General features: G+C 40.0%; 2 protein-coding genes across 3 annotated transcripts; one reads left to right on the top strand and one right to left on the bottom strand.

Annotated features, from left to right (window-relative positions):
• Positions 1 to 52,606: 52,606 nt before the first annotated feature.
• mettl15 (methyltransferase like 15) lies at positions 52,607 to 111,823 on the bottom strand. The gene is made up of 6 exons (XM_041936389.1): positions 111,804 to 111,823; positions 106,620 to 106,879; positions 82,749 to 82,885; positions 61,827 to 62,018; positions 60,171 to 60,349; positions 52,607 to 53,807 (listed from the first exon to the last, which is right to left on the bottom strand). The coding sequence occupies exons 2-6, from the start codon at positions 106,860 to 106,862 to the stop codon at positions 53,392 to 53,394; spliced, it is 1,167 nt and encodes a 388-aa protein (XP_041792323.1). The 5' UTR covers positions 106,863 to 106,879; positions 111,804 to 111,823; the 3' UTR covers positions 52,607 to 53,391.
• A 96-nt stretch (positions 111,824 to 111,919) lies between these two features.
• On the top strand, positions 111,920 to 143,426 carry kif18a (kinesin family member 18A). 2 transcript variants are annotated; one of them, XM_041936585.1, is made up of 19 exons: positions 111,920 to 112,054; positions 113,174 to 113,245; positions 113,336 to 113,510; positions 116,495 to 116,652; positions 117,039 to 117,143; positions 117,774 to 117,884; positions 118,422 to 118,619; positions 121,321 to 121,497; positions 121,615 to 121,689; positions 121,840 to 121,940; positions 125,777 to 125,939; positions 126,501 to 126,665; positions 127,613 to 127,734; positions 127,875 to 128,164; positions 131,247 to 131,303; positions 137,284 to 137,662; positions 140,967 to 141,059; positions 141,247 to 141,344; positions 141,597 to 143,426. In XM_041936585.1, the coding sequence occupies exons 2-19, from the start codon at positions 113,204 to 113,206 to the stop codon at positions 141,731 to 141,733; spliced, it is 2,646 nt and encodes an 881-aa protein (XP_041792519.1). In that variant the 5' UTR covers positions 111,920 to 112,054; positions 113,174 to 113,203; the 3' UTR covers positions 141,734 to 143,426. The 2 variants fall into 2 exon arrangements, with proteins under 2 accessions (XP_041792519.1, XP_041792510.1); XM_041936576.1 differs by having other exon boundaries at positions 113,174 to 113,510.
• The last annotated feature ends 753 nt before the right edge of the window (positions 143,427 to 144,179 follow it).

Genomic DNA, 144,179 nt, shown 5'->3' with positions numbered 1-144,179 from the left:
CAAATCCACGGAGAGTTATCACCCAGCTCGGTTCTAAAGGGCGATTTAGCTTCTTTCAGCTCATTGTTTAGCTGTCCGACCCCCGACTTCACAGTTTTGGTTCAGTCTAATAACCCTTCATGTATTTTGACCAAAACCTCAAGAAAGCCACTGAACACTACCTGCTCAGAACCAAACAGGAAGCAGACAACATTAGTAATTAGCTGATGAACGTGGTGGAGGATTTAGCAGCTAAAGAGCGAGATATTTCCCTTAGGAGTTGGTAGAGACCAAAACAGAGCTAAAAAGAGAGAGCGTATTGGACTTATATTCATCAGGTGGCCAGAAACACGACTTCGAATGAATAATAATGTTGCTCCATAACTAACACATTCAATCGAAAACAGTTATTGCAGGCTTGAGGCATGTTCGAGGTTTCATTTGCTTTCGTTAAAATGGAGGCGCACCTGTTCCATGAGAAGCATGAGTGACGGAAGTAAAAAACTCTCTTGATACGCTTCAAAAAACATGAACGCTGATCTCTAAACTCTGACAGTGCAAAGCCAGACAAGCTGAGTCTGGATACAGACAATAGGCTTTCACTCAGGTGATAACACGGCCTCTGCTCTTGCGCCACCTTCAGGCCCAAGTTTACACTTTTTTCCCCTCTTGTGGTAAAAATCTGATAGCAGGCTGTCTCTCCATTTTCCAGCCATTAAGCAAAAATGCTAATGGTCACAGTTACGGACATTTGAATACACATTATGCAGCATACACATCTAATTTCCTGTCATTGCTTTAATATGACTAACACAGAGCCCAGCGCCACAGAGCTCGTCATACGGCTCTGATTTCCTGTTCATGCAGAACCTTGGGCCTATCTTCTTCCACCGAGGTCGAGTTGGACCTCTTTGTCCTCTCATCATACGGGATACGTAGCTCCACCGTGTGCTGTGAAAAATGTCAGCGATTGTCACGTTTTGCTCTCTCTCTCTCTCTGCAGGGCTGTGCTCTGATGCTCAATAAGAAAGGCAAGCCCTGAGGGACAATTTGATGCTAGAACAGTTATTAGCAAGTAAGGGATAGAGTGACCGTAACGCCAGATGACGCTATCTGTCTGTCCTCAGAGGAGTGTCAGTGGTCACAAAGATCACCTTCTTCTAGAACGGCTTTGGATGTCTGATGTTCGTCATTCCCAGACTATAATAAAGCTCCTTTTGTCTGATGACCATGGCTGACACAAATAAGGAGCATCTCAGGCAAAAGGATCATAGAAACAGAGCGGGCTGTGAAGTGAACTAATGAAAATAGTCTTCATTGCCGTTTCAAGGTAATGAAGCACTTGTCATTTGTTCAGACAGTATTATATAAATACACCCTGGGACATTGCTGTGTTTTTGAGTCTGTGAAAAGGGGCTTTGAGGGCATACACAGCTGCAGCCATTCACGTCTCAATGTGCTGTTGTTACTCATGAGTGTCATTTACACAAATTTTATATGGCCTAACCTAGAGCGACTACATTTACTATAAACCTGTGGTTATGGCACTAAATAGAAACTGGATCGGGTTGTACTGACTCAGATAGATGAGGCTTGTGGATATGGTGACCTAGAAATGTTAACTATTAAGGCCTACAGCTAACATTCTCATATTAAAGGTTACTCATGGATATAATTCCTCAGCACCAATGGAGGACAAATTGCTCTAAAGAAGCGCCTAAGTCTTAAGGCCTAAAGCTACCACTCTCATTAAAAGTTACTCATGGATATAATGCCTTACCAGCAAAAGAGGGCAAATTGTTCCAGGTTTTTTTAATTCGAACAATGGTTGTTATAAGTTAATGAAGACACTCTCATATATTAGTGCATATGTTTCAGTTGTCTTTTATTGTTTTTTTGTTTTTTATTTTTTTTTTTTTTGGTGAAAGGCTCTAGGCGAAGGAAAATTGTAGCACAAATGTCCTGTAAGTTAAGACTTTTTATCCCCAAATTACCCTTTAAAATCTGGCAGAATGCATGTCCGGTAATTGCATTCTTGCATGACCAGCCTATGTGGCCCTGTCATTCATCTTCTCTGCCTGTATAAATGGTCATTGTGATACTGTCCCCCCGAGCCATATTCTAGTATACGAGCATGCTAGCATCAGTACAGTGCTCACTGTTGTTTCTCATCAGTTGGTGACATAAGAGTGACATAAAGTATCCTCTCAGATAACAAGATGTGCCTTCATCAGACTGACTTCTGTCAATGTTCAGAACTGACAACACAATCTGTGATGGAGCTTACTGTCCGTATTGTGACCCTAAATGTGTTCTAATTTCCCTAATGTGAGAGAGGTGAAAATTCATTAAAAAGATGAAACATCTTTGCATCCTGGATGAACCCATGCAATGCAATATGATAATGTAATAACATAATAATTTGCCTTTTGTGACAGTTAATTAATAGCAGGGCAGCAAATAATGGTTCATTTCATTCCTGACTGACCAAGTCAACTATTCGGTATATAAACAGTCAGAGAATTGCCCATCACAACAGTCCAAGACACACAAATATTCCATTTACTGTCATAAAGGATGAAGAAAACCAGCAAATGTTCACACACGAGCTGTCTGAAACAGTGAAGTTTTGGAGCTTTTGCTTAAAAAAGAGCTAAACAATAAATTGGTGATCAAACTTAAGATAAGATAAAATAAAACTTTATTTATCCCAAGCCAGGGAAATTTGGGCATTACAGCAGAATGTGATAGCAGTGGGAAGAAAAATAGCAGCAGAGCTATATAGACATTATATATATATATATATATATATATATATATATATATATATATATATATATATATATATATATATATATATATACACACACACACACACACAAGCAAAATTCAATTTGACTATACAAAAGAAAAAAAATATGTAGAAAAAAATATGTAAGAAGTATGTATTGCCCCAATAGCTGTGGGAAAGAAAAGAACAATGTATGCTGCTAAATAATAATAAATAGTGTTACTACTATTGCACAGAGGATTAAAATGTACAAAACAGTAAATGATATGTAATATTGCACAAAATGTAAAGGAAATATGTAATTTTCGTTTTTAATCAGCTAATCCAATAATCAACTTATTGTTTCAGCTGTCAATAATTTATTGCTCATTGCTGTTTCAGTATCTGTGTTTTAAAATAGATGAGGCACGTTCCCTGGCAATAGAGTATGTACTGGCTGTTATCAGAAGAAAATATTCATATTATACAACAAGAAAAACACCCAGTTGATGATTAATTAAATGTGGACCTTTTTAACCACAAAGAGCAACCCAGTGTGAAACTCTGCCCAAACAGTCCCAAAACATAATAATTGAAAACCACAGCGACAAGAGAAACACAGAAACACATATTAGCCCGTGTGTGTCCCGTAGCTCCGGGCTGTCTTTTGAAAGCATGCTGTCAGATTAATTTTCAACCTCTCAATCTGAAAGTCCTGCTGATGGCGAGGTTTGGTTTATCCTGCCTGTTCATTGTGGGACTACATTTGCAATTGATGGAGCACCAGAAAACCATGCTGCTTTCCCTTTGTGTGCCCACAAAGTCTACTGGGTGTAGACAATGAAAAGAAGCAGTGGTGTAATTTGAACAGTGCAGTGCTAGGGGGTGGGGAATGAAAATCAGTTAAAAGGTTGCAAGTTTGTTGCATGTTTGGGCAAAAATTATTGACAAAGCAAATGCCAGCTTAGTCAGTTGTTTACTATTGATGGCTGGAATTAATTGAAGCAAAAGCTGTCTAATAAACTGGTCAAATGTCATTCTTTCTGTAGCTGACGTTTTGGAGGATCTCCTGGATTGTCCTCATGAGTTATTGTCATTAAGATTCATAGTGAATAAATTTAAATGCCATGTATAAGATTTTTGATTGATTTATAATGTTGTTAATGCTGCGGTCATGTGTGAGCTTGCATTGCGTAGATATAGTGTGAACTATAAACTGTAAAACATTCTGTGGGAAGTCCCTGAGAAGGTGTGAAGCAGATAATACAAACCAAAAACCCCATTCTTATCCTCTGATGAGATTCAGTGACTAAAACTTAAAGGCATGTGGAGTTTTCTTGTAAACAAACAGATTTATGTTTACATTCAGTGTTTTTCACCTATCCAGTCCTTGAAGCCTATGTAATAAACAGGAATGTCAAATCAATTTTCTGTCTTATAAAACATTTGCAAAACAATTTCTGAAATATTTGAAATTGTGCCTTGTGTATACTACATCCAACATGTTTTCTGGCTTGCAGTCGTCTTTTTCTCTGCCTTTGTTGGTGCATTGCTATGTTTCTTGGTGTGTTAATGTTGATGAGAGGAACAGCGCCAAACCAGCGACAGAAATGTGGATGGCTTTGTCACGTGCCAAGGAAAATGTGGGAGTGGGTATTAAAAATTAAAAAATATTACTCCACATTACCACTAGTGGGAACAAAAATTCACCTAGTTTATAGTGGTGTAGACACGTGGTTCCCAACTTTTTCTGCTTGTGAATTAATATCTACTCACTATACTGTAAGTATAGTAGTTATTTCAGATTGAGTCACTGTGAGTAAGTTTTAGTGGCCTGAAAAGAGGAAAGATTGGAGAAAAGTCCCAAAAGTTGACAAAATTTCCTTTTCCCATTTCCTATCCTGGTAATTTACTGATGCCCATGCAGGTTGGGAACCACTGGTGTAGACCAGCAACAATGACAGAGCTGGAAATTAAATCTAATTTTCATGGATCAGTAAGCTAAAGGCCGCAGAATTCTGAGTATCTTGATAAATCCGATTAAATGCAATGAAAATGTACATAACAAGAGTCTACAGCCATGCTAGCAGCTCTGTTCTTAGGCACAGCGGGCTTTTTGCTAAATGCTAATTTCAGCATGCTAATATGCTCACAAGGACAATGCTAGCATATATAATGTCTGTCATGTTCACAATATTTCTCATGTTAGCATGCATGAATTTCTGTACCAAATATCAGTTTGTTTTGCTCAAAACCACAAATATGACTCTCATGGTGGCACTGAAGTGAAAGTCAGACGATCACCAAAGTGATTTGGACTCATCCTCTGGGAACCATGTCTGCATACAATTTCTGGTAATCTATCCAGCAGATGTGGAGACATTCAAGTCTGGACCAAAGCGCAGTAACAACCAACTGACGGACCGACAGATCGATGTTGCCATCCATAGAGCCATGCTGCTAGCATGCACGGCTAAAAAATGATTTGCCTCTGACCTGTAAATGGCTATCCTGACTATCCTTTATCCTGGTGGTAAAATCTGTTGCAGTGTTGACAGTGTTGCATTATGACACATTTGAGCAGTAAAATTCCTACCTCCCAGAACCTCACCTGACCTACTGCAAGTGCACTTTAATGTACTTGGTGTTCAAATCCGACTGTCGCTCTGCAATGGCCCTGACATGCATTGCATAAGACAACTCCTTCTTGTTTCTCAAATCACCCTATTTCCTTTTTTGTCCTTGCAGAGTTAACCCACTCCCTAGTGAGAGAAAACAAACGATTTTCTATTAGTTCTCAAGATTCAAACGGTGAGTGTGACTCACCGTTGGCTTATACAACACAAACCTTCATAGTTGTCTAAGCTCCACGCTCCTATCCTCTCCTTCTGTCACTCCTCTCATTCTGTCTTTCTCTCTCCATTTTCTTCACCATCGTGCAAAGTCTCAAGGGTAGACTGAATGTCCTCTTCCATTTGGCTGCTATTTCAGTCTCCATGTCAACAAGATATGAGTCACCACACCCTCCAAAAATGTGGACACAATCACTAAAACACGTTACTATTAATACAGCAATCGGCCAATTTATGTCCCGCTCACACATTACTGTGCGTCAGTCATGTTCAGTTTGAACAGCTGGCCTAATGATGTGAAGAGGAATAAAAGTACATGAGCATTTGAACAAAGCATCGCATGGTAAGCGTTTTCTTGTAAAGGAGCTGTTTAAAGATTCTGACTCCTCTGAGCCTATTTTTACATGCTGCTGTTAAAGCACTTTCAGCAAACAAAATATAGGATCACAGACACAGTGTGTGTGCGTGCGTGCGTGTGTGTGCGTTCGTGTGTGTGTGTGTGTGTGTGTGTGTGTAAGAGAGAGAGAATTCCTGGCAGAATAAATGTATAGATTGCGTATACATTACGTATACTGCATTTGCCTGGAAAAAAATCATGTTTTCTAATCTCCATTCTATCTATCTATCTATCTATCTATCTATCTGTCTGTCTGTCTGTCTGTCTGTCTGTCTGTCTAAAATGCTGTTGACTTTTGACTGTCAAGCAAGAGGTAATACAGTTCAGCCAAATTCAATTTAGTATAATTAAGAGCATTAACATTTGTTTGAAGTGGCTAATTTGATATTATTCATTTGCTAACGAGCGGCCCGTCACTGTATAATAATATGTCTGCAGACTGAAATCGAGCTGGGAATCTCACTTAATTTGCTAATTGTTCTAAGTATACACAGTGTGTCAGCTTGGCTTGGCCACATAATGCAATTCAACCTGTATGATAAATACATTATGTTAACGATGGCTCAGCAGTTATCCCCGTTGCCTTACAGAAAGAAGGTTCTGGGTTCAGTTACGCCAGCAGGCTGGGGCCTTTCTGCGTGGCTTTTTCATGTGTGGGCTTCTTCTGGGTGGTCCATTTTCCTCAAGCAGACCAAAGAGCAGGTGAACTGAAAAATCTGGATCATGGCTTGGTGTCATATGTTTGTCTTGATGCCTTGTGAAATGACACACTGGCGACTCATCCAGGGTGTGGACCATCACTTGTTCAATGTATGCCGGGACAGGCTCCAGAACAGAATAAGCGTTTCGGAAACGGGTGGATGGACATTATTTAAATGCAGCATAAGCCATCTTTTGTAGGTCTTTGATTTCAAATGTTCGATTGTCACCTATGCAGTTCATATGTGTAGTGAAATACAATGAGACTGTCCTAAAGGACCAGTGTGAATTAGGAACAAACTTACAGATGCAGTATACGTACAAATGTCAAATGTATGTATATCACAATCTTAAACATGCAATAACAGATTTTTTTGGCCACTTGGGGTCAGGAGCAAAGAAGGAAGTCGTGTGACGTAGCATTAAGAGTAACAAGTCCACACAGGAGGGTCATGGGTCAAACACAGGGCTTTCGCCAAGGAGACCGTTGTTCCTGTCCTGTGTGAAGCCAAATGTCAACACTGACTTACAGAAAGTAGTTTGTCATTTTGGACATCATTGACAAACAGCCTATTTTGTTGTTTAGATGTGAGGATGTGTTGTAGTTTTCTGTACGCTTACACTGTCATTTGATAGCTTGTAATTATAGCAATACAGATTATAGCTGCTATAAGGAAAACTATACAGTAACACTTTACACATTTGAACTATGCAGTGTGCAGGGCAGTGCTTATAATTCTTAGAAGACAGTGTGGTAGAAAAGGGTATTACAAGGGATAGGAATATTCTTAAATGTGATGCTGCTCTATGCTAAGACCAAACTACACCATATTCTTGTCTTTAATAGCTGAACGTTTCGTAGCTTTAGCTCAAGTACAACCAATTAGAAATCAAAAGGATTCGAATGTCGTTATGTCAAGCCATCAAGCCGACTCGATTGCTGTAACGCACTATTTACTGTCCTCTCGATAAAAACCACTGAGAGACTTCATCTCATTCAAAACTCTGCAGCTTGGCTATTAACCAGAACCAAGAGGAGAGAGCACATTAGTCCAGTTTCAGATGCTCTGCGCTGACTTCCTGGAACATTTAGAATTGATTCCAAGGTCCTCCTCCTTATGTACAAAGCCCTTAATGCAGCCCTTATAGATATCAGGGAAGTCAGCTCGCTGAATATTTTTAAAAGAAAGCTAAAAACATATCTTTTCACTTAAGCTTTTAAACAGGTATGACTTCCTGAAACAGGCCTGATACTGTTGTCCTTTGCATCACACTTCTGCACTGCTGCACTTCTTTTAAATTGTTATAGTTTACTTGATTGTATGCTTTCTGTGTACTCTATTTTTAACTTTACTTTATTACTATTATTCCATGGTTTTATTTTCCATCTTATGTTATGCACTGTCTTTGTTTTCCATGACCATAGAGTCATTATCTCTTGCTGTGGTGCATCTTCCAGGGCTGTTGTATGAATATCCATGCAGACACTTGAAGATAGGGTAAAAAAAAAAAAAAAAAAAAGGAAAAGAGGCCAGAGGAGGAATCTGAGACACTCTTTACGATGCCACCAAAAGGAGAGTGGGAGTGTAAGTCCATCTATACACCACCCGATCAAGAGAGACAGAGAAAGATGTCTGTCTGACACCTACTCACTACCACTTCCAGACATTGGTGGACTATCACAAAGCAAAGGTGCACTTCCAAGCTACAGTGACGCCAGAGCAGCAGACAAGATTTAATGTGAACAAGAACACTGAAAAAAGTAAATCAGAACTAATTTCCGTGAATCACAAGCCCAAAAATGTAGGTGGGAAAAAGAAAAGGAAAGCAATGAAGGCCGAATCTTCTACTCTTAATTCCCAGTAAGTCACACAAATGACCACAAAAGACAACACAGACACACATGAATGAAGTAATGTCACAGCTCTGTCATTTTTCAGGCAGTTCTGAGGTCTGAAGCTTCAGAAGGTTGCACACTGCTGCTTATTCACTGAGAGAAGTCAGTGATGTTTGTAGTTTTGAACTCAGGACGGGCCGTTTATGAGAATCAGATAATGTCGAGGGTCAAAAAGTAAAGCTGTGTGTACTGCTATTTCTGCCATCAATCATCAGTTCAGCTCAGGGAAAGTTTTGGACAATAAGTGAGACTCTTTTTTGTTAGCGCCAATCATGTACTAACTGCTCTCCTCTCTGACTGTCCTCCCTCGACTCCTGTCTATCTCCACAGTTAAAAATGAATAACTGCACCTCGGTGAGGGGGCAGAAGACAAGTCAGAAGCAGGGAGGGTGCTGCTCGCTGGGTGAAACACCAATATTACACATCAGCGGCATGTTCTTCATCCTTTAAATGAAACCAAATGCAAAACTATCAAATGATTTTGTATGTGTGGGAGCAGGACACCCATGCAAGTGCTATGGATGTGTGGAAACACTGGCGTGTATATCTATTTATAAATCTGAAAATAAGTTTTATATAGTCTCATATGTTTGTCTCTAGGTGAGCTTCAGCTTGTACTCTATTTTGTTTGCCACATGCAAATTGGAATCACTTCACTACCATCCTCTGTTAGATATGTCTATTCTACGACATTGACTTCCAGTGCATACAAACAAGTAACATTACTGGAAGCCATTACAGTAATGCAATGGATATAAATACACAGTTCAAATATAAACACTCCAGCCCACTGAGAGAAACCATACCAGTCTATAGGAGCCAAAGTTTATAGCCTTAAGTATAGCTGATAGTATTTCCAGCCCACCACTCTTGTGCAAAACTAATTAATAATTTCACATCCGATGTCCTCCATGAGAGACATCAGAGGGTTGGATCACGTCACTGCATCTCTCTTGCGCACACATTTCTGCCAGCACAGTTAAGCAAGGCTTTCCCAAAGACCTCGAGGCGCTTGTGTGTTTGATGAGACGCTGTTAATAAAGGAATCATGAAGCAAAGAAATGCAGAAGAACTGAAGGAGGATAGCTGTGTGTGAGCCTGGTAAAATAAGGCGTGATGAGGCAAACATTGTGTTGTTTTTGCAACGCTGTGGCATATATTCCACATAGTAATCAAGTGCACATGCACAATAAGAGAGAGCTTTACATGCTTTAGCCAGTCGTATTTTGTAACTAAAGCTGTTAACCACAAGAAGGACTGCTCCTCAGTTTTCTTTCTCCACAAGACTGCTGGAAGTTGCCTCTCACAACTGATGATCTGCGTCACGGAACACAAATGCATACACCCACAAGACATACACACACGTACACGGTGCCTTGTTACAAGGTTATATGGAGCTAATAGTCTCATACTGAGAAAATCTCTCAGAGACAATTATTTACCTGAAATACACACACACGAACAAACAAAGCAACGCACAGCATGCATACATTAACACGCACACTGTACACCTACAAACAAATGAGTTTGACAATAAGATGAGTTAGTGTAACATGACTAATCAACTAATAGCCAAACCTGCAAGAACACATTTTTTTGGTAGCAGACAAACAAACATATTATGATTTTTTTAAGCTGATACGTCAAACTTTTTAGCAAACAGTTGCTTGTTTACACACCCAGCAGTTACAAAGCAACATTATTATTCATTTAAAGGTGTGTTTCAGACCACCTGGAAATGCACGTTGACTATTCACTCCCCTTTTAGCTCTAATTTGATCTCCTCCAACACCTGAGGTGAAATACGTGGCTCTTTAGCTGCTGAATGCTCTACTGTGTTCACCAGCTAGTCGCTAGCTGTGTCCGTTTGCTTGTTTGGTGCTGAGCAGGTAGCACATAATGAGTTTTCAGAGCCTCCTGCAACCTAAACCGATGCTATCAGAACAGTGAGCGAGCTAAAACAGTAAGGTTGTGGGCCAGATGGCTAAATAATTAGCTGAAAGATGCTAAAGCTGAGAAGAACTAGAGTCTATAGCCTCTTCCCTTTTGCGTTAATATAGAAATGTTGATTATTGCCCCGTTAAATTGTTTGTTGACATGTTGCTGCATGGAGCAGCAGTCAGTCAGGCCTCTGAGCAGCTTGTAAGTGGCAATACATGAGCCCTCTTTATGTGGATTAATGACAGAATAAAACATTTTTTCTGAAACAGTGAAGGTTACAGCAGATTGCTACACCAAAGAATGATCCCCACATGAGCCACTGAGGAAGCATTGATAGTGATTATGTCTGCCTCTGTGCCAGGAACAAACCCTAAGACATAATCTGCTACACTATGCTTCTAGTTCCTTGTTTCTGTTATCCTGTACAGCTCAACTATCTAGGTTTTTATTGCTACTAATTTTTTAAAGACTTTATCCAAATTAACATGGCTACATTGACTAGAATGGCTGTATAGAAATATAAAAAGCCTAAGTTCCCACATGGCTGACATTACAAGAACAAATAGTGAGGAGTGGAAAGATAAAAAATCTCAGCACAACAACAGATGTAACAAGTTCCCGTGTCCCTAGAACAGGCATCATCAATAGGCATGCTGGTGAGCTAGATCTGGCCTGCTAATATTTTTTTTTACCCGAGCTTTACAGGGTTTTTTTTAGGTCCTTGAAAGAGTGGAGAGGGGCTGCTCACAGAAGCTTCAGTAAAATATTCATACAAATTAAATCACAACAGTCACTTTCACAGGAGATGGAAAATAAAATAAAAGACTGATGACGTTTATTTCAATAAACCGCACCAATTCTGGAAGTGTTTAAAATTTTCTCCATTTATTTCACACATTCCACAGGACATCGATCATATGGCATGGCCATGTTTAATCAAGATGAGCCAGGAAACAAGGTATTTACAGGAATAGCTTGACATTTTTGGAAAAAAAACACTTATTGACTTTCTGGCCAAAATTCTGATGAAGATCAATACCTTTCATATACGTCTGTTAAATATAAGGCTGGATGCAGGAAACGGTGCTTTAAAGCTTAGCTCAGCAGAAAAACTGAAAATGATTGTACAACGAACCTGGCTAAAAAAAAAAAAACTGCCTCCCAGCACCACTGAAGCTCACTAATGAACACAAATCTTTTGGTTTAAAGGGGTTTATTTGCTGATTTTTTTTTCTTGGCCGGGAGCAAAGACTCCAGGAAGTCGCACCTTGTCATTTCTACAGTTTCTGTACAGATTGAAAATTATAAACTGAGGTAAATTAATTAATTAATCAATCAGACTAACTGCTAAACTCTGGCAATGCAATTAAATCTGCTTTATGAGAGATTTCAGCGGGATTTCAGGGTAGAATATGTTTCAACTGATAATAAGATGTTATTAAAACTCACAGGAAATGCAGAAAGACAAGAATTGGTATAAAATGCCATTGACAGCTTTGAAAGACAAAAGGTCTCTTTAAAAAGGAAAGCTATCATGATGTGAAAAGATTGATCTGATGTGTTGTGGAGGATCCAACAAATGAACTGCAGACTACAGGTAATATAAGTCAAGTAAAGGTGTAAGAACAGACTGTGTTACCATTACTGAATCATAACGAGTGTTTTATTGGGCGAGCTGCTCCAGGAAGCTCCCACAAAGCACAACCTTGTTCACTTCATGTCCGCTCTGGACACACAGCTCTCTCTGCCCTCGAACGGAGAACAGTGCAGAGGACGTTTAAAAGCCGAGCTGACGCCAAGTAAAGATGACAAACTTCTGCAACAGCTTGGCGAGTTAATTGACGCCACTGTGTGAGCAACCCATCAGAACGCAGAAGCTTCCGGTTAAGTGGCAGAATGTGCTGTTTTTTCAGCATATGGCTGATGGCATCAGTGTGTAGCTTATACGTGATTTTCCACTAAAGGCCCTGCGCACGGCGTCTTCACAGGCTTTGCCCAGGCGCTCAGATTTCCTCCCACAGTCAGAAGACATGCAGGCACAACGAGAATGGGAAAAGCTCAAGTGCTCGTAGGTGTGAATGCGAATCCCACAGCAAACCCTAGAAGCTGTGATGTTCATGACCGTCTTGGTGAGGATGGACTTTGACATGTTGAACAACATAACACACTGGTGCTTTTTCTGTCAATGGAGACTTGTTAAAATAAGGCTAAATATGTAAAATTATAGATAAAGGTGATCAAAATGGTGTGAAGAATAACACTGCTTCATTTCTCTCCATTTTTGTTACACTGTTTTTGTGTTTCAACCAGACTGACGGACACCGACAGTGGCCCACACCCAAAGGGATGAGTCCATTTGATTTAGCCTGCAGCGCTTTTGTGTGGCAGCGTTGTGCTGTTGATCAGTAAATTGAACAAGCCCTACAAGGAAGCCAATTACGTGAGGATCTAAATCTTTTTCCACTCATTGTTCAGAATTGAGGGCCAATATTAAAGTATTTTTCTTTGACCCAACAGCAACCCTCACAGTAAACTAAGTACATTCTCTGCACATGCTGTAACAGTTTCTTCATCCACCGTGTCTCAAAAACTATTCAATACGGTGCAGGTTAAGGCGCCGTCGTAGCACAGGCAGGGAGCTTGTTAATCCCTGCAAAATTCAAAGCTCTGCAAAAACTGACAATCCACTACCCAGCTGCCAGCAGACTCTTAGTGTTAACTGTAAACTCGATATTTACTGCATTAAAACTGCTTTTGATACATTGGTAAAGCACAGGGACAGTGTCGTCTCCGTCCACTTTAATGTCCACCTCAACAGTCGGACAGAACAGAATACTGAATACTGACAACAAACACGACAAATCACGCAGCTGTCTTTTGGCGTATCCCTACGCCAATCAAAACATTTACTTAAACTATAGGCAAGGTGCACAGTGTCATATAGTTCCTTACTTGTACAAAAATAAACAGAATTACAATACAAAATACATTAAATAAATCATTCCAATAAAATTTGCCAAATAAGGTAAAGCTAAATATCAGCTTATATAACAGCACCTTCAGAGCATGGCCTACACACTCACCAGTTCATGAGTGGAAACCAGTTCTCCACCTGTGGTTTTCTGTTGAAGAGAGACAGTTATGGGCTCTGGTGTTGCATCAGTGGAAGACTGACTCTGACTCTGGAGGTGGACCTGAAAGATCCTGGATGCCTGCCTGATGCTCCAAGTACCTGGCTTTGCCTCATCAATAACCTGCCTCGTGACCTCTGGGACCTATTGCTCCTTTTCTGTCCCTCGTGGTCAGGTGACATTTGCCAGGCATCTGTAAAGACATAAACATGACAGTGCTGGACTGTTGCTGTGTGAGCCAAACTGCTGGTGTCAGGTCTGCATCCTTCTCTCACTCTCAGCTATCTTGATCCTACTGCAGAATAAGATGCACGCAGGCGTACGTGCCCACACGGCATGAATACTTTTCATACAGTTGTGTGTTGAGTTTAGCTGCTCGCCCTCGAACTGCTGCTCTCAGCATCACTGAATTACTGAGACGAATATGGAGGCTAACATTTCCCCACTTTCTGTGATCACAGAAACATAATTAAACACTAGCTCATTAATAAGAGGAAGCGATGTTTGCCAGAGAGGATGTTGCAAAAAGGTAAGGTAGTGTCACTAATTAGATGTTAGAGAATTATAAAACTCTGTATTTGGTTTCACCTTTGCTGTTCCAAATGCTCATCTTTCCAAAAAACATGTGTTTCAGTTGGGTGCCATGTTGTCGGCCTATTATTCCAATTCCCTGTGTTACTTTTTTCCCCACCCATATTGTACAAAGACCTCTGATTGACTTTAGCTCTGACATTTTTTTCTAATCTGAACCATGTAACCAACCATCAAACCCTGACCCTAATCAAGCTGCGGAACATCTGAACCGGAAACTGAACCATTTAATGTCTTAATTATTCTGCTGTACTTTCAGTTCAGCACAGTATATGTAGCCTTTGTTATAATCCAGAAATGTTCTGCAAAGGCTATTATGGATATTTGGAGGGGCTCTATGTTCATTACGCTTCAGATGTAATACAAAAAATATCAGGTCGTTTAAGGTGGGTTGCACTTTGATGCAGTGTGAGTGTAAAACTATTTCTACAAAAATATGTTTACTTTCAGATATCTCTGTAAAAACTGATTTGCATCGAAAGCTATGAAGCTGTTCACTCTCCTCTGCTCTTCATCAGTATAATCTTGGTGGGATCACTCTTGGGGAGGGGGTGAGGAGCTCAGACGACCCGCTGCTTCTTCACGTTTAAAAGAGCCACTTGAGGTGATTCTGGCATCTGATCAGGAGGCCTCCAGGATGCTTCCCTGCATCCAACTTGGAGGAAATCCTGAAGGGATTATAGATCCATCTGGCCTGGGAAGGCCTCACGATGCCCCAGAAAGAACTGGAAGACCTGACTGTGGACACAGACGTCTGGACTACCCTGTTTGGCCTGCAGCCTCCACAAACTCTATAAACTCCAGAGACTGGATGGATGGAAGGTCACCAGTAAGTATATTCCTTGAAGCAGATCAATGGAAAAAGGCACAGATGATTGATGCTTTTTTAAATAGTTTTTTCATTTGTTTATTGGAGACACATTCGTGATCATCGTCAATGTGCACGATTAGCTGACTCACCCGCATATTCGCACATTGAAACAGCTTCAAGGAGAAGTTCCATTTTTTTCAAGTATGTGTTAAAACGATACTCGTGTGATATGAGACAAAATCCACAGTCCTCGTTCTGAGTAAAAATATGTTCTACTTTTTATCTTACAACCCTCCACTCCAGCTCTGCGAGGAAGCACTGTCCAGGGAAACACAAAAAGGAAATTTGGTACTAAAAAGACTATCACTTTGGAAGATACCCACTTTATTTGTCTAACTCAGACTTCTGCAGCCTCATTTTATCTTCAGTTGGACTTCGGAACATATTTTTACACAGACTGGCGACGTGGATTTTGCACAGTATTGTACAGTATCTCTCATTGACCAGGACGGACAGGAAAAGAGATAAAAAACACATTTGATTTATGTACATTTGGCCACACAAATACTGGTTCTTAACAGACCTGTACACCATAAATGTGAACCTATCCTCTAACCAGAGTAAAGGTATAGAGATTGAATGTAAAAAAAAAAAAAAAAAAGTACAAATGAAAGTGTATTTACCTTTCATATTGCTCATATCCATCACATATAGTTAATAGGTTAATTATCTCAGCTCCTGTTATGGTATATTAAACACCTGACTGAGCTACCTGCTGGTATTGATTGTCTGAGGGCAGCACTGTGGAGGTGAACTTTGACTTCACGAGGTGAGAAGAGCTGCCCAGACACACCTGTTCAGCGTCGCCTTCTGCTCTGAAGGACACATCTTTGTGGGTCACCGCCTTCAACATATCAAGCTTCTGAAAAGGGATGCACCTGTGATAGCACACTACACACACACACACACACACACACACAAATATTTTCAATGACAGAGCATCACAATCTTATTTTTTTTAGCATAACCAAAAAAAAAAAAAAAAAAACATCTGCCAAGGGGAGAGATGTTTTTTCTAGCATCAAGGCTTATTCTGCCCACTTTGCCTTCTCTCAGGATATTGACATTCACTTCTATTATATTCCTGGAACAAGGAAACAGCAGTTCACACGTCCGCTGCCCGCTACACCAGGAAATGAGTGGTGTTGTATAACATGTTTATCTTAATATTTTCTTGTTTTATGAAAGCTGAACCCGAGGTGAAATTACTTATTAAAGATGAATGTTTTTGCGGTGATGCAGTTATGTTTTAAATGACAAGTTGCAGAATAATCAACATCACTCCATCTTATGGTCAGACATCTTCCAGCGCTCTCCCTCATGCACACTGAACCTTTTCTCTCACCCTCATTTCTTGGTACCATCATTCAACACCTAAGCTTATGCGTCATCCTCTTTTTCTTTGAAAGTCAGCTCACAGGCAGCCCATGTCAGGATGACATTTCATACCCGTCTTGAAGACATAATTAATTAGAATTCACATATTTTCACACTGTTTTCACACCTTCGTATGTCAGTGACATTTGATCAATGAAAAATCCTCATGTGTATGCCATCCAGCGTGAAGTTTCTTACAGAAACCAGGCAGATTTCATAGGATTCATAACAATTCACAAACATCTGCTACATTCAGGTGCCTTTGATGGATGGAAATGCAGAATAAGCCATTCTGGCGACTTTAAAATGAGTGAGAGCTAACTTAGAGTTCTTGCTCATAATAAGTGCAAGAAATTTTACAACCACCTATGAGGGTGGCGGTAAGGTGGCCACCAAGAAGTTCTCAGAAAAAGCGTTTTCACCCTGAAATGTGAGTGTGAAACAGGTTATCACCTGTACTGTGAACAACAGACCTAGAGAGCTTTTGCCCTCATAATGATGCTGCACTTACTCTAACCTATTCTAGCCCCATTTTCAGTCACAAAGACTTGATTAAGACAAAAATCGCTGTGTTGTAATCGCATCCATGGAGATCATCATTACAGAAACGTGAACTCTGTTACATTAGTGGAAAAGACTGAAAAACAGTTTGCTTTAATAAACAAGCTTTGAGAAGACACGTCATCCCGAGTCCAAAATAGCTTAGCGTTAAGGCCATAAACAGGGGAAACAGCTAACACGGCTCTGTCCAAATCTAACAAAATCCACCTCTAAAGCTCACTTATTAACTCTTCATATCTTGTTTGTTTAATCTATACACAAACCTGGACCCTTGTCAGCAACCACCACCACAGAAAGTCACTACACCCAGCCAAGAAACACGTAACTTCCAGTAAACGGACACAGATATAATTTGGTTAGTACAATTAGAGGTGCTGCTACGTAGATTCTTAAAGATTTGGACAGATAAGCTAATCATCTCCTGGCTTCACCTCCATATTCCATATGAGATTAACATCAGTCTTCTCATATAACTCTTGGCAGGAAAGCAAAATAGTATTTCCCAAAATGTCTAATTATTCCTTTAACCTGGCTCTGAAATATCAACATGGGAGACGAGCTGGTGGTGTAAATTGTTCCTCCGAATTACGTGTACAGCTTTTCTTGTCATGGACAAATAACCTTCACTAACTGAAACTCAGACCTTCTTCACAGCATACATTTTGACTTGTCATAGCAGGAAAAGCTCAGAGAAATTTTTTTAACAATGGCTCAGTTCCATCAAGTGTCCCAGGAAACCAGGACAGTGTGATGGCCTGAACAAAGCCAGGACCCTGGAACTGAAGCAGCTAAATGGAATTCAGTTGTTTTTAATGTTTGTTCTGCACCAGTGCTTAAGTCAGACTGTAGCATCTGAATGCATCAGCTTACTGTGGTAAAAGAGGATTGTTTACCGAAGATCATAATATGATCGCACCTTCACAAATACAGAGATGTAGTGAACCTCAGTTTTTTCTCATTTCTATTTTCATGGACCACTTAATTTCCATGAATTAAACACAATTTACACTTTCATGAATGAAACACGCACAGGTGTTACTAATAACATTAGCGACGGCTCTTTTCTATTCAAGTGTCCCAGAGCGCCATGACAGCGAGCCGGAATGAACAACATCAGGACCCAAAACTGAAGCAGCTAAATGGAATTCAGCCATTGTTAAAGAATATGTACGCCAGTGTTTTTCCTGCCTTCTGTGAAAGAGGCCTGTTATGTTCTTATTGGCCTACAATCCCTTGACATGGCCAAATGTTTAAATAAGAGGCAAACACAAAGTTCCCAGTAATCAGTGTGGTTATTATGTTCAGACACCACTTTGTTGTCAGTGCACAGATTAACAAATGACTCTTCAAATATAAACTTGTTTTCTCAAATTTAGAATAACCTTCAGATGAGACTGAAATATAGAAATAGTCTTATAAACTTTAACAGCTGAAGGATGTCTTCTGGCATATTTGGTGTCTTTGGCTCAATAGCAGGAACAGCTTCAGTGTTATGAATGAAAATACCACACTGTCTAAACTGTGGTGTGTCATACCCAAACAATGTCACTAGATGCCTCTGGCAGTGAAAATACAGTCGATTATAAAATGGGTCCATAATTAACAGATAGATTTACTGTAATGTTTGAAAATAAAGACTTCAGGCCACGGACTAAACACAGGCATGGAAAGCTCTCCTGTCATGACGGTATTTGTTGGGATATGGAAGGAATGCTACAAGTCTGGCTCATCAGTCAGGTTGATAGGAGGTATATATGTGTGTCTAACATGGCTCTGAAACATTTCCAACAACATTTACGTTCATGTTGCCCTCACCCAGCAGAGCTGCTTTGATAACACTCAGCAAACATGAGGGCAGGTCCAAGCCAGACTCCTGATTAAGGAAAGGCATCCTTGGACTGGAGTGTGATCTATGTATGGAACAAATCTGCTCATTTCAAAGGCTAGCAGTCATTCTGATGTTAAACATTTCAAAGAAGACACCTAATGAGGTGATTCAGAGGTCCTTTTGCATTCCAACAGTTCTTAAACTGTATGACTGCTGGAGAAAAACAAATCCTATTGCCAAATTCAGTGTTATTCACAATGGTATCCCTCCTTCCTTGTCTTCGTTTCTGCTTGTGTTTTCTCTCTGTCCCTGCCTTCCTCCTCCCCTCAGTGTTATTCTCACCTCCAGCTCCCAAAACTGCAGCCTGGCTGACTCATCACTGGCCTTGCCATTAGGCTCCTGCCAACACTTACTGATTAAATCATAAAGGAAGAGAAAAATGAGGGTTATTGAACATACTGGGCCCTATGCATGTGTCAGTGATAAATACAGGGACTACAGTAAACAGGGTGATAAAGCCTGCACAGGCAGCAGTCAACAGTATATTTAAAGCGTATTTGAAAAGTTAAATTCTCACATGTCTGGCTCCTATATAACATGAATAATGGATGTATACAGAGTTGACAGTGGAGTGCAAATTCTGAGCGTGTGGACATGAGTTACGGCAGTGTTATTTTAACAGTGACCATGGTGATGATGACTTTCAAGCTTAAAGCTGCAGTAATCAATTATTGGCCAATAGAGGGCAGGAGAACTCCAGAATGAGCTGAGAGGCACACAGCCCTAAAATATTACTGCCTTATAAAGTTGGCAAACATGAGTGGCATGTGTTGCCTAATTACAAATCGACCAGACCCTGAGCAACATTATAATTCCAGTGGAGTTGATTTCTGGCAGTAAGTCTTCCAAATTTACTGACAAAATACGTTTTCTGATCTGGCGCCACTATCATTTGTCTGTGCCTTCCAGATTGTTAGAAATCACTATTGAAAAATAAAGCAGTTTTATGACGTGACAAAGCTACGGTTAAAGAGGCTATAATCAATATTTTTATAATAACGTATCAAGTGACACTGTGCAATGATCATAATGATGAACCTTTAGAGAATTATCACTCAACCTTGCAGCTCCAGAGCTTTACAGACCGTTTCAGCTCATTGTTCATCTGTCCAGCCCACAACTGTACTGTTCCGGTTCACCCTCACTGCTCTTGTAGCGTCATATTCTGGTCACAACAGGCAGCTATTTTTGGTGAATGAACTCTGAAGACCCACTATACACTAACACAGCAACCAACAGCAGACAGACATTTAGTGGAGCATTTAGTGGAGCATTTAGCAGCTAAAGAGCTGGATATATTTCTCAGGAGTTGGTGGAGACCAAAAACAGAGCTAAATGAGATTTAACATTGGGCTTTTAATTCATCAGGTGGCCAGAAACATAACCAGGAAACAAAATCTCCACATGGTCAAAAATTACACAGTATACCTTTAATATCTCCAGACATTTCAGAATAACATCAAAGCATTTTCACAAGCACAAGTAAAGACAAGTAGTTATATCTGATATAGAGTTATTGAGCATTGTAAAAACACTGTCATGTAAACAGAGGGTGTGTCTCAAATGTGGGGCACAAACAACAGCAGCGCTTTGATGCTGGGAGCACCTCTGGCTTTTCGCATCTTTGCATCATGGTTATGAGCCGAGTAACATAAACAACAGTCCCAAAGTAGCAACTCCCAGACATATTTCCAGGTCTTTTTGGAACATTGATTCGACCAACTGCTTTAGAGGCATTATTTCTTCTTTATCTGTATGATCTACTAAGCATGTAGCTGCAGGGTACATTTACCTTTTTCGGTAACTTTACCTCTTTGTGACATCAGAATCCCTCAGTCATATTCAGAAACAGTTTACAATCAATTTGTCGGCCCCTCTCTACCTTTTGCATCGGCCTATCCATTTCATTATAAGGTGTGTGCAGTAAACTAATCCTGTAGTCCGACGATGGAGAGTGAGTGCTGCTCCCTGTAATAAGGCAGGGGAGATGAGTCATCAGCAGAAGTGAGGCTTGGAAATAAGGAATGTGGAGACTGTGGCCTCTGGCTGAGATGAAAACCTTTGGTTCTGAGAAAAAGGCACACTCCTGCACAACTAAGGTGACCCGCAAAGATCGCTGGATCCCTTGTTGTATCAGTGAGACTCTGCTCAGTTACCATTAATCGATATTGTTATAATTCCTTCTAGCTCTAACAGAGTGATTCACTTTGCCAATAAATAAAGCTGCCAACATTTCAACCCCTATATTTTGAGCAAAGTCTTGGATTTTGTTAAATTAACACAGGAATACTGAAATTCACATTACACCATTGCTTTAAATCAAGCCTAATCACATTTTTCACTGTTTATCCACATGCCCACTATAATGCGTACTCATAGGTTTGCAAAAATATTGCTAACAACACTGCTTCCAGCAGAACTTTGAGCAGGGTGATGCCATATACCTGGAGATATACAAGACATATACATATACAAGATTTTAAAAATACTGATGCATAATAAGTGTAAGCAGCTCCTCCATCTCAAGATCATTTGAAAAAGACCACATTGTAATAGAAATGTAAAATATTGGTAATGTTGCAATTTCATTAAACTGTCTTATTATACCTTATACCAACATTTACATTTATTTAAAATAGTGTTTACCAGAAGTTTCAGTACATGATGTTCTTATAGCTGGTTCATATTATTATTATTATTATTATTATTTACAGATACATAGATTCAGGTAGAAACATTTGCTAAATTCCTGTTTATTTATTCATTTATGTGTTTCTCAAATTTTCTTGGCCTAAACATGGCAATTAAAAAATAATAATAATGATATAGGCCTCAAAACCTACTTCTCATAACTCATTAAATTCTAAAATACACTTCAGGTTCATATTTCTTTGGAAAAATGTGTGTGGTTTCTGTGTCGTCAGTGGAGGCAGAACAGCGCTGTTTGCAACTCACTGAACATATGGCTGGACAGTGAAGAAGTGGATTAAGCAGCAGGCTTTGTTTGGAAAGTTTGTGTGAACATTTAGATTTTGTCTGCTGTAAATATTTATCATCCTTGCAGTTTATTTCTTTTTACAGAACCCAAGCTGACCATAGCCTCTGTTCTCTAGGAGTGATGAAACTACATTTTTACAACCTACTTTCAAGTCTACGAGGAATGTGTGTCATGTTACTCAAAAGAGTATCACTTTATTAAGGTTGGACAACTTAATGGTTTATAATAGCACATAATGTACTTATTTTTGTAGCCATACATCCACACTTTTCTTTTTCAAATAAGCTATCACTGTCATCGTGATAAAATCATTTTATTTTTTCCACTGTATTCATAATGCGTCGTCTCCCCACTACTTTTTAATTGCGTTCCCTCAAACTGGTGAAACAGCGCCCCTCTGGTATGTAACGGATTGGAAATTCCAGTCGGGCTATGTGGTGAAAGGGGGTACTGCACTCCAGTTAAGCCAGTCATGTCGAGTCTGTTTAAAAAAAGAGGCCAGGTGACTTTGATATCCTTTAATGAACAGACAGTATTTAAGAATGAGTTGCGTCCCCGTGCCACGTCACTGTGACCTCATACTGGAGTTATCAGGCACCGTTTGTCCTCTCACCGGACTTATTACAGAAAGTTCACTTAGCAACATATTTCCAATGAAACAACCATGAGTGTTAGCTAGCACATTAACCGGTGACGCTAGCTAGCTGCTTCTGTAAGTGGAACTACTGGAGGAAAACGAAGTGTGGGAGATTAAAACTGTGGATGTTGGGGAAGAGAATGGCCGTCATGCTTGGTGAGTCAAACACACTGTATTTCTTGTCATTGCTTTTTTTAACGTTCCTTATGGTGCGTTCACTGCCTGTGCAGTTGTTAATGTTGTGAAGGTAACAGGTTGGTGTTTGGTCAACTTACCTGGAGTATCTGGCCCTGTATGTTCTGATTGTTATGAATGCAGAAGGTCTGAAAGCAGCTTGTTTGCGTTTTGTAAGATGTATGATATGTAAATAGTGTGTCACAGTACGTGTTTAATGTACTTTTTATGCTGAAAGACACTAAACCGATGAACATGCTATATAAGTGCACCATAAAGCCTGCTGTGATGGTCATGCTCTTGATTACATAAAGCAGTGAGCCTTAAGAGGACTTCCCTTTGCCTTAAAGTGGTATTATTAGATGCATTTTGATTCTAATCTAATTTTAGAGGGTTATTTTACTGCTTTGTTGTCATTTACATGCACAAATTAGCTCAGCAATTCACCAAACAACGTTGAATGTCTTTTGACAGATTTTCTCAGATAGATATCCTGCAGCTGAGCATCCCCGTTGCCATCAAACCTGTACCTGAAAAATGAAACCCCTCCTGTCCATTTCTGGGGTTTTCTTCCATATGTGGAACGGTTCTGCCCATGAAAAGAGATTTGAGATAAGAGTGAAAGCTACTGTTATCCTACAGTATGTGACTCAAGATACTTCTCATGCAGGAGAAAGAAAATAGTTGGAATAGAAGCAGAAAGCACAACTTATTTTTGACGCTCAAATGCACTCAGATTGTCTTGGGAGTGATATATTTGCATGAGAGGCAAAAACCAAGCGTAATTAGCATCTTAATCTCATTATCTGCACACATTTTATAGAATCTTATTTTAAAGGGAGTTACAAACTGTGCGGCTGAGCTAAATTGTATTTTATTGTATAAATACATTTACATCGGATAAACATAAAATCAAAGGAAAGGGAACACGTCTTTTTCTGCAAGAAACTGGGCGTATTTGAGGAATTTATTAGCCTAAAAATTATATTTTGCAGTTTCTCACAGCTGTTTTTTGGAGCCTGGGGATTCACTCGGGTCAAAGCGCTCACTCACAAAAGAAAATTTGCACTTACATCAAGTCAAACAATTGATGATATATTATTGAGCAGAGACATACCAGTTCTCTGACAAAAGTCGCTCCATTGACTCTCTCAATGGAGTGACATCAGTGTCTAAACAGCTCTGGGTTCTGTCACGCAGGGACGTCGGCGAGCACCACAACCAGTCTGGCAAATCTAAATAGAAGCGAGCTGTTTCTTTTTGTACGTCGTGCTGGAAGAATGCATAGCATGTGCAGTATTTCGACAAATGGACGTGGTTCAAGTCATGTGTACGTCATTTATAAGAAGAAGGTGAAATGATAAATGACGAGGAGCCGGGGGTTTGCCCTCCAACCTTCCAACATGATGCTTCACGATTAAGTTAATGTAATAAAGGTTTACTATGAGGATAGAGGGGCTGGTGAGTCATAGGTCAGCAGTGGGTGTAAGGTGAGAACATCGGAAAGCCTGAGGCGTTTAGGGAGATAATGAGGGCTTGTGCATCTCCCAAGTGCCCAACATTAAGAGTTATTACTTCCTCTCCTGCTGTAGCTACAAGCGCCGTGTTTCATTCACAGCCTCCTCGGTACAAGTGCTCTAATCACATACACAAAGACACGCATGTACGCACACATGCATGCGTGCACAGATACACGCAACCTGTGAAAACTGCCTTTAGTGCTTCCTTTTTGTCTAATTTGGGAACAGATTGTAATTTGTGTCATTACTTCACTAAATTGATAACATCTCACCTCAAAGCTTTTTCCATATCCAGCTTGCTCATGTATTCCCCAAATATACCCTTTAAATTTTCACAAGGTAAAAGCTGCCCTTCAGCCTAATCATTCTCGACTACAACCAAACTGCATTTTTCTTGTGATGAAAATAGGACAGTGTCGACAAACCTTTGATAAAAAGATCTGAGTCAAAACAACCTTCAGGTCAGGCAGGATTTGTACAGCTACATACGGCATTACTGTGCTGCCACTGCAATGAGGTGGTCCTTTTACAAAAAACAGCAAACTGCTCATTTCATTCAGAAAACCGTGCACTTGGTTGGTTATTGTTGCAAAATATCCAAAAAGAAATTCGCTTAAGGTTCTTCTTTTCTCCCTGCTAACTTTTTCTCAAACTCTTTTTACTGTGTTTTTGTACAACTGCTCTTTAAAATTTCAGCAATGTGTTCTATGTTTATTTATCATGTGAATAGCAGATCACGGCTGTTATGGGAGGAAATAAAATGTAAACATTATAATTGCAATGTTATCTCAATCATAGCATCATGGAACAAATGTGGATTAGCATCACACATTTCTAAATTGTACATGCTTGTTTGTGCATTGTTGCTGCCAGCTTGATTTGTCCACTGCGGACACACAGTTTGGATTTTCAAAGTACTGCTTGGTGGATGTGATGTAAAGTCTACATCTTGAATGCTGTGTTTAGAATTAATTTAGGTTGGATCAGCTTTATTGCACGTGATAAAAAAAGAGATGCAGAAAATTAAAAATAGCAGACAAGAACAGCATAGGAAGTCAGTGCCGCCTTCACAAAGGACTTGTGGTGGTGCATCTGAGGGGAAGCATCTTTCAGGCCTCACAGGCCAGGAGCTGTTCCTCCAGGATGTTTTGAAGTTGTGGGACGAGCACACAGAAACAGGAGGGATGTGCGTAAACCTGCCATTCATTCAGTCCTGCTCGTGAAAGATGTCATCGGAAAAAGTTAACAAGACTTACTGAAACCAGTGCGCCTTACTGCTTTATTGAAGTCAGTAAAATATTTTACTGAAGATGCTCCGCTGTGATGCATCCCTTGACCCAGCTGATGTGGGATATTTATGTAAGACTCATTCAGAAATGTTTCTCACAACTAAAATATGTAAACTGTCGTTTGCCAGCCAGCTTTGACTCCTGCTCTGACAGCGGTTCCTGACAACTTTCAATATTTACATTTTTCTGTGGCATCAAAATGCAGCAGACTTAACAAAAGAGGGATGAATATAGAGCAGTGCTCTTGCTTTGTTCTTCAAAAGGAAACAGCTTCTCATCGTCAAAGTATCTGAAGTGCTGTCACTTGGAGTCCGTCCATGGAATTTGAAGCATTTACAGGCTCTGTCTCACAACTGTCAAAATGCTAAGTGTTGAGAGCCAGTGTCGTTTTACAGATTTGGAGTACCTGCTCTGCCAGCTCTGTTTCTTATTATTTTGTTTTGTGGAATTACTGTACACATTACTGTAGGCTGCAATTTAGTGTTATTTTCTGTATCAATTAATGAGCTGAATATTTTATTTACTGTTCGTGCAGTCCAAACTCAGTTCCCCAGAAGTTGGGACACTGTGTAAAATGTAGATAAAAACAGAATGCAGTTATTCCCAAATTAACCGACAAAAGTTTTCCAAAGTGTTCCTGAGCCCACGTGGTAAAATCCTTTATACAGTCATGTGTCCACAAAGTGGTGACCCTCGCTCCATCCTTGCTTGTGAACGACTGAGCCTTTCCAGGATGCTCCTTTCATACCCAATCATGATACTATCACCTGTTACCAATCAACCTGTTTACCTGTGGAAGTGTTTTTGGAGCATTACACAACTTTCCCAGTCTTTTGTTGCTCCTGTCCCGACTTGTTTGAAATGTGTTGCTGCATCAAATTCAGAATAAGCAGACACAAAAATCAATGAAATTGATTAGGTAAAACATTAAGTATATTGTCTTTGTACTGTTTTCAATTGAGTATATGTCAGAAAGGATTAGCAAACTATCTATTCTATTTTATTGATGTTTCACACAGCTTTCCGACTTTGTTGGAATCAGGGTGCATAAAATGTCCAAAAAATTATCCACCTCAATTTCCCAGAGCTCAGAGGGATTTCTTCAACTTGTTTATCACAAATACATTCAGTTTACAACCGTATAAAACAGAGAAAAGAAACTCACATTTGCAAAGCTGGTGCCAGCAAATGTGAAGCGTTTAAAAATATTTGCAGTCGACCAATTGTTTCAATGTTTCAGGTCTACATTACCAAAATAAAACATTGGCACTGGAGAAAATATGTTACAGTTGTAAACACCTTGTTTCAATCCATGCACCCAAATAAAGAGGAGGGAGCATCTCTGATGTATCAAACTGAAATCTGAAAGGTTTTTGTGTTTGTCAAGTTTTCTTTTCTTCAGTGTTAGGTCAGTCTTAGTTTTGCTCTTAGCTTAGTCTGACTCATTGACCTATGGCACAAAACGACAAAAAAAGACCATTTGTGTTTTTTATTAATCATGTGGTGGAGCAGTCAGTTTTTACAGGTTAGTTGGAAATATAGAGCAGTGAGGACGTCGTCAGTTGCTTCCGTCTTGCTGAGGAAACCTGAATCTGACTGATGACACGCAGCCCTGAACTCATGCCAATGGAAGTTTTTGTTATTGTTAGCACTCACAGTTGACTGTTGCATTTCTCCAGAATGCTGCTGGAGTAAAGGAGTTTGATGTGGTTGCTCAGTCAGCCATGTTTTTTAGTTTGAAAAAAGTTTAACCGAATGATTCCTGCTATTGATAGTCAAGAGCTGGACAGCTTTGTACCGTGGATGAACGAAGATTGTGATTCATGCCTGTCAGAAATGAATGCAAGTTCTAATAGGAACAGAGACCAAATTTCTGTCTTTAAGATGTGGATGAAACAAAAAATGTCAGCCTTCGAAGAACTGAAAATGCATTTTAGCATATATTATTTAATAATGCACAGTTCCATTTATAAGAGACAAATTCAAAAGACAACAAAGAATTTAGACATTTAGGGATAAATTATATAACCACTGCTAAAAAAGTTTGTAATGATCCCACTGGCGCATTTCAGCCTCCATAATAAAACTAAATTTCATCGGTTTTCATACGTTTTGAATGTGGATTGATTTCTGTCTGCCCTTGTGCGACATGAATCAAAGCCCTCATCAGTCCGTGGCATTGTTTATATCAGTCTTCTTTTGCCTGGTCAGATTTCCAGGACCGCCTACAGTTTAACATTTTATTCTATGTATATGTATATGAGCACCCTAATATTTCTTCAATCGGTTCCTAATTATTGGTCCACAGTCATTCATCCAGTCGTTGACGATATTTGTTTTCGCCTGAGTGGTAATAAAAAGTCAGTCTGTTAATGTGCCCTCCTACCATTCTAGACTATGACTCATATCTAAGCCTCACTGCAGAGAGTTATATGTGATGTGAATACTTATCAAGGCAAAAAACAATCCTAAACTTGTTTCTACGCTTCAGCCTGGTGCTAACATATCCATCTTTTATGAGTAAATCGGTGGGACAGGAGCATGTTGATGTTTGCTTTTGATATGTAAATAACAACTCTTCATGATGCTGCATCGCACCATGACAACAGAAAGACACAGAGCTGCAGTTTGAGGATATGCAAAAGTATTTTGATGTGTTTTCTTAAATTGCTCTCTTTGTTTCCACCTAGAGCTTACTTTGGTTTAGAAAGAACAGTCTTACACAACTCCACATTATAGGATCAATAATATAAGATGCAATGTTGCATATTCATCCTGTGTGTTTACTGAGAACCATTTTCATATTCTTTGTATTTTTCAAGCCTGGAAGTTGCTCTGTTATTGAGTGTGTTTTGTGAAGGGTGGGGTGGGGGGGATGCTAGCTGACCAACTGAAATAACTGTTGTTTGACGTCATGACTTTATTTTTAGAAGGTAATATATGGGTGTGGAAGTGCCTTTTCATGTTAGAATCAAAATACAAACACATAACATACACACACTGATGCACCCATGTGCACACGGCAGACAAACGTGTGTGTGTGTGTGTGTGCGTGCGCCCGCGCCCATGTAGTCAGATGAGAGCTTTTCTTTTAATACCAGGAAAACGCATATTCACACCTGCTGATGAGCTATATTTGTTTGCACATGTACTGGTGCGCAGTGACTCAGAGGGGTTACTATGTTCGTGTGCGTGGACCTTATAGAAACATACAACCAACTGAAATGGAAGCAGCCTCTGTGTGCCTCTAAGTACGTATGAATGTCCATCCTTTGAGTTTCTCAACAGCCGTTCATCTGAACGACTTGACACTTGGGCGGCGCATTATTAGGATCCAAAGAAATGTAGTGTTCAGTGCAAGCTCTTGAGATCTACGGGGCAAATTTATTAGTAGTGCATTACTTTTGGCAGCATTACTACTGCCAAAAATACACACTGTGCACTGTATTGATATGAGACCCCTATTAAATGTTACATCACTAAACATCATGCTGGGTACAGTGGCTTTACATTCAAGAAAATAAAACAAGGGACAGTGGAGATGTTACATTGTATTAAAGAGGGATGTCCCATCACGTTTTTTTGCCAACCATACTGACTAGCAGCGTCTACGGGCCATATTGGCCGATACACGGCTAAATACCCCTTACCTATGCATATGGGTGAGCCTGCGGTGCCCTTGAAGCTCACTCGCTGTCCATGGCGGACTCTATTGAAGAGGACCCGCTCCCTCTGTTCCTAGAAAGAGCTCGTTCTGAGGTACCGAAAACATAACAATACTTATTTTCAAGTGATTATACACTAATAAAAACATGCTCATGGATATTATATTCCATTTCCACCACATTCTGCTGCTGGATCCCCCTAAATCTTACACAACGGACCTTCAAGTTAAATGCTATTTTTGCATCACTAAACTCAAAACTAAACTGAAACATTTTTAAACATCAGCGATGTCCCTTTCAGAATGAGCACTTTTATACATTCACCCTTCACCATGACTGATTGATAGTCATGGCTGGTGTGTTGCTCAGGACCCAAGGAAGCACGGGTTCCAGTTTGAAGTTGTTGGGATTAGTGGTTCTCGAGAAAGCTGTGAGCAGCAATTGGCCCAATCCACACAGGCATGCTTTTAACGGGTGCTGCACAAGTAAGAATTAAGATCTGGACACATTTTGATTTGCATGGAAAAAATTCTATGTTTTTGTCTCTCACCTGTAATGTCCTCACAGTGGGTCAAGGTATTAACTAAGATTATCCCGTTGACTGCTGGTTTGTCACTGACATCTGCATCCCTGACCTCACATGGACATGTGCAATCCAACATGCTGAACAGGGTAATGAACAACATGAAATATGTGTGCAGCAAGACATGCTAAAAATGTACTTGATGAAGGGTGTGGTTGGAGAAAAACCTGTAAGGCAGACGGTCTGTCAGTCCAACTTCATATGTATTGCATTGTTCAAAACAACAGTTACAGAATAAAAGATATATTCTTTTGGTGCCATTTGAATTGTGTCTGAAGTACCAAGTATTGAAATCTGTCAGGTGCTGAAAGCATGGCTTGGGTATTTAGTCTTATCAAATCTGATTGTTTTGTTTGGCTGTTCACATTATTCTTTAAATGTGGCAGATATGAGATTTCAGTATGTCCTGAACTGACACACATGCACAAAAGAGCAATGATACAACGTCACATGCAGCACACTCCAGCGTTGATGGTCCAGGAGAAAAAAAAGGCATTTTTATTTATGGCTTTTTGTGGAGCAATGGCTGCTTTTTCGGTGTAGAGGTGTGTGTTTGTGGATGCAGGGTTGAAGTCAGGAGTGGAGGGATCATCACATAAATGGGTTTCATCCAGAATTTTGGAATGTCACATATGAGCAAAAAAAAAAAATCAGATGTGAGCAACTTGTGCCTGCAGTCTGAACTCAGACATTTACTCATTCTGTGGTCAGATGATTTAAGATTTAAATCATAACACTGTCAGGTTTAGACTGAATACTTATTTATTACAGCTGCTGCTGTTTGCTAAATATTTGATGAGCTTGAGTTCTGTTAAATGAAAACCATAGTTTTGTAGAAAAAGTAATTAAACAATAAAATGATTGACCCGTTGCCACAGACAGAAGGTAGAAAGATTTCAATTAAAAATAGTCACTATTGGCAAGCTAGAGGTTGTATTAACATTAAACTGAAAATCATTCACTACTTGATTCTAAAGTTTATTTATTTGTAATGGACTATATGAAGCTGAGCTGAAAGCTTGGAACAGGCGTCGTGTACAAGTGATTGTTCAGTATCAGCTTTAACATTGAGTTGAATGTGGTACATTTTTCTTTGGTGTTCATGTTTTTCCTGCGCGGTTAAAATGTGAAATTAGGTTTTGATACAACAAAGGGACAAACTCAGTTTTTAACTATTTTAGCTATCACATCTCAGACACTCAAAAACAGTACTTCAATTGAAAAGTGCGATATTTATAATTTACTAATTTATTAATTCAATTTGCTGAATAATTTGATCATCTATGAGAAAATTGTTTAATTTATAACACCAGAACACCAATAACAGGCGAATCATTTCTCTTGTTTGTGACTTCAATACATCGTTCAATACTGAGGACAAAGGTTTTAACATAAACGTATGCTTCAAACATCAAAGCAATGATAATAACTTTTAATCATTGTTCTGGTTTCAAGTTTTCTCCTGTTTGAACTGAGCTGAAACCATCTGTTACATCATGCACTGAAAACAACAGGCAGGGAGTTTGGTGCTTGATGAAAAAGAATTATATCTTCTCTTCTGGTGTTTTTTTTTTTTTTTTCTTCAATAAAACAATACATTTCAAATTTAAAATGTTATGTTTATTGTTGTATTTTACCATCTTTTTGTGTTTATGGAAGTCCAGCACTGCCAGCATTAATCAAATTGAAATGTATTTTATATTTCCATTAGTGTTTTTAATGATTACACAATAACATTTAAACTCAAAATTTCACCTTTTTTAAAAATTATGTCAATTTTAAAATGATTTCTAGTTGAAAGTGATTTTCCACAAATCCTTTTGGTTCCCTTTCTGAATCCAAGATTACATTTTTCTAAGTTAAGGCACAAAATAACTCAAATTTAGAGACTCAGCTGAGGTCTGTCATCACATTTCAGAGCTAAATAGACTCAAAAGGATTAGATACTGAGCATGCATGTCGTGCCCCTGCTTTTGGATATATGGCTGTGATTTGAAAAATGTGTTATCTTAAAATTGTATATCTTGATATCACGCGCATCTTTAGCTACCACTTCAACTACTTCTCCAAATTACTGTGCAACATAGATTAAACCGCTACTAGTTAACTCATTGGTGAAACTGACCAAACCATTAACAAATCTATGGGATAAAAAAGAGAAAAAAAGCTAGATATGTAAAAACTGTCTCTTCTCCATATAGAAGGAGTCAGGGTAGAAGTGCAGTAATGAGCTTCTACAGTAGGTGTCCTGATCTAGAACATTATTAAAATACTCAGCAACAGCACGTTTGTTTCTATTATTGCAAACTTATTTCCTTCAATCATTCATTTTGGTTTGATTTTTCACATCTAGAATATTTTTCTCTCGCATATTTTGTTTCTGTTTAAGTTTTTTTTTATTTATTTATTTTCAAATTGAAAGCAAAAATCTGTCAAGGCTGCACTGCCTGCCAAAGCCTCTACATGTTGTGGTAAAGGCAAAAACACCAAATTCCTCCGCTGACATTTGAGGGATGAAAGACATCTTAAAATAAAAGCTTCCATAAAGGAAAGGAAGTGGTGAATCGGAATGAATAAATGAATGAATGTGGGTCTGTGTATGCATGTGCATCTGTGTGAGATTCCCACTGAAAACACCAGACAACATTTCAGTCAGCAGGGGGAGAAAACACTTCATCCCACTCGCGGTGTCAGAGCTCTCGGTCTTCTCTCTCTCTCTGCCTCCTGAGTTTCCCTCCCCCACTGTAGGCAACACCATGAGTCAGAGAATGGCACATTGACATGAGTGGCATAGCCAGTCTCACACAGAGACAAAGATACAGCCTGGACTTCACTGTCCAGATTTCATGAATATATGTTCTTCTTGAGGAGCTTAAGTCGGCTAAGATTGAGCAAACTTTCAGAACACTGTAACTTAAAAACAGAATTTTTGTTTTCAGGAAACAACATGGAAGCTGCCACAGTCTACGATCAGTGCCTTGGGGGAGTTGGTCAAGGGCACAAAATTGAAAGATTTGAGGGACAGGTGAGTGATCTTCTTCCTGTCAGGTCTGAGAATCAAACCAGCATCCCTCTCAGTCACTGAGCTTACACATGATATATTCTCTCTGCCGTCTGCCATGAATTAAGTTGTCACATTTACATCGATTATTGAGTAACATTGAAGTTGGAATGTAAATATCGTCTGTCATGAGTGGGATCGCGGTGGATTTGTCCGCTAGCTTCAGCGGCACAGAGATCTAAAAGGCGAGGCTCAGTCGCAGCGTATATGTGCCAAACACCAATCAAAACAGAGAGGAATATAAAACAAGTGTCTCCTACCAATCACATTTATACACTGCTAATCTGAGACAGTACCCACATTTTGAGTTGCGTATCAGCAAAACATTCACTGACAACTTCCTTTGTGTGTTTTCCTGCAGTTTCCACTCATACAATAAAATAAGAGACTCCCTAGCCGGGGAAATTCATACAACACTCACTCATAGTACGATTATTTTTTTAGTTATGTTTAGACTCTCGAAGGGCTTGGTTTAGGTTCGAGAAATGTCGTCATAGGTGAGTAAGAGTTTGTATCTAGCTGTTACGCATTGTTGGCTTCCATCTGAAGCTACAGCTTGAGTGGTCATTGCCAGTCTCTTGAGTAGCATCTATAGGCAATCATAGACATACACTGATGCAAGATGAATAGTTTCAGATCAGTCAGTTGGCACCATCTCCTCCAAAGTCTTATGTAGTAGTAGAAGTAACTCTTGTTCCAAATTCACTAGCTTCAGCTCCAACATGTTCTTTTCTTACTTTCACTCGCCATTGCACACAGGAAGTACAGAAAGAACTCAACACAGCAGCATAGAAACCGCACCGCCATCTAGTGGCAGTGTAATCGCAGAGCGACCAAGACACCACACCTTTTATAAAAGACGGCGACGACGCATAGCTCACTAGCATAGATTATGCTGTCAGCTCTGTGTAGATTAAATGCAGAAGGGGACAAATGGACCCAACCCATACCAGCAAAATGCCCCCACAGCATAACAGAGCCACTGGATCCTCACTGTAGGGGTCAAGCATTCAGGTCTGAACCCTCCTCTTGGTGTATGCCACACATGCACTCGCACACTTGTTGAGAATATAGTGAAGGATGACTCATCTGACCATATCACTCTTTTCCACATCTTTGTAGACCAGTGCCTGTGGTTTTTGCACCCCCAGTCTCTCACATGTGCATAACTCTTTGTAATGAGGGGTTTATGCACTGCAACCCTACCGTAATATCCCTCCTTGCGTAACAGTTGTCGGGCTGTTCTGGCTGACAGTCTGATCACGTCCTGCAATGACATTCTCAGTCACCTGAGGAAGAGTTGCTTTTCTGTTTTTCCTCAGATGTCGCTTTAATGCACAAGCGTCACAGTCATCAAATGTGTGCTGTCGACCACAATTTGCGACCCTGTTTACTGATGTCTTACCCACTTTAGTCAGTGTTCCTATTGAAACAGCAGCCAGTTGAGCAGTCTTTGTGACTGGAGCTCCTGCCATCCGTGCCCCAACAATGAACCCTCTTTCAAAGTCACTTAGATCTTTACCTCTTGTCGTTTTAATACAAAATCAGAATCAACTGGGCCTGCTCAGCATTTTAATATATACTACAGATGATGATTGGATGTTCGTTGCTTAATTGTACCATGCAGTGCACCTCTTTGGAAACATTTGCATTCGCTATGTTTCTCCACTCATTTTTTCACTTTCTTCATTTGTTGTCTGTCTGAATTTGTAATGCTGGCATCAAATATATTTTGAGAGTCATGAGCAGGATGCACGCAAAAAGCTAAATGTGCGACAAATTAGCTGCCAAAAGTTCAACAATACTCAGAGGACTCAGATGGTACATATTTCTCACACCAACATCCCAATTCATGACGTGGTGGTTGAGTACATTTAGTACCTTTCACTCAGCTCTTTCAGGCTGAGAGTGCTGAACATTTTGTACTTTGCTTTGTGTTGTCTTTAACGCTGGAGGCATCTGTTTGAGTCTTGTTTTGTCTTTCTTTGATTCAGCTTGGTGGTGACAGTGATGTTGCTCTTTTTTTAAACAGAGCTTACTACCAGATTCTGACCATAATAATTGCATGATCTTAACCCCCAGAAAGAGCATCCAAAAGTGTCTTGGGAGGTACAAAGGGCAAAGGCTCGGATGCAGCAACTGGCAAAGTCAGAGTGTAGGTCAGGTTAGGTCAGGGGCAGGCCAGCATTCAGCCCAACGACGGTCAGAAAGGGAAACAGAGGACATGCTTGGCAAGTTAATGAAGTCAACATTCATGTTCTTGTTCGAAAAGTCTAATACAACATCACTGAAACCTTGATTTCTTTCTCCATTGCTTTACCAGCTTTTTTTTTTTTATTCCTGTGAGACTGGCCTGAATTACAAGTAGCCTAGTAAGAGAGTGGAGACATAGAAGATGTTTGTAGCACTTGAAGTGTCTCAAATTTATTAAAGCTGGGTGAACGGAATAGTTCAACATTTTGGGAATATGTTACAAGTTACAAGAGTAGAACAATAGAACTGTTTATAACGTGAATGTAAAGCTACTACTAGCGGCTGCTAAGCTTAGCATGAAGACTGGAAACACGGGGAAACAGGGGACCTGGCTCTGTCTAAAAATAACAAAATACACCATCAAGCACCTCTGAAGCTCACTCATTAACACATTTTTATGTAATTTGAATTGAATTTGTACAAGAGGCAAAATATTGATTCACAGAGTCACTGTACCAAGCCAAGAAATAGTCTGACACATAACCCTGATTAGACCCCATTGTGTTGTTTTTACTGGGATAAACAGACATGGCATGAGGCTTTAATTAGTGAGCTTTATAGGTGCTGCTGTTTGCACAGAGCCAGGCTAGCTGTTTCCCTCGGTTTCCAGTTTTTATGCTAAGCTAAGCTAACCAGCAGTTAGCAGTAGCTTGTTATTTACACTACAGAGAGTGTCACTGATCTCAAGTAACTCTCAGAAGGAAAACAAACATGTCAGATACTTACTTTGTCGCAGCAAAACAACATTAGAACATAATAATCAGATCTGCAGTCAGGTGATAATTCTCTGCCGGTTCATAATAGAAGCAGCAATACCCATATTCATTTGATCCATTGTTCATAAAATATTGATTAATGCAGCTTTAAGAACATAGGACTACAGTGGCTAAAGATTTATTTACACTTAACAATGAGACAAGAAAGTTGTGATTATGCTTACTATTTATTATTTGCTTTAGTAGTACAGAGATTTGTTAAGTGCGTATAGAGTTTTTCTAATTATTTGGTTATGCTGAGCATGTTTCATAATCATTTCTACTAAGCAAAACGTTTTCAGATTTTTTCTGTCTTTTTCCTTATTAATTACTGGATAATTGTACCTCTTCTGGCCTCTAAAAGTGTTCAAATGAAAATCAGTCTTTTTCTGAGCTGCTCACAACCTGTAGGCATGTCCAAACTGATGAGGGGTTGTGCAAGGACAAAGCTTGGCTTTAAGGGGTCTCAAGCCAAAAAGGTTGGGAACCAGTGATTTAGTTGATAAGAGTGCATGATATATGATGTTACTTTTAGCCCTACGATATGAGTTCTTCAAGAGTGATTTCAGAGAGTTGTTTTTAGTGTTTATGTTTGACCTCATTTAAAAAAAACATAGCTGTGTAAAGTAGAATTCAGCTGAACAGTCATGCGGATGGGCTGCAGTAAACCCAGGTTCATGTCAGTGAGCCAGCTTGACTCAAATCTGAAAATATAACTAAAAGGGGAATATTCTTAGATAGTAGGCACAGCTATATCTAAAATACAAATGAGGAAGTTGCCATGCCAAAGCATGATAGATGGGATAAATACAATGTCTGGATGCATCTTGCAACCAATCAGAAAGCGAGGGCAGACAAGTAGGGAAAAAAAGTGAGTCACGATTTCTATGCCTGCCGTCGCCATATATTGGGGAGTGCATCCTAAATAACATAGAGGCTATAAATAGAAAAATGTGTGAATGGCACCACACACAAACACACGCACAACACCGACACGATGTGCATTTTAATTGTCTCACCGTTTGAAGTAACTCAAAGTGAATATGTGATTTGTCAATTGATTCTTTTTCTCCCAGGCTATGAATAAAATGCTTTAATTATTGATGTACTGACGTCAGATGTCCGCTTGAATGTTGTATGTGGTGCAGACCTCTTTCTCCGGGCAAGCTACTTCCCCCACCCCGCTCTCAACCCAGCAGCACCCCCCGCCACCGCCAGCACCCCTCCCCCAGCAGACACCCTCACGCTCCCCCTAGCTGCGCACGCTCTACCTGGCATGAATGGAACTCGGAACACGTTGCAGGCAGCTTGCAGGCAGCCGTCGACCAATTGGAAGGTGTTTAATACACAAATTAAGTCTGATTCTCTGTGTTTGCCACCCCTCCCCTCCATCTACTGCAATCCTCCCCACCAGAGGCTTGTGTGTGCCACGCCACCGGAGCACTGCTCCGCTGCAGAGCAACTGGTATCTCTCGTAAATTTCATCTCCAAAGAGCTGTGCATGTGTAGAAACGTGGAGTACCGGCTCTTATAGTTACTTCTGAAAACGTGTCGTGAAAGTTACTTTTTCTCGCTCAGTTTTTCACAGAAAATTTGTTGATTTTTTTTCAAGATTATCTAGTTTGTTTGTTTTTTTTTCCTTGCAAAAAGGCAGTTGTAGTATTGATACTCTGTTCTGACTTCATGCCCACCCTGACAGGAAGACTATCAGAACTGATTCTTAAAAAGTGTTTTAATCAGGTGCATTTTGGTTATTGTTAACGTTTACATTTAAGAATACATGATTAATAATACACAAACATACCAATACAGGATTAGGGCTGCAACGAATGAGAATGTAGAGAAAATTAGTATATGGCCAGTTAATAATCAGCTGATTATTTTCTCGATTAATCAATTAATCAGTCAGTCTATACAAGTCACAAGGTCCCACAACACATGCAACAAAAAAAAAAAAGCTGGAATCAGAATATTTGACATGTTTGCTTGATGAAAAATTACTCAAGAGATTATCAAAATAGTCACCAAATATGTTTCTGATGAATTGGCTTAACGTTTCAGCCATACTGCGACCAGAAACCTGCCTTCGTTCAAGGTTGATAGCGCAATACAATAAAAGTAACCATCTGAAGATGCCACGTGTATTCCTGTGCTGTACCTGCACTGTCATTAAGACGGCTAATTAAAAACACAGTATTTTATGTGTTCTCGCTTTTCTTATTATAAACATTCAAATTTAAAAATCCATAAATCAGATAACTTAAACTAAAACGCCTGTTGTCAGAGTGGTGAAAGCTTGCATAACAGGTGCTGGTCTGTTAGTCTTCGATACGTTTGTGATTGTAAAAGTCAGTAATTCTTGTTTTGAGAATCTGTTTATCCTAATTTGACTTTAAATATTACCAAACAGTGCTGTCTCGCTGTTAGGAGAGGCCGTGGGGTGAGTTAAGTGATTAAGGTTTACGGAGTACTTTGTGTTTGTGCGGTTGCTCAAAATTATTGAAAGTGTTGTTCTGCTTGTGATGGGTGAATCATCGCAGCTCAGATCTGCCGGCCCCGATCCATCACTAACAGTATATCCTGCATTAATGAGCTCCTTATCAGCATAAAGCTACACTGCAAGGATGCAGAGGCATTTGCTCTCTTAACCTGTACGTGGTTAGGTCTGGAAGATATTAGAGGATGTTGGTCTGTTGCGCTGTTCTTTGTCTAACTACCAGCGTCAAGCAAAGGTGTGACTCACTGCGCTTGCACCACCAAACTGTGCTATTGTTTGTACATTATCAATACAGAACTATCATTTTCACACTGTCACAGTGTCTGAAAAATCCTTTTTCTTCTAACACCTACCGACAAACCTCGGGACTTATCTTGTATGTTACCTTTTTTTCAGTATCTTCCTTCAGCTACATATAAAAAGACCGAAAGCTTTCACCGTCATTAGATATAAAACATTTCATGCTTGATGAATACCCACCCTAAAGTGTGAAGCGAGACAAAGACAGACAGGCATAGCTAGTACTGGCGTATGCCATGGATGTGAAGAGATCCTCTTGAGGAGGCGGAGGGATGGAGGGAGGCAGAGGCACATTGAAGCAGATGCAGAGAAATGTGAGAGGGTGTCAGTGAGACTGGTGATGACGCGCTCATGGCTGCGGAGAGCTGGCGAGGCCGCGGCCCTGGCTCTGACTCACCTCATCCCCACGGGGCCTCCTGGTTGACGTCACTCAGCGTGCGCTGTGGCATTTCTCTGCTTCAACTTCTTTGTGAGCAGCAGCCACACTTGAGCCTTTCTCACATCTGAGAGACTCTGTGCATTTGTCTATGTATACAGTCTCTATCTTATCTATCTTATCTATCATATCTACGTGATCTAATCTATCTATATATCTGAGATACTACCACAGCTTTGTCTGCTGTGTAGTTCTTTGTTAATGCACCAATGTCGAGCAAAGGTGTGACTCATTTCGCTTCGACCAAAAAACCCTCTGTACGTTATCAACACAGTGTTCATGTATGTGAAAATTTCTGTCAGGACGAATGTCAGAACACTGACTGCACAGCTCGCCTTTTTCCTCAGCATGTTCTTATCTCTGAAAACACAACCAAAGCTCTGTCCACAGTTAGGTAGGGAAGGTGAAAATATATCTACTGACAATATTTGACTTGTTTCCTTTTTCCAGACCTCGGGACGTAATTTATAATTACAGGATATCGGCAATGCACGAAAACGTAAAACAGTATTTCAATGGTGCAAATAACCCTGTGTACTATGCAGTGCATTTTTATCCCTAACGGTGTGAACAGTGGCGCAGTCGTTGCTCAGAACCTTCACCTTCTGCTATCACTGCGGCAGAGTAGTACATATTTTGCAAATACAAATATGCGTGCACAAAATGAAGTACAAAGAAACATACAACTGGCCGATACCTGCCACGACCTACAAATTGACATTTTTGATGGTACAGGCGGTTCTTGATGCTCGTAAATTGGCAGACCAAGTGGAAAACCACAAGGGTTCCTACATGAGGGGTGGCTGCACAAAGTAGCACACCTTATTCTGTTCTGCTCACACCTCTCCGATGGACATGAAGTCCTGTTGGCAGGTAAATCACTACGATGCAGTAGAGAGCAGTGGTGGAATGGTGCATTGCTCCAGCAAGTTATTAATGTGGTCTTTATTTCTGATGGCCTCAACGAAGCATAAATCCTGCAGTTGAAGAGAAAAGCTGGAGGTACCGGGGAAACATCCAGATTTTAAACTGTTTTCATTGTCAATATGCTTTGTGTTTATGTCTTTTTTTGTTTGCTTTGTTGTGTTTTTTTTTTTTTTAATTTGGAACGTCCATTATTAAGAGATGGCATATTTGTAAGGAGTCAGGTAAAACAAGAGGAAAGAAGGACCACTCATGAAAATCTGCACTGCACGCTGATACAGTTTTCTGAACACCATGGTCGAGTTCAGTTAAGTTCTAGATTGGCCACTGCATTAAAAACTATGTTACGTGTGGTTAACGATATGAAGGACTCAGTCATCTGCATATAAACACTGACAGAGCTGTGTATCAAGACTCAGCCACCTGCACTTTAACAGAGCTGATAGTATGAAATACTAAGAACCAGACAAGCATTAGAGCATTTGCTGGCATGTTACAGACTTGTGTTTGTTTAGCATAGCATCAGTTATTCTTAATTAGAGCACTAGAGCACTTTTCCACTTTCATAACTTCCTATGAGCATTAATAAGTCACAGATGTTAATGTCAAAAAGCAAAACTATTTACAATCAATTTAACAACAAGTTCAGTTTTTATTGTGGCAGCCACCATGAAGTACCACTCACCCTCATTGTTTTACGGTAGCACAGAAGTCTCAAAAGCTGCCCAAATGAAACCATAACAATCTTTATGTCTCGTACTAATAAGGCAAATGGGAAAAATGTTTTGTTAATAATATTTTTAGTTTTAACATATTGAACAGGCACATTAACACAGAGAAAAAAAACAGCAGTGCTTAAACTCCAAATCATTTGATTGTGTGGCTCACCTCTCTATAAAAGAGCTCAATAAATGAACAAATTTAACATTAATACCCACCAAAAATACGCCTTAATGATTTATAAATCTTAATGTAAACAAGCTTATTTAAATAGAAATAAAATATCCCATTGCATTTGAATATGACTGGTTACTAGTTATATTCTGGGCAACACAGATGTTTGTGGGTAAACAAAGGCTCATAAAAACAGGCAACACGGATCCAAGATCTCACTGATGTGTCTGGCATGTGACCGACATGAATAGTGCAATGAGCTTTTCTCATCTGCTGCTGCCCAGAAGCTATTGCCCTGAGCAACACTGACCAAAAGGAGGGAGCACCACTTCCCACCCAGCCATGCAACTGAGGAGAAAGTGTGGGTGGGGGTGAGGGGGGTGGAGAGCCAGCCAATACAACACTGGCCTCAGTGTAAAGCAGTGGAAGACACACACCCACAGGTCTATTCCTAGTGCCACGCAACCATCCAAAGGAGTCCAAAAGTGCGTCACCTGTCAAGAATTAGCCAGTACACCCCAACCGACACATGCTAGTCTGACACATCCTCTCACATCCACACATTGTTTCTTGTTGCTAAGCACAGACTCAGAGAGACCTGGAACTGGCTGTTTAAACAATACGTCTCCACTAAACCCATGAACACGCCGTTTCCCCCGCATAAACCGGTATCTATAAGAGAAGAATTTGTAGTGAGAATGTGTGCACTTCATACACGCAATGTCAGGAACAGGTTTGTAGAGATAGCTGCGGGTGATGAGGGGAAGATTAAATATAGGTGCGAGATCTAACCTTGGAGTGAAACATTGTTTGGGTCATTCATCAATTTCATGATTGTGTTATTTTCTTCACAGCGTTCTGTAATATGTCATTCAGAGGCACATTTCTAAACTTACTTACATTTGAGCTGTTTCATTCATCATCAAGTCTGTTTCAGTATGAGCTCTATAAATTGTAATGCTTCAGATGCACGATGATGGTTTACAGCAGTGTTGTGCATGTTTTTGATAAACTGAGCTGAATGTAGTTTGCTACTAATGAGCATTGTTAACTACAGTTAACGAGTTAACAACGCTCTGTATTAAGGTATTGCTAGTGCATCTGGCAATTCAGATGCAACTATGAATACAGTATTTGAAGGAATATTATGAACAAATCAGTTTAGATTCCAACATTTTTAACCAAGTTGTGCCTGCAGGGTCTGAAAAAACAGAGTCTGAACATCAGCCACAGTGGCAACAAATTTAAAACAACACATCAAGTTGAAGCAGTTGAAGTTGAAGTTGATGCAGATGGGAAATATCTGCAAGCAAATGATGATTACAAAAAATCACTAACAAAGGGTTAGACCACGAGCCAACAGCCGCAAAGCTCCTCCACCCAAGTCAAACTCAACATTTATAAAGGACCGGTGACCTTCGTTTCCCAGCAAGTAAATGTTGTAACTCACTAGACTACATTGTAGATGTAGATTGGAGATATGCAGCCTTTGCAGCAGAAAACAGGAATTCATTCACATTTTCTTTTGCAGATTTTCTTGAAATTTGGTTAAACTTTGTGATACATTTGGATGGGAACCCATCCTATATGTTTGAGGTGTGGGCAGTGTACCCACCATAGCAAGCCTCACACACTCCCCGTTTGTGGGGAGCTGCGGCAGGATTAGGACGCCACAGCTCCCAGGGGACCCAACACAAATGTTGCAGGAACAGGATGTATTTACTCTAATGCAAGCAGAGGTGGGCCGTCCGCATCGTAATCACAGGATGAACGCAGGATGAAATTTCATATATAGTATAATAATAAGAGAGGTTGGTATTATTGGACAAGCAAATGTATCGTCTTCCAATAAACCGCATGCACCTGAATGTGATCAATATGTGGTTTTATATATTGTGTTTCAATGGTTTAATTCTGTTAACAATATAACTGTCACTGCAGCTCTGAAGTCTGACACTTACACATCTAGTTTGTATCTATTACCACAGAAAACTGTATTAACTACCAGAGAAGCAGGGAAACAGTCCATATTTTATTCATATATATCCTAGCCTTCTACTTCAAGCTGGGGCTTTTTTGTGTTTAGCTTTTAAATGCATTTACTGAACTTTATATTCATTTAATATCTTTAAAGGTGGTCTATTAAATGGTTGAGTGACTGTTTTTGCATTTCTTCAAATTAAAAGATTTATTAAGGGCTATAGGATGGAGCAGACAGATTTTTAGTGAAAAATGATGTTCAGAGAGAATTCTGCAAGAGTGTGCACTCCTCTGTAATCTGTTGCATATCACTGCTATTGTTTATACACAGGTCACACCTTTACATTTATGAGATAAATTTGATGTTCCTCAAAGATTTCTTTGTGGAAAGCAGGTTGAAAAATGTGCTGATGACGTTTGAAAACAAACTACTACTTCTGTGGATTTTAAGTTTGCTGTCCGGGTAGAGGAGTTCATGTTCAGGACCATTTACCAGAATTTCAGCTTTGATCCACTTCAGCTGTAGAAGGAGGGAAAGCATTCAGTCTTTATTGCAGCGAGGCAGCTTTCAGTTTAAAAGAAAATAGAAATGGGTGTCATCAGCATAGGTAGACGTTGAGCATTTTGAAAAGATAGTATGACGAAGGGGGAACATGCGTTTACAAACTGAATCAAGTTAGATAACGTATTTACCCATGGTGGACTACAGAGGGGCAGATACAAAATAAACAGGCATTTAGGAGAAGGATTTAATTATTTAAATATGTCAAATTTTTGTCCCCTTCAACTATTTTTAACAGTTGCTTGGCAACCACCTTTATAAATACTTCATAGGTGCACAATACAAAATCCTTGAAGGTGGTGTATTTCAAAGCAGCTGGAAAGAACATACAAAGTTCTTTGAGCCATGTTGATGTTGTGATGAATGACTCAAAGTGTTTGACTTAAACTTTTGACTTTGCAGCGCACATGCAAACATTGTTGAATGCTCATGGATGATCCAAGTCGCACTCTGGTCCTAGACCATGCAATTCATTTGTTATCAAAAAACCCATAAAACTGATTCTAAAGTTAACACAGTAGTATGAGACCTGCAAAATGTTGGATTTTATTTTAAACACGAGCAGCAGCATTTTTGAGCTAAATTGAAGTCAAGCCCCAGACTAAATCAATAATGCACTGCTGTAGTCCAGACATAGACTGTAAAATATATAGTGGAGGGAGCCACTGTGGCATCACCCATTAGTCTGTGGACTGCTGTTTTGAAGCCTCAAGTTTGGCATTATTGCTGTCGTCATCTTTAGTGTTTTGGAGCCAGAAGTGACCATATTTGGATGAGAGGGTGGAGCTGGGTTACTCACGAGGATACCTATTGCTATGCATCTGTCCTGGTAGGATCTGACTGAGAACATGGGGACAGACCATGGTAGTGACTTGTCAATCACAGGGTAGCCGCACCCTAAAGCATACCCTACTTCGTCATCTAGTTCACTCTAAATCGGACAATAATTTCCAAAATAAACATCATGCTGTATTGAAGAAGACTTGTGATTGGACTTCCATTTGAAACCAGTGGAGTTGCCCCCTGCTGACCATTAGAAAGAATGCAGGTTTAAGGTACCTTCGTAACTCGTTTAGATTACATAAAGACTCAAGTCATGCATAATTATGGGCACAGTTGCTAGGTTTCAGCAGCCAAGCTTCATTCAGCCTGCTTCAGCTCCACCTATTTGCCCATTTTTGGATTAGCTGGGAGTTTGGTGGAGTCAGGCACTGCCAAGATGGTGACGGCTGGAGCACCTGTCACTGAGCCTTACAGTGACTCCTCAGAAACCTATATGTGACGCCATGAAAATTACATCCATCTTTTATACAGTGTGTAGCCCAAATCTAACTAAACCTTAACCACAGTGCTGTCACGTCATAAAACTATGAAATGAACTTTCACACTCAGTTAATAAATGACTTGTAATGGAACATTTTGCTTCAATATTTGAGCAGCCACTTGAGTGACTGCTGATGCTCAAATGGAACGAAACAGGGAACAGAGCTAAAACAGCACTACTGCAGACAGCTTTGCAACATTTCGAGTTGCTTGGCCAGAAATGCCCAAAAAGGCAAAATAGATCAGTGTCTGATGTACAGTGAGTTAACAAGGTCCTGTGTTTACATTGTCACAGCGAAATCCACAAGCCAGCAGGACTCACACTCAGCTAAAATAAGAAAATACTAAGAAGGTATCCATTACAGACTGGAGTGAAGGTGTCCTGTGTTATTGAGTAATTTACACACACACAAACTCTATCATTTTAACCCCGGGGTGACTGTTCGGCATGTGACCTCTGATTCACTGTCATTCTACCGAGTGGTGCTTCTGTGAGAGCCAAATGGACAACTGCTGGGAATATTGCAGGCTTGTACCCAGACAGGCAATTTTCCCTACGGTGGGATAATGGCAGTAAGTGGGGGGGGTGGAGAGATTTAGTCATATACTGTACACCTACTTGGAGGGTGGTGATTTTCTGCTGCCACCATCCAATATATCGCCTCATTGGTGTTGATTACAGGCAGCTCCTGGTTTTGCCATCTCACCTCCTACAACCTGATTTGAAGGTAGTTATTTTTTCTTCCATTGTAATTTTATCCCTTCATTTTGTTATTTTTACCACCGTATAGGAAAAAGAGTTATTTTCCTGGTAAAGCATTTGCAGAAATGAAATTCATTTTGATGACGTGGCTTGAAGTGAGTGTAGGAGAGCACAAAGTAAGCCACAGATCATCGACTTCATTTTCAATGGAGCCACTACAGAAATGTTCTTGTTCAGGATCTTGTATCCCTGCAAATGTTCATTATCTCTTGGTGTGTTAAAAAAGCATTTGAATATTTACATGCCAAAATCTTTCTATTTTCTCTTCTTGTATAACAATAAATTTTGTTTTATATTACTTACTCTTGCCCTGAATTCTCGTCCTCGTCGTCTCGGTGTCAACATATTGCAATAAAGTTGGTGTATCAATACAGACAAAATGTAACAAAGTGCAGTGGAGAGTGATTAATAGTAAAGGATGACGTACATGAAGTGTGTGGCTTAAACAGAGCTTCTGCCTCACTGAAGACATGAAAAATGAAACATGAAATCTCTGTGGTGTGATCTGATCTACCTCCTTCAAAATAATACATGAAAAAAACCAAACATTTTACATTTTTTTTACATTTTCCAAATTGTTTCATATCGTCAAAGGTTAGACTGACGCTGTTTTTATTACATCATCTGGATATGATCAACAGCTGATTGCTGAAAGGTATCATATAGCTAACATTTCCACATTAAAATGTCTAAAACTATCCAGACCGTTTTTTTATTTGCTGACTTATGTACTATCCCAAAACAATTTCCAACAATGTTGTTCAAGGTGCGTTGCATTTGGTCGCCCATCAGTAGCTTCATATCCCCTTTAGCCCCTCGAGTTGTTTCCAGGAAAGCACAGGAAACGGATAATAACAGAGCGTGAGGAAGGAAGTCGGTGTATTAAACGTACCGTGAATAAAACTCCCATGATCCCGTGCTGCCTCATCAAACTACGCATTTTTATTTACAGCTACAGTTATGTGGAAACACATTAAGTAGCATTTCTTTTCCTGATTTCTTATTCACGCTTGGCCGAGAGCCACACACAGCGAAAGCCAGGCCACATCTGGATATGAACGGAACCACACCCAGACGTCGTCCAGCCAATCCAACTGTGGTGTGTATTGCATGTCACACCTTGGATGTAAAGCATTTTTCATACCGAAATAAGATGTCCAGATACTGAATGCATATTCATTCGTGGTGTAAATGGGGCCATAAGTGTATCCAATCAAACAAAGAGCGACCAGTTTACCTCTCATCTCATACACTACTGCACTAGCCTACGTTAGCTTGTGGGTCTTAGTATTTAGCAGTGTCGTATCATCAGTGATGAACGTGTGGGTGTTGTTTGATTAAAAACTTTCAAAAGAGTGTGTTTGCTGCGTAATTTATTCATTTCTCCCTCGGGCTCAGCTCCTGGAACTAGCAACATGGTTCGGGAAGGTGTGGGCGGAGGCAAACAATCCTCTACAACGCCATCCTCACTGAGTCACATCCACTTTTTAGTGATGAAATCAAATCTGTGAATTACAGCCTGCCCACCTATTAGCTTTTACTGTCTTCCTATTATCTAAGATGTGAGGAGTGAGGTTATACGTTGGTCGTAGAAGATGCATTTTTTTTTTATTTATTCATTCACTACAGGGACTCCCTCTTGTCCTGGAGGGTGGAGCTGGGTTTGTTAGCCAGACAGAAAAAAACGGGTGCAAAAATGCAATTGGCTGATACAGAAGACAAGGAAGCCGGAGTTGTGTCTCCTTCAGCTTGAGACTCTCGAGTATGCGAGCTGACATCAGGTCACCCTGTACACCACCTGACGCAGCAAGTGGTACTCTGATGATGGGTCGGACATAACGAGGAGGCTGCCATCGGCTTAAGCTCCAGGAAACACTAAACACCTTCGATTTATTTCTGGCAGCTTAAAGGTGATGGATTTGGGTTAACTCCATAGAGGTGATTAATGTTTTCAATGTCATATTTTAATCCCTTGAACTAAGTTTCATGTTGAAAGTCAGCAAAACGCGGCCGTAGCCCCTGGCTGTGCACTTGCGCTGTTATCCAACATGGCTGTCTTCTTTCACAGTTGGACCTTCTTCCCATGAGACCTGCAGGCCCTGCGTCAATCACAAAAAATTATTCAAATAGCTTTGACCTCAGTGTTTTCAGTGAGAAATCTTTTTATAGCAGGTGGAGCAGCAGAGATGGGCGGGCAGTGAGAGTAGGAGGGAGGGAGTAAAGACGTGGACAGAAGGAGCTTTCTGTGGCTGCTTCAGTTTGTTCTCCAACACTGTGAAACTCATACATTCTTCAGTCTGTCAGAGGGGGAGCCACAGGCTGACGCATGTCTCCCTCCTCACACACAGAGTTAACGGTCACAGCGCCTGGCTCGTCACAAATGGAGAAATAACAAAAAGCTGGCCACCATCAGGGGTAGATGAATGTCCAGAGGTGGTGCATCGTCATCCATTTCCTGGGAAGGAAAGACTGAGTTATTGCTTCATGCTGTAGCCTACAGAATGTTTTTCTTCTTTTTTTTCAGTTGTCAGATTGTTTTGTCTTGTCTTTGCATCGTCAGGTTTTTCTATTTTGTTAGTTTTACGTGCCGCTGCTCTTCAAAATGCAGAATTTACCTTCACAAATGAATTGTTTTTGAAAAGCCAGCACTTCCAAAATATAATGAAACCACAGAGCATCACATGCAATAATCCAGATGACGTTAAAACACAGAAACCACACTAATTGAAATCTCATGTGTATCAGATCTTACCTCCTGCAGCTAATGTTCATGTGCAGCTCTTTTGCATTTGGTCTGCAGCTCATGATTTTTTTCGATTGATCTGTGTATTGTTTTTTCAGTGAATCATTTAATCTGTCAGGTGTCAAAAAAGTAGCGAAAAAAATGCCCAGTCCAAGGTCTTCAAACTTTTTTTTTACTATTTTGCTTAAAAAAATAAAATTTTAATTTGCTTGAAAAATGGCAATAAATTATGAAAATATTTGCAGATTATTATTCTGTCAGTTGATTGCTGTTTTCCACTCTGAGCAGAATAGGTTTTGGGGGAATAGTGCTGTCTGGATTTGTATTTTTATATCTCCAAAATGTTTACTGCCAATATTTTGTCATTATACAATATATGGAGATATTCCTTCAGCGTCAAGCCAAAGCTTTACTTTATGATAGCTACATCGTCCACATACAACTGAAAAAGATGCTCAGTACAGAGCAGCATACCTCATATGCCCTCGTGTATGAAGATAATTAATGAGGGCAAGATAAGGTCTATTTAATTACTTCTAATGATTGAATACATGTACATTTTCAAAAAGGAGGCTTAACTTTCCTTTTCTCCACCACATTTTTACAGTTATAAGAGCGGTGCCGATTTCAGGCCGGCTTCTTCTTTATGAAATGAAAAGACTAAAAATCTTACAGCAGCTTTAGAACAGTTTTTTCTACACATTTCACAACAAAATCCCTCAGATCCAGTCAGAGAAATTGATGAAATTACCCAGGGACAGTTAGATGACGGCCTTTTTTAACATTTAAAACCACCAGTCTTGTTTATCTATTAGTGGGCAGCCAGACTCTTTTTTTCAGTTTTTTCTGTGTGTGTCTGGATCTCTCAGCTCTATATACATACACTGCTGACTGATTATACCAGGTCTGACCAACAAGTCAGACCCAGAACTGAAAGACTGTCGCACACAGACACAAAACACCAAAGATTCAATGCCAACACCCTGTTTTCACTGTTTTTTTTTAATTCTAACCTTGTATTTGACTACTTTCGACTCAGTGGGACCTGTTGAATTTCTTGCTTTCCAGAGTTTCTTTTCACATCTGGATGGTATTCTGTTGTGGCCGCAATCCTGTCGTCCACACCCCCTCACACAGGTGAGTAAGGACACACCAGTGCTCACATTTCACAAGACTAATCCAATTCAGTGCTCAAATACCAAGATTACAATACTGCAGTTTTCCAGTCGTATTCGTGTTCAATATTCGGTGTTCAACCATGTGTCATGACAGTTAAAGGCCTTTTAAAACTGACATTGTTGGAGAAAGGAGAGTGTTAGCATCGCTAATGAACTTTTACACGTTTCCCCTTGTGGTAAATCTTTTAAACGTGCAGTGTTTGATGCCAGCTAATATTAGCCCAGTGTCACTGTTTCTAAAAGTCTTTACTGATGTAAAAATAGCAATACACACCGTCAGAGTACTCAATGCAAAGTCTTACATTGAAAATGTTACTCAAGCAAACATATGCAAGTATCATCAGGTAAATTCACTCTAAAATTAAAACTACTTATTGTGGAGCTAAATTTAACTCATATCCTGTTTGGTTCATCCATAACAATCCATCACATTTTATAAATCCATCATGGTTTGTATGGAAAATCTTTGTTTTGTAAAGTAGCTAAAGCTGCCAAATGCAGTGGAGAAAAAAGTACAGTTTTTGCCTCGAAATGTAGTTAAAGTATAAAGTTGAAATGGAAATAGTCAGGTTAAGCATACGTGGGTACCTCGTATTTGTACATATACATTGTAGGAACAGCTAGTTCTGATTCTTTCTTTCACAGATCTGTGCTGAACATTGAAAGCCTTGAAATGTGACAGTAAAGTTCACTCATTCATAAAGCAGCTAGTAGCTAGTAGACTGTGATTGATTGAGACTTCAGCGCTGATGTACGGAGCATAAACTCAGCAGCTGGACTCAACAATAAGGCACCATTGTTGTGTGTTAACGTTGAAATGAAGCAGTTAAAGCGACTCGTGTTTTGTATGTTTGTCCGCGTAAGTGAAGAGGTTGGTCCTGTGCTTGGTTCGCTCGCAGCAGGTCAGATGACGCTCAGTGTGTCTGCCTGCAGTTTCAGAGACGTCACTCAACTCCAGTAGCTATTAGATATATACCTGGTAGTCAGTTTATGGATTGATCCAAATCTACAATAATAGCATTGTCTTACATTATGTTTACTGTTATCTGAGGTTACTGTTTCCATGGTGATTGAGAATTTGCAGTTACAAAAACAATAGATATGTAACAATTTATGATCCCTGACGTTTCTTCTTATCTTCCCCTGCATCGAGTGACGAACGTCATTTGTGTTTTATATTTCTACAGCACAGAATTTTAGACGCAAGAGATTTTTAAAAAAACATCAGGAAGACATCTTTAAGGAGTATTTTGCTACATTTACAGGCCATCGACATACAACTATCTGCTATCTTGCCACAAAAACCCTCAAATAAAACAGTCTTGTCTCGACAGTGGCTGAAAAAATATATAAAAGTGAACATGTATCTGGGACACAAATTCTACATTTAACACCAAAATACTTGTCCACAACAAAATGTACATAATCTGAAACACTGTAAAAGTAGACAATACTACAATGACAAAAGTCCTGCATGCCAAACGTATTCATATTTAATTTAATTTTTCAAAGTTGTAATATTATTTGGAAGTAAAAGTATGGCTGTTTTCTATTTATGTAAAATTTTGTGAGTGCAATTTTAATCTGCAAAGTAAACTGTAAGTAGTAGAGTGGTAAAAACTACGATATCTGAATGTGAAATAGAACCGAATAGAAGTGTAAAGTAGCAGAAATGGAAATACTGAAGGTACAAGTTAGTTAAATTTGTATGTGATCCATTGATTCAGCATTGCACCCATCACAATGAATGCTTATTTAAAAAAAAAGTTCAAATTCAAGGCAGTGTTACATCGTCTTTGTTTATGGCACGTGACATCACTTGAGGCAGTTTTTCAGATTTCACACAGCTCCCTCTAGAGCCATGACAGGCTATATACGAATGTTTGACGTATGCAGTAGTGCTCCTCAACACCTGGAAACAGACTCTGATGTGTAAAATTGATTTTACACAATTGAATTGTGTAAAAGTTGAGTACAGTACTTGTTTAAATGCTCTGACCAACACGACCTTCACCCAAACACCAAACCAAATTTGCGTGGTGAGTACAACATTTTTACAATCTGTAGATGCTGAGTTAGCATTCAGAAGATTGTATTAAAACGTGCACTTCCAGCATACATCAACAGGACATCACGTCCTGCATACCAGATCAAATGGGGGGAAATACAAAAGCCCACTTAAAAATGTCCAGATTAAACCTTTCAGACAAATACTGCTCATCGAGGAATATGTTCACTATAAAAAGTGGGCACCTCTCCCATATTTCTTTGTTCTTTTCTATTCATTTGAACACTGTCACGCACCAGTGTGAAGTGAAGTTGTGAGTAACATTTTCTTACCCACGTTCACTTCCTGGTGCGATTCACCTCGTGTGATTCTCGTGACCACAAAATAGAAACAAAGTATAGACAAGATTAAATGTCACCACATATACAATGAGCGGGGACAGTGATCTGCACTACCTGACATCCACTGGTGTCAAAAGGGAGGGACATTCAAACTCCCAACAGGGCATCATTTTTACATTAAAACAGCATATAATTTTAGACACAGTTAAATGTTACTTGCGCCATTTAGTTTCCAAGGAAACGAGAAGGGTATATTTAGAGTGCACTAAACTGAGACAGAAGAAAAAAGTGTTAATAATCTTGATGGAGCTATTACAATTAGTCAAAGTCAAATAGTAAAGATCAAAACACCTCATCTGCTTACAGTTGAAGGTGAGAGATTGCTCAAGAACAACCGCCCAGCTCATTCAGCACCACTTCTGACACTTGCGTCATTCAGTATTTAGTGGCATTACTGATTCACGTGGTACAGTAGAGGTTTCACTTCAGCTACTCATCAAGGGAGATTCAGGGGGAAGACAGACGTCAATGGGAAAAGGTGTTTTTTTCTTCTTTCTTATACATGTTGAGCTGTTTAGCCGCAATGCAAGAAAATCAAATGTTTTAGAAAAGCACAGAGAAATAAGGGTTTAACATTTTCACTGGGAATAGGCCTTTTCCTCATTAAAACTCAGTGTTTAGTTGTTTAGTATTCAGACCAAACGTTTCAGGATCATTACAGTGCCCAATCAAACCAAAGGCGTTTGGAATGTAAAATTGGAGAAAAAAAAAAAGCTTGGCTACATGAACTGAATTGTCAGTCATTTTCTGTACATTTTACTGATACAAAAAGGCAGACAATACAATGCTCACATACTTTTATTTGGGTAGAAAAAGTTTTCACCAAAGTTGTACGTAACACCTTTTGTGTTCATAGTCGTGGCTCTCGTTCAAGTTTGAACAGGTGTTTCAGTGCGAAGACAAGGTGAGAGAAAGACTGACTGCTGCCCAGTCAGATTGGCATTGAAAGCAAGTGAGTGGACCTTTGAGATGTATATATTTTTTTGTTTTTATTGCCTGTTTTATCCCAATTCTGGGAGTCCAGCTTTCTATGCAAACCAGTCTGCAGGCAAATGTTACAACTGTGACACACTGTGTCGCCGGTTTATGTTGCACCTGCCACTGAAAACAAACCAAAAAAACCTGAGCTCCAACTAGCGGGCATACTGCGTGTGAGATTCAATTACCCATCATTGTGCAGTGCCCTAACTGACCAGTAGGAGTCACTAATGCAGTATAAAAGATGTAACTGTGTTTGTTGGAACGCGTGACCCCGAGGTGCCGCTACCTGGATTAAACCCTGGCTCACTGCTGTGGTGGTCTTCAGATAGAAACTAGCTAGTGTCCTCAAGTAAAGAAAATAATCGACATTTACAGTCAAGATTGGACAAGTGTTCATGTAACTGCATTTTCGCCTTTGGTTAACTTGTTTAGTAATTGTAAAGAGTTCCTCTGGCTGTAGAGAAAACAAACAAAAACATTTGGATGAAGGGTGTATTTTAGTTCTGGCATAGTTAACGTCTGAGTACTGCCCTTAGTTTAGCAGAGCGTCCTCGAGGATTCTCTGTGACATCGTCCTTTTCTGGGATGATCACTTTTCTTCGCAGCGGGAGCCAATAAACACTTTCACCACCTTTGTTTTCCTTCTTGGTGCCTTGCTTCCTCGGGCCGAAGTGATACTGATCTAGACCAGACAAGTTGTCTCCTCTGAGGAAACGCTTGACCAGTCTGTCTTCCAGCGAATGAAAGGTGATTACGCAGAGACGTCCTCCAGGTCTCAGCACGGCCCGGGCAGCGCGCAGGCCCGCATGTAGTTCATTCAGCTCGTCGTTCACAAAGATACGCAGAGCTTGGAAAGTCTTAGTGGCCACATGTGCGGGTCGGTGGAGTCGGTCTTTGCGTGCATAGATGACAGCAGGAGGAAACGATCCTAGAGACAAAGAAATGGTCAGAGTGAGTGGAACTGGATGGAAGTGTAATGCACTGCAACATTTTGTTGTTACTGTATTTTTAAATTTAAAATTGTTAATAAGAAAAACAAAACACAAAGAATAAAACCAAAAAATGTTCAATGTAAACAGAAAAATATGTTGGAATTGTGCACGAGAGGCTAACAATTTACATCTTTAAAGAAACATATAAAATGAGACGAACACGGGCAAGACTGCAACCATGCTATTTTCTGTCCCACCTGCTTTTCACTCAACCATTGACCGGAGTGAAAGAGAACCAGAAATTCATCCACCTTAAAAAAAACAAAAAACATATACCCTGACCCAGTATCCGTTGGAATTATATTAATATTGGAAAAAAAACACGTGTGGATGAGCGCGTAGCATGAAGACTGAAGCTCATAACCAGAGTGAAAGAGGCTGTCTGTGTCAAACTCAAACAACCATCCATGAACGAAGCGTGGGGCTGCCACACCACTTATCAGTTACCACACCACCAATCCATACCCTGAGTCTTGCGACTCTGAAGACCCTAGTGTGACCTAATAACTGATATGTGACCTCAACAACCCAGGTGTTATCAGTGTGTGAACTGCACAAAAGAGGCTGAAATGCCTGGGATCTCCACTGGTCAGGAGGATACAAGAAGTATCTTGAATGAAATCATTTTCAAGAGTAAAGCAATCTTCTGGTTGAGTGAGAATCGTGAGACATAGTAGGCTGGTTTATGTTATTAAAGGTTCTTTATGAGGATATGAAAGGCCTTATATTAGTGTATTTTATTATTATTATTACTATTACTATATTAATATAGCAGCAAACAATTATTTGCTATGTAGAGATACAGTAGAGTACTGGCATCCTGAGCAGAGCATGATGCCACACTCCCTCTGTAAGTGTTGTAATCCGAGCTTCTCTGTTCATTGTTTTGGTAACCAGGCCTGACGAACGTGCATGTTAGTGCATGTGAGGTCCTCCCCGTGTTTACAAAGAGACGAAGATGGTGACTTCTCACATAGCACTGTAAAAGTGAGATGGCAGAGTGCAGTTCGAAGTGTCCATCTGAGCCACCTAAAGCATATTTTGCTTGATATTTCAGGTAGCTAACATTAGCAGGATCGCTAGCAAGCTAATAGTTTTGCTGTATGGGTTTAGGTCACTCGGTAGATGGAAGAAATAACTCACAAGCTGAATACGTTACTAATGTAGAGCGAAAAACAGCATGTATAGGCAGAATATTTCACATCTAACCCGGTGAATTAAGGGTTTATTTCAACAAAACACGGGTTGGTGATTGTTGGAACAGCCGAAAGATGAACCAAGATGGTGAGTTTTATTTTGTTTCTGTCGAGTTGTTTAGTTGTCGAGTGTTTTACGCTGATCTGCGAGGTAAAATTAGTGTTTTTGTCAGTGGAGTCTGGTGGCTTTGAGGAGAGCGGTATAACGGCTGTTTCTGCTTAGCGGAGAGGTGTGGCCCATTTGTTTTGGTCAGAGATGCTGGTGCCAATGCGACATCTAGTGACAGTAAATGTCGTCTATACAACCGTTGATGTAAGAAGGCGATCATTAAATTAAGTTCGAAGAAAACGAGATGCAGCACAAAAGACAGAGCTTATTGAAAAATATATACAGGTTAATGAAAACGGTGGTTGGAGAGCTGCAGCAGGCCTGAGTGGCAGGTCCATCAGAGGCTCCATGTGGAGCAGATGGAGGGTGGAGATGGTGTTGATATGGCTGATGTGTCATCAAAATACCGAGGTAAGTGCAGCCAAATGCCTCTCGTGATCTCTGAGTTCACTGTCATTCATTGAAGTTCAAGTTAAATCCGACTAAGGGAAAAAAAAAAAAAAAAGATTACTCCCTGAGTCTTGATTACAGTTTCAAAAAACACCAAAACATTGTGTTTTTGGTCGTCATTGCTCTCCTGACCTGCTTTGTGTAAAACAAAGGATGATTTATGTATCTCTCTCCCCCTACAACCTTCCTCTTTAACATTCCTGAACAATTTGTACCTGCCTTTTAAAGGTGGAGAAATTTCCATGCAAACTTTTCCTATATACGTCTTTTATCTATTAGCAATGTCCTCCCTCAGCATGCATGTGCAGTACAGAGAAAGGCATCACTAACTGCAGACATGCAAATAATGTTTGAGATGCCAAGAAAATAACACTTATTGTGCACATTAAATCACATGCAGAATGCATTTGGATTTAAACACAAAAGGGTCAATAATTTGGACATTAGAGGTCAGGGCAGTTGTTGGGAAAACATTTTCTTTATATATGCAAATAGTTTCTGGGGTCCAGCTTGTCCAACTCGTTACCACCACACAGAAGACAAAAGAACAATTAGACACTTATATACACCTAAAGAGAAACCGCAATAAATAGAGAAGTGAGTGATGTGGCATTTCTCCCCTCCTGCACTAAACAGCCCAAGGTGTGACTCACACTGCAATCAATACAATGCCTGCACAGCAAGGACCAGCCCTGGTCTGGCCTCACCAAGCCATATGCTCTCTCTCTCTAATTCATCTTTCAAAGGTCCTACAGACAGATCCATGGAGAAAAGGAGAGATTAAGATGTGTACATGAAGGGGAAATCAGCAAGTTAAGAAGGAACAACAAGATAGTGAATGTATTGCACAGGACAACATACAAGACTAGCGTCACAAAGCTTTTGCTGTACTCCTTTGTACCTTTGTGTTATGTCTCATCTCAAGTTGCTATATTTGAAGTTTGTAGCATGCCGCAACAAAGACAACATTCCACAATCAGCTGTTTGGACAACAACAGTGTTTGATGCTCCGGTGTTACTGGCTTAACAAAACGCAGGAGTTTGTTAACAACAACAGAATAAATGGAACAGGAGAACATGGACACAACAGATGAGACGATGTATTGGCTTAAGTTGAAGTGAAATGGCATTGCAACATATCAGCACCTTATCAGACTTAAGTGCTTTGCTGCACCCTGTTAATCCTCATGAAATAAGTGGTGCTGGAAGCTCAGTGATGTAGTAACTACTTGTAGGACTAATCTCTGTAGTGTAGAGGGTGAACAAACTGGTGACATGCTAATGCTAGCCATATAGAACATTGGATGGTGCCACGCTAGCTTTCTACATTTTCAGCTTTCTGGCTTTCGTTTTTTTGGTCAGCGCTGTCACAGCCAAGATGATTTGGAATTGATGAATTATGCAAAGACCTGTGGCCATATTGACCAAAGCTGCATCTGCTACAGCTTTGTGTGGTTTAACTTTGCTTCTGCAAGTGAATCCACTGATTGTGCATCAATTTGATTGCAATAAACTGATTTTGTCCGACATTCACTGTTGCAAAAGCTGGTGTGAGCAGGCCATGAGACCACACATGAGAGTTACAGAATTGAAAATGTGCACATTTACGGACCGTTAAAAACCAAGAGGACAAGAAAAATGTCCACCATCAGCATTTCAGCTGATCTACCTTATTAAAGATATTCTGATATTTTCTGCATCGTAGATTATGTGACAACATTCATATTCATCAATCATGTCTACCAGAAATCTATACTAAATAAACTGTTGGGAAACCTTGGTAAACAGGGTTCTTTTGTTGCCATTCTGTGGAACTCTGCTACAGGTTGTTCTTTTCTAAAATGCATTTTAAATTGGCAGTGATAGCATTTATGCTAATGTTGAATTAATTCAAGAAGATCACCACGCGTTTCACTGTTACAGTTGTTGCTCTGGGTGGAAATAAACGTTAAATAGCTTGGTGGCATCTCAAAATCAATGCATCCATGTCCTTCCCGCTGGCTACTCAACACACACACACACACAGTTAAGTGCAGGGTGATTATGCCATTTATTGTGTTATTTGGTGCTGTAAAGTAGGTACAGCTGATGCTTTTTCACTTGATTCCTGCTGTCAGTGTTCAGCAAAGCAAACAAACTTTCCATTAAGTTACGTGTTGGGTTGACTTGGCAAAGCTGCTCTGATGTATTTTCATTTCAGGCTGTTAAAGGAAAAAACAGTTCATGGCTGTGGGACTTCTCTGTTACCTTTGCATCTGTGATTTATGTGGAAAACACCTACCACCCACAGGCCACGCACATAAAACTCTGCCGGTTCTCCACTAAAACTTTGTGTATGCATGAGACAGAAACATGCTAATTCACTTTTCATCAGGGTTCTGTTGTTTAAATCAGATCCTGACACAAGCCGCACACGCACAACCAGACTACTACGTACCATTACTATCATCAATTCATCACTTTTATGCGTAAAGAATCCGGCAGTGATATCGCGTTGTAGTTAATCGTCAGAAAAGTTATCAGTGATTTATAGAGGTCATGCTGAAACAGACAAAGTGCCTCACGTTAACGCAAAACATGAACAGAGCGCGGGAAAAGAAACCAATGTCGATAAAGACTAGGGTTGGAACAGTAACTAGTAAATGACTAGAATAAGATTCATAAAAATGATAAACACTCATCCACCACCCTAACCTTCACACCCTTTTAACTCACATTACAACATGAACTGGATATTTACACTGGATGCAGATCATGTCCCGCAGAATCGTCCGATATCAACGGACCACACTGGGACACTGCTGTTTACAAGATACTGGAACATTTGAAAGCGACTGTGCCAAACATACTGCGCATTAAGTCCAACTATACTTAACAAGTCCCCAAATAAAGGAGTTGTTGAAGGTCTACTGATACAGGTAGGTTTGGAATTAATACAGCGAATGTAACAGCTCAAAGACATAAAATATTTCATACAGGGATAAATCAGTCTGAACCTCCTGAAATCTGAACCCAGAACAGACCAGAAACCAGCACCATTCAGCTGTCCTAAAACGCAAGTGAAACCAGTGACTGGAAACATGCATTCTTTTTGTCATGTATATATAGTATAAGGCTGTGCATTTGCATGGTTCTGCCATTACATTACTCAATGAAAACAATGACAAATAGGTATTTCATAGATTGTGAGGTGTCTGCGTTTCGAAATCAAAAAGGGATGATTTAGTTTATAGCTCTCATATTAAACTAGACTTTACAAAGCGCTACACAACACAATCAGTAAAATTTCCTAACAACTTACACAAATGTTTTTTTTTTAATTAGATTCTGTTTCTCTTGCTTTACCTTTATATCTCATATTTACATCACCATCTCCACATCCATATCACCTGAGAATTGCTCCAGAAAACCATGCATATGCCTGCTGAGAAGTGTGGATAAGCTGCGCACATTGTCACAGCACAATCAGTTTTTAATCATTGTATGCGTGGTAAATGGCGTATGCATGGTTTTTGTGGGTACGCATCTTTTACATTTTGCCCCAGGTGCGTATACAACCCCAAAGCCCTGCTCATTCACACAGTTTGCTTCTGTACACAACTACATTGTAGTATTTTTATATTCCTGTTATTAAATTAATCAAATAGCATGGATACCCAGATGCAAACAAATTGAAGTAAAAACAACACACATTATTAGCTGCACTATTTCTGATTTTCAGTGTGTAACATAACCTCAACTGTAGCGTGACCTTTCTTATACGATGTCTCAATATGCACACATACAAGCCTTTGTCACTTCTCTTGTGACTGTAAGTTTGTTCCTGTCAGCATCACTCTCACAATTGGTCATAGAGCCCCGCTGGAACTTTCTTAAATCAAGACCTCTCTGATTTTTCTGAATCAACATTGGTAGTGACTCGCTTTGCTCTTCAAAAAAGATTACACAGCTGCTCTTACTCACACCTGTTCTCCCAGGGTGACACTGACGCACATACTGCTCTGTGCAATAACTATTGAAACAACATCTCACTCGTTCAGCAGCTCAAATCTGGAGGCATACGGCTAAAAAAAAAAAAAAAAAACCCAAAAACCCAAAAACAATCAGTGAAGACAAACAACGTAATCCTGGCTTTATGCACGAGTGTGTATTGTGTGTGTGTGTGTGTGTGTGTGAGCGTATGTGGGTGTTTGCATTTGTGTCAGGTGTCTGTGCATATTTGTGAGCAGAGAAATGGGGGAAACGAGGAGAAAGGGGAGAGATGGGTTACTGTATGTGAAAAATGTTTGTTTTCAAGGCATGAGCCACATTCTGTTCCAGCAGCCTGCAGCTCTGTCTTTGTCTCAACTTTAAAGGAAGGTGTGGAGGAAAGGCACCCAAAACAGAGGCAGGAGAGAGGAAGATGACTGAGGTCACACTCCATGTAATTTTCTGAGACAAATACGACCCACCGGGAGACAGCCTTAATAACTCTGGTCGTATTTTATTTTCCGTTACAGCCCCCAGAATGCTGCGGGGAATTAATCAGGACAGTGTCGAGCTACCTGCCACCACGCTGGCCAGCTGCTGTGTCCGAGTGATGGGGTTGACACGGCGTGCCTCCACAATTGCTGAAGCTATTTTCCTGGCGTGTCTTTCTTCCCCGTATGCAGTGAGGATGGATGCAAGAGCCTGTTGATCTAAGGTATTCACAACGTCAGCAGCGCAGGGCATGTCGGGGTACCTACGCACAAAGAGAAGCCCAATTAAGCTGCTTGACGTCACGTCCTTGCTGACAGTGGCGAATCCTGACAACTCTGAGATACAGCTGAAACCCTTTATAGCTGACAGTTATGAAAAGAATGACTGTGAGGGAATGAAAAGAGAAATGCAGCTTGTGCGGCAGCTTGTAATGAGTTTATCTTAGCGGGTTGCACTTCACATTATACTGACATTGAAAAGGCATTCGTATATATTTCTGAAAACACTCAAGGAGCATTACAGTGCCTGCACAGCAATACCATGTATGGTATATAAACACACACACATACATGTATACACATACATGTCTTTATCTCTTCTCTCTCTATACATATATATGTGTGTGTATGTACATATATATAAGTAAATATATAGATACAGATATAGGCTTGATAAATATTAGAAAGGCATGTATGACTCTGCTTAACGTGTCTGCAATGGGGTTTTAGATCGCACTGTCACACTTCAGTAGTGTTACAATAAAACATTATATATGGAGTATAAATGCTGCCATAATTCAAAAATAAAATAACATTAGTAGCTGCATTTTTTTGTTTTTTGGCTGCAAAAACCTTTTTGGTGAGAATCCATTAAATTTGGTTATTAAAGAAGTGCGTCCAAATTACCTCCGAAGCAGGAAGTTTTACGTTTGGAAAATAAGCTTGTCGGTGCTCGCTGGTGGTTATACTCTGAAATTATATTTAGCATTTTTGTACTGCAATTGCCTCTTATTGGCCAGTATATACACCCACACTGATATATCTGGAAAACGCTGGCCAATTTGTCTGTCTGTCTCGTCTTCAAAGTTTATACTGACATTTAATTTTCCCACACTATGACACAAACCTAGTCATACTTTAAATCACCAAAAAACAGCAGATTATTTCTGGAAATTTCACGATCCATGATAAAATAAAACACAGTTAGCTGTGTGACTTTTCATACTTAAAATTTTGTTACACGGGCAGAATAAATTAAATGTAGTGGCATTATATAATCCTTTATTAGTGGTCATGTGGTCACCCTGACAAAATGAAGATAGTAACTCAATCTCTCGTAGACATTTAAATTGTCCAAGTCAATAGGACCATTAGCAACAAATCCTCCAGAACAACCCATATGACCATTACAGTATGGTTGGGAAAAGATTGTGGTCTTAGTTCAGTTTAGGGAAAGATCTCCTTCCTTTTAGCAGCGATATAACACCACCCTTCTTCCTTTGCTACTTAGAAAGGACAGTAGTATTCCTGTGAGGCAGACGCTGGTCAATGTTATTGGCAGCATTTTGGCGGTGCACCTTTTTTATTAGCTGCACTTTGACATTACTGCTCCAATGAGTACTGAAGCAATTTCAAGGCACCAGTGACTGATTATCCAGCACCGCCCAGCATTATTTATTCATTAGGAAAATGAAGACCAGTGTTTTTTATATCCAGCACTGTATGTTGCAAAGCTCTTACCTCTCTCCATCCATTCTCATATCCAAGGGCCCATCCTTGCTGATACAGAAGCCCCTCTCCGCCTGATCCATCTGCATGGAGGAGCAGCCAGCATCCAACAGGACAGCATCAATGCTGCCTGGCTTGATGTTCATGTTAGACAGCAGGACTTCAAGCTCGCTGAATCGGCCGAGCAATGGTTTCACACGACCGCTGAAGAAAGGATGGAGGGAAAGGTAATGCATACAGCAATTAGACATTTGTATCAACACATGGTACAACAAACTGCCCTCATATATTGTTTTTCAGTTTATCAGTTGAATAAGTTACATTTTAATAGAATAAACTGGTTGGCTGGCAAGTTGGCAAGAGGGAACAGGTTCAATAATAGTTGAAAAGGCAAAACAGAAACAGAAATAAAAAGTATACAACATACACAGCAACACAGTGCTGGGACAGAGACGGTGGTTCAAAGAGATAAAAGATGGTTTTAACAAAAGACATTAATGATGATTACAATTTTGACTCTAAGAAAATGTCTTTATAAACGTTTAAATTGCAGGAGGAAGTGTTTTTAAGATTGCATTGAATTGTGTTTCAGATTTTACAAATTTGAGACCATCTTCAATGCTGAAGGGAAATTAAAATAGAAGACCAGTGAATTTTGCTCCATTGACATAACCTATATTAAAGCAGGTGCAAATTTGTTCAGCAAAAAATAATGTAGTTGACATACTTATGATGAAATTTGAAAAGAAATTTTTTTTAAGTACTTTTGACAAATAAAGAATAAGTAAGAAAATAAAACTGGTCTAATCTGAAACAAGGGTTTGGGCGTCAAAAGGGGGATGAAGTTTTGCCCTGTTCACACTAACAAGAACAGAAACACAAAAACTGCAAGGCTGCCAGGAGCCGCTGACATCTCATGCACTCGGTTCCACCGAGCTGTCAATCCCACAGCAGTTTAATGCTAAACCCACTGCTGTTGCTGTTTTGGCTCACAATGATATAGAACAGAGTAGGAGCTGCATGAGCTCCAAATTACCTTTATTGACATTACACATATAAAACAGATCTCAGGTGTGAAGGGTTGCTACGCCACAATTTTCTACACCTTCACAGTTCATAGTTAATTTATTTCAACTTTACCCTCCACACCTCCTCTCCACTCCTCACCACTGATCATCGGGCTCCTTGGGAAGGACATGCCACTGCTAGCATCTCTACATTTGTTCATCCACTCTCTTTACCCTCTCTCTTTTTCTGTTCAATAATCTGTTTGTAAAGAAAAAACAACACTTTCATTTTGAAAAACAAATACCGTCATTTGAAAAACGAAGATTCAGGCAGAACTTTATGCATTCTCCAGTATTCTGCAGAAAACTGCAGGATTATTTTACAAATCAAATAAACCATACAAATAAAGTGGAAGCCAATTATATTAACTAATATTATGAAAACAAGAACCAGAAAATAAAACTCACTGTTACCTTCAATTTTATTAGCCTTATTATCTACTGAATTTGGGTCTGTTAAACCAATCAATAATAATGTGCCCATAGTTAGTCTGCTTGAGTTATTTAAAAAAAGTCAACTTATGTTTCCATACTGTTTTTCATTTTCACATATTTATTATCTAATAGCTACACTTTATTAATATGAATTCTATACTCATTATCAATATTATTTATCATTTTCCTTTCATGTCAGCCTTGTTCTGTGTGACACACGTTCTAAATAAGGTTTTTGGGGGAAGAAAGGTTGCTTCTTATAGAAAATGAATGGGAGTCAGCGGCTTCATCCCATTTGCCATGTTCTGTGTGTTTTTAGTAATTTACACCTGGAAGCTGCCCAGTACAACCACAGTCTGATCTGCTGGCCAACGAGAGGCCCCACTGGAGCAGTTTGGGGGTTAGGAGCTGTGCTCAAGGGCACCTTAGTCTGTCTGTGCAATTACTAAGGTAATGAGGGAGTGGAAAACACTGCTCTTTTTCTTTCTCTAACCACAACAACTGCTACTGAATGGGAAGGCAAGTCACCTTTTCAGTTTATGGGAAATATTGAGTGTTTTCCATATTATTATATCCATTATGCTTACAGGTCCACACATACATGGTAGAGAAACAAGACCCACATTCAACATCAGGCAAGTCAAGGTTATTTTAAGCAGACATGTTCATGGGGAGACCATGTGAGCACCAATTAGCCACAACATTACAACCACTGACAGGTGAAGTGAATAGCATTGATTATCTCGTTAAACTGCAATGTTCTGCTCGGAAACCTTGGGTCCTGGCATTCATGCGGATGTTACTTTGACATGTACCATCCACCTAAACACTGCCGCAGCCCAATTACACCCCCCATGGCAACGACATTCACTGATGCCGGTGAGCCCCCCAAGCTAGACAGTTTGCACCGCCATGCTGAACATCCATGAAGGCCCCAGCTCGCAACCCACAGGACCCAAAGGATCTGCACCAATGTCCTGGTGCCAGACACCACAGAACAACCCCAGAGACCTTGTGCCGCTGTCTTGACAGGTCAGAGCTGCCTTGGTGGCCCAAGGGGGGGGCCTACACAACATTAGGCAGGTGGTTTTATTGCTGTGGCTGATCGGCGTACAATTCAATGGAGACCCACAATAGTAAACCCTATAAAGCAGACTAACAGTCTTAGCTGGCCTACTGAGATCCTTCCTTGTCACCAGCAGAGCAAGACCATGTGTACTCAGTCACTTCCTCATGCACGAGTGGTGAGATCCTCCAGCCACATTCATGCATTTTTCATGTGACCTTTTAACATTGTGTGAACAAAGATGATGGCAGAGGAGAGCAACAGGAGTTAGCATCTATACATTAGGAGGTCTTCTGCAGCCTTCGCCACCCATCTGGTTCCCAGATATGAAGACAGGTTTCGAGTGAAGTTATTACTCTTTCAACAAAAATGACCAAAAATATTAGTTGGCTTTTCTAAGTGACAAACGACTCACTGCACCCTCCTTATCCAGCACTCAATGTGTGAGCAGTATGACATTATCATGCATTTTTAATCGGTTTTAAAAGTTATATGTCTTAAGACCTCAACAAGGAACCCACCAAAAAGAGGAAGACCTGTTCGAGCCGTCACATGCATACATGACTGTTGACATGATACTGGGACAATTAAAATGTTTCCTGGAGCTACGTATTATCCAACTTGAGTCTGGATGGCTCTACAATTGATGCCCTTAATTTAATGGCCGTCTAATTTATTTCAGTTTGCCTACTCTCAAAATAAGCATTAATAATTAATAAAATAAGCATAAATAAGCATTTTCTCTATGTCTAGCCATTCATTAATGATGACACATTTGTAAGCTTTGCATAGCTAAGTCATGGTTCCGTTTACATTATGTGGACTGTATTTATGATGGATGAGTTTAAATGTTTGGAAGAGAGGGGGTAACAATAGCAAAGTGTATGAAAATATTTGGATAATATGCCCTAAATTTGCAGTGTTTCTTAGCAAAGCAGCTGCTCTGCCACTGACGGTGCAGCGTCTTCCCCAAAATCAATTTGCAAGGTTCTCTTAGACTCATAACATGACAAGTTGACCTCATTATCATCATTATCAATTAAAGCAACTTCACAGCTGTTACCTTTTGTTAGCATGGCTCTGTCCATTTCTTAAAAATGTCTCCTTAATAAAGTAGTTTTCGGTGCTTTAATACAACTCAGTAGTACATTTTCGTTATTTTAACTGTTTACTGAAAAACGTTCTTTTTCAAACATAAAATAACTTCAAACAAATAAAACAATAAACAACCAGGTTAAGCACTATAAGCGCAATAGTCAAAGACTAGCGTGCTGTCTAGGCTCTACTGCTTCAACTAAATGAACTAACAAGCACAAACAACTTGATAAACATTTTGATCAATCAGAAGCCACAGCTGACTGCAGACTATTGGCCCTCATTAAGATGCTTGTCGTGAGTAAATGTAATACAGCTAATAACCTTTTTTTTTAATTCTCTTTTGTAAGGCTCTGACAGCTTTCGTAGACAACGGTGTCTTTTGACCTTAGCGTTAACATTAGCTAGCACAGGCTAGCTGTGATCAGATGGTCCTCTTCCTGTGAAAATGTAGTCTCTGCTCTTAAATGTATGCAACACACTTTCAAATGCTCCATTAAATCTGATGTGTCACACATCTTTGAAGCAACTTCCTAGTTGCTGTGTTCTGTTCTGTGCTCATAGATTGAGTCACTGCTCCCAACACATGAATCTCCATCTGGAGAAGGCTCGTTGAATTTAGTGTATGCCTTCCATGTGTAAGCTAAACCGCAATAGCTACTTCTCCAACCTCCTGTTGTAAAAAAAAACGGCACATTTTTTTGGGAGCATCTCGATATGAACTTTAGTCCGAGTGTCCGTAAAACTAATTACAAAATGCTACTAAACAGCTGCAGACAGGAGCCCTGTACAGCTATTGCCATTAGCTTGCAAGTACCTGCTGTTTTACTGCTCCTGTATAGTTTTATTAAAGTTTATTTGCAGTAAAGTAGCACCAAAAGCACCAGAAACATAGTTTAATTACTGCTTTGATAAAACTTAAAAAACATAATAATTGCATTTAGAGCAAATAATTATTTTCTATTCAAGATAATAAGGGTGTGTCAAAAGAGTACTGATACCAAGCAGCACTGGTATCAATATAGGCATTAATAAAATAAAGGTATCCATACAATTCCCTGTCCAGATATTTTATTATATTTTAAACATGCCCCTTTCATGCACACAACAATGACTCCATGTTTCTCAAGATTAACTAGGGGCATTCAAGGAAAGAACACAAATTGGCAGGTCCTCTATTTCAAAACCCACTGAAGACAAAATGGCAAGGGAGCATCTCACCCACGCTGCCAGGGCCCTCCTTTGCTTTGCTGTTGTTATTCACTATCCTGCACAGTGATTGATTTGTTGAAAAATCTATAGTAAAGGCTTTGTTGTTCTCTCCCATCACCTGCGCAATCCCTTTCTGCTACTGCCTCCTCAGAAGCACTCTACCCACCATCTCCAATTTCTAATTTTTTTTCGCTGTGCAAAGTTTCAGTATAAACTGTCTTTAGACGTTTAAAAACTTTATTTCATTGGTTTTAAAGCATTTTAGCCAGTAAAGTTGAAGCCTTTTTTTCTCAAACAGCTGGAGATCAAGCAGTGTTGCGCTGATGATTTTGCTGTTGCCCCAGAGCTGGTTGCTTACTTTGTCCAGTTTGTTGCTGCAAAGGTAGCATTCAGTGAGTTTATCAGAGCTCCTGGAAACAGCGAGACTGAACTGAAGAGTAAATGTGCAGTCATAAACCAAAACGAGGAGCTAAAGGCAGCTCAAAAGCTCTGTACCACTACAGGGTTGACGCTGAATGACGCGTCTCCAAGCAACACTGAGGCGAATGCCTACACGGGTCGTTCAGAGATGCTCGCTGCCTAATGTCTGGACTGATTCTTCTATACTTTTACACACAGCTTGTATAGCATTTACATTTTTCATTTTGAACTAAGACAGGTGTTGGAACAACAAATCAGCTTGCTCAACCCGCAGGTCCACACTACGTGTCATTTGTCATTTGTCATATGTCATTTAGATCTTGGTGGTGTGCATATTGCCTCCCAATTCCAAGTACTTCCAGTTTTAGGAGATAATTTTAGAAATTACAGTGTTTGTCTTAATAGACTTATCTTGTACTTCATCTTCAAAAACAAAAGCATAAATTACACTTTCATTTCATTATTCTCATACAGACAGAAGACTGTAACGTGGTTCCATGGTTAATGTAGTCAACTTTTCGAAGTTAAAAAAGCTGCATGTTCTCACAGACTTTTCTTTGTATTTTCCTGTTTGGTCAGAAAGCGAGCTTCATCAACACTCAACAGTTAGCCAAAATGCCGATTATGTTGCACCTTTAATTTAGTGGAGTAAAGGCCAGAGAATGGTGTCCCTGTTTCTGTTTATTCAACTGAGAACCAGTTTTGGATTTAGACTTGTGAGGGTTTTTATTATATGACATCACAGAAAAACATTAATTGTAGTCATCAATTTCAATCTGAAGGATTACAAGTATTTCAAAATGGTAAATATTTACATATTGACATGAGATTTCCAGTGACAGCACAAAGTATGCCTTTGCATGTGTAAGTGTAGTTATTTTAAATGAACAGTCAACACTCCCACTTATCATTCTATCTGTAACAGGTACCGTAGCAACGGCACCGTGGTTGACAGATAATCTCCTGTAACACTGGGATGCAGGAGAGAAATAAGGAGACGGCTAGTTATGTCCAAGGATCTTGCAGCAATTTATTAAAGTTTCTTTATGACATGTTCAACTTGTTCAGTGTTCAATGTCCTTTAAACATTTCAATAAATTTCAGTGTCCATGTCAATATCCTTCAGTACAAATCCCATAACAAAATAAATCTCTTTATCAAATACATGTTCACTTACTGTTCGGCTTAGTAGTGTTTTTAACTATTTATCACAAATGAAATACATGGACAATGGTAATATTTACCAGCTTAATGTGAAAGTTATTTTTTAACTCCTTATGAAAGTATTTAACTTCGTTTTAAATCAAGACAGTACTGCATATCACCTCCAGAACTGTTAAGTGCTTAAAATAAACCAAATTTCATTTTTAAACAGTCACCTTTTTTCTTCCTGAACTCACTGAGCAATAAAACATTTTAAAACTAATGGTGGGGACCTTACAGACAGCAAAATAAACAGTACACATCAAAATTGTAAGTTTCAAAAGTACTACTGAAGTGTATGTTCATGTGGGAGAAGTGTGTGTGTGTGTGTTAAACTGGCTGATTCCTACTGCCATGCACGCCATGCGTGATCACTGTACTGTTGCTTGGCTAGGTTTTGCCTCTGTGTTTCAAACGTTGTTAAACACTATTATAAAATGTCTCATTCAAAGACTACTTAACTGAAACAGTTCAGTACCATCCCAAATACATTTCAGCATGGCTAGTTTTCATATTTAGAGTGCTTTTGTACATTTACCAACCTGGGATGCAGGAGAGAAATAAGGAGACGGCTAGTTATGTCCAAGGATCTTGCAGCAATGAAGCAAGACGCATAGAAGACGCTAAACCCATCACCCGCCCTCGCCCCCTGCTGGTATGGAGTAAACATTACAGCATACACACAAAATAGAAAACTCAAACCAGTGCACAAGTAAATGTAAAACTCTTGGGGTACTTATTCAAAAATAAAATACAACAATTTGGATCCAAAATAAAAGACAATAATTTATTCTCTTATTCTTGTTTACACAACACAAATGTGACACTTTTGTGGTCGTCACACACTCTCCGACAAAAAGAAATGGGTCCCACCATTTTCTACTCAGCTCTTCTTAACTCAAGTTCTCTTTTTCTCCCTAACAGGTGACAGGAACAGGTAAGATGTATGGGTGTGATGGTAAGGGGTAAGGCATGTATGTAAAGGGAGAATAGGGAGTGGAATAGGGGTTGAAGGGGTATGTTGGTGTTGCATAGGGAATGAGTGGGTGTAGAGGCTGTGTAGTATGAGGTGCAGTGTAAGCAGGTGAGTGTAAGTTTGTGTTTGCCATGTTAACTCTAGCTTGTGTTGTCAGTGTGGGCTGACCAAGTCTCTCATATGTAAAGATCTGTCTAGGTTGTCGGTCCCGGCTTGACCTTCTGACCTCTGTCTGGTGGTCTGGCATGGCATTAACCAGAGGCTGTTCTCCCTGCACATCAGCATATCCATCTTGCTCCTCAGGTTCCATTTCAACAGACTGGACTTCATCCCGTTCAGATTCTACTGTCTCTGCTTCTCTTACAGGTACAGGATCCACTTCAGGTAAGTAGTCTACATTAACTCTCACCTCTTTACGTACAGGTACCGGAACTGGGTGAGTCACGGTGATGGCTGGTTGTTGTTGTGGGGCTACCGTAGGTATCCTCTCAGCTGGTATCCTCAGCCAGTAACAAGGACCATTGGAGTCGGAATCTGAGTCAGAGTCTGAATCTGCTTCTTGCAGTGGGTCTGCACACTCTGGGGTGGTACGTCGAGTTTGATATTTCCTTTTCTGGGTTGTCTTCTCATGGGCGGCCTGGCGTGGAGTCTCTTCGACTGGAAGGTCATTTACGAGTAAAAGCAGATTGCGATGTAGTGTTCTTGTCTTTTTCTGGTCCCCGGACTCGGGATACACTACGTACACTGGGTTATCAGCAAACTGTTCTTTCACGACATAGATGGCCTTCTCCCAGTAGGATCGTAGCTTTCCTGGTCCACCACGCTGGCTCAGGTTCCTGACTAAGACCCGATCGCCAGGCTGTAGCACCACTCCTCTTGCTCGCCTGTCATAGAGCACTTTGCCTTTGGCGCTGGCCTGCTTGCTGTTCTCATTGGCAATCCGATAGGCCTCAGACATCTGCTTTGCCCACTTCTTTGCATATCCCTTTGGCGAGTCAGGCTCTGTGTCTTCAAGCAACCCAAATAGAAGATCAATGGGGAGACGAGGATGACGGCCATAAAGGAGAAAGAAGGGCGAGAAGCCTGTCGACTCGTGTCGAGTACAATTGTACGCATGGACAACTCTCGGGATCTGGTCTTTCCATCGTTCTTTCTCTTTGTCGGTCAACGTTCTCAACATCTGTAGGATCGTCCGATTGAACCGCTCTGCAGGGTTCCCCTGAGGATGATATGGCGATGTTCTTGAATGACGAATGCCTGACAGCTGCTGGAGAGTACGGAACAGTTCATTCTCAAATTCACGGCCTTGATCGTGGTGTAACTTTGAGGGATATCCAAAGCGGAGGACGAAGTCATTAAAGATGCGCTCAGCCGCTGTCTTTCCACTCTTATTCTTCGTCGGGTAGGCCTGAGCGAATCTTGTAAAATGATCAACGACCACTAGAATATACTCATAGCCACCACGGCTGGTCTCCAGATGTAAGTAGTCGATACACACCAACTCTAATGGTGAGCTTGATGTGATACTACCCATTGGGGCGCGAACATGAGTAACTGGCTTCTTTGACTTTATGCATGGACATTTCTTAGTGATGTGGTCCTCAATTTCTCTTGCCATGAATGGCCAATAGAATCTCTCTCTAGCGAGGTTTAGGACCCTTTCTGTGCCAACGTGAGCCATCTCATTGTGAAGTTTCTTCAAGACAAGGTCTTTGTACTTGGTGGGGAGTACCAACTGCTTTCTGCCATTGGCATGCCTGTACAGGAGACCATTTTCCAAGACTAGCTTTCCCCATTCATGGAACAGCCTTTTTGTAGCTCCACTCGCAGCTTTCCGTATCTCATCAGTCAAGGGTGTACCTGCCTCTTTCAACTTGATTATTTCACTGATGGCTTCATCCGCACGTTGCGCTCCTGCAAGCTCATCATGGCTGATTGAATTCAAGTGATCGAGGGGAAGAGACTGGTCGGCTTGGGAGGAGATGTTCAGAGCCGCCACCCAGGCTACGTCTTTCTGTTTGGCTACTTTACTCCCATCCCAGACAGCACGAACCACGTCTTCAGAACAGTCTTTGGTACAAGACTCAGCATATGCTTCAATGTCTAAAGGGAGACGTGACAGGGTGTCAGCATCTATGTTAGACTTGCCTGGTCTGTACTTTATGTCGAATCTGAAATCTGAGAGTTCCCCAACCCACCGATGGCCTACAGCGTTTAGCTTTGCTGTGGTCATTACATAAGTAAGTGGATTGTTGTCTGTATATATTGTGAAGTGAGGTGCATAAAATAGATAATCTCGGAATTTTTCACACACAGCCCACTTCAGGGCAAGGAACTCTAGCTTTCCACTGTGCAGATGGTAGTTTCGTTCAGCTGCAGTTAAAGTCCTGGACCCGTACCCGATAACTCTCAACTTGCCATCCTGGTGTTGGTAAAGGATTGCGCCCAGTCCCTGGTCTGAAGCATCTGTGTGTAATACAAAAGGTGCATTGAAGTTGGGGTACGCCAACACAGGGGGGCTAACAAGGAGAGAAACAAGTCGGTCAAGGGCTTGCTGGTGTTCAGCGCTCCACTCCACGGGTGTTCTGGACGGTAGTTGTGGACCTTTGCCTCTACCACGCTCTACAGTTGCTTGTCCTGGCTTGACTTGTAGTAGCTCATAGATGGGCTTTGCTATCCTTGAAAAGTCCTGGATGTAAGAGCGGTAATAACCCAGGAAGCCAGTGAGCTTTCTCACATCTCCAACTGTCTGTGGCGTCCTGCTGGCTAATGATCGCACTGCATCCAGGTCTTTGGGATCGATTCTCACTCCCTGAGCTGATACAAGGCGACCCACATACCTTACTTCTCGTCGAAACAGCTCACACTTTTCAGGTCTTAGCTTCACCCCGTGTCTCTTCAAGGCTCGAAGTACTTTGCGGACCCCTTCCACATGCTCATCAAAGCTTTTCGCGTAGCAAAGCACATCATCAAGATACGGGAGACAGCAATCATCTCTCAAGGGACCTAGCATCTCTTCCATACTCCGCTGGAAAGCTGCAGGGGCGTTCGAGAGGCCAAACGGGATACGGACCCATTCATACAGCCCCCAGGGTGTAATGAAAGCGGTGAGGTGCTGAGAGTCTTTGGCAACGAAACCTTGATGGTAGGCTTTTCCTTGGTCGAGGATGCTGAACCAGGAATAGCCACCAAGGGTGTCAGTCAAGTCTTGTATCCTAGGTAAAGGATGTCGATCAGGGATTGTTTTCTGATTCAAGAGACGATAATCTATGCAGAGGCGGAGCGTACCATCTTTTTTACGGACACAGACCACTGGTGCAGCATAAGAGGACTTTGACTTGACAACCCAGCCTTTCATCAGCAAGTCTTGTACGTACTCTTTCACCTCTTTAAACAGTGGCTTGGGGACAGAGGAATATGCCCTCTGCACTGGAATCTCGTCCTTGAGGTTGATCGACATCTGCAAACTGGGAATACAGCCAATATCATGACTGTCTCGAGCAAAAGCAGCTGATTCTTCCCACAACATTTTCTTTACTTTGTCTTGTTCTTCTTCACTAAGGTGGCTGAGATCCACGGGAGGTTGCCACAAAGCTGGAGCAGGTTGAGCAGGGGGTGTCGTTGCTGCATTAGCTACTACTCTGGGCATGTACATCTCCTGTGGGTTAGTCTCAATCACCCTAGCAACAGTCTGGACGCTGCCCAGGACGGTCTTCCTCGGTATGATGACAGGATGCTTTGTACTATTTCTTACTGGTATTGTGACATAAGGTCGCTTCGCCGGTTGCATTTCAAGCAGGCCCTCCCCAATCTCCAATTCTGTGAGATGTGCGTTGTTTTCTTCAGGTTCAAACAAGAGAAGGGGGTCCGACTGATCTACAGCCGGCGGGATCTGACACTTGACCCAGGCAACTTGTCCAGCTGGAACTGCAGTGTCATAGTTGCCAGTTCTTAGCAGTCCTGGACACATGGATGGTTTGTCTGTCTGAATGAAGTTCACCAACAGCTCCACCTGATCCACAGAGGCAGATATGGAATCAGAGAGGAGTGTGGTGAGGGCTGGAAGAAACTCGGTTGGTCTATCCTGAACTACTTCCTCTAGCACATTGAACCCAAGGATTGGCTGTTCAAGCGTAATGCTACTGATGAGGAAAGGCACCATTATAGACTGGCTAAGAGCAGAATTTCCAGCAAAGCTGACTGCGATGAGGACCCAGCCATCAAAAGGAAGGACTCCTCCGTTCACAGCTTGTATTTCCAGCTCTTCATCATCAAAGATTTCACTGAGGGGCCTCACCGGTGCATCTGGTAGGTACTTATTTTTCCAGTTTCTATCAATCATGCTCACCTGAGCTCCGGTGTCTAATAATGCATCGACTGTCAAGCCATTCAGGTCACATCGTGCAAGGGCCTTGGCGCCTATAAACTTGGCTAGACGCCTGCTTGTCTGAGTGGGTAGGGAAAGGGGAGACTGGGGGTTGTTTTCACTGTTCACTTTCGGTCTTTTATTCACTAAACTCTCCCTTGCAGGACTCTCAGAGCTGAATACATTGCACTTAACACTGTGGGACTGAACATGAGGCCCGGTCACTGCTTGTCCCGTTGCAGCGACCGGCTCCAGTTTTCCTGACGCTTCGGCTTCTTCAGGCAACCTACTGCTCTGTGACCGTCTTCACCACAGTGAAAACAGTGGGTGCAACCTGGGAGACTCTGTGCGAGGCAATTGGCACAGCTATACGACTTTGGTTTCCTTTGCTCCACTTGAGTTTTGCAGTGATGGCAAGGTTCAGAATTTTTAATCTGCTGTGGCCGCTGCAGTAGCTCAACTTTAGTAATTAACTCTGCTACTTTTTCAGTTAACTGCTGGAGTGCATTAGCCTTTGGCTGTTTATCTGGAGCATCTTTCTTTGCACCACTGCCTTGTGCAGCTGCGACTTCAACCTCCACGAGCTCGGTGCTACGCACACTTACTTGTTTCTGTTTCACGTCTGGCCCCAAACGTCTCTGTCGCTCATTCTCTGTGTTTGTTATCTTCATCATTTGTTTCAGAATTATCTCGTCAGACACACTGCTATCAGAAAGCAACGTTTTAAGTTCCCTGCGTATGTCATTATGTCTATGGCTAAGGCCTTGATATATGGTGTGTAGGAAAATGTCTTGAACTGTGTTCGCATTGTACTTCACTTCTGTGTCGGCGTGTTTTGAAGCAAAAAGGATCTTTTGTTTCAGACCTATGACACGGTACAAGAACTGTTGGGGAGATTCACTGTCATTTTGTCTCGTGCACATCAGCTCTTGGAAGAGCTCTGTGTTGCTTCGCCCACCTAAGTGGGACTGCAGGAAGCCCTTCAGCTCATCTATAGTCAAGTCGTCTTTGTGCATTAGCATGTCTTTAAAGTGGCCTGGTTTGATAATCCTGAGAATGCCTCTCAGTATTTCAGTCTCACTAAACTGGTCTTTTACTCCGTCATCAATTTGTCTGCATATATTGTTGTAGCTGAGGTCTGAGCTCTGATCACCGATCTGTCCACCTTGAACCTTGAACTCACGTCGCAGCATTGAGAGATCTCGAAAGGGGACGAGTCGGTCATGTCTGTCATGTGCATGTTCAGGTGTGTGTTTGGTGTCAGATAGTGGTGTAGGATGTATTAGTGTAGGTGTGAGAGTGGGTGGTGATGTGGGGTTGTTAATGTACTGTAGAAAACTAGCAAGCATTTTCTGTAACTCGACTGTGTCTGTGTTCTGTGTGGTGACAGTGTGTGTGAGTGGTGGAATGGTGGTTGGTGAGGGAGTAGCTGGGCTAACCTCAGCCGTGTGGGGTGTGTTAGTATTGGAAATCCTAGCTGTGGCATCATCAGTTGTCACATCATCACTAACTACACCTGACTGACCTGTTGTCACATTCTCACTCACTGACATTACATTGTGCGTATCAACATCCTCTACTATCTTAGACTGAGCATTACGAACCTGAATGACATTATTCACAGTATCATTTAACTCCAACAACACTGCCATACCTGAATCCTCAGACTGCATAAGAGTGTCACTTTTCATGAAGGCTAGGATGTGCTCGAAGCAACTTTCTTCCTCACCAACCTGAAGCGTAGATGGATCCTTCCCCAGCACAGGACCAACACTCTGAGCCAGTTGGAAAAGTTCATCGGCCGTCAGAGTGAGCAGACTCTTCTTGATGTCCCACACCAAGCCTTTTCTCCCACCGTCCGCCATGACTGCTTTTCCGTCTTCCTCTCCGTTGGTCTCCCTTCCAGGCAGCTGATTCACACGTGGCTCCAGGTCTGGTCCAGTTGCTTGGCACTGTTGTAGCTTCACAGGCACTAGTGGTGGATGCACAGCCTGTGCATCTGGGATGATGGATTGTTGAGGTAGGTTGTGTCTTCACACACCGCAGGGCAGAGGAGGCGCTGACATTGGATGTAGAACCCTATCTTCCTCCAGGTACATGGGCTGAAGAGTCGTCGGGTCCCGGAACACTTCACACGGTTGATTCTGGTTGTGCTTGTAGCCTGCGCATCTAACGCCGCTCCCCGTACGGGCCACCAAAAATCTGTAACAGGTACCGTAGCAACGGCACCGTGGTTGACAGATAATCTCCTGTAACACTGGGATGCAGGAGAGAAATAAGGAGACGGCTAGTTATGTCCAAGGATCTTGCAGCAATTTATTAAAGTTTCTTTATGACATGTTCAACTTGTTCAGTGTTCAATGTCCTTTAAACATTTCAATAAATTTCAGTGTCCATGTCAATATCCTTCAGTACAAATCCCATAACAAAATAAATCTCTTTATCAAATACATGTTCACTTACTGTTCGGCTTAGTAGTGTTTTTAACTATTTATCACAAATGAAATACATGGACAATGGTAATATTTACCAGCTTAATGTGAAAGTTATTTTTTAACTCCTTATGAAAGTATTTAACTTCGTTTTAAATCAAGACAGTACTGCATATCACCTCCAGAACTGTTAAGTGCTTAAAATAAACCAAATTTCATTTTTAAACAGTCACCTTTTTTCTTCCTGAACTCACTGAGCAATAAAACATTTTAAAACTAATGGTGGGGACCTTACAGACAGCAAAATAAACAGTACACATCAAAATTGTAAGTTTCAAAAGTACTACTGAAGTGTATGTTCATGTGGGAGAAGTGTGTGTGTGTGTGTTAAACTGGCTGATTCCTACTGCCATGCACGCCATGCGTGATCACTGTACTGTTGCTTGGCTAGGTTTTGCCTCTGTGTTTCAAACGTTGTTAAACACTATTATAAAATGTCTCATTCAAAGACTACTTAACTGAAACAGTTCAGTACCATCCCAAATACATTTCAGCATGGCTAGTTTTCATATTTAGAGTGCTTTTGTACATTTACCAACCTGGGATGCAGGAGAGAAATAAGGAGACGGCTAGTTATGTCCAAGGATCTTGCAGCAATGAAGCAAGACGCATAGAAGACGCTAAACCCATCACCCGCCCTCGCCCCCTGCTGGTATGGAGTAAACATTACAGCATACACACAAAATAGAAAACTCAAACCAGTGCACAAGTAAATGTAAAACTCTTGGGGTACTTATTCAAAAATAAAATACAACAATTTGGATCCAAAATAAAAGACAATAATTTATTCTCTTATTCTTGTTTACACAACACAAATGTGACACTTTTGTGGTCGTCACATATACATAGAATTGTTAGCTAAGCGCTAACAATTATCCCTGCACAATGAATGAGTGGCTCATCTGGTGGAGGCTGAAGGGTTCAGCAGAGGTAGAGAGTGGCCACAGGCAAGGGAGCGGGGGACAGAGCTCCACTGACTGGTGGGCTGTGCCCACTGGTGAAGCCACTTTCCAGAAGCTTTCCAGTAAATGTTATACAAGTTAGGGCTGCTTAAACAAATGCTGAATCCCTCATTTTATTAGTCTTGGGGAATAGAAAGAATGTGAGCTGGTCTATGCAGAGTACCTTCTCCACGCAATGCAGACTGGACACATTTTTGTGGTGCTGTCAGCTCCAGCCAGCACACTAACTGGCAAAAGAGTGTTGAGAGCAGCATGTCAGGCACGAGTTTAGCTTCAGACTGGAACTCATGGCTTTATATGAACGTTGCTTTGGGAGGAGTTAATGTTTAGTATTGTTAATTAGTTAGTTAGTTCCAATAAGTGGGCAGGGTTGAGAAAAAAAATGAATAGACTGATACCTAAACTTTGAATCTAATACAAGAGACCACTGCCTTTTTTATTATATTTGTATAAATCATTTTCTACACAAACAACAATTTGAACTGTAGAATTTTTAAATCTTGTCATAGCTAGCTACTATACCAATACTGAAAGCTCTACCATGCTACTCAAACGCTTGTGATCTGCTCCATTTCAATTAGATAGGATTTTTTTTTCCACAAATTACTTTTTAATATTTGGAAATTAAGATTGTGAGGCCTGTGTGTCCGCCCACACACAGGCGACGAACATACCTTCCACTACACACTGCGACTTCTTCTACATGTTTTTGTAAGCCACTGAAGGATTTAAAAATATGCAAAACAGTTACATAACATTTCTAAATTATTAACTTCTTTATGTGGCTTAGACACAGAGTTGGAGATATAAATGCCTTATGTAAGGTCTTATATTATTAAAGAGGACAAGTTTCAGTGGTGTATGTGCTGAGGTCCAAGTGTGGGCTCATAATTGCTTAAGAGATCCGAGCTATTTATAGTCGTAGCACCCCACAACATTGACATCATGCAAATTTTTGTTATTCTGGCATCTCACTGGATCACCCTAGCACTGAATATGATTTTCCAAAAGCTCACAGAGAGACACTCCAAAGCTCTGCAGATTGAATCATGGGATATGTGACATGCTGGCAACGAAGACTAAGAGTCAGTACTCATGACATTAGTGTAAGAGAATGGTGAAGCAGACCACTTAACTTCCCATTTGGGCTGTACCATCCTCTTTACCACGTGCCATGTAAAACTAAAAGTTCTCATCAAATTTTTTAGCCACGCTAAGAGCGATGGAAAGGTTGGTCAGTCGGTTGTTGGTCCACTATTGTCCAGAGTGTTTAACTATTTAATATTATTCAGCTTTTATTATTACCAAATGACCTGACAACTCTTTGATGGATCACCATGACATCTGGCAGATATTAAGATTGAATCCTAATGACTTTGTTGACTTACACTGCCACCATGAGGTTGACGTTTGTGGTTTTGTGTGAAAGGTCTCTGCAGTTGGACCACCATGAAATTTGGTACAGATGTTAACGTTCCTCTCAGGACGAACTAAAATAACTTGGTGACGCCTTTTGGCAGCTTCTCATCTAGCGCCATCACCTGGTCATTTTCTTTTTAAATGGTAATGCTTTAGTTTACAGTGTGACTCAATACCAGGTAAACAAATGACATTCCCATCATCCTCAGCTGTACTGTATTTGGTGAATGGCAGTGAAATAACTCTCAAAGTGCGTATAGACAAAGAGCAATGTAAAAATTTCATCATGTGTGATTCACACAAATTTGAATGCTGGACATTTTGTGCAGTTCATGTTGATTAGCCGCAAATAGCTAACACAACCACTGTTTGGATGTTAGCTTTAAGACAACAGAAAACAAATTTGTTTTAAGGCACTTGAAGAGCATTTCAGACTGAAAGAATATAGGTGCTGCTGAAATTAACAGTAGGAGAAAAGTAATATGTTTTTTGATCATTAAAACATGTAAACCTATTCTTGTAGACACCTAAACTAAAAGTATGAACCTAACAATGAGCATGATATGGTCTCTTTAAGACACTGTTTTTTCATAAAACATATTTGTCAACACTTCCCTCACACTAAACCATCTCCTCACTAAATGTTTCCTTGCATTCACTTGTTCTTATCCATCTGGAATAAGAGTACATTCAGTGAGGACATCAGGAACTTTCACAGCAGCCTCCGACTGAACGCATGCTCCTTCAACACGATGCTGCCTCTTCACAAATCAAGCCTGAAATATTCCCTTGTGTTGACCTGCTCAGTTCCTTTACCTGCGTCACTGAAGCCTAAGACAAGATGCTGATTGATTGCTTTCAGCAGGGGAGCAGTGATGAAAATATCTACAGTCCAGTGAAGAAAAAAAAGAAGGGAAAGGCTACAAACACAGAACCAACACACACAGTCTACTCTTTAAAAATGCATTTTTTCTAAATTTTAATTTGAGCGACCTCAGTTGACCTGAAGAAGGGTATAAAAAAACCTCCCTGTGACTTATTTATAAAGGAACACAGGAAAATTGTGTAACGAAATGTGTGTTAACTCGTTTGCAGTCTTGCCATATCGTCTCCTGGAAATGACTATTAAATGCTTCCCTGCTGTTTCTCCACTTTCATTTTTAGCATCTTTATTTCCTGGTTCAAAAGCTAATTTCTAAACAGAAAATGTTGCTTCACAGATGAGGAAAGTTCCAAATATGGAAATCTACACTTCCCTGGATGTTGTCTGTGATGTGTGATTGATTGATTCAGGTTATTATTTCTACTAGTTAGGACTGAGAGAAGGGCAGTCTTGAGTGTTGTACTGAACAATGCAAAGACTATTCTGTCATGTAAAGCATTTTAAGCTTTTTGTGCGTCATTTGACACCATCTGCATTTTATGAGTTTTGAACATGCAGGAAAGGACAGAGTCAGGTGACCTTCATCATTCATCGTTATAGTCAGGTGACCTTTGCTATCATGGTAACAATAATGAACACATGGTTATCATTGTGAAATGGTGGCTGTTTGCATATTTTTAGGCACCAAAACTTCTTAGCTAGCTTCACAAAAAGATCATGGTTTGGTTCTAACTTGCGTTGCGTTATGTGACTAACATTACATGCGTGACATTAGTTTAATGCTATGTAAATTAGCTTTCAGATGCAAGTTCAAATAAGTCAACACTGTCTTCTGAGCCATCCATCTACTCCACCATCTCCATATGCAGACTTTCTTGTATTTATATTACATCAGCTGACATTTTTTTCTCTATGACATTCATGCCTAACATGACACTCAAAAAGCAAAAAATACACTGTGAAAACACATAAAAGGACTTAAGACACTGGTGTGTTATTTATATGCCATTGGGTGAGACCAGGCTGCTCCTATTCACTGCTACCACATGTTGATGGGACGCTACATCACTTCCTATTAGGGGTGGGGAAAAAAATTACTTAAGTATTTTGATTCATTCCTGAATCGATTCTAGAGCTTAGTCCGTTGATAAGAATTACCATTAATGCTGAAAACAGAAATTAGCATCGCGACCACGATAATATAATCTTATATAAACAAGAAACAAACAATCCCTCATCGTTAACATAAAAACAAGTGTGCTCATATTTACAGGCATGTATTTCCTATGCTCTGTGGAAACAAACCAATAGCTGCTCAGGTCACATTGCTAACTCAGTCTGCTACCGTGCAACTGAAACACTTCACACTGACCAGCTACAGCAATGTCAAAGGGTCAAAACCCAAACTCACATTTCCCAGTGGGTTTAAAAATACAGCCACCACTAGGTGTGTGTATGTGTGTATATATTTTATTCTATTATTATAATAGAATGCTAAAAATAAATAATAAAACAATGCTGCTGAAATGTGATGTACATTGTTTTTTTTTCCCATGACCTAGTTTTAAAAAAGCGAACAAAAGTCGCAATAAATCAGAATATCGAATCTCAGTACTTGTAGAATCCTCATAGTTAGGAATTGCAAAACATATTGAATCTGCACCCCAGTACTGAGATAGCATCAAATCGGGTGAATCGTTCCAGCCCTACTTGCTACTAGGGTTGCAACGGTATACTGGTTTCACAGTATGAACACACAAACACAAGACACAACAAATAACACAATAATGCAAAAGAAAACACAATCAACATTGGTCAAAAACAAAAATAGGAAAGACAAACTATAGAGTTACAGTCATTGATAACATGACTGAAAACACATGCTATTTGTTTCAAAATGGGAGAACTAATATGTAGAGGTGAATTTTGAGAAACTGGGCTTCATGTACCAATGTTTTGAGATTCTACTATCCTGATGTGACGGCCAACATGGCACTTGGTGTAAAATCCACAAAGTGCACAGTGCATGCAAACAATTCATCTCAGACCTAGTATCATATCGGTCTGTGTATATGCACACATATAAATCAAACGCTTGCCCGACTTGGCTCTTTAATAACCCTCGGTTTCTTTTCCAATTTGCAACATTTATTGTGGGCACAACTACCACGGAGCTTTAAAGGCACATTGAAGTCATAGCAACAACAAGAATGGTGAAAAGCAGAGAATAGCATGGTTCAACATGCAGGAGACAAATCCCCTTAAAGACATGGGCAAGTATCATTCAACAGAACAGAGGGTTACTTTCATAAGCCTAATGCTTTTAAATGAAGGTTAGGGGTTGAAATGATTCTTTATGTTCTGTGAAACTGAGTTTAGATTCACACCAACACTCAACAGTTTGCATTGTGGTTATACTTTCCTCAATACATGGGAGTACAGAGGAGAGAAAAAAATCCTCTAACCCTGTTGTGCGGATGCACTGTGTAGGCTGCCAGGGTCTTTTACTCAGGCTTCCAATAATATTGGTTAATTGCTAGATTTCTCTAGCTTCTCTCAACTTGCATCACGAGTAGGCGTGGAAGAGTTTACAGCAGGGGTATATTGCTGCTGACAGAATACAGTGTTCTCATTCTCTATCTCTCTTAATTGTCATTCCCTGCTCACAGGCACATTGCTCTGGCACATTCCCTTGAGAGAGGTTTCCCCAGAATCTACGTAAAAGGATTCCTTCCCACGCCATGGTCTTAGGAACATCTCATTTTCATCCTCCCGCGCCTTGCTCATGCACACACGCACTCCCTCTCACCCTGGCATTGTGTCCTCGTGTCTCCCTGTTCTCTCTTTTCTCTCTCTCTCTCCACTTCTTAACTTCTCCGGGCTTCTCTCTACTCCCCCCACCCCCTCACATCTTATAGATCCTCCGTGGGAGGCAGCATCTCCCTCACACTGCCGGCGTGGGCCCTTACTCTGACAAATGACATGCCGGGCCCACCAGCTTTGCGTGGGGGGAGAAAAGCTTTAAGTTAGGGAGGAATGGATTTGATTGGATGGTGGAACTCAGGGGCTGCATCTCGGCGAGCAGCATTTGATTGGGCTCAGGCAAGAAGTGAGAAATACAGGGAGTACTGCTTTACTATATCACACCTACAGGATGTTTTAAGAAATAATGACCACAAACTAAACACTGCTCAAAATGGTCAAGCTGTCAGCTGGGACTATAAAAATGTATGGCAAAAACATGATTAATAGTAGTATAAACATTTGTCTAGACAGCCTGTAACATAAGCTTTAACTTGTGTTTTGGTGTAGTTTATATTTTTCAATAAATCACTTACGAGTGTTCCTTGGCTAACCGCTCGGCCAGAGAAATTGCTGTAGGATCTCGGTCTAGAGCCAGGACTGTGACTTCAGGAGCCATATTCAGTATTGCTTTGGTATGACCACCACCTCCAAATGTCATGTCCAGGACCACCTACATGCGAGAAAGCAAGAAAACAACACATTATTCTCACACCACGACTCCATATACGCTCTTAATCATCACCATCTTATCATCACAATGTTGGTTCTTCATTTAGGTGCTTTAAGTGATGCACTGACGAGTGTCATCTTAAATGAGATGTTTCCAAATCTGTCTTATCTCAGGGTATTTAATGTCAATGTTAAAGCTGAAATTAATTGAAATTGCCGATAGGTCTGTAAATTTAAGGTAGACTTCCTCAGTATACAGAGATTGAACTGATAAAGAGGGGGTTGTCTTTGTACGTGCAAAATGGAAGAGCGGTGCTCATTACATAGTTACAGTTTTCTTCCTGATCATATTTAATGTTCGATCCTTAACGTCTTGCCATTTTGGGATGAATATTAGGTCATATTTCGAAACTGGAAAAAAAAGCTTCAAAGCATTGAAACTCGGTGTTTGACTGTGTTTAACTCAGTGGCTGTACGAACATGAATAAGCTGCTAGCTTGTTTACGATCGTAGTAGCATGCAAACGTTACATACATTTTTTACACGTTCAAACTCAACCAAATGCAAATACAAAATAATGTTTGCAGAGATTTGAACATTTTTTTCAGCGAATGAAAACATTATGCAAGCCTTCAAAACTTAATGTCAATATTGCAAAACCTTTCAACCTATTCCAAGCTATCAAACGCTGACTGTCAACCTTTGGAAGATTTTTTTTTGTTTTTGTTTTTCAGTTTTAAAACATGACATGATATTCATCCCGTATGCCTGCATGTCTGGACTGATGATAAATTAATGATACATTTTCTGCTCACAATGCAATGTAACATTTTTAATCAACATATCATTACCATATTCTGCCTAACAGCTCCACATCCTGTACGAGAGGCAAACAGCAAGGTTAAAAATCCTCCGCAAGTTCTTTTTATGTTGTGTTTTTTTTCTGCCCTTTGCATTTTAAAACACTGTGATAGATTAAAAATTCATTGTGGGAAAAGTTCATCTGGAAAAAAAGCCCACTGACACAAGATAAACATGGCAGGGCCAGCATTTGTTGAATCATTATTTGAATTATCTATAATGCCTTCCAAGTTCTGGCAAATGCTGATTATTTGCATTCCAGTCCCACTGCAGTGTTTCTGAAAACCAACTAAACCATTAATTATCCATCTGTAACAAAAGACACCATTAAAAACAAAACTTCAATCTTCATCAGAACTAAACATATATTTCAATCAGTTGAAAACTGTTCTAATCAAAATTAAGAACAGTGGATCACATTATGTGTAAAGTAAAATGTGCTCCTTCTAGTCACAAACGCACAGAGAATTATCATCTAGCTCTACGGAGCATTTAGCCACAACTCTACTGAACTTAGGTCCACTCCCAGAGCTCTCATCAGTCTAATTTCCAGCAGCAGGAGGATAAAACTCCAATAAACCCCAGGGTTTCAACCAGGAAACTTATAAGAGTTCTTGTCAATTTTCAGGTTGCAATTGTGACTGGGAAACTGCAATATATCTGACTTTGCACTCGCTATTAAGGAATCACCTGCAAACCAGACAAATATGGATACCCCACATTAGCCAAAGACCGTCGCTCTATGTGACTGAACCATAATTGAATGGATATGGTGTTATCATGTCAATGCATGATATTTACACATCAGTATTTTAATCCTCACATGACCAACTCTGTAATCATACAACCGTCTTGATGACATCAACACTCGGAAGTCGTTAACGTTGGAATCTTTCTCATTTCTACCAGTATTCCATCTCTCAGACCTTCTTTATCATTTCAATTCATGAGATCACCTGATTAAATAAAGGTCAAATATAAATACATATATATATATCCCGTATGAACATGAACACAGCATGAGTGCTGCCAGCCCCATCACTTCGAGAAACCGTGTGCATATTCGGCCTACAGTCACCACTTAACGAGGACACTTGTCAGTCCTAAACAGTGCAGTGGTGAGTTTTTCCCTTTCATATCTGTCTTGACTGTGACCGACTGAGGCTTTTGCCTTGAATTTCCTTACTGATGAAAACGTGCTGCTCTGATTATTTAAGGAAAAGCACATGTACAATGCAATCAATCATCTATTCAGCTGAATCAGACAGATCGTCTCGTGTTCAATTTAGTTGTGAATTCATGGTCTAAACAGTTGGGTCACTGATCACACGTGGAGGTGCTCTATATTTCAAGTGCAATATTCATGTACCAAGAGGTACCATGATGATGGTGTAGCCCCCAAACAAAAAATATTATTCTATATTGAACATGCAGCAGTGTTAAACAATGTATGAAAATGCTCCTAGTTTTTCAACTAAAAAGTCCTCTAAAGAGAGTCTTGTAAAAAGTAAAAACTATACCACTCAGTGGCACCACAGCAATGGTTCGTCTCACTTTGCCAACAACACGCTAGCTGAACCTCCACCCAGGGCCCCATTTTCATGCCGACGCAACGACCAGTATAAGCAGCTTTACGACCCATATTTTCCTGACCTTGAAATTCACTTTTCCTGTTTGTCTTGTATTCTGGTGCCAAGCAAAAGCACATGGTGCACAAGTATGAAGCAAAATAGCAGGTGGGCTTGCCCACACGCCATGTGCCCAAGACCTACTGCTCTGCCCTTGTCGTTGCCTTTGCACGATTAAATTAGGATAAATAGTTATTTAGTTATGGTTATTTTCATACCCATCTGAAAAATAATACTGTTCTGCATTGCTTCTATCTTTGGTTACAGGGATGAAGACAATTCTTGATGCATGCCACCAAAAACACTGTTAGAGTTTGTAGTGAAAACCACTAGACATCATATTTACAATGCATTTCTTCCCAATGACAATGACATTAATATTTTAAAAGTGTATTTTAAAACTGTTCAATGTTAGCTCTCTACTTAACTGTGTGTCTTTCAAACAGAACAATCGCCAGAATTCTACTGAATAAGTAATAAGGTCAGCAAAAAGACCTTATTACTCTCTTAAATCAGCAAAAACAAAATGCATGCTTGCTTTGTGTAGTATGCACTTTGTATTAATGAATGAACATGTTTATAAATTTGTGAATAACTACTTCAGAATATTCTTGTATTAGCATGTCACTGTTACAGTGAGTTACATGCATTTATTAACTGTTAAACACCATTTATCTGGCATTTCATGAGAGGAAGGGAGTGGGAAAATGTCTAATACCTACCAGCCATTCTGCATCTGCTGTTCATCAGGTAGCTGTAAACTCAGCTGTATTCATAGTTTAACACATGCAAAGCAGAAAACATCTCCTGTCCAGGCATATTTCCTTATATATTTTCCTGACTGCTGCTGCTACAAAAAATAAAATCGCTGCCCTGCACTGTCTGTACAGTCTGAGAATAATCAGTCTGTTTGAATAATTGGTTGGATTATGCTTTACTTCTTATCATTTGAATTTTTTGCTCTGTGATTTATTACAGTCAGCAAATGGCTGGGAACAGATGTAAAATGACACAAAAGGAAATGGCAACTATTCCCCACAAAAACATTAAACATGTCGATCGATAGTGACGTTGAAGGTGGGGTGTGTGCGTGCATGTGTGAGGGAAGAAGTGATCAATGGCGGTTCCCTCTCCTTTCCAGCGCACAGCAGCAGATGGGGAGGGGGTGTGGGCTAGTGGGATGAGTCACACGCATAATGAACTTGCCTGTTGTGCTATTCAATACAAAAAAGGAAAACGAAAACAGAAACACAAACAGCAAAGTAGGCTGGCTTTTATCGAAACAGTCGACACAAGCAACCGGGAGATAAACTAGTCCTCTGCTGGAGTGTGCAGCACTTGTCACAACAATCTTTTGTCACATCTTGAGGAAGCTGTGGCCAAAAGAACAAAGGTAAAGCCTATTTATGTCACTGGTGCAAATGATAGAACAGACTGCCAACTGATGATGCTCAATATTCTTAGAAGTGGTTGGCTGGAAGTATAAATACTGTATGTTTATTCACATTTGCATCACTGCTGCACTGAACACAGACTCTATCCATCTTTATGAGGTTAAATACAAGTTTCACCTCCTTCACTCACACTCTCACTAAGCTCAGAATTAAGTGCGTGCAACCAAGAATTGAGAATGGTATGTTTACAAGGTCATTTGTAAGGTAAATGAATGAAAATCTCGTCCCCCTCACCCTGAGGGAAAGCAAGCTTCTTCAAAAGCCCTGAATGCTGTTGTGAAAATCTTCCCCTTCTCTCAAAAAGCCTGCTGCTCCTGCCACCAGATGGACAAAACAACTTCTTGCAAAGATTTGGTGATAATGGGTTTGGCATTTGTGATGATGATTGACACCAAACTTGGGAGTGAGTCACTCACATTGATATTTCATACGGAGGGGGTGTCAGCGAGGCTCTCACCTAGATGAGGCCTTCCCAGAGAAAGCAGCAGACTGGAAGGAAGCCCGAAAATAACGTGGGTCATCTCAGGCTCTAAATTCAGAGATGACACCTAAAATAAAAGTAATTATTGTTGTGTCATTTGTATTCTGTTTAGGGTGTGTAATATCTGCCTTTCCCAGCAGAGGGAATAGGAGAGTTAGGAGTTGTCCAAGTGGTGCAGTCCAACAGTGAAGCTGCAAGGTGCTATAATGCAGGACAACTCAGCACTCACCCCACAGCATTCTCAAGGAGAGCTTTTCTACCCAAAAGGAAAATGTATGCAAGTTATAGACTTTTATTTGGTGTGTTGAATCAGAAACACGAGTAAGAGCGTCTATTTAGAGAGATTTCACAAACACAAAACATGGCAAAAGTATAATTTTTGCATTAATGAGATGTTGCAAACATAACACATCTCGTACAAGAGTAAATAATATCCTGGCCATATGGAAAAAGGGGCCTCATCTCAAGTCTTCTTATGGTTGAATTCATTAGGAAAAGGGGAACAGGAACCTGATAGAAGGCTGAGTACTCACCTAAATCCTACTTGTGACTCCCCAGCCCAGGTCAGTTACAGTGGGGGATCTAAAATGTCATTGAGGGGAGTTTTTACAGATCTTGTTACACTAACACACAGACCATTAGGGAGACAGATACACAGGTACAGGATCGCTTTTCTTGTCGCGTCCGTTGCCATGGCAAGAGTGGAGGTAACCGGTTTGCATTTCTTTCTCTGTCACACAAAGTTCATGGCTTCAGATACAAGTGCACACAAATTTCAGCTGGGTTTGCAGCATCAAAGCATGGTATGAACACATGAAGGTGGCGGTTGTGATTATGGGGATGATGGTGGTTTTATCAACTGCAGAGAGCAGGGAAGGGTGGAAATATCTGCCCGTTGTCTTTGTGCACTTGACACTGGGCATAAATCTCACACTTAAAACTGCTGCTGTGCTCAAACTAAAGTATATCAAGATTATCTCACAATAAAATGACAACATGGTTATATGTAAACCATCTTCTTACAGGATTGTCTGTTTCTCTACAGCTTCCTTCCACATGTTGAACTTTACTTTTACAGGGTGCAGGTGAGTTTTTCCTCTATCTACTTTATTTAAATGAATGTAATAGGTGTGTACATTTGTCTTGCAGGCAGGAGGCGGAGGTGGGGGTGGGGTGCACAGAGCAGATGGCCAGTGAGAGCAGACAAACTCAAAAGGCATGAAAGCTTCCTGCAATTACTCTGTCAAGAGATTATATTGATGGTCATCAGCGATGTCTGAGATGCATGCAGCCTTTTGCCTCAACCCCCCTAAATTTAAACTAAACATACTAGCTGTGTGTTTGAAAGTAAGACGGAGAGAGTGAGTGAATGAGTGAACAAGTGATACAGGAGCACAAAAATGTTGACAAAACTCTTTGCCACAGGGCTCCTTTCAAATGCCTCTCTGTACGTTAAGATAATCTCTCTTTTGTTGAAGGAATGCTGCAGAGTTACAACAAATACTTTCATTCCTCATCTATTCAGTGCTGTTTGCACTCTTTTGGCACAAGTTTAAATAAAAGGCACTTGAAGAGGTATTTGAGCTAGTTAGGACAAGACACGTCTGCACGCGTAACAACAGCATTTGCTCATTTTGCCTCCTAAGACACCCATCTGAGGTTTGTAGGTCATTCCCAAACAAATAAATGAGAATCAGTGAGTCCTAACAGAGGCACTTGGAAGACATGAAGAAAGGCCGGCTTTTTTCAGACTCTGGAAGTACATATTTGAGAATATTAAAAATATTTTAGCATTGCTTTTTTTGAAGTGTCCTCTGATTTTACCAAGTTGAGTAGGCTAATGAAAAACTGAAATTAATCATGGAAATTTGAGGAAGTAAAAAAGTGACGGAGCTGTTAAAGAACTTTGTTGACTTATAATTTACGATGAATGTGCATCAATAAGGGAATAAGGACAGGGGGAAGAAAATTCAACTATAGGGTTCAAACAAATTGGGGTAGGGGCAACAAACAAAGTTGTGGAATGCTCCAAAAACACCTGTTTGGATCATTCCACAGGTAAACAGGTTGATTGAAGACAGGTGATAGCATCATGATTGGGTATGAAGGAGCATACTGGAAAGGCTCAGTCATTCACAAGCGAGGATGGATAAAGGCCTGTAATAAGGTGGGATGAAGGATACACTATTGGCCAGTTCCTCAATCCTCTTGTTGCTCAACCACTTTAGTTTGCAGTTAAGTATCATGAACACGAATGAATGGATTATTGCCATTAAATTTGGTGCTGATATTCATAGTCCCCCAACGGATAAATCCTAATTTTGAGAAAGTTATCATGCAAATTGTAGGTGACAAATGATTAAATGTGTGCTGGTGCTGAGCAAACAGGAAAGGGAGTTGAAAAATCAAAAAAACTCTTAAAAGATAAATATGAGAGTAAAATAGATGTTTTTTTATTCATGTTATCGACCGTTTTGAAGTAGAGTTAAGCTTGGTATTATTTATTTATGTGTTTTAATGTGCTTTTGAGTCCTACGTAAGACTATATAGGACTTCATCAAACTTGCTGCACCTGGGACTATCCAGACATGGATTCCCCTCCAGGCCCTTATGAAACTATCCACTGCTTTTAAAGGGGTTGTGAAGAGATGATATGATGAAGTGCTTTTGAAGCCTGCCTTAAGTCAACCTACGAATAATGTATTCTACTTTTTTGTCTCAAGTTATTTATCAGTGTCAGTCACTGCACTGTTTCTGTTCATGTTTTTTAAGCAAGCATACTGGGTCACACTGTCTTGCTGGAAAAGCTCCCACATCTGCCAACATGTACGCACAGGTATAACAAGGCTGACAAAGGTAAACACTCCTGGGGAGCAAATGAAATCTAATGAAGGCATAATGCTAAACACAGGGCTACTATATCAATCCTACTGACTATTCGCACAAATTTCTGAGAGGTTTACACTAAACTAGAGTTGCATCTAATGATTCATTCAACGATTCACGGTCCCAAGAAGACACCAGACCCAAAGGGGTGTCTGTTGTCCTGCCAATTTAAAAAAGTGTTCATCTTACAATTAAATGCCACCGTTAAAATAGCAATAGGAAAAAAATCCCATTTGAGACCGCCATGATTATTCAATTATCACAGCTTTCACCATTTGATTTTTGATTGGTCAGCACCAATCATGATCCAATTATTCACAAAACAATGATGCCATGATTGTGTAAAGGAAGCAACAGCAAGATGCAACTGAAGTGTTGTAAATGTGTATAATATACTGCACAGCCTGCATGTCTGCTATGAACACTGAAAGAAAGGATCTCTGAGTGATACCCAATCTTAAAGTTCTAATGTATTAACTTGTGAGAAAAACATCTAAATGTTGGGCTGTCTTCACTGGCTGGCCTTCTGGGGAAAACTGTTGACAAAGTCACACACACTGAGCAGGCATTCTTGTGTCTACTATTAAACCAGTATTTGGTCTTTTTTCTAGAGACATCCCTTTTTTGGATTGGCTGCAACAGGACATTGGCTATTGGTCTACAGAAGTGTGTGTTCCCAGTGTAGCACAGGGCAGGACATACTGGAAAACTATCTAAACAATTTCAGGAAGCTGGCTAGTCTGGTAGTCACAGTGTCTCCCAGCACCATATATAGCAAATGTCAGGCACAATCTGTTATGAAACACATAGGCATGGTTAAGTGTCTTTATGTTCCTCCTGATGTCACCTTGCTTTAAGCTCAGGACAGAATCATAAAGGTTCATAAAGCCATGGACATAAAGCATCTTATTAACTGTATCTATGGAAAAAGACTGAAGGCATGATTAGGTCAACATAAGCTACACAAAGTAACACTGTGACAGGAAATATATCAAAAGTCGGTTAAACCGGCTTTGTTACAGTTCCTACATGGGTATAAGAAAAAAGCACTGCATGGACACATAGTACAAAGCTCAACATTTATATGTTGAAGGTCAGACAGGAAAATGTAAACTGAACAAAAATGTAAATGCATCACTTCTGTTTTCGCTCCCTTTTTTCATGAGTTAAAATTAAAGATGTAAGACTTTTTCGAGGCACACAGGTTTATTTCCTCGTTTTGTTAGTGGGCACTTCTTCTTTGCCAAGAAAAAACATCCACCTGACAGACATGGCATATCAAGATGCTTATTAAACAGCAAGATTATTACACAGGTGTACCTTGGGCAGGTCAGAATAAAAGGCTACTCTAAAATGTGCAGTTTTATTACACAATACTAGGCCATAGGTGTCACAAGTTTTGAGTGAGCGTGCAGGTGGCATGCTGACTGCAGGAATGTCCACCAGAGCTGTTGACTGTGGACTGAATGTTCATATCACATTTCACTTCTTAGCTTGCAAGATCCACCCAGACAGCTGGTGCAAAATATGCATATCTGCAGACCTAGTCATGTGAAATCCACAGTTCAGTGCAGAACTACACATTATAGAGTGGCCTTTCATTGTGACCAGCCTGGCACACCTGTTCAATATTGCAAGCCACTTAATCAGCATCTTGATATCCCACATCTGTCAGGTAGTTGGATTATCTTGGCAAAGGAGAAGTGCTCACTAACACAGATTTAAACAGATTTGTGCTCACAATTTCAGACATGTAAGCCTTTTGTGTGCATAGAAAACGTTTTTGACCTTTTGTTTCAACTTGTGAAAAATGGAAGCGAAAACAAGCTTTTGTCTACTATGTCAACCATAATAAACAATCAAATGTCCTGATATATGGAAATAAGGAGACATAGGTAAAGAATGGAGACATCTCCTCCCCCGAGTCTGTTATTTTCAACCTCAAGTCAACTCTTCCTGTATTATCTTGCTTATACAATGGACAGTTACCATAGCATAAAGGTTGTGTTAGGGCGAAGGAGCATGAAGCTTGGCCTGATGGAGTAGTGAGGAACAACACCAATCTGTGCCTGTTTAAGAGCCTCTTAGTCAATAAGAGGCAAACCTCTTTGTTTCAAATTTTAGAAAACATCTTCGGTAGCAGTACAACAAAGGCAAACCCACAGCTATCCGAGCTAATCCTTAGTTTGCCATTATTGTAAATGACCTGCAATAGAAAAAATCCCCTTTAAATATAATAATGAAAACCTCCAGACAAAATGAAAGTCCAAATGTGATAAAAATCCAACAAAAGAAAGAACACAGAAGTGGAGATACTTCAACAGGACATCTGTCAGACAGCACTGTAATGCAAATGGGCCAGCCCACGGTTTGACTTTGACACACAGAAACACACCATCTCTCCATCTACTGTAAGAGGGCTATGATCATGACTGTTCCACCTGAGTATGAATGTACTGTGATTGTGTTTCTGATTTTCTGGTCACTCGGTTGAGGAAAATAAGCAGGAGAAGAAAAGGCCAGAAACTGAATTTTATTTGAAAAACAGAAGAAAAGATGAATTTTAATGCTATTCAAGCTCTCACAGGGAGAAAGCTACATAACTTAGTTAGTTGGGAAATTTAACTTCTAGTCATAATTGAGACCGGCACACTCCTGCACACAACTACTTTTGAATGAGCCGATTTCAAACAGATCTATGTGCACTCTTTTCTTGAGATACTTTCTTCTTCTGTGCTTTTATTTTTCCAATAGGGACATGAGCGGGGGCTCTGGTTAATACGACTTCATGAGACAACCATACTGTGGTGAACTGAAAACTAATCTAAAATAATAACAAGATGAGCTATGGTGAAGGTTCAAGACTGTTAACAGATTCTTGTGCTTTCAGCTCAGGTGGATAATTTTTTACATTTTGTGCATAAGTGTGCCATGAACGCTGTCCAAGGTGCTGATCCTGGGACAGCCAGGGATGTGTGAGCTGGCAGAGGATGCTCAACACTGTCCCTTAAGTTAGGTAAATTGGTGACAAAAACGTTGAGGGTCATTTGCAATCAGTGTGCAGAAGCAACATTGTTGCACCCAAATTACTTGCTGAGGTGACCAATTGGAAGCGTAGCAGTGGAATCAGTCAAGAGTTCAGAGCCCTAATTGTGTATCACTTTCTCACTATATATGGTCACACTTGTTGAAGTAGGAAGTCAAAAGCCGTAATGACTCCTAATTAAACGGATGGTTGAATGATTAGTTGCCTTGCTGTAATAATTGCTTTTGACACAATTGCTTTAACTCACCTGCTAACCCTACATTTGCAGCTTGAGTGTCATTATAACCTGGTGGCAAGAAGGAGGACATGAAAATATACTGTATTGTGCCACGTTATCCAAGCCTCTGGAGTTTTTTCTAGATGTTACCAGTGCTATTCAAAACATCCGTACCTTCCTTTACATGATGCGTTGCTAAATTTTGGAGTGACTTTGCACCAGAAGTGTCCAAAAACACAGTCTGACTCTCTGGATGTAGAGTAATGGGTAAATGCTTTCCATTAGCTGACTATTTCAGGTGTGCAGGCCAATACACTGTCTGTGTGTTACCATTGTCAAAATCCCTGCCACCGCAAGAAACAACAACCACCCCCAAGCTAGCAACCTACACTCCAATCTTTGCCGAAAATGGCAAGATGGACAAGAAAAGCTAGCAGCTGTTATCTTTTCGTTTGCAGGGATTTAGCCATTTTAATGCCAAGCCTTGCCTCTCCACATACAAATGTTCCACCAAAACAGGTCCCCGACACTATTTTGGCAAGGGTGCTGTCGCTGCATCCTGGGCTTAGCGCTGCCCAAGATGATTGTGATTGGTCTAAAACAGACATGTCCAAACTAGTCCATAAAGGGCCGTGTGGCTGCAAGGTTTTTGTTCCAACCAGTCAAGAGGTCACCTAATTATCAGCTGAAGACTGAGATCAGCTGATTAAATGAGTGTGCTCCTCCATGGTTGGAATGAAAACCTGCAGCCATAGCTGAAAAAAATTCATACTATTATGTGACAACTATCTTGTTCTTGTAGTATTAAATGTTGGGTGACTCTTTTCTGGATTTCATCCTTTTGCCTCTAACTTTATGGGCTAATGGATTGTTTTAAAGCTTCATGTACGGCTGCTGATATATTATGAAGATTCTTGTGATATTGTGAAGTAATCTCCCCTCGCTCTGCTCACAGTCAAGTCAAACATCCTCAACCCTCTCACATTTTCTTTCTGTTCCTACTCTTCTCTTCTTTATTTACTCTTTTTTCTCACCACCACTTTCAGATAATTCTGCCTTTGTTCTATGGTTACATTTGTTATATTTTTCAATAAAAATCTGATGGCAAAAAGGAAAACCCCGGTCCCTTTTCCTCCTCTACATAAAGCTCATAAAGCCCATGTCAAGCATCCACCCACTTTAAGGAGTCAGGAGACTGGCTCTTACACCACGGTGGTGCTGAGGAGATCCCTGGAGAAACAGGGATAGCAGGCACTTGCATCTTCTCCGAAACTATGAGCCAATAACTCAATATTTACTGTACGTGGGCAACCCAAGGCAACGATTAGTCTTTCTACCATTTTATAGGCTGCTTGCATTGTGAGAAAGTAATCATATTTAAAAGTAATTATATTTAAATCATGATGAATTAATCTAGCTTCTCTGGGAACTATTTTGATAAAGTATTAAGACTTTCTTTCTGTCAAAATTAAAACATAGCTTGATGTATGTAAAGTAGCTGCTTTAAAAGCTATTCCAGAGCATTAGGTTGTGTTCATGTGCAATTCAGTTGAATTTGGGGCCACTGAATAACCAAAACATCCTAGATGCATAGGATTATCATCTGCACTGTAAGGTAATCACATTATCAAGCAGCAATATGTGTGTCAAATTGATGTGAATAGCATTTTCATTTACCTGGCACATTTTAAACCTTTGCAAATAAAGTGATTTACAGGGGATAGTAAAGCATTGTGGGGATCTGATTTGGAGGCAATGAGTGACAGCTGGGAAAGAACTGATTGGACACTGAAAGAAATGGAAAGGGAGGGACCTCTACTGTGTGCATGAGTCATCACTCTCCACCCCCACCCCCTAGCCAAACTGTCTGTTTTTGTCTTGCAGGTTGGAGATTTACTGAGCTACATTTTCTCTGCTGGAAAGATTCATTTTTGCATAAAACTAATTGCAGACACAGGCTTAACAATGCAGACTTAACAAGCTAATTACTGTGAGTAACATCATCATCATCAAATTTGTAGATGCATTACAACAAAGGTCCAGTGACTGATAAAAATTACTTTACAGTCAGTGCAAGATACCCTAAATATATATGTATGTGTTTATTTATAACAATATCAATGTTTAATGATCATATTTATTATAACAGTGTCATATATCAGGGGGGTCCTGAGCCAGCTATAACATAGTTACACAAAGAGAGATTTTCAAAATGTTCCTATACCAGCCCGTCTGGAATAAACTATAATGTTATAATACCAAAAATGTATTTGAAAAACTGTATGTACTAATACAAAAAACAGATTCTTTTGTACACTCAGCAGTGGCTCGAGGATACACAGCCTTACATCAGCCGAGACTACAGCCTCACTTCTGTGCTGCGTAGCTGTGGGAGACAGTCATTCATGATAATCACATTAATGTTTCCCACAGTCTAGCAGGTTAGTTTAGGGTTGAAAATAGGGGCAAGAGGGTTGCAGTGTGTGAAATCCTCCTCATTACTGTGATTAGTCAAATCACAATTTTCACAACTGAGCTGGTTTGTAAATATCCAAGAGGACAATATTTGTGCATTGTACTTGACGTTTGGTTAACAAACTCAGATATTATTATTTTATTAATTATGAAACTTACTGCTGCAATGTTTAAGCCTTCATTCATTTAAAATTGTGTTTTGCTTTGTAACTTTACTTGGTTGTCTGACCTTCACCATGCAGAATGACGTATGTGCAGTTTGACACTAGATGGCTGTTTTCACATTCATCTGCTGAAGTTGGAAACCGTCTCTGTGCTTATCTCAGATCTTAACCTCGATTTTGTGACGTCACAACTATTTTGGGAGCCAATCGTCAACCAGGGTGAAACATACACAAGTGTGATGTGGAAACATGAATCCTCCAGTGCACTTACATTGAGAATGGCCTTTTCAGTGAAGTATGAGACATCTTATGTCTAATAGTTGAATGTCTGACACCAAAAGTATTTGCATGTTCAGAGATTGTGGATTTTTCAATAAGAGTGCAGGGGTATAGCTAATTTTTAGTCTTTTTGCCTATATAATTTAATTGTAGTTTTTTTTTAATGTCTTAAAACACTGCAACTGGACAAAGAGAAAGGGAAGTGTAGGAAGGACACTCTGCGCCATCCTTTTTTATGCGAAATCACACACTGGTGGAGTCTTGATATACGTTGCCGTAGATGGGCGTGCACTGAGATACGGCACTACCACAATTTCCAGCATCAACTCACATCATCTATCCTCAAAAAGTAGACGTTCACTCCCTGGCTCATAACAGCTGTAACTGTACCTTCACCTTCACTTACTCTGTCTGTATGAAACAATTGCTATGCGCTATAAGCGTCAATAAACATGATGAGATGCGTGTTAAAATAATAAGATGTGTTTAACTATTTAAAAAAAATGAGCAGCATTAGAATTTCCTGGTCTGCTGCCCTGACAATGAAGGCATGGTTAAGTTTAAGCAACAAAAATCCCTCGGTTGTAATTAGAGGCAGATCACAGTCATTATGGGGACGGTATGGTTAAGTTTATACGACTACAACTACTAGAATAATGTTAGGAAAAGATCACTTTCACGAAGAAAGCAACATTGAGTGTGGGTAAGAGAGAAGATGCAAAGCGTGGTTGCAACTGTCGAAGCAAACCCTACATAATGCCACTCCTCCCGACAACCTTTTGCTGCCCTGCATGTCATGCTACGTCAAGCTTTAGCACGAATGTAAACATAGGCCGTTTTAAGCAGTTTGAACTACCAATGCTGTGTTTTTTCTTAAGAGGACCATTGCTACTGATAATGGAAACTTGTTTGTTTACCCTGATGTGCCATTATTTTTCACATGCTTACAAATGCATAGTTGCAAAAATACAAAATATAGCCTACTGACTTCCAGTGGATAGGAAATGCCACGAACTGTGACAGAAACGCCAAAAGGCTATTTCTTTGTTTTAACAGGAAACAAGAAATAAGGTCAAAAATGATGCACTGAATCTATTCAAAATGATTACGTGCTTCATTGCTCTTCTTCACTGCTCTCAAAGATTTATCTTAAGTGTGACACTACTGTCAATACGGTGCGGCAAGGAAACAATGCAAACTATATAAAGCCCGAGAGAAAACAGAAGAGAAACTGAAAAGAGGGGGTGGAATCATCTAACTATATTCACAAAATGTAAAGAAGCATCAGGAAAGATGGGTTTCTCTCCTGAAGGTGAATTTCATGGTACTAAAGGAAGACAAAAGAAGAACAGGGCCAAGTCCATTAGGGAGTGCAAAGAGGAGTCGAGCTAAATGAAGTCTTCGTGGTGGAAGGCATGGTAATAGGAAAAAGACATCTAGAGGCATTTAAGAAGATGCTTCCCGTAGTTTGAAGACTGGGTTGACAATACAATATGAAATGAAAGGAAGTAGGGAATGGGGTGGGGACAGTGGACATGGTTTGGGTGAAGGGGGGGGGGGGGGGGGCTAGGAGAGAAGCTTCATAGCGTAGTGCTATGTACTGATGAAGCTGCCTTGGCCCTTTCTATGACGTGCTATCATCCAAGGTTTTGTACCTACAGTGCCAGTTTTAAAGAGGTGGGGGGAATGGAAAAGCCACAAAGTGCATCACAGTTAGTGTAGTTAAAGCTACAAAAGTGATTATGCATAATGTCGGCAAACCAGAACCTCTTATATTGGTTGGTATTGTCCTTATTGGTTGCCTCTGTGTCAGTGGGTGGTGATGCTAGTAGTAGTAGCCTATTAATCAGGCAGTTAGTTTCACTTCTTTATCCACTTCCTTATCTGACATCATGTTCATGTCAGTTGGCTTCTGTTTGGGAGGGAGGATTATTTTGCACTAACCAATCAGCAGTAAGTGACGTATCCATGCCACTGACTTCACTTTCAGTCAACACGGAAGGTGTGGTTGCTAAGAGCATTTAACAGTTGTCTCGTGGAAAGATCTTACAAATCAGAGACGTGGGCAGCAATTCAGAGATCTGCAACTAGGCAGCAACTATGACATTTAATGGATGACAGTTGTCTCACAATCTTTATGGTCATATTGACCATCCCTAAGCTTAAGGGGCTGGCACAGATCTGTCATTTGTAAAGGTGGAAACTACCAAAGGTCAGACTTTGAGCTGCCACTCCGACAAAAGACCAACAGTGAGCGCGGGGCTTTCAATCACTGACATCAGTCTTTTTAGCCTTTGGGGGGTAGTGGTCAGTCTCAGGAGCCTTAGGCTGCCTGGAGGGTATGTAAGCTTGTGTGTGAGGGATGCCAGTCAGCAGGACGCTGCTAATACAGCGAGGCTGAAATGTACTATATCTAGCACTTCTGCAAGTGTGCATGTATTTTGTTCAGTTATTCATCAGCAAGAGGTGAAGGTCAGCCAAAGCACATCTGGCCTCTAAAGCACTAAGTTTAAGAGTGGCGCATTGACAAGACTATGAGGCAGACCTCATGGGATTTAATCTGAGGCTCAAGAACAACCAAGCAAATACTTATGAAATACATTTTAAGTGAGGTGTGTGTTATATAGTTTCTAGGAAGTCAGGGAGCCCCAGTTTCTGGTTAAACTGTGGAGGTGGACATAGTGTTGGAACAGTGAGAGGGAAGTGAGGAAACTTCTGTTACTGGTTTAGGTCAGCAGTGTCATGTAGTGTCGAGCGGACATGCTCTTTTCCTGCCAAATTAGTCAGGAAACAGAGTAGGCAAGGAGTGGGAGCACTCCAGCTGAGAACAACAGCACTTCATCTGGATGCTGCTGGGAATATAGATAATGTTGGTTACACAGATAAGGTCACTGCCACTGACTTTTATCAGAAAAGGTGCAATGGCAGTTTAATAAAGATCATTTAGATGCAGGAACACATGCTGAAGAAAATCAGTAAGAGAGTGTATATCACACCGGATTTAAATCACCATCAGTTTAAATTGGCCACAACATCCATGTTTCTGATGCTATTTGGAGGTATATTACAAATAGCAAGTTGAAGATATTCATTTTTTTCTCCTCCGTCTCAACAATCAGGTACAGTAAAATATAAAGAGTAAAAATTTACCTATGTGACTCCACAACGCAGCACCTTTCCAGATGACATTGCAATGCTCTGTGCCAAAAGTTGAGCCAGGGGCCATTTGAACATGTGTGCAACATGAAAGCAATGATTTACAATGTGAAATCACTTGCTTTCACTAATTATGACCTGTTTCAACCATGACAACAAATGCCATACTTGCAAGTGAGAGCCCTGCAAGACTCGCAAATATATCTGCAATTTGAGAGCAACGGTCATTTCTGAAATGTGATGCTGCCACAATTCGCAATCTGTGTGTAAGCAGCGCTCACAAATCGCTTCTGTGCAATGGGCCGCACCTTTGATGATATTACACAGAAAGCAAGTGTGTGCTGGCTGGTATTTGCTGATCAGGACACTTTCATCTACATCACGGCTTACACGTGCATCACCACACATCTCTAATGTTTACAATATGGATGGTAGTAGAGCTTGTAAGCGTGGCTAAGTGTTACAGTAGACAGCAGTGATACAGCAAAATGAGATTGCTGTTAAAACACAATTTCATGTAAGAGAAAATGACAAACCATTTACTGCAGCAACCTATAGACATGCACCATCTTTGAGCTGTACTGAGAATGCCTAGAATCACTTAATGCTAGGGCATAGCAATATAATCTTCTTTTGCTATTTCACAAAATAGAACACCAAAAAATCTTAACAATTATGATAAATCACCCTTCCTGCTAGTCTACATCAGCTGAAAGTAAAGGCATTGTTTGCCATCAGCACATTTTCACAGTCTACTAGTACGACAAGAGGTGGAATCATTTGATAAAAAAACGGAATCCATCAGAAAAATAGGAATTAAAATCGCAATAAATAAATATAAATAGTACCAAAAACCCTAACAGTGATAAATAGTAACTACACTAAATGATAAATGTCTTGTCATCTAATTATCTGGAACATATTTGAAAGACAGACCACGGAGATAATGCAGTTGGACCTCACACAAACACCAATTGAAGATGTGTTGCAGGAATGAGTCATCTAAATCCAGCTGTCCACAGGGCATGTATCTGATTAGCATACCCACACTCACACACCAGGAACAAATGTAAATATTGCAATAAAACCTGCTGTAATAGCATCAATTCAGCATCGAGGAATGGTTCCAGTTTATTTTTACTAAGTTAGCAATATTGGATGCATGTGAGTATAGAGTTATACAATTTCAATAATTGTTATTAAAGCCATATGCAAATATGACTCTCTGTAATTGATGTTGTAGCAGCACTCTCTCCTCCAGTTTACCCCTGTGCCATGCACTGTTATTTGATGTTATGTGCATGCATCAGTTGTAAAAAGATTTCTCTCACACACACTCTCTCTCTCTCACTCTCACTCTCACTCACCACACGCACAGACAAACACACACACACACATAAATAAAGACTCAATGTTGTCACAGCAAATTGAATCAAAAGTTAATAAAGTGCAACATTTGGGAAAGTATTTACTTTTAGGGGAGCATTTAAGCTTTATTGGGCAATGTACTGTACTGTAAACCTGTATGATATACAGCTTTGTAAGAAACGTAGCAAAACTGGAAAAGTGAACAAATATAGTTTGGAGGATGAGAGGAAGGTAAGCTATGACACCATCTGCTCAGGTAGGTGCAAGAAGGCTTGTTTTATTTGTTTGAGTTGTTTTTCAGGTGAACCTAAAGCTGAAGAATGTTTAAGATGAAAGGGCTGAAACAACTCTAACATAACAATGTGGTGAAGCACCCACAAACGGGTTGTCTGCTCAGCAAGGCTGAACGATTTGGCGCTCTGTAGACTGAGGCACCCCATTTGGCTAATGAAGTCCCAGACTGTCTTCACACCACACCCCCACCCACCACTCCACTATGAAATGTTCTACTCATGAAAGTAATGAGGCAGGGAGGGAGAAAGACTCTTCTGGCCACTGATAACCTCAGACTAAACTTGCAACCTTACGAGACAAGGGCCTAATATCTGGCCGTCAATCAGCCCCAGCATCCCTGGCTGGAGTGTTTAATTACAAGGATCAATTATTTACCAGCCTCCTCTTTCACTACTCAGTGCTCCCAAAAAAGGAGTGTAAAGAGAAAAAAAAGAAAAAACACAAAAGACCCAGAAGAGGTTGTGGTGGCACATTTAGTACAGAGAAAACAATACATTGTTTGTTCCAGATAATACAGACAATGTTTATTCTGTGCATTATATATGACCGATGAGTTAGTCTGAGCTGCTAGACCTTTTTAAAGGACGACTACAAGACGACTTCAACATGTGTTGTCAGACTAATATAAATAAAATGCCAATTTTCTACAGTTCTACAATTTAAAAAAAATCACATTTTAGTATCTACAAATACACAACTGATTACAGCTGACAAAATAAAACATTACAATAAACTATTTGGATATTCATAAAATGAATATCCACAAAACTAAAATGGGTTTAAAACTAAAATCAGGGATTGTCTGTCTGAGTAGACACTGACAGAAACTTTCAAATTCTTTTATAAAAGTAAATAAAACTCAATTTCTAAAACCCTCATCTTAGCTGTATTACATATGATATTTACATAAAGAATAGATATAAAGACAAAGTCAGGGTTTAACTGCTGTAACTCAGTTGTACTTGTTATTTACTTCGGAAGGCATTTCTTGACTTCAGCTGCATGGCCCAAACAGCAACTGCAAGGCTTTTAACTAATTTGAAGAGACAAGATCATATTACACCTTTGCTTGTATTCACAACAGCGCTTCACCTGGCTGATGCTGGGAATATAAGTAAGGAAATGCAGATAAAGGTCACAAAAGAAAGACCTTTTATCTGAAACTGTGCACATTTCAAATGCTGCAGCCTATGCGCCCACAAAGATCATAAAGAGAGTATATATCACGCTTATTTAAACTTCCTTCAATTGCTGCCTGTCAGTTCTACAATAGAGGTTTTATAGATTGTATATTAACTTTCTAAATAGTCTTGCACAAATGTGCACCATGGACTGTGGATTTAAAGAGTAGTTTCTCACCTCAGACAGCCCAAAAAGACTTTAAACTTATGTAGAGACAAGATCATATTAACCCTACCTATGCCCCTCTTTACAAGCTGATAAAAAAACTAGCCTGTGCTGACATTAGCAATCTGGAGGAGCACACTTAGATATGCTGGATTAACTTGGATCAAACACTGATGCATTTTTCCTCCTTGACAACCTCCATAAACTACAATGCTACAAAACCACACTGAATGAAAAAAGTGGAAATGACAGAACGGATGGTAACTACTTAGCTACTCTTTCATGTCGCTCGCTATACACTACTTTTTCATGGTCTACGTTCCATGTTGCAACTAGAAATGCAATTTTAAAAAAAAGCACTGAGAAGAAGCAGCTGGTGGAGTGTTTTGTGGTCATCTATCCATAGAACATAGTGCCTCTTCATGTGTCCGAATTACAGCCAGCCAAATAACCCAAATAACAGGGGAAGTGAAAAATGCAGCACTCAACTAAGTCTGCTGTGGTTCAGGGCCTTAACAAGCTACAACACCTGTGCTTTGTGGTTTGCCTGTTTTGCTGTATGTTTGTACTAGATTTCCATTGACATCATGAGTCTAGCCTGGTTTGTGCTATTTATGGTGTGCAAGCTCCACATTGGCAACCTCCTGCTTTCTACATAAAGCTGGCATTAATGCTTCAGTTTCTTTCATGATGACATAAAAATATTAGTGCTCTAGTGGTCTTGGGTTTTTTTTACTATTCACTGTTGTTGCCTTTAGATTTGTGTAGTAAAGAGGGAAGTGTACCAGGATTTAAGAGGTCATGTTACATACATAGTTGACCCTAAATAAATTCTGCAGACTAATCATTTAATTCTAATGTACAGTACATCAACACTAAACTAACTAAACTAAGACTTAAACAGAAACCACAAGCCACTGTGAACAGGATGAGGTGTGTATGTGGAGATTCTGGATGGCTGGCACGATGCCATGGGTGATGCTCGCTTTTCAGCAAAATAATTATGTGTATGCCAAAAATATAACTCTTTAATTTGTCTTAGAAAATATAAAACTATGTCAGTAATTCAACAACAATAATAAATCTCCTGTCACATCAGCAAATGTCAAGGATTTACCTTGCACCATGCATTACAGATCAGAAAGTACAATGACAAATATTCAGCTGTCCAACCAATAGTTATTATTTGCCTAATCCTGTTCAAAAATATTCTGATTGTTCAAAGACTGTGACATCGATCCAAAAAAGTAGGTTTCACACTTATGGTGTCATTAATTCCACAAGGGGGAGTGTGTTGAGACTGAAATGTAAGAGAAGGCAGTTCGTTTCTCCTTGTACAGCAGCACAGGGTTTTTCCCCTGGACTCTCAGCTGATGGCTCATTAATCTATTCTAGAGGAGGTCCCCTACGTAAGCAGCCTGCGCCAGTGGAGGCCTCCTCATGCTTCGTCCCTTTCAGCACGCTTCTTGTACTTAACCAGGAGTATTACCAAGCTGAAGGGTTGAAGAGGAGGTTGCTTGAAAGCATTATATTAAGAGCCAAAATTGAATTTAGTACTGTTGCTTAATATGATTGACTGAAGCCAAGTTTTGAAACTCAATTTAAGTTGTTGTCGGGGGGTTTAACAAAATTTAATTCAGTGGCTGGCTGTAGTTTATAGGGGTGGCAGGTTCTGCAAACGCTACCTGTGTCTTAGCCAAATTCAATGCCAATCCATCCTGTAAATGTTGAGGTATTTCACACAAAAACCCAAATATCACCTCACGAAGGTGATAAATGAAAAGTCAGACGGTCATCAAAGTTATTTGGATACATCTTCTGGGAACCATAAATGTATGGACAAAATTCTGTGCCAATCAATCTAATAGATGATGAGACATTTCACAGGATAAAATTTTGAACTACTGGAGGCGCTAGATGAGAAGTCAGGGGATCATCAAAGTCATCCTTAGGGAAACATTAAAGTCTGTAAAAAAAATCATGGTAATCCATTAAATAATTGTTGAGATATTTCTGTCTGAACCAAAGTGGTGAACCAACTGACAGATATTACCTTCCTTAAGCAACGCGGCTAGTGTGGCTAAAAATCATGCCCCCCCAATGTTTTAAGTCCTGCTCCAGTATGCTACTCCATAAAGAAACATATCAAACCATCAATGGAAGAAAACTGTCTCCAAGCCATTGCATTGGACTTCTAAGTGAATTACTGGCAAGCTGGATACTTCTTTGCTAAGTGAATGCATGCGTTCAATGAAGAAATATGACAAACTATCAATCCTTACCCAACAAGCAAGCATGATGACCATTTGTAAAACTGTGAAAATATAGTGTGGGCTACCAGTGCAAATTAGCTACCTGCATACACATTTGCAGCCAGACGTCCTGTGTGGGAGGCAGCGGGGCACTGAAAGGCTCCATTTACACACTTTGGTTTAACTGCAGTATTTGCTCTGACACCCATCATCGCTTAAGTACTCCATTCATACACACTCTGCTACAGCTGACAAGAGCAATTACGTATCGGTGATTATTTTACAATAGCCATTCAAATTATTAATCTCACTGCCCTCAGTTATTTCAGTCAACATTTGTCTCAAATCAAGGGTAGGTTTTCTTCCTCACAGCAACTGATCTGTTAATGACACCATCACTTTACCACCACAGATTTGACTGCTTAAATGGCAGCTCTGTCAGAGACTCATGACAGAATTCAGATTTGTGATTGCCTGACTGAGACTGACGGAGCATGTGGTTGTGTATAGAGAGTTATAATTTATCGATATGAACATGTAATATGTGTCAACATCTGAATAAGCTTGTAATGTCGCTGTGGTTATGGAACTAGTGACTCTGCAACATCAGATATGTGTCATCACAAAATTAATGAAAAGACATCTGCAGTGAAGCAGCATTTAAAATATGACTTCTGAATGTTACCATGCAACATTTCTACAGAACGTCACGCTAAGTGAGGTCTACAGCATGCACTGTACAAAAAAACAAAATCTATCAAACTGTTCTTTAATAGCATCTGATTGGCAAGCTGTCTTGGGACAGTTGGCAAATGGGCGGGTAGCGGAGGAGTTTAGAGGTGCTAAAGTTCAGGCAGGAGCGACGCAGCACCCTGTGTCCTGCCAACAGCCTTACAGTGGCGCAATTCCTGACTAAGTTGTTGACCCATGGCCCCCACCTGCCTTGACCATGCATTATATGGGGGGGGGGGGCATCACTTCCCCTCCTATGCTGCCTGCCACACCAGAAGGCTTTTGACTCATGCCCATCTGTCCTGGTAGTACATACATTAAGTAAAAGCCAAGCTACTGTTACCCTGTCCAATTCATGTGTGCTTTTATAACAAGTTGTTATATAGTGTGTGAACAGAATTTTTACCTTAGCAACAAACATCTCGGTCAAGAGAATAATGATCATTAAAGAGCTATCTTCTGACAGCAATGAGATATTATTGAGGTGTTATGATTTGTGGAATGATTTTGTATCTGTATTTGTTTACAAAACTAATACAACAGCCCTGCAATAAAACCTATATCATGTTCTTGATGCTGTCAAAGAGATGATTCCACTCTGCTGTAGTTTTTGAGACTGTAGTTAGTGGTGGTTTTGAATCGAAAAGCAGGACATTGATAGGTGTTTCAAATGTTCTGACACACATGAGAGGAACAGTATGAGTTTGCATGCCTGTGCCATTACCACAGCAACCAAGGCAAACCAGGTCACAATGCCTGAAAATACAAATACAACCTAATCACATAATATCAGTGAGGGCAGTCAGTCCTAGACATTCAATTTAGTCACACATCAGATTTGATGACAGTCTGAACACATTCTAAAAACTATTTAATGTGAAAAGACATCAGTGGGTGAACAAATTCTATTGACAATGATGGTAATATGAGAGAACTAAAATGACACAATTGCTTTTGTTAGAATACTTCCTTTACACAGCACTCATTTGGTCTGAATGAATCTTTGACATTTTTAAAATAACATTTAAACAATCAGACATTAACTTTCTAGAAGACACCAAAAAGCTTGCAAAAATAATTAGGATGTAAACCTACCTGACCTAGTTGGATGTCTAAGTACTGAAGCACCTCTTTAAGCATGACAGGAGTGTGAGGAGGCTTTTCAGTTGAAACAGGGGACAGTTCCTCAGATCTGTCTAGGGGACCAGGACCAGGTCCAGAAGATGCACAAACTGTAGAAGAGTGCAGGCTTAACTTCCATGACCTCCACGCTCTCCACACAGCCAGATTTGTTTTCCGTAACATTGGGTTGGAGCGGACTGACATGTGGAAAATCATGATCCTTATACTGATCTCTGGAGAAAATAAGAGCAAAGATATGTGGTAATATGAGCAGAAACATAAAATGCTCAAGCATATTAAGAGGAGCAGGGTTTGCAACACTGCTGAATATGGATGAGTATTTTGAAAGTTTAAGATGTTGGATTTAAGTGACAGGTGACTGCTCATCTGAAAATAAATGTAAGTTTGTAGCTACTTTACTAGTATCTGGAATAGTTATCAAGTTTATATATATAACAAGTGGTTTCATACAGTAATGCTTTGTAACAAGTAAGTACAGTGCAATTACATAACTCAGACCAAAAATATTGGTAAGTGCAAATTCACAGAAATTATGGTGCAGGCTTATAAAGCAGCTTTGATGTTTCCAGAAGGGATCAGAATCAGGTTTATTGACGTTTTCACATACAAGACATCCACTTAATTTGTGCATAACAATAAATGTAGTACAACAAAATATGAAAAAAGATTACATTGACAATAGCATACAAAGAAATCTAAAAACAATAAAATCAATATGAACAATATATCCGTTATTGAAATGAAAGTGCTGTACAGTTTTGTGCATGAATGCAAAAGTTCACAGTATTTTTACAGAATATTTGCAATGTACAACGCAGAGTCCAAGAGAAGCACGTTAATGTAGCGCATTGATTCAGGTGTGTAAACTTCACCGCCGTTGTTCCGCCATTAAGCCGAAAGCAGAGGTAGTAGCAGAGCCGAACTGACATATGTGTAAAATGGGGGACCCGGAGCCACTACAAGCCAATGCTGTTGTGTTACGCATCATTAAATCACACACAGCATTATACCAGCTTTGTTTGGGTGTGTGTGAAAAAGCAAAGCCAGCATACAGACGAGTCTTACTTACAGCAGTATTGCAAGGTCTCTTTTTAAAAAGAGCTTGTGTCAGTGGGGGCCCCGGGCCTTATCGATGAGGTCAGCTGCTGATGGGAAGAAACTGTTCTGAGGTTTTGGTCCTGATGGACCACGGCCTCCTGCCCAGGGGGACTGTTTAAAAAAGTCTACCTCCATGGCAGGAAGGCTTGGACACAATCATACCTGCACGGGTCAGGGTCCTGGAGGGACAAGGGATGGCAGACTGCAGCTGATCACCTTCTCTCTCTCGAGAGAGAGAGAGAGAGAGAGAGAGAGAAAGAGAGAGAGGGTGAGAGAATGATAGGCTGCAGTCTGCCCTTGTCCTTGGCAGTGGCAGCAACGTACCAGATGGTGATGGAGGAGGTGAGAATGGACTCAGTGATGGCACTGTCGAAGTGCACCATCATACTCTTTGGCAAATTGTACTTCAGCTGCTGCAGGAAGTACATCCTCTGCTGGGCTTTCTTGGTGCTGGAGCTGATGCTCAGCTCCCACTTGAGGGCCTGAGTGTTAATAGTGCCTGGGAAGCAGAAGGACTCCACAGTGTCAACTGGGGAGTCAGAAAATGTGATGGGTTTGGTGGGGCTGGGTTCTTTCTGTACTCCACAACTATCTCCATTGTCTTCAGAGCATTGAGCTCCAGCTTATTCTTACCAGGTCACCAGTAGGTGGACTCATCTCCACCAGAGATGAGCCCTATGAGGGTGGTGTCATCCACAAACTTTAGGAGCTTGATGGACTGATGACTGTCGGTGCAGCTGTTGGTATACAGAGAGAAAAGCAGAGGGTTTGAAAGGACAGAGCCTTAGGGGGATCCGGTGCTGATGGCCCAGGAGTCTGAGAAATGTTTTCCCAGCTTCACATGCTGCCTTCAGTCAGACAAGAGGTCTGTGATCCACTTGTAGATGCAGTTAGTATTAAAAGATCAGCAGCAGAGCTGAAGTTCACAAACTGGACCCTGGCATAGGTTCCTGAGAGTTTCAGGTGCTGGAGGATGAAGTGGAGGGCCATGTTTACTGCATTGTCTACAGATCTGTTGACTCTGTATTGAAACTGCATTGGGGTCCAAAAGTGGGTCAATGCCTCTTAAAAGGCTTGTTAACATCCTTCTAAGGATGGAGTGTGGTAGGTAGGTTTTCCGGTGAGGGTAAAGATTTGTTCTGTTTCCAGTCTTGGTTAGCAGCGACGGTATATTTTGCAGACCATGTTTGTGATTTGTCGCTTTTGAGATATCCAAACCACTTCCACATAACTGATGGAGTGAACCCTTTTTGTCAACAGTTTTCTCAGGTTTGGAGGATAACACAAGTTCACTTTCAGCACTTTTGCATAAAGTATGACTGTGTAAAACAAACTGGGTGTGGATTAAGAGAAGGCAGCAAGCTACTGCAGGAAGAGTGACAGACAACTTCACATTTCTACAAGTTTGTGTTCTGCTTGTTAGTTTAGGTTTAGGGTTAGGGATAATCATGCCGTCTGCCTTCTGTTGCACTTATGAATAATGAGAATTGTCATTGTTGACTCATAGGAGCTTGCTTTTTGTACCCCTTGGTTCCACTCATTATTTTTCCTCTTCTCTAGAAGAAATCCACATTCACATCCATCACTGCTAGCTAAAACAATGCTGATAAGTAGGAAATGGCCATGTAAGCCAAAAACTTCAGACTGACTAGCTGCTGTTGTATTTATTTCTGATGCGTGATAGGCGGGAACATCTAACCATATCTAGTAAAAATGTCCAAAGCCTATAGAAATCAAATGTATCACGATCCTCTATCAAGATTGCTATGTCGCCAAACTCTAGTTCACACCCTCCCTCCCTACAATGTTTATGAATCAACAATGATAGGGGAATCAACTAATAAAAAAGGATTCAAGTTGAACTTTAGTGAAATGAAGTACATCACAACACCATCAGCAAACTCCCTACATAAATCAGAATCATATTCATTCAACTTTGTTTACCTCATTACTTTTTCCCTCGATGATTTACTGGCAGATGTTTGTGAACACACTCAAAAAACACTGCGCACAACATTGCGTTGTCAAGTGAAAAAAAGCTTACTAAACTTTGCAAAATGGCTAAGGTAAAATCTTTATCATTTGTGCCATCTTGTAAATTCAGCATTAAATGCAATATGTTCAGTTGTTTCTTTCCTGGTAAAAATCATTGTGTCACTTTGTCGCAGCATTGCTGTACAAAGCTTGCCAGCTACTCCGTTTCGAGCTAGGTACTTGAACACACTATTTCAAGTGATTTCACCATTTACACTAAATTCAATCTGAATGAGTTGATGGCTGAGAATGTTTGGAGTTTAACAGGATACATTTGTTCAGCTTCTCTCTCTGCCTTGCTAAACCTGGACTTTGACTCTCTAAACCTGTCCCCACTCCTAAATGTTTCTTCCTTTTGTGACCATAACTGTCTGAACCAGGGTTTATCACTGATATAACTCACCCTGGTGTGTGATGGTACAAAACAGTGCTCACAAAGGCTAGAGGACATCACAGCCTCTGTGTATTAATCCAGACTGTTGGTAGCAGACCTGAAAACCACCTCCATAGCTTCACTCTACCACTGCTTTGATGTCCACACAACAGGTTTACAGATCTTCAATTTGAGTTTTAGCATTTTAAGGCAATTGAAATCACCCAGAAGGATGAACCCTTCCAACAGCACATATATGTGGTTCATAGACTGCATAACAACCACACCCACAAGTAGAGTACATTTTTGACTGATTAGTTCAACATTTTGGCGGTCTACATGAACAACGCTGGCCGCAAAGGTATTCAGGTGTTTCCTCGCAACAAGGTGTATTGAAAATTACAGCTGTTACAGATGTATGATTCTAGTTCAAGAGAAATATGTGAAGGAGATGAAGCAACTCAACAAGTGTGTGCATGGCATTGGTAAACACAAAGCAAATGTTCAATGGCAGCAAAGAATTACACAGTATTTGAAGAGTCGCCAATACAAATATTGAGTGATGATGCATGACTGCTGTCAGACTGTCTACCATACCTGCTGTACCATAGAGGACTCATCATCAACTTTTTATACATATTATAATTACATTACCATTTTGAAATATTGCATATACATTTGTACAGCTATTCCTTACTGGAAGAGCAGAGGCAAATGAATGGTCCTGACCACATTGTACATTTATAATCAATTATTTTGTGATTATTTTTATCTGTCGAATTCAATTGTACAGATAATCACAGCTTAAAAGGGACTTTCATTCATGGCATAGAACTCTACTGAACAGCCCAACCCTCTGTTGTGTATTTCACAGTGATATAAATTGGGTGAAAGGTGGAGAATAACACTGGGAATTAGATGGTAGGGGCTTCATTATTTCAGGAGGATGTATTTTTTCACGGGCCCATGATTTTAGCTACACCTCAATGTGTTCTTATTGCCACAGTTACTTAGCTGCTAGTCATTAAGCTAGCACTGGGTAACAGGTCAGAATAACGTAACTTCACAGCACTGGGTTGTTGGTAGCTAGCTGTTAACAAAGTGATTTCATTTAACCACAAGCGTGTTACAAGGTGGATGTATTTGTGAGTACCGCAAACAGTTTGGGTGTGAAGCAAGTTAGCTAACTACCTTGCTAAAACACCAGAGCTAACGTGGACAAATGGGCTGTAGTGGATGATTACACGCATGGAGTCAACTTACAAATGCACACACTAACCTTTCAAAAAGTGTAAAAGACATGTTTGACACAGCTAACATCCAAATATTGGAGACGACTGTAAGAGGCTTTATGCAACGTTTATTACAATGTTGGCTGTTCTTTATCACGCGTGTGTAGTATCTGTCGCGGTGTTAGATCAGCAGTGGCTTGGCATTTTTAACCTGACGATATAGCGTTGCAATATATATTGTTGCTAAGCCACCATGTTGGATGACCGCGCGCAGTTAGATACAGAAACTGTCAACGAATACATGAAAATGGGGGTAACAGAGCATTGAACTACATTTATGAAATGTTTAGCCAAACTAAGGTTACAGTGACGGACAACCGTAGGAAGGAAGTAGCTTACCGTAGTAAACCAGACCTTCAGCAGCAGCATGTCCGCCGCGTCACTCTGATCCGCCCAATGACCGACGACTCACATCCAATCTCCTGCGACAGAGGAAGAGGGCTTGTTTTTGAAAATATTGGCGCTTGTCGTGCTAGCTATGGCCATCTGAGCTTCGCTAGCGACTTTATGTTTTTCATACGACCTACCCGTGTCTCATCAGAAAACATTACCGTGGTAATGTAATGAAAGACACCCGTTACTGACAAAAGGTAAGACTTAATCGCACACAGTGTAAGCGACATAAAGAGAACAACCCTAACGTATCGCTTGAAGTTGTGTGAGAGCTAGCTAGCAGGCGTTAGCCAGCCCTGCTAAATTAACGTTGGCAGGATTGGCGTCATATTCAGTTCTAACGCCTTTTAATGCTAACGTGTTCAATGGTGAATAACTAACAGAGAGCTCTTATATTTCACATCGTAGCTTTTTTGTGACTAGCGAGTAGTTGCCAGGCATTAACTGTCATGCAATATTTGAGTATTTTGTGCCGTTTTTAAGCCTCATTGTCGCAAATACTCGGTTGATTTTACGTTAGTTCTTGGGTTTAAGTAGGAGAGAAAACCACAATGTCACTTTACTGTTTTTGTTTTCTTTTAAATATATAACAGTGAAGCATGGGAATCATTCTGTGCAATGTTAGAGACGACAATGTGCTTACAGATACACAGCACAAACATTACACACTATCAGTGAGGATGGCCAAAATATTAGATATTAGACAAATTGTACATCATACTAAAAAGCAGTACGACTCACAGCACAGCAACTACAGCCTCCAAAATGACCTAATGGAAATCAGGTTGAATAAAGACATCTCTGTAACATTTTCAAACAACTAAGAATCCTTACCTTTATATGAGTATGATTTATTGCAGGGCTTTTGCATTGACTCATTGACTCACTCATACATGTCATCCATGGTTTATTGTCATATAATGTTGGCCTTTATGGACATTAATTGTTAAAACTATGTACTAATGTGTCTGGTTATATGACCTTTTAACAATGTGTTTTTGACTTCACTCTGCTCAGTAAGCATGTCAGTTATTATCTGCAAAGCTGAGGCAAACATTTCAGGGAGGCCTAAGAAAACTTGTTAGTGACTAATGGCAGTCAAGTTGATTTTATTTATATATCCCAAAATCACAAATATTCCTCATAGGGCTTTACAATCTGTATTTCTTTTTTCTGTAATCTGTCATTTTTCCCAGTTTCTTTCTCAATTTGTGTGATTTAATGAGCATATTACTAAAAAATGATACCAGTGTTTGCTATTTGCAATGTGTAAAATTTAGTTAACCCTTGGTTTTTTTTTGTTTGTTTTTTTGCAGCAACATTCAAGTCACTGCAAAGGGACCACAATGGCAAGTGATGTGTGCAGCCATGTAAAGGTTGTTGTTCGGGTGAGGCCAACCAGCGAAAATGAGAAGCGTGAAAACTGTCGAAATGTGGTCCAGGTTGTTGATAACCACATGCTCATATTTGACCCTAAGGAAGAGAACCTATCATGTTTTGGGTCCCGGAATCGAAACATCAACAAGAGGGCGAACAAAGACCTCAAGTTTGTTTTTGACCATGTCTTCAGTGAGAACTCGAGTCAAGTTGACCTTTTTGAGAACACCACTAAAGGACTGTTGGACGGTGTGATGAATGGATTTAACTGCACAGGTAACAAAAAATGATGTACAAACTGTGTATTAAAGCTGCACTAGTCTGCCAAAGATGTTGGCATCTTCAAATAGCAAAAATCTCAGAACATGATTAACTGTACAAATGGGATGTCCCAAGCACACTTTTTGGTGCCCTGTCTGAGTCCAATATCTAAATTGTGTTTAGTTTTTTCCTTAATAATACAGATGCAATATACAGTATACCCACAGTGTAAAGTCTAAAGTAACATGAGTGAACCAATTTTAATATATCTACCAGGTAAATGACTCTGCATTAAGGTAGTATAGCATGAATCAAACCTCACCTTTCATGGTTTTTCGTCAATGCTTTATAAAGTATGGAGCCCCCAGAGTTCTGTAGCAACAGATTTGTGTTACCAGGCATGAAGTAACTTCTCTGCCTGACAGTGGTGGTTGAAGCTGTTGCTGTGTATATAGTTATTGGTTGGACTCCGTCTGCCTTTGTGGTTGAATCTATGATGATATGGATGTGGCTACATTAGCTGTACTTTGACTACTCTTTATGGCTCCTGTAAACATTAGCCAAAAAAGCATCGTTAAACTACATGGGATTTGAACCTGCGGTGCTTCCCTGAGATATGACAGATGTTTGAACCAATCGTAGACTGTATAAAACATGAAAGCAGTCTCAGTGACATCACCCATAGGTTTCTGAAGAGCTATTGTGAAGCTCAGTGACAGTGGCTCTGGCCGTCGCCCTCTTGGCAGTGCCTGACTCCACCTAACTCCCAGCTAATCCAAAAATGCTGTAAAGTTGGACATTTTATATGGAGGTTTATGGACATGGACTCGCTTTTGGGGAAATGCAGTTTCTGGCACTCATTTTTCAGCACTGGAGATTGCTGCTTGGTACCAGTACACCACGTGAGCACTATACAGCTCTTAAAAACTCATGTGTCACAGCCATAATGTTGCCAAACCTACAGCCACAATCAGCAACAGCTAAAGCTATACCATCCCATGGCTGTAGTCATAATCACAGCTACAGGACATGGCTGCACAGAAGCAGCACACACAGTGTAGAGAACTAGATTAAATAGAGTTGTATATGTGCTAGTAATCTGTTTGGCTGCAATGATACAGACGTGTGCCTAAGGCAGCCATAAATGAGGGTGCATGGAATCATGCTGTGGTCAGGACCAGAGACAGTTTAATACGTAATACTGTATCATAATGTAGCCCAGCTCAGGCTTCCTCTGTGGGTTAGAAGGAATGCAAAACTTATTGCAAGGTAACACAAAACATATTGCAAGGTAATGCACTTCTCACACGACCCTATGGGGTCCATGTAATAAAGTGATCTAATCCTAACGTTTGGATTTTGTATTTAAGTAAGTAAGTACAAATGCACTTATGAGCTACGCCAGCACCACTTTAGAGCGATGTTTTTATTTTTAATTTTTTTTTCCCCAACATGGCTCGCTGACTCACACTGCCATATCATTAATTGAAACTGCTGGCTGCTGTTAATTTACTTTGTACGCTCCAGGGTTCACTCTCAGGTCACAAGCTCACAACACTGTGCAGTTTCAGTGTTTTAAATCAGCACAATTGGGACATTTTGACAGCTGATGTACCCATTGCAGATAGGACCAAAAACAGATTTGGCTTCAGAGAGTCATCAGTGATCCACTGAAAGATGCTTGGATCAGCTGGAAATCTTGATCCTGCTGAAACATTCAACTGTGTGGTCATTTTGGAGGATGTAGTTCGTGGTGCTGCTGAACTGTATTGCATTAGACAGAGAGGTCATTCAGAGGTTATTCATCCTGCCCTTATTGATATACAGTAAATGGGGGGGATAAAATAATAGATATTCCTGTCAGTATAACACAATACAACACTGGCAACTGAGTGTATACTGGGCACAGAATACTAACTTTTACCACCTTGTTTGTCTTGATTGAATCGTACTATGTAAACAAAAAATTAGAATTGTTTAAAACTCATCATTTAAGCGACGTTGAGACAGTACCATAAGCCCACTTTTCAAATATAGGCTGATTCAACCGATGTAATTTTTTGTCAGGCTCACCTAACCCAGGCTTTTCACAATAAGCACAGCCTCATTTTGAAATATTGCATATTTGATGCTTCCATTGCTCACATTCCAAGTTTACACATTATAGTTTATGGTTATGCTCTATGCCATGTAAATTCAATGATGTGCTTGTTGCGATAGGCATTGTAATTATACAAATATACAACCCCTATTCTAAATAAGTTGTTTTTATTTTCGCTGTTTAAAGCGTAAATAAAAACGGAGTGCAATCATTTGCAAATGAACTGTTTACCACCAACAATTTTATGAATTTTTTGCTTCTGAGCCCTTTTTTAAAAGTCATATAAAGGTCTTCATAGCATTACCACAAGTACAAAACCAACTTCTTTGATTCAGTAGTGCTCATTTATTCATCATTTTGGTGGAACAACACTGGCAGTTTCTCCCTGCGTCCAGTCTTTGTAGTCCATCCATAGGTTCTCCAATGCAGCTGCTTTTGGCCCCAATTGAAGGACACAATTGTTGTATCTGTTACAATCATTTACTTTAAATCTTCTGTGTGCTGGTCACTTATTTCTGAGAGGCCTGGGGTGGAAACCTGTAATGATGTAACTACAACATGCATGCATAAAATGACAGCTCATCTTTAACTTACAACTTACCTGTGGAATGTTCCAAACAGGTGTTTTTGGAGCATTCTACAACTTTCCCAGTCTTTTGTTGTCTCTGTCCCAACTTGTCTGGAACATGTTACTGACATCAAAAGCATATATTTACAAAAATCAATGAGGTTGATGAGGTAAAACATTAAATATATTGTACAGTTTCCAATTTAGTATCAAGTCAAAAAGGATCAGCAAATGATCACGTTCTGTTTTATTTATGTTTTACAAACCAGCCAAACCTGAAATCAGGATTGTACATGTTTTACTTAAGAGTAATATATTTTTCAATTGCAGTCTTTGCGTATGGTGCCACTGGAGCAGGCAAGACACATACCATGTTAGGCACACAAGATGACCCTGGGGTCATGTACCGCACCATGAATGAGCTATTCAGGCGCATGGATGATGCCAAGGAGGAAAAGGAGTTTGCTGTTGCATTCTCATATCTTGAGGTGAATATTTGAGTCTTCATTATTTTTCTGTTTGTTCTCTCTTGTACTCTGTATTATTGTAGAACCTGTTCATTTTTTAGTTGAAGTGATTCTCAGACTGTGACCGAAGGGTTTCGATTGTTGTGTTTGCTGGTAATTAAACCACACTGCTTTTGACTGAAGGCATTGCAGCAGTTACACACTGCATTAATGGCCAAGCTTAAAGGAGATATTTTTCCTCTCATGTTTTTGTATTTCCTATTACAATAGCACTTTTAAACATTTCAGACTTAACTCTTATCCCTTACACAGCCTTAAACCATCACAAGTTTTGCCTTGACTGATCTCTTGGGCTGATTTTGATGGATTTGCTGCTGTTTGTAATAATATTTGTTGTTTGTTTACAGGTTTACAATGAACAGATCAGAGACTTGTTGGCTAATGCAGGCCCTCTTGCAGTTAGAGAGGACAGTTCTAAAGGAGTGGTTGTTCAGGGCCTCACACTGCATCAGGTTAGTGTCAGCATGTATCATATACACTCACCCATAGCATTGTAGAACATATTAAATATAAATACTGGTCTCACTGCAGAGTCATTTTATCACATTTGGTGTAATTTAGTTTGCCCTAAGTGGCTTTTGCAATGCATAACATAATGTTTTTAATTGTAAAATTAGATTTTCTTAGAAATGTGCTCACTCGAAAGCCCTGATATTCAGAGGAATAGCACAGGTAGTTGGTGAAAACTGATCAAAGCAGTGTCTTCTAAATGTGACAAATGTTCAGGAAAACAATTTTCTCTTGTGGCTTACTCTCTGTTAATAAATGATGGTCACGTGGAAGAACACATTTTTAATTGAGACTAACTCTGTGATGCCGTCTGTCATACAGAATAAGTGTAGTTCATATCGTACGTTGAATGTTTTTAGTAATTAAGAAAATGTTCAAATCTGCCTACAAACAACTCTATTTCTCTTATTAGAAACACTGTCCAAATATTGTTCTATATAACTGGGTTACATACACAAGCTGTTTAATGTTAAGCCACCTTACTGTTCTGTTGCTGTGGTGTGCAAATGCACTGTGGTGGTTCCAAATTGTGCCTTTTACTGGTTCACACACCATCTTTTTTCCCTATACAGCCTAAATCTGCAGAGCACATTCTAGGGGCTTTGGATTCTGGCAATCGCAACAGGACACAGCACCCCACTGATATGAATGCCACCTCTTCCCGGTCCCATGCTGTATTGCAGGTATTTCAATCCAGTCTTAGAAAACAACATAAAGAGTCAATAATTAACAAAAGGATGAACTTAAATAAAAAGCTTGACTGCAAACTGTTCCTACTGTTTACTTACTGCAATTTCAGGTGGGCAGTTACAGGGACCTTTGAGATTCTGTTGTATTTTTTTTATCAAATTCCGTGTTTTTTGTTTGTTGTTGTTGTTGTTTTAGGGGACCTCATGACTCTGTGTGTGAGACACCAAAACAGAGCAGCAGAGTTTTTTTTTCCTGTTAATTTGGTTTAGGCACTGAGGAAAAGCACTTAACCACAGTTTGGAAATTTCCGGGATATTAAATGTTTTACAGTCAATTCTGTTTTTATTATCAAATTCCACGATTCCGTCGATGTCTTCTGCATTGCAGAAATCATAGGGCCCTATACTGATATCTTCAGTTCATAAGGTGATAAGTGAATTGAATTATCATGTTTCACTACAAATATCTAAACTTGCATTAAAGTTTTCTTCTTGATAGTCTTAAATTGACAGCTGTATCCTTTCCTCCAGATATATTTGAGACAGCAGGACAAAACCGCCAGCCTCAATCCAAACGTCTGCGTTGCCAAAATGAGCCTGATTGATCTGGCTGGCTCGGAGAGAGCCAGTGCCACCAACGCTAAAGGGGCACGTTTGCGGGAAGGGGCAAACATCAATCGCTCACTCCTTGCCCTAGGAAATGTTATCAATGCTCTTGCTGACCCAAAGGTGAGTTTATGTTGTCCTTCATTTACTGTAGAAAACACAGAGGGTTGCAGAAGTAATGTAACAACAGGACTTTTAATTAGCTAAACAGCAGTCAAAACAGATACAGATTACTTTTTGAATAAACTTGACAATTTAGCAGTGTTGACGTAGAGCAGAGTTCTGGTGCACTGCATACACAAGCTGCAATAACTGTATTGTTTTCCATGTATTTAAGGGGCCCCAAAATGCAAAATGAGGGAAATTACTTTCGGAAAATAACGCCCAGGATTAACTGGAGTAATATCATTTCTTATTGTTATGAATGCCGTTTGTATCAAATGTTTAGCATCTCTTTTTTGTGCTTAGTCTAGCCTGACAAAGAACTTTTCATAATAGTATGCTGTCATTCTCATTATCACAGTCACAACAATAGAATTACATGTAGATGTGTCCGGAGATATACACTGATGCAGCGCATGACACACAGAATGTGCAGTTCTACACACAGCACAAACTGCTGGCAAGTTTTGTATTTGGTGTTGTTGTCTGCCTGTATTTGCTCAGCAAATTGTCAGTGCATATGGAAATTTTGCGTTTGTTTCTCAAGATTATGATTATGTTATATGAAGTAACCACTAGCCTCCGTTTGAAACAGAGAGCCTGGGAAGTGGAGAGTCAACTGAGTATTTGGGTATTATTTCATTCCAGTTGCATACATTAACCTGTCAAGCAGTCTTCTCATTTTACACACCAGTCTCAAGGGACGAGGCGCAAGCAGGCCACATGCATTTAGGAAGTGCTGTGCAAATGTATCGCAGCCATGTTGAAATGTGATCCTTCTTCAACATGTTACTTCATTCTTGAGTTAAAACTGTTCTTTAGTTGACACTGTCCAGTTAGTATTATACCCTCCATTCTTGGGTGTGGCAGTCGTGGAATTATGATTTGATGTGCTCCACCTACAACGCCCACCACTAATCCCCACTCCTTCCCCACCCTATCCCCATGGTCACTGGTGTACCAGTGTTTACTGTTGGCAGACAAGGAATTCATGTTGTGGCCTTTGTTTACAGGAAAGAATGTCCCCACTTGTGTCTGGGCTGACATGCCAGTCGTTTGAGTGAGAAGAATGTCTGCTACTTCTGTTTGGGCTGTTCAGTATGTCATCTTCATGCTATGCTGCACAGAGGTTTTTGTTGTAAGTTGTTTGCCGTAGGCGATGTAGATACGTTTTACGACACATCCTTCCACTCCATTTTGGCCTTCCAGCCACACAAGGCAAGTGTATCCCACCCACAAAAAAGGGGCTTTCTGAAAATGTTGTCCAAAGTGGAAACATTTGATAGTCCCAGCGTGGACAGCGATAGCTGAGCTTTTTGTAAATGCTGATATGTGGTTGTCAGCATTTTCAGACATGGTCAAGTTCCATGCAGCAAAGTTCAGAAGTGAACTTTCTGTCACCCCTCCAAACTCTGATTGCTCAGCTTGTGTTAAAAAAATATAAACGTATTGTGTCTCCATGCTCCAGCCCTCTAATTACTGTTAACAAGTAGCTTTCACTACCTGTGCTCAAATCACTGATTTGTGCTCACGCAGTTGTTCACCAACGGAAACGAAAAACAAGTCCACTGGACCTTGAATTTTGTATCCCGTGGCCTGCATTAAAAAAATGTAAGTGATCATGGAGAGTAGAAGATGACAGAACAGAGCACCACATGGTTAGCAGACCCAGACATCAGTCTCTTGTGGCACTGTGAGGAAGCAGATAAGAAATCTGAGTTTGCTTTTGAACCTTGTTGCTCCTGAACCCAGCACTCATTTTTTCATGGCTGTTTCATACCTCCCATTCACAGCAGTGCACGTCCCTCCATTCACCTGTAAGTTGCAGGCTGTCATTTCATACTGAATGTGTGACAGATCCCTCATGATTGATGAAATTAATGGAGTCAAAAAGAACGTTTGAGTTTGGTGAAATATGGTTTACTTTGCTGAAAGAATATGTTTGAATGTCTGCTCTTATTAAAAAGGAGGTTTTTTTTCTCTCTGGACCTTATATGACCTATAGCTAAGGTCTTTGAAACCAGATGTAGGCTCAGGGTTTTTCCAGACAGAAGTGTAGGCACAGCTGTGAACCCAAAAAGAGATCAGTTTACACTCCTTTGTTACTTGACTTTAATGTGACTTTCTGAAATCCAAATGCCCACGAGATTGTGACTCACCTAAGCAGCTGTAGTTTATCTAATGCCATTATTAAATACAGAGCTGTGTTCACAGGGCAGCTGCAGAAAGACTCCAGACCAGTTTTGTGGGTGGTTGCTCCCCATTTTAACTCTAAAATGAACTGAATTTTGCTCCCCGTCAGGTTTATTGGTCCCCACCAAATAATGTGTAATCTGACTAAGCGTCTCTTGTGGAGCTTGTCCAGATGGAGAATAGATATTAAGGCACACCTCACATTTATGCTCCTCTGCATACCACAGCAAAAACAGTTTTTATTTTTTCATTTTGATTTGTGTCATGTTTGACAGAAGTAGCGGATTCCCGGATTATGTATTTGTTCCTTTCAAACTTTAATTTGATGTGTTTTCTCAGTAAATCCGATGGAACCCCAAGAGCTTTTCATATTTCCTGAGTTGCTTGTTTGTGTACACTTTAAGTGAGCCCGAACATCCAAAATGGTCCCATTTCTCGGGCTAATGTTATCTTGTCTCTTTTGTTTCAGAGTAAGAAAACTCATATACCTTACAGGGACAGCAAGTTGACACGGCTACTTAAAGACTGCCTCGGAGGCAACTGCAGGACTGTTATGATTGCCAATGTTAGCCCCTCATCCAAGTCATATGATGACACCCACAACACACTTAAGTACGCCAACAGGGCCAAGGAGATTAAGTCCTCGGTTAGTATTAAAATTATATTGTTTAATAATGCTAATATAACTGATGTGATTCTTTGACTATGAATCTATGAATTCCTTTTAAATCATTACATTTTTCTCTTTAACCTTGCCTATCAGCTGAAGAGCAATGTTCTAAGCCTGGACAGTCACATTGGCCAATATGCAGTGATATGTGAGAAGCAACGACAAGAGGTAATATGAAACAGCCGACACTACCATGCTCAATTTAAAAAGAAAATCTATATATTTTTTTCTCATACTCAAAATTTCTCTTTTTAACAGTCACCATGATCATTGGTTCATTTCTAGCTGTTATTTCAATGTTTCGTTGCTTTTCTAAAGATTCTACAGTTGAAGCAGAAACTAAAGGCATATGAAGAGCAGAACACGGTGCCTGGGGCTTCTAACATGATCGCTTCCCAGAAACAAGCAGAGTTCAAAAGGTAAGCATGTGCATGAGTGTGAATCAGAGTGTAACTTGAGATATATCAGTTGTTGTGTCTTTATGTCATAAACCCTTTTGTTGTAAACATTGTAATTGGAGTACATTCACTGATTGCAGGCAGAAAGCGCACATAGCCTGCATTTGCCAGTGTATTATATAGTGGTGATTCATGGGGGCTGTGGTTTTACAGGTGGTTCTGGTGGCTTTGGAGCCAAAATGATTTATGATGAAGTGGTCCATGTTGTAGAATCAAGAATGAGATTCCAATAGACGATGCTATTCAGCTATTTATTTATTAACTGACATTTATGTTACAATAAATATTCCAGAATTGAGCAATGGGACTTAAGTGCATCAGCTCAGCAAGTCGATATGGAAAGGGGAGTAAGTTACAATTGCTTACTCTGACTTCCATCAGACAAACATAAAACATAGGACAACAAAACAAAAAAAATTTTGATTCTCGGTGGGATCAGCAGAACTAGCATCACTTTGAGATAACAGCTATATAGTTTTATATAGTTGTTGTATTGACTATTGATCCATTTTGTCCCAGTGTGTAGCAGCCTAAGAAAAGAAGCCTTTAGTTGGAAGAAGTAGATGCTCATGTTCTCCTGCTCTTCCTGGGGGTTCCCAAAGCATTCCCAAACCAAATGGGATATTTAATTACTCCATCGTGCTCCAGGTCTGCCTTGGGGTGTCCTCGCAGTTGGATGGATTTATCCACAGGGAGGGCACATCCTAATAGACACCCCAACCACTTCAATTGGCTCCTTACATTGTAAAGGAGCAACCTACAGTCTCCTTGTCTGAATCCCTCACCCTGGCCCTTAGAGGCCCTTCATAGCACCCTGTGAAGAAAACTCATTTTGGCCCTTTGTGTCTGTGATCTCATTCTTTCTGTCACTACTCAGCGCTCACAACAGTCCCATGCAACATCTGCGTTAGTTCCTATAACACACCAGTCCATCTGTCATTCTGAGTCTTCACCTCACTCATCATCTGACTAGACGATGGTCTCTCAACCTATGTTACATTTAAAAAGGATGTCAATTTTAAATTGTTTAGTGCTGACCTGTAATGTTTTGTAGAATTTAATAATGGTGGGAAAAAGTTTTTTTTACGTTCTTGATAGTGTTTGGGTAGTCTGTCTTCCCCTTTACATACACAAAAGCCCAAAGTTTAAATATAGCTTTCAACCAGGAGCAGCACTTTCAAGGTGTGGTGCATCAGCAAGATGTTGCTAAAATAGAAGCAAAGCAGCTTATTTTCTTTTCTTTTTTTTTTAACCCAAAGCTGCAAAGCAGTTCTGCGTGCTTTGATCGGCAACACACAGTGTCAGAGTAGATATCATTAGTTGAAAACAGCTGCTGTTTATTTATTTGTTCGTGGTGTCATGCACGCAAACTCAACAAAATGCATTACTGGTGATTTCGACAGCTGACCTACCCAGTGTGTACTGCAAACAAAGCGTCAGAATTAATGATCCAGTGCTACTAAACTGCTGATAAAAGCCTTCATCTGTTTCCCAAACCTTGTGTGGATCAGCTTACTGCACATCTAACCAACCTGGTACACATACTTTTTCAACAACTTGTTTGTGTCACTCCCATGAAATGCCATCCCGTGAAATTGGCACTTGCACCTCCTGGAAAACTGTTACTTCCTGGAACAGCGCATCTTCCAAAAACTCAACGCAGTTTTTTCATCATCCCAGCCTCTCTCTTCATAAGTGATAGTCCATTGGTTTATACTCAAGATTGATCTGTAACAGCCAAATGAAACATTCTCCTTCAAAAGGAAATGCATGACATGGAGAAACTAATACTGTTTTGCAAGACGTTCAGAGAGAGAAAAAGATTTCTTTATTTTTAAGAAATTATTTTGGATGTTGGTTGTGCTGTTTTATTGTTTAGCAATATAGAAATAATTTAGAAATATTGTACTGGTACCTATGTAAGAGTTTGAGCTCTGCAGCACAATTTTTTTTATACTCAAAGACTCCTTTTGTTTTTCCACTTTTTTCCCCACATTCACTCCTGACCTATACTGTAGTAGGTGGACCTGCATATAGCAGCCAGATACTAAAATATTGATAAACAGTGTGTCACTAATTAACTGAACTGAAAGTTTAAGGTAAAGAAGGCATTATTCCAGTTTTAAATTTAGAACTCCTTTATGGTTTATGGTCTATGCATCTATGCATTTTATTTGCCTTTAATTGAAACAGGATGATGCATTCAATGAAATCTTACATATAACTCACCACTGCTGGTTTTTAATCTATCTAATCAGGAACTATTTTAATTCTTGGATTAAAAACACAGATGTGCTTTGATGCTCAAGGATCAAGATTGAACTGCTGGTGTTGACATTTTACTGTTTTCATTTTCTGTCTGCCACAAATAGTAGGTACCTCTGTGTATAAAGGTATACAAGTGTTTGATAAAACTGCTATAATTAACGTTATCTTAACTGTCTTATTTAGATGTGCTGTTTTAATGCTGATAGGGGGGGCTGTGCAGTGCCTTTAATTTAATTCAAAGATACATACACATTTATTTATTTAACATAAATCAGATTAGCCAGATCCCATCTAGTCATCTTAAAGGCATACAGTGGCATCTGTCGGGGTATTTGGGTTGGGGGCGGGGGACACAGAAAAGCTGAATGAGTCTCACTCCCACACATTTCATTCACTGGCATCAGAATTCACAACTCGCGCAGTGAGAGGCTCTGAATAGAGGCTGCACGCTTCTCACACTATTAATAATTCAGCAGTCTAGCAAGGCCACGACGTCTCCTACGTCACTGGAGTTACATTGAAGAGTGCAGTCACATTTCAGCGACAGCTCTCCAGTCTTATTTACCTGCTTGCCTCTGCTGTCTCTCCTGCTGCTTTAATTCAACTAGACAGCCACTTGCATCCAATCTGGATATCACCTCAGCTCTATCCCAGGAATATATATGTACATCATATAGCTAAGAATATCTTTTTGGTTCAGCCTGAACAGAATTGGCATCTTGTGGAAGCTCTAAATTTTAATAAGAGGTTACCAACATGACTTAGTTAGTGATTTAAGCCTTAAAGCATTATTAATAAATTGCAGTAAATAATGATTAGTCATGCAAATCAAATTAATTGGTATAATTTAATTGTTATTAGTTGTATTACTGTAAAATGCTGGTTTAAATGTGTTGATAAAGCTACTAAATATCTCATGGCCTTTTTAGGATGTGATGGATACAAAAATAAAAAGTTGGTAGGAGCTCTTGGCACAGCAATTAATATAAATTTGGTCCTGACATGTGGCCCACTAGCTTGTAATCACATCTGGCTGGAATCCCTGTGATGATGATGATGATGTTTTATTGGATTGCATTATACTAAGAGGTGTTTCTAATATTCTGTCCCCCTCATGTTTGTGAATCAGAGTGGACTTACCAAAAACATTACCTTTCAGTGTAATTCATTCCAAACCAACACTACTACTCAAAAATGACCAGAGTTGTATGAAAGCCTGTCTGACAGTGGCAGCAAAAACTGAACATTACAGCATCAAGACACAATATATTGTGAGGCTATTGTAACTGATTGAATTAGACTCTACATATGTACCTTTTTGTCTATTTCAAGGGGCCAATTCATACATTACATTGTTTTTAAGTAAAGTTTGGTATCAAGTCACATTTTTTATGTTCAAATTTCTTCCTTTCCTTTTAAGGCAAAGTTTGTAGCATTTGAAAATCACTCTTTTCTCTCTCTCTCTATGTCTCTCTTGCTTTCTCTCTCTGTGTCTTTCTCTTTCTCTCTGTCTCTCTCTCTCTCTCTAGGGTGTCAGAAGATCTGCAGCAAATCTTCTCGAGCCGGGCCCAAATCAGGAGAGAACAGCTGGATCTGGAGAGACAACTGAAGGAGAATGAGCTGCGCCAGCGCTACAGCGAGGAGGACAACCTGCAGGTCCAATACTTCTGTGCCAAAGAAAAGACTGAGAAGGTAGCTGATGCTTACGCTGCTATCCACAGATTCCATCATCCCTGCAGAAAAACAGCTGCTGAGTCATCATTCCACTTCTCTGTTCTCTATAGTTGTCTTAGCCTCTCATTTACGCCACTACAGGACAGGGTCACGGCTCCCCAGTTCCTGGCTCTACTCTGCCATATGAGTCCCAGAGATAGAGGCAGCTGTTAACACCATTTAAAGTATAAAAAGTTAATTCTTGAGATGTTTTGCTACCAAACTTTGCAGAATGATCCACTGTCCTTCAAAACAAACTAAACTGAGAGTGGTGCTAAAGCATTCTAAAAGTTTTACTAAAAAACATCTTCAGTCTTGATATGCATTCAGATTTACCTCAACAATGAATTCTTAGCAAAAACTAAAGAATGTAAATTATGTGTTGCTAGACTGGAGCCTAATTACCATATATCTGCTTGCAGCTATAATTATTGTCATTGAGACCACACAGTTGATGGTATGTAATACTAATACTGGCACCAACAATGGGCGATTCATAATATCACTTATTTTACCTTTTGTTGTTGTTGCTTTCAACAGGCCACTTGTAAGCACGAGCGGAAGATTGCCAGCTTACGCACTCAGCAGCAAAACATTTGCAAGCGTTTGAAGGAGGCAGAAACACGATTCCTGGACAACGATGGCTGGCTTCATCGTGTCGAGAATGAGATTAAGCTGCTGAAGTCGAATGATCAGACCTCAGAGGTAAGTAGAGCTTATTGACCCTTTCACATTTAGTGGTGCTGAACAACAGCTGACTGACAGCAAATTTGTATTTTTATTCTAACAGGTGCATTCTGTACATGTTAATTCCTGATTTTTATTTCCTGATCTTTACAAAAACAGTATTGCTTCATGGTTTAGTCTAAACTTGGTTGTTTTTTCTTTATTTATTTGCTGATGATTTTGCACTTTTCGCACTGACATTGGTACATAAATTATTTGGACAAAAGGTCAGTAGAGGCGAACAGTGAGTAAAACTAGATGCATAATTACATAACTTGTAGAAAGGATGAAATAGTTTGAGTCAATGTAAGAAGACAAATGAGCATGATTAGATATAGAGAAAAACTTTACAACGTGGGTTACATCCTTCAAAACTCATGGCTTGGTGTTTTTTGTTTGTTTATTTTGGAAGGTAGGCTGTGTCTCTACTGGTGTCGTGACTGTCTTTGTTTTCTTCCCATCTGTTCTCCCAGTAATTAGAACCGTGCTCATTTTATTTCTCCAGCTCACTCGTGGATCACTGAAGAGAATAAATCAATACCCTTTACTCATCCCTCACACAGCAGCCAGTTACCTAAAACCATGCCCATGTTATTTTTTTTCCTCTTTATCCTTTCTTCCAGGAACTGACCCAGAACTATGACGCACCCACCGGTCAAATGTTCTCTCTGCTGTTGTTTCGTAGTTTCTTTACGTCAGAGGTTTTTTTTTTTTAACTCCCCTCCCTTACCCTGAGCAGACAGCCTTTCTGATGAAACATGGATGAAAACAGAACTTTGCATCGTCTCTCTAGTATCCTGACCCCCAACCGCCTTTTGTCTCTTCTAATTCTGCCCTCCAGAGTGCTAATTCAATATGCTGTTATGTTAGAATGACGGTTGCCTCATCATTTCTGCTCTCTGACCTCACTTCTCCCACTTGTTTAGGTGTTAGGGAAGGACCTACATTGCCACAGGCTGGAGCTGCAGGTGAATGATCTTGAACAGCACATCAAGCAGATGGTCAAGCTCACTGCACTGCAGGATCAGGAGAACAAGCGCATGCAGAAGTAGGCTGACAATACCTGGAACCAGATCTCATTGAATTAACTATTACTCAGTGCAGCTGAAGAAACTGCACTTCAGCTCACTCTATTCCATGATTTTTCCAGGAAAAAAATCTCTAAATTTTTTTTCCATTGCATTTTAGAATGGTGAATATCTTGTTACCAGCGTATAGTCGAAGCTACTCTGCGTTGCGTGGGGCTGGGCTGGTCACAGTGGCAGATGAGAAGGAGAACCACGAACTGGAGCACCTCGTGTTGAGAGAGAGAGGCGTGGTCTGGGCAGACCAGGAAGGGGTGGGGCAGCAGCTGAAAGGTGACGGGACTGGAGAGGAATCACAGGAGACAAATGAGGCGAGAAGCGCTAGGCTCTGCAGCGAGCTGGCACCTGTCTTGTCTTTCTCACATCTGCTATACCACCAGAGTAGCCCCTGCAGTAAGTCACTGTACTCTTATCATCCTCCTTATTCATCTTTTGTTTATTTATCACACGTTTAGATGGTTTGCTTTGGTTACATTATTATTTATTTATTAGATTAATTAATCAGTAGTTTAGCCTATGAAATACCAGAAAAGGTCAAAATGCCTATCACGCTGTCTTAGCACCTGAGGCAGTGTCTTAAAATTGCCTGTTTTGTCTGATTGACAGTTTAAAACTCAAAAGTACTGAATTTTTTAATGATATAAAAAAAAGAAGAATTATTTTCCTTGATTAATTAATTAATTAATGATGAAGTTATTGGTTCGTTTGCTCTCTTGTTATTAATCTGCTAATTAGGGATGGTCCAATTTGCCTTTTTCAGTCCCGACACCACTACCAAGTGGGTATCAGCCAATACATGGTACCATGGTACATGGTATCTGCTACCAGGGTTTAATTGATAGGCTGCATCACTTTGGAGAGACTGGGATCATTCTTTTATGTCTAAGGCAACATCAGACATGACTTTAACATTGCAAATACACACAGAAATATAAATACACCGAATTGTTGTTTATTAAAATAATAGTATTCAATACCAGATCAGCCCATTGTCACAGATACCCGATCCAGCTCTTTGAATCAATATTGGACCAATATCAGTATCGGTATGTGTGCAACTACGGCTAATTGTTTCAGTATAAACATTTTGTGCCAATAACCTGACAGGGAAAATATCAGTTTGCTTGATAAATGCAGGAAAACCTTGACCAACACACGCACCAGTTGTTGCAGTAATGGGTGTTTGCTTATAATGAGGACATCTCCTTGGAAAATGTCTGTTAAAGTGCAACTGAGATGATACACCACAGCTCCCAAATAAACTAACTGAGAATCAGATCCTAAAGAAAAAGAGTAATTGTATCCATCATCTTGAGTTTGTGAGAAGAAATATATGGAAAATGTCATTGTATGGAGAGGCGGGTCACCCCAATAATTATACATAAATATTTTGTCCCCCTCGATTAACTTTATCAAATGCATGTGACAGTCTCACCCCTCCTCCCCCCAGTGTATGAAAGAGAGACAGGCTTCGCAGTGAATGAATCTACTGTATGTCAAACTGGGAAGGGAGGAAATGTCACTTAGCTGTTCATCCCTCTAGCATGCAGAGTCTTAGCTGATAGCTAGCTGATGTTTTTAAAAGCAGCCTACCAAGTTTTTTATTTAAATGTGTTTAATGAAGTTATCTTCAGCCATTAGGCATGATGCACTGCAACTTCGCAAAGATTAACACTAATCTGACAGTCAACAATTTCACAGTGCTTTGACTTTACTAAGCCGTCTAAATTAAATGTGGCCACAGGTAATGTGTGTGAGGCAGGATATGTGAGAGGTTGCTGATCCAAAGCTAGATCTACTCTTGTTATCTGTTACAAATCTTAAGTTTTAAAGTCCGGATCTTTCCTACATTTGAGTTTATTAGTTTGTAATTCAACATAACATTTAGTGTTGTTGTTTTTTTGTTCGTTTTTTTTTTTTTTGTATATTTCAGGAAATATATTTTTAAAAGGGGATATAGGTGCACAAGTGTTTATGCCTACCACTTAAACCAACTTTTCTTTTTACAAGACGTTATACATAGTAGCTACAGTACATGGAGTGTTTATACAATAGTATTCCATTAAGCACATGCTGCTTTTGCTGAAGACAGTAATTATGTAATTGTACTGTCACTTCCCAGGAAATGTTTTGCACAAGTTCAAATGAAAATTAAACCCTCACAGAGAGCATGTAAAAGTGAAAGAGTGTGTGTGCGTGTGTGCACGTCTAGTTTTGCTTTGACTTTAAATGTGACAGTAAAAACAAATATACACATGTGACATCTGGATGTAAGATCAATTTTACAAGTGTTAAATACACTTGTCAGGTGTCCCTTAAGGTGGTTCACAAGGGCCCGTGTATTTGGCGTTAGTCCAGGTCTAGTGTGTATTGTGGGACCCGAGAGATTGCACAGTTCATTTTTAACTGTCATCTCTGCATGACCTGGCAGCACCAGGCCCTCATGACATATAAGCCATGACAGACAGTGGAGCATGAACCAAAGCTGGCCAACAATACTCAATTACTATGATGGTGTCTTATCATTTGTGAGACTGTAAACTCTGCACCTGTCCCTCTGTTCCACTGCTGGCTTGTTTCAAATTGTATCAAATTCTTTGTCAGATAACACAAATACTTTGACAACCCCTGAATACAGATATTATTGTCAGCCTCTTGTGGGTTATAGCTCAAAGTGGTCACACTTTATATTAAGGTGCACATATTCACCATTAACTAGTTGCCTATTAGCATGCATATTAGCATATTGTCTTTTTGTTAGTCATTATAAAGCACTTATTCAGGCCTTATTCTGGGGGTTATTAAGGGTTTGATTATTAAGATCGTAATTCATGTACAATGGCATTCATAGTTAATATGAGTAAGCAATGATTGGGGGTAATTGAGGGAAAACTCTTAATTAATGGCTAAATGGTATCGAATATGATCATGCAGAACGAGGCATTAAGAAGTGCTTTATGCTGACTCATATGCGTGGTAATAAGCAACTAGTTAATGTTAAATATGTGTATATATGTGTAAAGTGTTACCCTTAAGGTTTGAAAGATTGTAAAATGTTCCTATAGGACCCAAAACACTCCAGGTTGTCTTGGTCTTCCAGCAATTCATTATGAATAAATAGTTCCTGTGCCACATTGCACTGTGCATCATGCTTGGGCTTATGCATAACACTTGATTTTCTTTTCTTACTTGTAATATCCAGAGTCACTTTTTCTTAAGAAAATATAGAATCACAATTCGTTTAGCTGGTTCTGCTCAATGGCAGCTCCTTGAATCGTAACTCTTTTTAAAGGTCCAGTCTGTAGGATCCAGAGGGATCTCTTGGCAGAAATCTAGTATAATATTCAGCTTTGTTTTCATTCGCATATGATTAACTGAAAATAATAATTGTGTTTTTGTTGCCTTAGTAAACATTTGTGCATTATAATTGTGATGATGTGTTGATGTTGAACCTCTATCATGTTTTAATTCTCAGGTGCAGAGGGGCGCACAAAAAGAACGTTATTGTGCAATGCTGCTCGATCACCAAAAGGTAAACCTATTCTCCTCTCTCCCCATCTTGCTGGCATACTGTAGTCATTAATCTAAAACCCCTGCATACCTGTTAATCCCCCCTCCCCCTCAATCATTCACTTATTTTCTCTCTCCTTGTCACCTTTCACTCAATCCATCACACTTGCGCAAACACACTGTAAAAGGTGATGGTATGTTTTATTGAAGCAGAACACACAGATCATAAAGTTGGGATTTTAACATGCCATTCGAATTTTTCGCCTGTTTTGCGTAAGCCTAAATTTTCACTTTGTCATGTTGCTTTGTGTCTGCTGACCATGGTTTTAGCAGTTTAACTGAAAAGACTTGTACCGAGTAGTGAAATACACATTAAAAGTCAGACATTTAATGTGATTTATAGCTGTGCTGCAGACACTCTGTCCTGGCCAAACCTTGAATAATGAAAATGATGTGAATACCCACAACCAGTTTTATAGAGGGAAATCTGTACACAGGGAACCTTAGGGGAAAGGAAACGCAAAAACCTTTGTGAAATATTGCAGTTCAAATTGGCTGTAATGATATTTACTGCAGCTGGTCTACATTTCATTGAAACATATTGTGGGAAATGTAACTTTTGAAGAGTACTCCTGCCAGATGACCAGAGTTCCTTGAATGGAAATGAAACATGAAAGCACCAGGGAGTTTGTCACCACTGCTATTAAATTTCCCAGCAACTTATTATAAGTGAGCTCCTTTCAATTATTTTTGAAAGTTTTTTGGTATGGTCTGTCCATCCAGCCTGTCTTTATTCATCACAAGCCAGTCAAGCCAGATGTGTATTGTTTTTCCCATTTGATCGTTATTTTCTCATAATTTGACTCGTCTTTGCTACTTCATCTACGGTCCTCTTTCCACAAGTGTCAACACCTGCACTTGCTCTAATTGCATTACTATGGTGGATATTTTAACTTTATTCAGTTTAATGCTGCGTGTGACACCACCACAATAAAACTTTGAGTGGATTTGGTATTTGAAAAAAACACTAATGAATACTTCTTATTCTCCCCAAATAGAGTGCTGCAGGGATAAATTGGCATTACCCTGATTCCCTCAACAAAAAGCCAATGGGATTTTTCCATTTGATATGGGATAGTTGCAGAAAATATCTGGGACGAACAAAAGTGCAGGATATATTTTGTTCAGAAAGATAATCATCGCATATTTTATGATTTCTGAAGCATAAATTCAATTAAAAAAAAGCACCACACTCACATGAATTCAACCTCTAAGCTTCCGACTACACTGTACTATACACACTTTTCTATAAACTGATAAACCTCTAAGTTGGAAAAGTTTGAGTTACAATAGTTTGCAAGAGTTTGAATATAAACGAAACAATACTGTAGAGGTGGACTGCTGAGTAGATGAGTTTCTGTGCTCAGTCTCATTTAGCCACTTGTTAGCAACCGCTTTTGTTTTAGGAAACATAAAGTTTGTGTCAACCACAGACCTTATTTTAAGCATCTAACCAAAAACCTAACTGATTAACCAACAATGCCACCTCATCTCCAGGTTTTAAGACTAATTCCCAGCAGCACTGTCTGGAATAATACTTAGAATTGCTGTTATTGACAACAAACTAGTCAAAGGCAAACAAAGAATATGGTAATCCGCAACCATGCTTAAACTAAGAATTCTAGATACATAAAGTAACTATTACAATGTCCCCTCAACAATAGTGGACTGTTTGCTAGCTAAATGTAGAGAGTATTATAGCTAAATCTGCCTGAAACACAAGGATTTATGTAAACATTATGGCAATAATATAAACAATAATCTACATAAAATGCAGAATGAGCCCACCTCGCAGGGTACCTTATGAAATAACCCACTGTCTCGGCATGCATCCAATTTTAACACAACATACCATACATGCAAGCCTTTTAGATGCTTAACAATCGGTTTATAGTGGAAAAACATGTTCTGTGATCATTGTCGTTTATTCAGCCTTTCAATAACTCTTTGCATCACAATTTTCCCATTTTTGGGATCATGTAGCCACAGTTTCATCTCTTAAACAAAATCATAGCTGTGCATTCTCCTCAATTATGCATTCACTGGCTCACACTTGCATCCTTGAAAACCATCCTGTCCATTTTAATATTAGTCTAGAGCTGCAACTCATACATGCATGTAGTATATATTCACACACAAATATTCACAGTGGGTGCAGCTTTATACATGTTGCGCAGCATTATCAGCAAAGCAAAATGGCAATGATCCTAAGTAATGTAGAGTTAAAATAGCACAGATGTGCTTTAATAAATAAAGCTTTTATTTAGCAGTCAGACAAACTGCTCTGATCTTATCCTGATGCTGTTTGTCAGTCCCTTACTGCTTCCTCAGCTGTTAATGGTAGTCACTGCAGCATGTTATGAGAAATAGCTCCACCCTGCAGCTTGCAAAGCCAATCGAATTTCACCGGTTTTCGAGAGGGTTGGGCTTTTGAAAGAGCATTAACTCTTCGTGGACTGCTTAATAATAACGAATCACACAAAAGTGATCTCTTTGGGGAATATTTCTGCATTTCACAATTTAGTGTTAATTATAACATTTCCACACTTGCATTTATTAATAGCTCCGCGATTTTTCATCCAGCTACCTCCCACTGCCCCTTTTATCTTGTTCTTTTTATATTCCCATTCGATCTCCTACCCCTCACTTCTCTCTTATCTATTTTTTCCTCTGTGCGTTTTGCTGTCCCTTCTGCTTCAAACGTCTCTTAGTCTGGCTTTTTCCTCCATTCTGCCTTTCTTTCCCTCCTACCCTCAAATGTTTTTCTCTGTCTGTCTAGCATCCAACCCTCCCAATCCCTCTTGAGCTTCATTCATGAAAATGCAGATCCACAGCAGGGCAGGAAAAAACGTCAACAGACGTAAACTCCCCTGCTCCACCAACCAGAAAAGGCGCACTATAAAAAACAGGCAGCAGCAACCAGGCGACCCTAATTCAGTGCAGCCTCCACCAGAAATAGCAACTCATGCATGTATTAATCCCCTACAAGCCAAAAATATGTGATTGAAGGAACTCTGCTGCCATTTATTGCTAAGGACAACTCCTCTGCCACAGAAAAGGGCTATTTATCATCGTCTCCTCACTCGGTGTGCTGTCTGAAGTCTGACTCACATTTGCTAAATATTGCATTTTGATATTTAGGGTAATGTATAAATCAGTCATTCACCTTTGCATTTAGTGTTCTCACTTCCTTTATGTGCTGGCATTTTTCCTTTTTTTAGCCCCCTCCTTCACCCCCACCACACCTCTGCAGGAAATGCCATGAGTGTAATGGTGTTCATAATGTGATGCAGACATTGTGATTTAACCTCAGTTTGCTCTGCAACCTGTTTTTTTGCTGTTGTTTTTAGATAAAGCTAGAAAATCTATTTAAAAAAAATCCTTTAGAATTTTTCACATATCAATCAGTCGTGAAATAAATCAGGACACATGTAATTTAATAATCCTGTTTTAGTGTTAAAATTAATTAATTGTAAAAATTATTAATGCTGAAGACACATACACACGCAAACATATTCTAATTTCAGCATTGATCGAAATGCAAGCATGTAGCTGTGCAAAGTTAGCAATTACCCCTTTCTAAAAAAAGTTAACATAAGTCCTGGTTGGAATTTGCTTTCTTGCAATAATTACCAATAATTAATTCACATTCAGCCAATCCCGATGCTATTTAGCAGTGGATTCAAAATATTATTCACAGTCCACTTCCATTAGCTGTCTATCAGTACTCGACTGCTACCTGGCTACAGTATGTGTGCCTGCAAAATTATGTACACAATTGGCTAACACTAGATCATTTATTGACTGACAGACTCATCGATCTTGTTTACAACAAAACGGCGCAATCCCTGCTGCTAGCTCTTTGAATATCAAGACCATCCTGAGTGGTGTTTCTCTAAAGAAGCATCCTTGTCCACACATACTCACAGCATAAAAACGTGCCCTTGATTTTATTGGGGATAATTGCGCAGAGGTTAAAATCACATATTTTCGCAATATCAGACTCTAGGGATTCTTGGCTTTTTATTAAATTCTCACAATATCCCAAAAAACTCTTGTAGCCACTGCCCTCATTTCCTCACAAACAAGTCTAATTTACAATCAATGTTACACACCACAATCGAGTACAAATACAAACAAGTTCCTGGCTAGCTATGTGTCTAGATGCTGTTAGAAAGCAGTGCAAGAGAATAGTATTAGCTAGCAGAGAACCTGCTAGCTAATACTGGATACACTGGAAACTGCAAAGGATAAGCGATTACAGATAATGCATGGATGGAAGCAACAAACTAAGTACCTGATAACATTTTAGCCAAATAAAGAAATAATTATTTTTATTTTTATTATTTTGAACAAGTCCTTCCTACAGCAGTAGCAGCAGCTACATTTTCTCCTTTCAAAAGCAGAGTTCAGAGCACTCTGTTTTCCTCAGTTATAAAAAAGAACTTCCAAGGCAAGTAAAGTCCTCGGGTTCTAGTCTATTTATAAAAGGCAGTGCTTTTTAGGATTATAATGCATGTCACAGCACCATTCCAACATTGTAAAGTTTATATGTGCAAGGAGGGCACCATAATGTTTAATTGCCGTGTGCCATGCATAGTATCTCCAACACTACCGATCACACTTTGATATAACTTAAGGGAGTGATCCATCTCATTCCTCTGTTGTGACATTTTTTAAATTGTACTGTTTAGCCTAAGGACGACACTTCAGCGTTTATTACTGATTACTGATTGAGCATGGGTGGGCAGCATCATTTGTGGAGGGTTTACTCTTGGCCTGCTTACTTTTTACAGTGGTTTGATTTGCTTTCACTTTATATGCCCTTAGTTGGAAACAAAGCACTGATAAATGCATTTCAAAGATGGCTTGTTACAGATGCTGGCATCTGCAAAGAGTGCTTGAAATGATTACATTATTTTTTCTCACAGACCAAAGGTGAGGTAGGCCAGTGGCTTATGTATCGTCTGATAACTGATGAAAAGATCTGTTGACAAAATGGTCAGCAAACATGGTGACCGAAGGTTAAAGATATATTCAGCTTCTAAGTATCCTTCAAGTCGATGACAGGAGCAAGACCTTTCCACATGTTTTGAAGTGTGGGCTTTCTGTCTTACTGCAAAGCTCATGGTGGATGACACTGCAAAATGTTCAATCCTAAAGATAGCAGTGTTTCTTTGACCTGAAACAGTGTCAGTTCATGTTCATTCTGTGGGCAAACATTTTAGTCACAAAGTAACACGGTGACATTGCTGCCATACCACATCCTGTGTCATGTGACATTTTGGCCAGCATCATTTGGATCCATAGACACCAGATACACAGTTTACAGGCAGGGGCAGTAAATACAGGAAGCAGAAGACAGGAACATTCCCCTTTCAGTTTACCATGGAGTTTTCAGTCCAATGTGATTCTCATCTGTATTGTTCAAATAGTTGTTTTTTTAAAGGTACCTTAGGATTCTGTTAGACATTCATATGAAACAAGTTGTGCCTAAATGGTTCCTCGCCAAAGCCCCAGGACACTTTTAAATCTTAAGTATTTCTTAAGTCTGTAAAACATCCTCAAGTATTTTTTATTAGAGGGTCTTACAGTCAAAAAACTGCTTCAGCAGAACTGTGAGGGTGTGTTTTGATCACTGATGACTGACCATGCCATGCATAAGCACCAAACCCAACTTTCACCAGGTTTTGATTCAAATATGGCTTAAACCTGATTGGTGCCTGGAAGGTTGTGACATCACCTTTTCCCCCAGTGAGTCCAACACAGAAATCTCTAATGTGAAATAACACTGGCCTAACTTTGGCAGATGATTTTTCATTTGGTGTTGGTCAGTTAAAACTTCCTCTGTGATAGTGTTCATCCATCATAGGTTAATTATTAAAGTGCATTGTTTGTTTCATTTCTGTTAACTTTTAGTGAATGTTTGGTTGTTTTTTTAGGGGAAAAAAATCAGACAAATATGAAACAGGAACCAGCTCCCAGGATGCCCATCAGGAGAAATCTATGTGCATCACTGCCACCACAAAGCCCCCGGACCATCACCAAGACCCAAGTGTTTGAGGAGGGCTTGTTCCCACTCCAGTGCACACCAGAACCTGTTCAAAAAACTGTTCAGGCCCTGCCGCCGGGCTCCTCCGGGGCCATGGATCCCAACATGACCTTTGAAGTTCTGGACAATGTTTCTGAAACAGCAAGTGATGCAACCATCATAATAAGCAGCGGTAGTCCTTGTCCAGCATTAGAGTCCACTGACTCTGGTCCCAGCCAGCTACTCCGTCTTCCCAAGGCCAATGAGGGGAACCAGGTTCCGAACAAAAGGTGAGAAATAATGCATGTCTTCAACTTTTCTTTTGATTTGAAGATGTTAAGCAGTATAATTATCTAGGAGTTAAGTGTAAGACCTACTTTCTTTTATTCATTATTTCCCCATGAGTTTCTGTCCATCTACTGTACACACTTCACTTGGTTTCTCCCATCAGTAAGTCAGCTAGATAACATAAGTCAGTTAGCAGGCTGGCTTTTAATGTGGATCACAGTTCTCTAGACTCTACACGCACACTATATTGGTTTTCTTGGCAGTCCATATGGTGCAACCTTTTAACACGTTGAAGTAGTCGTAAACAAATGCATCGATACACCCACATACCGCCTACCGCACTCCTGTGGTCACTCTAAATTGTTACTGCTACAATAGTGTACACTACACAATAGTGTCACATAAGCTTGAAATATTGGAAGAAAGATAACAGAAAACACTCCTCTTCATGGGAGATTCTTTGGGAAAGAAAATAGCGCCATGACAGCAGAAACCAGAACTGATATAGCATTGTTATCTAAGTATAAACATACATTTTTATAAGTCAAGTTCAGTGGAAAAAAACGCAACAGCTGTCACGATTTATCAGAGCCATTTGTTGTACTTTCTCGCCTCCCGTTCACCAAACAGTTTGTCTCAAAATGCGCTTTTCAGCAATGGAGAGTGAGCCAAGGAGTGTTTTTAGCAGGCTCCCTTAGTGTTAAAGTTCAACTATACCAGTGAGCAATATTAGCATCATTACAATTAACCTCTGTGACATATAGAGCAATTAGTTTGCAGCAAGAAATTCACATTTTCTGCTGGACATATGCCATTAATCATGAGAGTCTCAATTCTGAGCCTGCTTTTCTAACATCAGCTGCTACCTGAAGCACACAAGCCTTCGTGTTTCTCAGCGTCTTCATTGTGAGTGCAGCCCAGAGAAAAGGATAAGGATATCCTTTTCTCTGGGCTGCACTCACAACCACCCTAATGTCTCATGTATCATCAAAGATTAATTTGATCTAGTATTGTTAATGTCTTGAAAAGATAGGGATTAGCCAATCAGTAGCCAATAGCTTAGCAACAGATTTTTAATTATTATTGGTATTTTAATTTCCAGACAAAAGGATAAGAGACACAATTTGAGGGGGGTAAAAAAGCAGCATAGAGCAGAGACGTGCACTTAGACATTTCACTAAATAAACCATTTTCCACCATTGCTTGTTTATGTCACAGCTGTTAAGAACACATAATGAGGGTTAAAATCAGAATTTGCTCCTTCACCTTGAATCTTTGAATGATCTGAATAAGCTTTTAATAAGTATAGCAAACACAAATTATGAATGTCATTAACTTTCCTAATTGAGTTTAAAACATCAGGGACATGCCCGCTCATTTTTCTTGATGTTTCTCTAAAAAAATTGGTACAAAGGGAAAAAACACTCCTTATTCCACCCATGCTAGTCTTGGTAAAAGGCCTAACTCTCTAATACAAGTATGATGATTCAACGTTTGTTAAGTATTCAACCCAGGCAGTACTTGTACAACACATTTTGAATTAAACATTGCTCCCCAAAAGCATAAATTATCAAATTTTAAGCCAGCCTCATTGCAGTACACATATTTCTTTAAGAATTGCAGTAAGAAAAATATTTAATTTATATTTAATTCAAAAACATCTATTTCACTTTTAAAAACTGATTCAAATCAGTTCCATAAGTTTCAAAGCAATTGAAGAATTCAATGTAAAAGACACTCCGTCTGAATGCTAACTAAACCGTTCAGAAGTGGTAAATCCCCCAAACCTTATTCAAAACAAGATGGAGACTAGAGTGCAAATAGAATACCAGCAGCAAGTTTCCAGACTGGAACATTGGGCCAAGAGGCTTAAGTCAGCTGAGCTGAGCAGCGTCATGGTGTCTTCAGTGGCAAACCAAACAGGAAGCATTTCAAGCTACAGCTGCAGAAAGGGTTTGTGTTTGTGAATGATGCTCCCAACAGGGCGACATTCACATCGACGCATTGATAGTGAATTGCTTTATTTGGTGCATAAATTCGTTCCTAACCAACCTCAAAGCCAAAATGCATCACCTCACAGCACAAACAAATCAAGTTGCTTGAAAATATCTCTGCTACCCCACAAACACACTGTTTCAGGTGGAGTTGTTTTTCCTCAAATACAAAAGATCGGAGCTAATCCAGACTTTATGAGAGCACTTAGCACCCTGTCAAACCTCAGAGGGAAGCATTTAGATAGCAAGAAAAAGCAATACCTTTTTGTGAATATTTCTCAGTACAAAATCATTGTAGGTAGAGACTCAACGACTTCAAGAAACTTGGTGCATTAGTTTTATACTGCCGACTGTCCAAAAGTGATTTTTGGGACTGCAAGCGAGTGGCAGCTCCCCGGGCAGGGTTCATGCAGAGTGTAGCACACAGGGACGGGGGGGCAGGAAAAAGTGACTTTGACAGTGTGTAACTGTTGTTTTTCGAAGAAATGAAAAAATAAATGGCAGTAAGACAAACCTGGAGACCTGGCTGAGTAATATATGAGGAATGTTAATTCCATTAGGCAATTACAGGTTGAGGTTAATTACATAAAACATGATACTAATTTCACCAGGTTGATTTTCTCTGGCAGATTTTTTTACCAAAACACCTGGTCACGTCTTGTTTTTAGATTCCACCAACTCACTCAGTCACATGTTCAGCCTCCAAAGTGTTGGTGCTGTGTCCTGCAGTGGAGGAGGTGCCCACTTGAGTTTAACTTTGTCACTAAAGCAATGCCAAAGTTTGGAGCAGTTTACTCATTGCAAGTTTAAACTTCAGATAAGCAAGAATACACCTGCTAGATGTCCATTTGAACTCCAAACTGAATCCTTGCCTAAGCTGGAGTCAGTCCAATTTGAAATTGATGGAAAGTTAATGTTAAGAAAGGATGTGAGCTTGTTAGTGTGCATCAATAACATGCAGGTGTATTTAGAAAAATAAAAACAGAAACACCAAGCCCTAAAACAGTGATTTACTCAGCTTATACCTGGAGGTGCCACGGTGAGAAGAAATGCGGCGTCAAAGTTATCTGACAGACAACAAAATTTGCATAACCAAATTTTTGAATACAGGTGCATAAAAACGAAGCATCAGATATCAAAAGTTCATGTTTGTATCACGTAGCTCTTGTATTAGGATGCACACAAAATGATGAGCTCTAAGATATTTGTTTTTTCAGTCATCTGATTTTAAATACAAAGATAAATGCTGCTTATCCCTGTGTGAAGTCCAAACAGCGAAGATTTCATGGTGACATGAAACTTTGTTCTGTAGGCAACAGGTCCCGTCTGTCCCAAACTTGAGACGACCCAACCCGACATACATGGACATGACGTCTGCTGCACAAGGAAAGCGTAAATTTAACTGGTAATGTGCCACTGACCTTTCCTCTTATATATATGTCAGTCATTTTGTTTTATACTGGCAGTGGATTAAGCACTGAAAGTAAATGCGTTTTTGAGGACGAAATCAAGTTGTAGATGATGAGTAACTTCTGATATTTTGTTTGATTGCTCTTTCATATTTTCCCCGTCTGCTTTGTTCACCAAAGCAGCATCCGAGAAGAGTTAACACAGGGTCTCTCTGCACCGAAGCGTATAAAAAAAGACCCCTCAGTGTCCCGGGGACCACTCAGAGTGCATCGTTTTGCTGGTAAGAGCTAACAAAGAACAGCACAGACAGAATACATATACAGTCATAACTATTATATATTATACTCTTTGTTTGTTTGTTTAAGGTTTGAAGCAATTAAAGCTATTACTTGAAGAAAAGAGCACTGTCAAAGTTCCAAAGTGTTTATTAACTGTAATTATACCATTCACATGCATTTACTCAGAGCTATCGCGAACAGTGAAGGGTTCATTTCAGTCTTGGTACTACTCCTTGTTTGGCGTCTGTCCTCAGGTTCAGAGGAGAACCAGCCTCGGAGAGTTGCGAGGAGCATTTCTGAAGGAAATCTCAGCCTGCTTGAACCTCGGAAATCCAAGTCAATTTTCTACAAAACGTCCCAGCGGTTCAAACGAGTGACCAAACAGATGTAAAGCACCACCACCAGATGTTTAAATCAGGCCATTTTGCCTTTATGAACATTTTTACGCTCCACCCATTTCCCTCCATGTTCATCTTTTCAAAATATTTTCTCAAAATCTACAGAAAAAGTGGACCAATTCTCTCCAACACAGATGCTAGTGTCACAAGATAAAATGTAATAAACAGTTGTACCATTTTGTTATGCTCTACACTGCAGCAAAGGTTTACTTGACTGTATATAAATATTGTATAGTTATTGGTCATTTGTTTAGATTCTTCTGTGATTTTTCTCATTTCTAAGCCTACCTTTAGATTTTTTAAGCTCTATTTTAAAACCCATGTCCAGACTAACAGCAAGAAATAAAACATGTCCTGTGGATGATCTATGTTTTACGTACATTATGTACTTTTAGCTATTCTCTTAAACTAGGGCCGGGGAAACTTCTTCCTATAAGCAGCCATTTCAGTTTTTCTAACATCCTTCGAGGGCCTTACTAAATTATTGAACACATGTATCACACTAACCTCTAATGCGATGGCAGGAGCTGCTTCTCTTTGGCGAGGCATCTGATATCAGATGGTTGCAATGATGATGATGCTACTTGCAGCTGGTTTTCCAGGTTTGGGTCAGTCACTCTTCAGTGGGACCGAGTCTTTACGAGATCAGTTTTGTAGAGGGCTGCTCACAGCGGTAGGTTGTCCCAGACAGAGATTTAAACTTCAGCGCATGTCTCCTCAGAATGGGAAAATCCTCATGACGTACACACAGTTTATAGAACTCGAGCAGAGGGAGGCAGCTTTGAGCTTTTCATTGCTTTGCTTTGCTGTAGATTACCAGGCCCATCAGCCAGTTCCACATTAAACAATGTAGCAAAAATGTTCAGTTCCTTTTGTTGACTTGACACTCAGCAGCATATTCAGATGTTACAGCATGTTTTGTTCTTGCAGAGCAGGAAAATGTTTCCTCTTTCCAGTTGCATTTGCCGCAGCTTTAATTTCACCTCAAATGATTTCACATTTGACAGCGACAGAGCTGAGTAGCAGGCTGGAGCTTCAGGTTCAGCTCTGAGAGCTTCTTGGTTCATGAAGGTCAAATCATGCAGACATTTGCTGTCACTGAGTTTCCACGGCAGGTTTTCCTTCATCTCATTAATTATTACAGACAAGCGGGCACTTTGGAACAATTTTACTTTTTCTTATGCTAGCAGCTCTGTAGCAGCAGCAAGGTTCTCCTTCCCAAACTCTCCCTCTGAATGAGGCTTTAGCCTCTTAGCTATTAGCTCGATCGCCACATAACTTGCCTGCAGAGCACTGTCTCTGTCAGTCAGACTGTCTCTGTCAGATTGTGGTCTTGTGAAAGCTGCTTGTTGGGCCTCCAAACTCTGCCCAAGAGCGTGAACATCATCCGAGCACATTTGTCCCTGTAGCTCATCCAGTTTAGCATGGTTGTAGCTGTAATGACTCTGAGATTAGTCTTTTTCATCACTGTGAGCGCAACCCCACAAACTAATTTAGACACTCCAGCTTGACAACAGTGTAACTGCACATGCATCTTGGGTTCAGGTACCGCCCCGGAGGACGTGTTAGTCTACTACTGTGTTATTTTCTTTTATTGAAGAAAAAAGTCATTTTTGAATTCCCAGGGCAGCTAATGTCAGGTAGACTATACATGACCTCTAATGGAAATTTGGCAAAATAACCTGAAACTGCTCATCACTGAGCAGTTTCTATTTGATTTCTTTTCATTATTTGTAATATTTTTAATAAAACAGCTTGTAACAGAATCCGTGGCTGTTTTTCGATAAATAAATCCCTTTCTAAAATGTAATATCTGCCTTTTTTGTGCTATTGATGTTGAGTCTGAATGTGGTTTCCATTCAAGTGTGGGTCACAAGATGTTCTGACGATAAATAAGTGACGCAGGACAGGCTCATGGAAGGTGAACGACACAATGGCAAGAAAAATTGAACTGACCTGCGAGTGACTCGCAGCATAACTCACAAAGATAACTTCCTTGTTGTCTTCATGTCGAAAAAGCAGCCGTTTTATATGCCTTTAGGAAAAAAGGTGATCCCTGAGTGTAGTGATTGATAGGATGCTATTTGTCTCTACCAATGCCTTGTGGGGATTCTTTATGAGAAGCATATTTCACCATTTAACACGCCCATTCAGTCTTGAAAGAGGTGTTACCACTAACTCAATCACTGCTGTCCAAAACTCCAGTTCAGATTCACCTTTAAAAGGGGACAGAAAATGATGCCAATTAGTCTTTTTGCCCAACCATGCATACTGGCACAACAGGAGGTATTTCTGCTGTTGCCAGGGCACACACTGTGGGGTGGGTGATAAAAATATATATAGAGAGAGAGAAATTTAGATTTAAATAAAATGCCTCCGCACATTTATGCAAAGGAGTAAGTTTGACTCACAAATTGGGGTGAGTGCAGCTGATCTTTA

The sequence above is a fragment of the Chelmon rostratus genome, chromosome 1 (genome assembly GCF_017976325.1).
Source record: "Chelmon rostratus isolate fCheRos1 chromosome 1, fCheRos1.pri, whole genome shotgun sequence".
Taxonomy (NCBI): Eukaryota; Metazoa; Chordata; class Actinopteri; order Chaetodontiformes; family Chaetodontidae; genus Chelmon; species Chelmon rostratus.
Note: the sequence above shows the minus strand (reverse complement) of the source record. Positions and strands in the feature narration are given on the sequence as shown.

Coding starts and splice junctions, on each gene's coding strand:
- kif18a (XM_041936576.1), top strand. CDS start 113,204: ATGGCAAGTGATGTGTGCAGCCATGTAAAGGTTGTTGTTCGGGTGAGG. Junction 127,735..127,874: donor GAGAACAAGCGCATGCAGAA/GTAGGCTGACAA, acceptor ATTGCATTTTAG/AATGGTGAATATCTTGTTAC. Junction 131,304..137,283: donor TGCTGCTCGATCACCAAAAG/GTAAACCTATTC, acceptor TTGTTTTTTTAG/GGGAAAAAAATCAGACAAAT.
- mettl15 (XM_041936389.1), bottom strand. CDS start 106,862: ATGATTTTCCACATGTCAGTCCGCTCCAACCCAATGTTACGGAAAACA. Junction 62,019..82,748: donor CGGTTAGCCAAGGAACACTC/GTAAGTGATTTA, acceptor TCCTTTCTTCAG/CGGTCGTGTGAAACCATTGC. Junction 60,350..61,826: donor ATGAGAATGGATGGAGAGAG/GTAAGAGCTTTG, acceptor CTTTGTGCGTAG/GTACCCCGACATGCCCTGCG.